The 112,700-nt window shown below is 32.3% G+C and overlaps 9 protein-coding genes, 1 non-coding gene and 1 pseudogene across 14 annotated transcripts; 9 read left to right on the plus strand and 2 right to left on the minus strand.

Moving 5' to 3' along the window:
- Positions 1–14,168: 14,168 nt before the first annotated feature.
- Positions 14,169–15,834, plus strand: LOC129290395 (vestitone reductase-like). Of its 3 annotated transcripts, none has more exons than XM_054927154.1 (4): positions 14,169–14,350; positions 14,629–15,153; positions 15,292–15,484; positions 15,622–15,834. In XM_054927154.1, the coding sequence occupies exons 1-4, from the start codon at positions 14,230–14,232 to the stop codon at positions 15,656–15,658; spliced, it is 876 nt and encodes a 291-aa protein (XP_054783129.1). In that variant the 5' UTR covers positions 14,169–14,229; the 3' UTR covers positions 15,659–15,834. The 3 variants fall into 3 exon arrangements, with proteins under 3 accessions (XP_054783129.1, XP_054783130.1, XP_054783128.1); XM_054927155.1 differs by having other exon boundaries at positions 15,625–15,834; XM_054927153.1 differs by having other exon boundaries at positions 14,170–14,350; positions 15,611–15,834.
- Positions 15,835–25,976: 10,142 nt separating this feature from the next.
- Positions 25,977–27,799, minus strand: LOC129290302 (uncharacterized). The gene is made up of 2 exons (XM_054927037.1): positions 26,906–27,799; positions 25,977–26,108 (listed from the first exon to the last, which is right to left on the minus strand). The coding sequence occupies exons 1-2, from the start codon at positions 27,246–27,248 to the stop codon at positions 26,095–26,097; spliced, it is 357 nt and encodes a 118-aa protein (XP_054783012.1). The 5' UTR covers positions 27,249–27,799; the 3' UTR covers positions 25,977–26,094.
- A 1,382-nt stretch (positions 27,800–29,181) lies between these two features.
- LOC129290301 (vestitone reductase-like) lies at positions 29,182–31,201 on the plus strand. Of its 2 annotated transcripts, none has more exons than XM_054927036.1 (4): positions 29,182–29,485; positions 29,806–30,330; positions 30,468–30,660; positions 30,822–31,201. In XM_054927036.1, the coding sequence occupies exons 1-4, from the start codon at positions 29,365–29,367 to the stop codon at positions 30,832–30,834; spliced, it is 852 nt and encodes a 283-aa protein (XP_054783011.1). In that variant the 5' UTR covers positions 29,182–29,364; the 3' UTR covers positions 30,835–31,201. The 2 variants fall into 2 exon arrangements, with proteins under 2 accessions (XP_054783011.1, XP_054783010.1); XM_054927035.1 differs by having other exon boundaries at positions 29,187–29,485; positions 30,787–31,201.
- A 5,814-nt stretch (positions 31,202–37,015) lies between these two features.
- Positions 37,016–38,854, plus strand: LOC129291427 (vestitone reductase-like). The gene is made up of 4 exons (XM_054928759.1): positions 37,016–37,192; positions 37,446–37,970; positions 38,110–38,302; positions 38,400–38,854. Exons 1-4 carry the CDS (start codon positions 37,072–37,074, stop codon positions 38,539–38,541), a joined length of 981 nt encoding a protein of 326 aa, XP_054784734.1. The 5' UTR covers positions 37,016–37,071; the 3' UTR covers positions 38,542–38,854.
- Positions 38,855–48,084: 9,230 nt separating this feature from the next.
- Positions 48,085–49,817, plus strand: LOC129291531 (vestitone reductase-like). Its single transcript, XM_054928932.1, has 4 exons — positions 48,085–48,230; positions 48,493–49,017; positions 49,157–49,349; positions 49,445–49,817. The coding sequence occupies exons 1-4, from the start codon at positions 48,110–48,112 to the stop codon at positions 49,584–49,586; spliced, it is 981 nt and encodes a 326-aa protein (XP_054784907.1). The 5' UTR covers positions 48,085–48,109; the 3' UTR covers positions 49,587–49,817.
- Positions 49,818–57,223: 7,406 nt separating this feature from the next.
- Positions 57,224–59,009, plus strand: LOC129291293 (vestitone reductase-like). 2 transcript variants are annotated; one of them, XM_054928574.1, is made up of 4 exons: positions 57,224–57,403; positions 57,666–58,190; positions 58,330–58,522; positions 58,618–59,009. In XM_054928574.1, exons 1-4 carry the CDS (start codon positions 57,283–57,285, stop codon positions 58,757–58,759), a joined length of 981 nt encoding a protein of 326 aa, XP_054784549.1. In that variant the 5' UTR covers positions 57,224–57,282; the 3' UTR covers positions 58,760–59,009. The 2 variants fall into 2 exon arrangements, with proteins under 2 accessions (XP_054784549.1, XP_054784550.1); XM_054928575.1 differs by having other exon boundaries at positions 57,666–58,166.
- Positions 59,010–69,374: 10,365 nt separating this feature from the next.
- LOC129290722 (probable protein S-acyltransferase 14) lies at positions 69,375–83,219 on the plus strand. Its single transcript, XM_054927619.1, has 7 exons — positions 69,375–69,989; positions 70,166–70,385; positions 70,474–70,565; positions 76,880–77,003; positions 77,082–77,167; positions 77,615–77,680; positions 82,502–83,219. Exons 1-7 carry the CDS (start codon positions 69,780–69,782, stop codon positions 82,625–82,627), a joined length of 924 nt encoding a protein of 307 aa, XP_054783594.1. The 5' UTR covers positions 69,375–69,779; the 3' UTR covers positions 82,628–83,219.
- Positions 83,220–85,944: 2,725 nt separating this feature from the next.
- LOC129291423 (uncharacterized) lies at positions 85,945–88,890 on the plus strand. The gene is made up of 7 exons (XM_054928753.1): positions 85,945–86,011; positions 86,532–86,884; positions 86,973–87,130; positions 87,363–87,443; positions 87,649–87,724; positions 87,817–87,909; positions 88,523–88,890. The coding sequence occupies exons 2-7, from the start codon at positions 86,548–86,550 to the stop codon at positions 88,675–88,677; spliced, it is 900 nt and encodes a 299-aa protein (XP_054784728.1). The 5' UTR covers positions 85,945–86,011; positions 86,532–86,547; the 3' UTR covers positions 88,678–88,890.
- Positions 88,891–90,062: 1,172 nt separating this feature from the next.
- LOC129289890 (probable pectinesterase/pectinesterase inhibitor 36) lies at positions 90,063–94,718 on the plus strand. The gene is given in 5 exon segments (XM_054926648.1): positions 90,063–90,773; positions 91,497–91,510; positions 93,793–94,248; positions 94,250–94,300; positions 94,303–94,718. Coding segments are annotated over 5 exon segments (1,242 nt in total). The 5' UTR covers positions 90,063–90,277; the 3' UTR covers positions 94,528–94,718.
- Positions 94,719–96,402: 1,684 nt separating this feature from the next.
- TRNAR-CCU (transfer RNA arginine (anticodon CCU)) lies at positions 96,403–96,476 on the minus strand. Its single transcript has one exon. It is a non-coding gene; the product is annotated as a tRNA-Arg (tRNA).
- Positions 96,477–98,483: 2,007 nt separating this feature from the next.
- Positions 98,484–103,740, plus strand: LOC129289891 (methionine aminopeptidase 1A-like; annotated as a pseudogene).
- Positions 103,741–112,700: the final 8,960 nt, after the last annotated feature.

Raw genomic sequence — 112,700 nt, forward strand, 5'->3', positions numbered from 1 at the left:
CGAAGAAAAGCACTGTACAAAAGATGAATATGAAGATCTAAGAAAATCAGATCCAAAAATATGATGAAAAAAATTCAGAGATGATAAGTCAAAAAGTGAGCATGCACAATACGATTTTTGATGATAAAAATGAAAGATCCAATCAGTTAAAGATTAGTTAAATTAAATATATTTTGTTTTAATAATAAATTTATTCTGAGGATAAAAAAGAAAAACACATCTAATTAATTTTATGAATGGGCCATATTTTAAAATATTTAAAAACCTCATCCATAATTTATAGGAGTTATATTTTTTGAGGCCACTGAACTAATTTTTTCTAAGAAAAAAATGATTTTGCATAAGCTTTGAAATTTAATAAAAAATATTGAAATGATTTTTTTTAACAAGGTGCTATTAAAATGAACGTAAAACCTAATCTTAATGAAAATTATATAATTCATAAATTATACCACACTAAGCCTCTATAATAATTTTGCCTTAAGTCTCTAGTATTCTTCACATGGCCCCATCCAACATGTTCATTGATGTTCTCCATCCTTCTTCTGCTGCTAGTTAGCTCGCCGTCAACAAGTGCGTGAACTCCGTCTGCCACTGCCCTGAAGTTCTACCATGAGTTCTTGGTTTCTTGGTCACCATTCGCCCCCTTCCTTCTTCCTCAAGTTGTTAGCATTAATCTCATAACATCTTCCTCAATTTGACCGCAGATTGGTGTTAGATTTCATTGCCCATGAGAAATCAACGAGACAACAATTATCCTGCTAACATTTAATAGAAGGTAAACAAAAATATTATATAAAAAATTAATGATATAATTTATATATAATATTAAAAAAAAGTTCTTTATCTTGTAAACAAGACTAGTAAATATATATTCATGTACATGGGGGGAGGGTGACACATTTAACTTTTAAGGTGAGTTACAATTACAATATGTACTGTGTGTGCAAGTATAATTGCTAAAAAAGAATCAAAGAACAGGCAATGATAATGATAAATTCCTTCCTATGATAGCCATCTCATAATTTCCTAGCCGAAGAAAATAAAGTTGCATCTTTCTATTACTATGCTCATCATCTAAATTTGAACTGTCCAAACTTTTTAAATTTAAAACTTTTTATTGTTACTTTTATTTTTGTTTTATTTATTAATATAAAAAATTGGATGAAATCATAATTTAAATCCTAAACTTTACATTAAGGTATAATTTAAATCATAAACTTTAGGTTTAGGTATAATTTAAACTCTAAACTTATATTTGGTACTCCCCCGGTTTTATTTATAAGACATATTCTAAAAGGTTCATTTAGTTCTATTTATAAGTCATGATATAATTTTTTTAAATAATATTTAAAAAATATTTTTAAAATTATCCTCCATAAAAAAACATAATATTATTTTTTAAATTTATTATATGAGAACATATTTAAAACTTTACACATTTTTATTTTTTATTTTTTATATTGACATCAATAAAATTGATAGAAGGGTTAGACTCTGAACAGTTAAAAGTTTATAGGGGAAATGGCATTAAGGGCCCTAAAAACAAAGTTTTTTTTACTTAAGGCCTAAATGAATCTGAAATCGCTCTGCAGGCCTTGAGACCTCAAGTGCAATATTTTTTTAGAGCAAAAATACTATTTTGCCCTTTGTTTGATTTAAATCAGAAAATGTGCATGAACCTTTTAGAGAAAAGAAACTGACTAAGCTTTGTTCTCTATTTTCCTTCCTTCTTTTTGCTCTAGCAGAGGAAAAAACTAACGACAATGCTTTGTTCTCATTTCTTTGTCTGTTCTCATTTCACCACTGTTCAAGAAGCTTCTCATTTCCTTGTCTATTGTCTATTTATCGTTGCTCGAGCGGTGCTCGTCATGTCACGTGCCACTGTGCTCTCTTCACTATTGCTCACGGTCGGCCTAATCCATTCGTCGGCTGCACCATCCATCATTAACGCTCCTACAACTTCACCCTAAGATTCTATTAGAGTCTCATTCTTGTCGTCTGTAGCTCTCATCATCACACAGTCAAATCCAATCTCTCACTGTTGCTGTAAATCTGAACCCTCTGGTGTCTGCAACTTTGGTAATTTCTTCTATTATTTTCCTGAAACTCATAATTTCTTCGCTCTGCATATGGTAGTTTGCACTTTGCCTTTCCATGGTTTGTTCAATTAGCAGATTGCCTTCCCTCTATCTAAAGTAAATAATATGTCTGGCTAAATGAAATAAATCATCTGTATAACAGATTTAAAGATTGCTTCATTCCCATAATTATCTCCATGAAATGCTATAAGAGAATGGTGTCGACTCAAATCCTTTTTACGTTGAAAAATATGATGCATCACTAGGAAAAGAAAGTAGATAGAATAAGTGGCTAAGGGAGGGATATGGGTTTGAGTTGTCCTCTTTTTGTTTGATAGGGGGCTTTAAATTTGAAAGAAATAAGAGAATGTAGAGTTATGTACAAAGCGTATGTGAAATAGGTACCATGTTATTTTGAAGCCGTGGGGTCATTTGATGGATTGGATGTACAAGAGTTAGGTGTTCAATATTATACATCACGATGTTCTTGGCCGTGAATGGCAGATGAGACACAACCAATATCTCCACTTTCATATCATCTCATAATAACTACTTCTCCATGTGCTTTGGTTTCCACTTCTTTGTAAATGTACCCAGTCTTGGAACCACATGTATCTATGCCCACCTCCTAAAATAAGTTAAGTCATGGAAATAACATTCTCTGGTCAAAAAATTTTGATTATATTATTGTGTGCTACTTTTTACTAATTAATAATGTTTGGAAATGCATTCGTCTAGTTTTGACCAAAACTATGGAAGTACTGTGCAATCTTAAAATGGTTTAACATGGAGTTCTCTATTTCTCCATTCTATGTTGAATTGGGTACTTGGTAGATTACTCAAGCATGACAAAATCTACTTTTTCCATTGGTCAATGAGCAATGAATAAGGATTGAATCTATCTTTATATTTTTCTTGTTTTGTTTTGGTTCTGAAATTAGGTCACTATTAGTAAATTCACTTTTCTTGTTTTGTTTTGCTATCCTTGATAATTTTCTCTTTCGCTAATCATAGTTAATTTGTGCAGGTGCAAAGCATAAAATGGCTTCTAACAAACCACAAAGGAAATATCAACTACGGGATGGCGTGATTTTAGAAGAGAATTTTTAGAGATCAATAAAGGCAAGTACAAAAAGGTAGGCGATTCAAATGAGGCCGTAGCTGAGATATAGAAAGAAATGAGTATAGAGGAGAGGACGCCATATAGAATGAAGGCGACTGAAAATAGAGAGGTGAAAACACAAAAAAAATATGACATTCCTTTCCACACTCGATGTTCTCCAGCAAATTTTAAAGAAATTGTTGAGTTCATAAAAGAGAATGGCCATTTAAAAGAGAAAGTTAAGGCAATTGGGTTTTCTAAGTTTTTGGATATCGAAGGTTTGAAAATCACAAGAGAGTTATGCTGTAAGATCATGCGATCTTATGATCCCCTGACTCAAGAAATGACAATAAAGGGGAAAATGTTATTAGTGAGAGCAGGAGACCTATAGGCTATTATGGGGCTACCTAATGCTATAAGGGTAGTAGAGTTGAATGTTAACAAGGAGTTGGTAGCAGAATTGAAGAGTGATTATACATCAATGTCATTAAATGACTTGAAGAACAAGATCACTTCAAATAATAAGAATAGCAAGTTTGAGTTTCATTTTTTGTTGTTAACACTTGGAACTCTTTTGTGTCCTGGTGGAAGTCCTCGAGGTATTGAAAAGGCATTGAAGGTGTTGGCATGTACGAATGATGCATGGTCTGATTTTGATTGGGCTACTTTTGTGTTGGAGGAGTTGAATCAGGAGATTCAACTCTACAAGGAGTATGTCAAGAAGGAAAAGTCAAAGGGAACCAAATATATTGGAGATGCCTCTACTTCTTATTAGTAAGCTACGTTATTTTTGCTATTCTCATGAACCTTAATTGTTACAAATATCCTTACATTGAATTGATGTTTTAGATTTTCTATCTCTAAAATTTTCTTCTGAACAAAGCTATACCCCCAACTAGTGATGCAATGGGGTATTGGACTAAAGAAAGGATTAATGAAATGGTGAAGGTTAAGTGCCAAAGCTGCCATGGCCTGTTGTATACTAAAGCACTAGCCCACCGTGATGCCAACCTTAATGCCTCGACCTAGTTGCCTTCAATTACTGCCTTTCATGACAAGGTGTGTATACTTTTAACCTAATAGTATTTTTGGATCCCTTAATTATGAGTAAGTGAATCCTAAGTTTAGAATAAGTAACCCTTTTGATGTGCTGGACATGAAGGATGTGTATGTAAGAGTGAAGGCTTACATAGAGAAGGTCTGTTTTGCCAATATTAATTTGTGAACATTTCATTGTGAAATATGAACATATTATTGTGAATAAATGCACATTTCATGTTTTGTGAGAAATGAAGGAAGTACAGGAGAGAGTCATGTCTTACATGGCTAATGAACTGCTAGAGTTGCAATCAAAGAGGGCTATCATAGAAGAAAGAGAAGAAGAGGATGAAGATAAGGTAGGTGAGAATGACAAGGATGATGAGGGGGTGAAGAGGGAGAACATGATAAGGATGAGGATGTTGCAAACATAGAGATAGAAGAACAACTAGAGGTGGAGGATCTTAAAAACATAAAAATTGAAAAACAAGAAGGTGGGGAGGATAAAGAGAAAGATAGAGATCAAGAGGGAGAAGAAGTAGAAAAATAAGACATGGATGCATCTGACCACAAGGTAGCTGCCGAAGAGAAAGGAAAACTTCTAGTCAAGAGATCTAGGAGGAAGAAGAAGGCTGTTGTAAAATCTCCATGGATGCCACTTGTTACCCAGAAGAAGAGAAAAGTTAGTGACAAGCAACGGCTATAGGGATTGTGCACAGATTGGTGTACAATAGAGGATAGTAGAGAGTAAGTGAAAAATTACTGTCATAACAAATTAAAAAAATGTTCATTACTACAAAGCATCGTAGCTATTTATTTTGGTTGGATGTCGCAAGATATTTGTCCAAATGTATGACTACTATCTTACATGACGTAAGCTATGTTCTCTTGGACCAGCATAATGGATAAGCAATCGGGTAAAAAAATTTCAGACCTATATTTAACAATGAAGTCCATATATGTACAATTGCATGTTTGTAAATGAACAACTAAATGTTCATAGATGTCCATGTAGGTAATTACTATGGTTAGCAGGACTCTTGTAGGTGATCAGAAGGAGCAGTCATCTCATGTTACGTGTCATGTTTTTTAAGCCAAATTCATGGCTAGGATGATAAAGAATCCATCATGGTGGAATATAGATGAGAATACAAAGCATATTATCCCTGATCATTTGGGATATAACTTAGGCGACTGTGATTTCATATTTGGGCCTGCAGTTGTTGGAAACCATTAGTTCTACTTTATCTTGGAGCCAAAGACAATGAAATTTTATATTCTTAATTCTATGTTTGATCATGAGCAATTAGAGGCTAAGGAGGAAGAGATGAGAAAAGTAAGAAGAAAAGGGAAGGGGAAGTTGGCAAAAAAAGGCCTAAAGGATCTAATGTACAAGGGCCAAATAATAATGGGTGTAAATATTGTAGCTCTAAATTTGAACACTTTCTTTTGAATTTTTCAACCTTTTAGTATTTGTTGGCTGAACAATTACCTTTATAGAGGGAGCATTTCAGATTAATTTTGCTCAAGGTGAAGCCAGAATTATCTCAAGTAGTGTACAACAATGACATACTTTATCCACAGGTTTTCAAGCAAGAGAACAAGTAAGTTATGCTGGTATAACATTGAAATCTTTTTCAGAAACAAAATATTCATTCATATCTCACTCTATTGCCATTGTTATGCAATGATGATTATGGAATTCATCTCATTACATGGCTCAAATTCTGAAACAATACTGTCAATGTTGACCATCCTTCGTTTACCATGCCTAGATACACAACACAAGAACTATCGGCCATGAGGTGTGATATATTATGCTGGCTGGTAGAGCATGCCAATAATGTCATCTGTGAACGTTCACTTTCACTTGTAGAAACAGGCAAATGAAAAGAAAAATGTAGGATTATAGAATTAGGTTCTCCAATTAGGATTATGTACATATTTGAAGATGTTTTTTTGTAATTTGAAAATAGTTTTTGTTTGTAATTGGAATTATGTATATATTTGCACGAAAAGAAAATAAAATCTACAGTCTCAACCTTTCCATTATGTACAAGACAACACCTCCTATGCACAAGACAATGTCCATCCATGCACAACTAAAAATCCATGAGTTCTGAGTAATTCAGTTACCTTATTGGCTAAAATGGCTATGCAAACCATGCACGACAGAACACCCACTATGCACAAGACCATGTCCATGCATGCGCAACTAAAAATCCATGAGTTTTGAGTAATTCATTACCTTATTAGCTGAAATGGCTACACAGACCATGCACGATAGAACACCCACTATGCAAAAGACCATGTCCATGCATACACAATAAAAAATCCATGAATGTTGAGTAATTCGGTTACCATAGTGGCTGAATGGCTATGTAGACTATGCACAACATAACAGCCACCATACATAAGACCATATCCATACGTGCACAACTAAAAATTCATGAGTTTTGAGTAATTCAATTACCTTATTAGCTAAAATGGTTACATAGACCATGCATGACAGATCACCACAAGAGCATCTCCATGCATGTACAACTAAAAATCCATGAGTTCTGAGTAATTTAATTACCTTATTGGCTGAAATGTAATTTAATTACCTTATTGGCTGAAATGGCTACACAAACCATGCACGACAGAACACCTATTATGCACAGGACAATGTCCATGTATACATAATGAAAAATTCATAAATTTTAAGTAATTGAGTTGCCTTAATGGCTGAAATGGCTACGCAAACCATGCACAATAAACACCCACTATGCACAAGACCATGTTCATGCATGCAAGACAAAAAACCCATTAATGTTGAGTAATTCAGTTACCATATTGGCTGAAATGGCTACACAAACCATGCACGACAAAGCACCCATTATGCACAAGACCATGTCCATGCATGCACAACTAAAAATTCATGAGTTTTCAGTAATTCACTACTAGCTTGGAGAAAATGATAAGTTATGCAGACCATGCATAACAGAACTCCCACTATAAACTATGCGATGGCTATGTATGCACAACAAAAATTCTATGAATTTTGAGTAATTTTATTACCTTATTGGCTGAAATGGCTACACAGACCATACACGACAGAACACCCAGTATACACAAGATGCTATCCACGGATGGACGATAAAAAGTCCATACACTTTTAATATTAATAAGGACAATTACATCATATAAGAATTTCATGTTAGTACTAGCCACATGAAATTTGACATCATATTTCAAGTATAACATACATAAAAAGTTACCCATTATATGCAAAATATCTAAGAATTGCTTCTCTGTATACAAACAAAAAATATATGTCATTTTCAAAAAAAATATTTATTGGGAATGCTTCCATATACATAATTATAGCTGCCTATGCACATCAAAGAAGTATAATGTGACTATTTGTCATGATGGGTTAGGATTCTTACATGTCTTGCGACTATGTCCGGCCTCCCCATATCTTGAACAATGATAAATCTTTTTATCCTGGAATTGAGACTCTATCCTCCTTGTTCTTGGCCTCCTAGGAGGACAACTGATTAAAGGCCGTTACAAGAAAGTTTGTGATAAGTTATCTATCAATATTGCTATATCAAGCTTTGGAATGTCAAAAGTCTTAATCGGGATCATATTACTGTCATAGATTTTTTCTTGACAACTTAAATGATATCATTTCTCAACATATCAATATATATTGCCATATGAAAGCTTTATGGCAGCACATGCATGAGGAAATATTAGTCCAAACATTTGCCATGCCAAGCAAGAGCATTCACGTAATTCAAGATTTACTCGCACATCTCTATTTAATGTTTTTACTCTAACAGTGTTCAGTGCATAAAAATCTGCTTGCAATGTATCACCTCTTAACACATTTTCCTTTAGCTTGGTCTCCACATTTGGTCCAACACCATTTGTCCATTTTTTCAGTGCCACTTTACTGTTGTGTAGCTTCTTCGCTAATTTCTCCCTATGCTCGTACATAAAAACAGCAATATGATATTTACTTTCCTTGACAACCTAAGAATTAAAGGACTCAGCAATGTTAGTCGTTATGTTATCCCACCGCCTATGGAAAAACTTGCTAAGTGCCCATCTATCTACGCTACCATGTGTTTCAAGCCATTGAAATAAATCTAGACAGAAATTCATCATATTTGACATTGCAACATTGAACTCACTAGGGAGTCTTGCATAAGCTATTGCATCCAGGAGCTTGAATGCTGCATCCTTTGTCACTCTATTCTTGTGACTTTCAAAAACTCTGACCCAAAGTTTTCTTTCACATAACGTAACAGAAAGCATGCTTGTCACAACCATATATTGCTTGTACAGCCCTAACGATTGAATTATGTTTGTCAGACACTAGTGTTATCTCTCGCGATTCTGTTATCTCCTTTAATATTTTAAAGAAACTATGACCACTCATCAATTGTCTCACCACCTACTATAGCATATGCCACAGGAAACATCTCATTATCTCCATCATATGCACATGTTGATAGTAAAGTTCCCTTATATGGTCCACTTAAGAAAGACCCATCTATATATAGTATGGGTCGAGCACCTTTCATAAAACCTTTTATGCTACATCTATATGCAACAAACAAATATTGAAATCTATTGCATGGCCCAGCTATCCATTTTGCAACTGTGGTCGGATCACTTTCAATTAGCCTTTGACACATCCAGAGAATTAACATATATGATTCATTCGGTGGACCATGTATTTCAGCCAAAGCTTTCTCCTTGCCTCTATATACTTGATAATAACTAAGTTTCAAACCATACTCCCTATAGATGTCTCATCTAATATTATTAGGAGACTTGCCTATGGAAGCCCTCAGCTCATCAATTATTATTAATGACGTTAGTGCTTATCTGTTTTTATGGGCAATATTAAGATTGTCTTATGCAAAATGAAGATATTGATCCTTGAAAGTTCTTATACTTAAGAAATTATTATCTTTTCCACCTAACTTGTATGCTTCAATATACCATGGACATCCCTCAACTGCATATTTTACAATAACTTGACCTGGTTTGTTCTTTAGAAATTTGTATCCGAACTTGTACGCTAGGCTATATTTGTATAATGCCTTCCTAAACACCACAGCATGAGCAAAAGTTTGTCCTACTCCAACAAGCAAATCCTTCTACTTGCTAGCATTCATCTCTGGAATAAAGGTACAAATGCATTGGATAGCTAAATTATCTTCTCAACTTTCTGTTGGAACGCTTCCTCTAGAGTTGCGTAAGCAAAAGCCTTCCAAATCAATATTCCAATGCTGAGAAGATAGCAAACTTCTATCCGAAAATGGTAAAAACTAGTCTATCCTGCATTTACAAAAGTTACCACATTATTAGTGCTTTATATTAATAACTTTTATTTTACACGACTAACCATTCAATATAAACAAGTAAATATTCATATGTGCATAATATATAATCCAGTATTCTTGATAATGCATTGTTTGACCCAAATGACATGAATGTCAATACTTACTCTTCAAGATCATCTTCAAGTGTAGCCCATCTAGTAACATACACATGAGCAGTTCTTCCATTATATTCAAACAATTGTTCAACTCTAACATCATCAAGGAGATATGTGAATGTGCTTGAATCAATCTCAACAGTGAACTTTATGTCATTTTCATTATCACCATGGCAAACTTCTAAAGATATAAATGATCTTAGCTCTTTATATTTCATTTCTTTTGTTATGGTTCTTGCAATTACATTTCCACCCTCATACTTCATACCACTATAAACACTCCTCACAAATTCACCGCCACAGTGGAAGAAACAAAACAATTTTTCTCTAGAACTACTTTTCATCTCTTATATTAACTTGCAATGAAGAAACTAATCTAGATAAATGTTCACATACAGAAGCCCAACTTTTATTTTACACAATATAAAGTTCAACATAAACAACTCAAAGTTTATTTTCACACAACAGATACTCCAACATCTTTGACAACAAATTTTCTTCACATTAGGAGTCATATTGTATTCAATTCACATATCAAAATTCAATATTAACAAGTCAACCATAGATATTGTACAACAACTAATCCATTCTAAAACTTTCATAACCAACTTAATGATTCAGCAATCTTTAGCTTCTATCATTAGGTTAGGCTTCGTAAACAAATTACACAAGTAGGCAAATAATGTATAACACAATATCCACTATAGACAACATAAGGTTCATATATTCTCTCTTAAAAGTCCATGTTATTCAGGTTTATCATAAGCCTAAGCTTAAATGGAATGCTCAAGTTAGGCAAATATGGCACAACATAATATTCACTCTGCACAATACAAAGTTCATATATTCTTACTGAACTAACTTAATGGTTCAGCAACCTTTAGCTTGTATCAGTAGGTTAGGCTTTCTCAACAAATTGCACAAGTAGGCAAATCATGTATAACACAATATCCACTATGCACAATATAAGGTTCATATATTCTCCTGAAAATCCATATTATTCCAATTTATCATTAGGCTAGGCTTAATAAAAGGAATGCTCAAGGCAAGCAAACATGGCACAACATAATATCCACTATGCACAACACGAAGTTCATATATTCTCACATAAACGTCATGTGATTCCAATTTATCATTAGGCTACACTTAACATAATGCACATTTCAACGTTTAAAAAAAAACTCAAAGTTTATTTTTGCACAACAAATACTCTAACATTTTTTACGAAAGATTTTCTTCATATTGATTCATATTTTATTCAGTTCACGTGTAAAATCTAATATAAACAAGTCAACCATCATTATTATGCAACAACTAACCCATTCTTAAACTTTCATAGTCAAAATAGTTCAACAACCTTTACCTCATATCAACAGTAGGATCACAAAAAAAATTTCAATTTCAACAATATCACATTTAACTTTGTACAACAAAAAATTCATCTCATATGCACCCTACTATCTCATGTAAAACCCCCATTCAATGCTTCCATTAAATGAATGAAGATCATCTCTGTCACTACTTCACCAACAACTCACATGCAGCAATGAAAAACCTTAAATTATTTCTACCCTTAAATGATTTATGCAGCAACAATGAATGCCTCTCATTCTACAACAAGAATAGTAAAAATCTCAGCTCATTTTTGCTAAACACTGTCAGAAACCAGGAAACCTCCACCTCAGATCATGAAATCATCAAAGCACTACTTAAAATGGAGAGATTTTGAAATCTACGTACCTTAAAAGTTACTCATCTCCATTAGAGATTAGAAACCTTCCCATTCTCCAACTGAATACCCATTCTCGCGTCTGTCATTCTTTCTCTGCATTGAATTTCATTTCTGTCCACTAAGGGTAAAATAGTATTTTTGTTCTGAAAAAAATATTGCACTTGAGGCCTCAAGGCCTACAGAGCAATTTCAGACTCATTTAGGCCCTAAGTAAAATAAACTCTATTTTTAGGGCCCTTAATGCCATTTCCCCAAGTTTATATAATCCTAACTGCTCTTGCCTTTAAACATGGTAGGACCCACCTTTCTTCTCACCCCTTTCGTTTTCTCTGCATCGCACAGTAAACTTGATCTCAAGCACAAACCCTTCATCTCCCTTACGCTGATAATCGCTCCCTTCTTCTCTACCTTAAAGGCTTCTGCATCTAAAAATGGGATCAGGCCTTCAATTTCAATTGCAATTACAGTAGAAGTAGAACAAGTCAGTCCCGGAGCCTTCCCTACCGTTGTCGGAGAAGCATGAGAGCCCCACCGAATAATGGGTCTCTTGTTGTAATGGACGTAGAAATGAAGGTGGTCAATAATTTTGAAAACCCAAGATGTGTTGGAGGCACTTGGGACTTAAAGCAATTTCAGAAAAATGGCCAGACCAACTGGGATGCCATTATTGATACTAGTGAGTTGATGAATTTGTTGTAGTTGCTAAACACATTGTAACGTCATTGAGTTCTCAATCAACTTAGCCATCAGGAAGAAGAACAACAACAATAGTAGTTCAACAAATTACCATGATCCTGTTACTGAAATGCGAGGTGCTTATGACTCTGCTTGCGGTGAAGATGGTGGGAATTCAATATAACGCTTTCTGGGTTATTGAATTTCACTAAAATGATCGAAAGATTGAATTTCCAAACCCTAATGAGGAGGTATGCATCAATGCTTTCTTGATATAATTTTCATGTACTTGTTTTAATGAAAGGGTGAATAACAGCAATTCATAAATATTCGTCTTCCTCAACATGATTTCTTTTGAATTCCCTGCTGTCTCAGTTTGATATTTTGATAATCCACTTTGGGAGAATGAATTTGATGCGTGAAATTGATCTGATGAAAATTGTTGAGAAAATGAATGGTGCTTTTGGTGCAGAGCTCAAGATGATTTTTCACTATATTTGTGTTTCATCTTTTAACTTTGATGCTTTTCAGTCTGTGATCATAGTAATGGTCTTTGTTTGAGCAATGAATGGTGGTTATTGAAAACTGTGGATGTTTTCAGTGATTACTCTATCATTATAGTTGTTTAAAGTTTAAATGGTCCCTACACTTAATCAAGGACTTAAATTGTCATTTAATCTTAAAAAAATTAATACATTTACTTGATCACCATTTATTATCTATTTAAATAAGTTTAGATTTTATTTAAATACTTTAAATTTAATATTAAATTTTTTTATAGTTTTTATGCATTGATTTTTTTATCTAATCTACACAATTCAAATTTAAAATTTTTAACTTATAATTTTTTTAAAAAATATTTTTTAAGAAATAATAGTTGTGAAATTACCTTTATTTTTAATATTATATTTATCAAAATAAAAATTTTAAAAATTTATTATTGAATTTAAATTATCAAAATATATTTGAACAGTCAATTTATAAAAATTATAAAAAAATTAATATTAAATTTAATTGTTTCACTTTTCTTCAAAAAAATATATTGTTATTTATATTTAAATATGAATGAGAAACTGAGAATAACAAATTTTAAAAAAAAACATAAGCTATATGGCTTTATTTGGAATGAGGGGGAAAAAATCTTTCTCCTTTATTTTTTTCCTAATTTTCTTCTTGTACTTAAGATAAACCAAAAAAATGGAATAAAATTATTTTAAATTATATAAATGATAATTTAATTATTTAAAAGGTTATAATTTTATCAAAATTTTTAAGGACTTTTGTGTTAATAAATTTTAAATCAAAAATATTAATTTATCTTTGTTGACAAATTATAATTTCTTATTTAATTCTTGAGATTCTTTAAATAAAATTTATTATTTATTAAACAAAAGTTATAATTGGAATGTTTTATTTTAAAAACTTATTTTTTAATAACATAAATTACACTTAATAAGTTATAATTTTTTATTCAATTCTTACAATTTATGGAATAAAAATTGTTATTCCTTAAGTAAAAGTTGTAATTGAAGTTTGTCATTTTAAGACAGAAATTATACTTGATAATTTATGATTTCTCATTCAACTCTTATAATTCACAAAATAAAAATAGTTATTTCTTAAGTAAAAGTTATGATGGGAGCTTATTATTTTAATTAAAATAAAATAATTTTTTTACTTTAAAATTTACTAATATAGAAATTCTTAGAGATTTTAATAAAATTATAATATTTTAAGGTAACATTTATATAATTAAGAAAATTTTATTATCATTTTTGGAAAACTTAATCAAGGAACGAGGTAATGTCACCTTCTTCCACTTTTTTTTTCTCTCTTTGACCAAAAAAACTTTTCTTCTCCATATTTTCTTCTGTTTCCAATCAGAGGGCATCCTATGTGATAACGAAAATGAAATAATTTTCCATCTTCCTTCACACCCTACGGTCCACCAGAGGATAACTTTGTCATAACATTGCCAATTACAAAACGCCATGTGTCCCAAAAAGGATCACTGGACAAATACACGTGTTTCCTGTGTGTCTTAGATTTTTGTTTCTCCACGATAACACCCTCGAACCTGTCTTCTTCTCCGAATGACCTAATGGAAGAGGCCACAGGAAGAGTTTGTGTTACAGGTGGTACTGGCTTTATTGGTTCCTGGATCGTCAAGAGGCTTCTTGAGGTTGGTTACTCTGTTAACACTACCATTAGATCTCACCCAGGTTTCATTGTCTGTCCATGTATTTCAAGCAAATGTATCAGCTGTCAATTTATTTTCTGTAATAACTATTTCCCAAGAGATTTCCGGGTGAAAGCGCCACCATTTTCTGTCCAAAACTGTTTTTTGGCCTGTTGGTTTTCTCTAGTTAATACAAAACCTGTGGGTCTTTCTCTATTAAGTGGTGTTATTTTCAACTTTCTTTTTATGGAAAGTGCAAATCAGATGGAAGAAAGGTTTTTGTAGTGACGGAGTCTTGTGATTTTCTTGTCTCCATTGCAGAACACAAGAAAGATGTGAGCTTCCTCACAAATTTGCCAGGAGCATCTCAGAGGCTACAAATTCTGAAGGCAGACCTAAGCGACCCAGAAAGTTTCAAGGAGGCCATTGAAGGGTGCGTTGGAGTTTTCCACGTGGCTACTCCAGTAGATTTTGAGGAAAAGGAACCTGAGGAGATTGTGACCAAGAGATCCATTGATGGGGCATTGGGAATTCTTAAAGCATGCCTCAGTACAAAAACTGTAAAGAGAGTTGTTTACACTTCCAGTGCCTCGGCTGTTTCCTATGCTGGCAAAGAAGATGAAGTAAAGGATGAGAGCTTATGGAGTGACATGGATTTACTTAGAACTTCAAAGACATCCGTATGGTCCTATGCAGTTTCTAAGACATTGACAGAGAAAGCTGTGCTTGAATTTGGAGAACAAAATGGATTAGATGTTGTCACTGTGATTCCCACCTTTGTTGTTGGACCATTCATTTGTCCTAAGCTTCCTGGCTCTGTTGGTTCAGCACTCTATTTTTTATTTGGTGTGTGCTTCACTCTACTCCGTGTCACTTCCAATGCAGTTCTAAGATTTAATTTTAAACTTACTGAATGTGGTAATGCAATTAATTTAGTTCTGTTTTATGTCATTATATGTTGGTATTTTTAAAAATTTGATGCAGTTAAGAACGACCCATTTCGTTATCTGCATGCACCTATGGTTCATGTTGATGACGTGGCAAGAGCTCACATATTTCTTCTTGAACATCGCAATCCCAAAGGGAGATATAATTGTTCTGCATGTTTGACAACCATTGAAGAAGTGTCTGAAATTGTGTCTGCTAAATGCCCAGAATTTCAAATGCCAACCATAGAGTGAGTTTATCTTGTCTTTTTCGTTGTTGTCTGTGCAGATATGAAAATTGATTCAAGTTTATGACTTTGTCTTCTGTATGTTTTAACATTTGTACTTCATTTCCTCTCTGCTTATTCGTTGTATAGTTCCATAAAAGAAGGCACTGGCTCAAAATTTCCAGATCTGTCATCTAAGAAGCTCATAGATGCTGGATTCGAGTACAAGTATGGACTTGAGCAAATGTTGGTGGATGCAATTGAATGTTGTAAGGAAAAGGGTTATCTGTAGTTATATTATATTGTGTTATCAGATTATCCTATCAAAATATGGTATGTAAGGTGCTTAATAATAATATGACAAGTATATCTAATATGTGTGTGATTGTAAGTTAAATTGTATGTCAAATCATAGTTTAGCATATCTCTTATGAACTTCATAGCTATATATATGAAATGTTGTTTCAGCAGAAAGTGGGCATGATATGTGTTACTGATAGGCTGGCCTTGAAGGTGTTTGTAAACAAAGTTAGATTACTCAATGAAAAAGTATTTCATATCAATCTCATATTAACTGGGTCATCAGAAGCTTATTTTGGCGATCCTCCTTTGAAGTTTGAACAATGCACTCAAAACCTCTTCAAGTTTTGCTCTTTAATTTACCTTGATTGACCTTCATGAAAATGCAATAAATCTTTGGGATCTTTGGGTTTAGGTGCAACAATACCCACCAAGTAGTCAGCTAGGAGTATCCAGTAATCTAAAGTGAGAAAAAGAGTAAAAATATCCAAATGTGATCAGAGTTAGTATAAAAATGACTAGACCATTGACTTTGCCCTGACGCTGTTACTTTCTAGTGTCAAATGCTGACTGTGTTTGCCACGTATCAGTCTTTACTAATGTGGACTATAAAAAGAGAAAAAATACTCATGAAATCATCAACCATGAGTATCCAATAGTTTAAAGTAAGAAAAGGGATAAAAATACTTGTAACGTTATTAACGTTGGTATAAAAATGACTAATCCATTAAATGTTGACCGTTTAGCTAACACCTAAGTAAAAGTTGATCATTTTTTTATTGACATAGATAAAAAATGTTCCCGGGTGAACTTTTATAGAGGTTGATTAGTTATCGTATGAGTATCATGTAAAAAATGTATTTTTGACCAAACATCAATAAATTGCCCGTTTCTTTTGTAGCAGTGGAGAAAATTATTTAAGAATTTTAAACCTATTATGAATGAATTTGCTTAAAATTGTGATAATGTTCTTAAGATAAGTGGCCTGGGAGATATACTTAGTTTCGATCTTCAATTGTGTACAACTTATCTCAGTGTGTTGAATTTCAGGTTTTACAGATAAGAAAAATGAGTGTAAAGGGAGGGAGGGAGGGGATTAGATACGTCAACGAAAAATGATATTTGGTAGGATCATGTCATTGATCAACATTTGTAGAAATTAACTTGAGAATATTTTTTGTCTATGTTACCCAAAAAATAGTCAACTTCTACTTAAATATTAACTAAATGATCAATATTTAAAAAATTTGATGGATTAATCATTTTTGCACCAACTTCAATAATGTTATAGGTATATTTGCCCCTTTTTTTACTTTAAACTACTGGATGCTTCTGGTTTACAACTTTATGGGTATTTTTTTTAATCCATGTCAGCAAAAACTAATACTTGACAAGCACAGTTAGTGGTTAACACCAGAAACTAATGGCACTAGAGCAAAGCTAATGATTTGATTATTTTTTCACCAACTTTGATAGCATTATAAGTATTTTTATCTTTTTTCTCATTTTAAACTATTGGATGCTCTTGGCTGACTACTTGATGGGTATTTTTACATATTAACCCTAAATTCTTAGGTGTCTACAAGCTTTCCCCTAAATTCTTATTTGGTCATACTTTTTTTTGTTTTCGAAGAGAATTCCAATCAACTTACACAATTTTAAGAAAATTATTTAATCATGAGGGACGGAATGGGCTTGAGGTTGGGGGCCAATTTTTTTAAAAAAATACACTCCTTTTATTAAAAAAATATAAATTATTTTTAACTGAATTATTTCTTTCAATAAATTAATTAATTATCTTTAAAGTGATATTATCTTTTCATATTTGTTTTCATTTAATAAACATATGGGAAATCACCATTAAATTTTGTATAAGTCATCTCCAACATATTTTATTAAAATTAAAAAGATCTTAAAATTTATTAATTTTATCTAAAAAAATTAATAAGTTTCTAATTTCATCTCTATTAAATATGCTTTTTTTTTGTAACATTAAGTATGTATACTTTAATAGTATATTTCTCTTACTAATATTTAATGAAAGATAAAAGAAAAAAATTATGATGAACATGATTTTTTTTTTGATAAAATGACATAATAACAAAAATATAATAATAAAAATGTTATATAATGTGAACTTCACTTGTCTTATCTGTAAGGGGAGGGGGTTAACATTTTGAATGAGACAAAACATTTGGAGACCCATACAATACGTGAGAAGAGGTAGAGAGTGTGGTGGGTCCCCTCACCATACAAGTGGTTGCATAATAATTATGTCTAAAATTAATTTGAACTAAAATTTTCTTGTAATTAATGTTTATTTTTTCTATCTAATTTAATAATACCATCACTTATAAGAGACAATTTAGGAAAAATGTAATTAATGCTTCTTGAATTTGTAATTTTATTTATAACGTTGGATTTGAGTGATTGTTGTGAAATTATAGTGTATTAGGTTGATTACATGCCCCACTACCATCTGAAAATTGTACCAAATAAATACCTAAATGAGAGAATTAAGAGGGAAAAAAATAGAGAGAAGAGGAAAAAAATGCTTGTGATGAAAGGCTTAATGTTTGCAACTTGGAGCTTCAACCAATTTGGCATTCTCTCACCCTCTTTGTTCCATTATAACTTTTTTTTTTTAAATATCATTCATTTGTTTGACAAAATCTGTAAAATCAACTCTTTCGAGTGATAAATAAAGAAAACATATCATTGAACATGAAAAATACAGTTGAGAAAATGAAGAAATTGTTGGAATATTATTTATGAATTAACATTAATTAATAAGCCCAATAAATTGGTCCTTATGATCTTGTGTGGACCGTGATAGGTGGACCACACAAGTGAGCCCAATGGGCAGAGGCCCAACCCACAACCCAGTAGCCGTCAGTTATTTTCTATCTCTTAACTGACTGAGTCAGAGATAATAGATAATATAATTATTTAATTGTTTAATAAGGCGGTTACCGATCTGATCTATATAAGACGATTAGTCGGTAACCGCAAATACACGACTCATTTTCTTCTACTTCCATTATATCTGAACTCTCTGAAGGCTCTGGGGACTTGAGGGTTGTGTACCTGCCTGCACTCAAGGTAATCGAGATTTCTCTAGCACTCATGGATTCTTCAGGTACGCATGAATTACTTTATTCTATCATATTATTATTATACATATGAATTGAGATATTGAGATTCAACACGTGGCATCAGAGCCTGGTAACGAATTTTAAATTTGTATATCTCAATTCTTCTAATGCATATATTGATACATTGATAGAGATTTCTCTCATATGTTGATATATATATATATATATATATAAATATTTTCTTTCTTTATATATGTATCCATATTATTGAAAATGAGAATGAATATGAGATTCTATATACTCATATATGCATCATCCTATTATATTCAAGAGAGAGTTGCAAATATAAAATTTGATTATATTATCTGTTCTTTGATCTATCCTTCCCCTGCGTCTTTTTTTGTTGTTACTGGCGTCTCTGCGGTCGCTGGCCGAGATGGTGTCTCAACTTCACTTTGTTGTCTTCAAAAAAAAAAATGCCAAACGCTTCTATTTCGTTCAACTTCGTTCAGGGGAAGACGCAGCTTCAGTTGCTGCAAATATTTCTGGTTCAGGTCGTCGAAAAAAAAAGGAGCTGTAGAATTCCGTCAGGTTCACGGCATCTTCCTCCTTCGTCAGAATAGGATCGCAGCGTCGTTCCGCCTCTGCTTCTGTCACCGCGTCATCTCCGCAGCAGGCTTCTATCGCCGGCTTCGTCTCCGCCGTAGGATTCGTCGCCGGCGTCGTCTCTCCGTCAACGTCTCAACGCCGATCTCCCCCCTTCCTCATTCCCAGCTCGCGGCTGGGAAAACCTAGAAACGGGTCAGGAACCGGATCCTAGGGATCCGGTTCCATGGTTCTGGGCCCATCTTCGTATGGGCCCAGATCTTTGATCAAAAAAAAATTTTGATAATTGCGTTTCAGCCTCAGTTTAAATTACCTCCTTTGGCCCATAATTTATTGAATTTACGAATTAACCCCATGATATTTCTGGAAATTTACAGTTTAGTCCCTTAACTTCCAGAATTGTAATTTTGACCCAAATCTCTCCCAGACTTACTTATTTGCCCCTGATTACCTTTTAAAATTTCACTTAAGTCCTAAATTTGTTCCCTAATTCCCAAAATACCCTAAGGACTTTTAAAATTATTTTGTTTTGTCCTAAAGTCATAAAGTTTGTGAGTTTGTAAATTATTGATGATGTTTTGGATCTTGTAGCATTGATAATGGACATACCCTATAGGTATGACATTATTAATGTGATTTTGATGGTTGGCTTTGAGAATAGGCTAATAGCACTCCTTTAATGTATTAGATATTTATTGTACCCTATAGGTATGGAAATGTTTAATGCATTATTTTGTATGGATTTTTGTATGAGCTAAATCTTTATGGTATATGAGCCTTCTTGGTGCATGGTTATAGTTGCATAATTGATAATCGCTTGTTGGGAATTCTGTTTTATAATTATGTTGTGCACGCATAATTAATATTTCTCATTTTCTATTTTGCGATTTCAGTTTCCGCTTTTACGCAACTATCCTTTGTGAAGGCTCTCAATGGGACTAATTATGATGACTGGAAAGAGTCCCTAACTATGTATCTGACCATTTCTGAGAAAGATTTAGCTCTGAGAGAACCCAAGCCTGTGGATCTCTCTTCCGAGTCCAGTGCTTCTGAAATGGCCTTCCATAAGCAATGGAGTGAGTCCAACCGGATCTGTCTAGCGATCATCAAGTACACAATTGAAAAGGAAATTAGGAACAGCATTCCTGAAAAGGATACTGCAGTAGAGTACTTGAAAGCTATTGGTAACAAATACAAGAAGCTTGACAAGACTCAAAAGAACTACTATTTGTCACTTCTTGACAACACTCGATATGACGGAGTTTCTGGTGTCAGGGAGCACATTCTGAAGCTTGTTCATTACTATAACAAGCTTAAGTCATATGGAATTAATTTGGGTGAAAGTACCTTAGTTTACCGTGTTCTTCAATCATTGCCATCAGAGTATGCATGCTTGAGGACTTCATACAACTCACAAGAAGCTGAATGGTCTGTTGACCAGATGATATCGATAGTCACTCAAGAAGAGAAAGCTATAAAGAAGAATTCCTCTCACTCAATAAACTATGTTTCCCATGGCTCTAGCAGCAAATCTGGAGGGTCACATAAGAAAAAGGGGAGAAGCATGATGCCCTAAAGCCTAATAATCCAATCTTTAAGAAGGATGGTGATAAGAGTGAGAAGTCGAGGAAGAAACCCTTTAAAGGGTTATGCAATTATTGCAAGAAACCCGGTCACATTAAAGCTAATTGCTTCAAATTAAAGAACAAACAAGAAAGTGAAGGTACAACTCTTCAAACTGCCCCTCTAGCTCTAGTTTGTTTTGAATCTAACACCATTGAAACTTCCTTTGACTCATGATGGCTGGATTCTAGTGCCACTGTACATGTTGTGAATTCTTCACAGGGGCTAAGAAACCAGAAGGTTCCAAGTGAGGCACAGAGGTCAGTCTTTGGCATAGCAGGGAGCAAGGCATCGGTTGAATGCATTGGAACTATTTCTTTATATTTAAATTCTGGTCATGTTTTACATTTGAACAATGTTGTTTATGTACCTTCTGCGAAGAGGAATTTAATTTCAACTTCTGCATTGGATATTTGTGGCTATTCATTCTTCTAAGAAAATGGGAAAATTGACATTTGTTTTGATTCCATTAATGTTGGTGTCGCTTCCTTGATATATGGTTTATATCGATTGAATGATTGGTCACCTGAACTTCCTAATCTTCATGTCAATGCTGCTATTGGGCATAAACGTCAAAGGCCCAATGATAATTCCTTTATGTTATGGCATCGTCGTTTGGGTCATATCTCTAGAGAGAGATTGGAACGCATGATCAAGCAAGGTGTCTTACGAGACCTTGATTTCTCAGATTTTGAGACTTGTGTTGACTGTATAAAGGAAAAATTCCCTACTAGAGCTAGAACCAAAGGGGCAAAGAGGTCTGAAAATACTTTAGACCTAATCCATACTGATATCTGTGGACCTATCACGCCTCCGGCTATGGGTGGTTTCAGATATTTCATCACCTTCATGGATGATTACTCTCGTCATGGATGGATTGAACTCTTGCGTGAAAAGGGCGAGTCCCTTAATGCATTCAAGACCTTTAAAGCAGCAGTCGAATTGAAATCTGGCAAGTTGATCAAGTGTGTGAGATCTGATAGAGGAGGAGAATTTTATGGGAGATATACTGAGACTGGCAGGAACCCTGGGCCATTTGCTTTGTACCTTCAAGAGCATGGCATTGAAGCTCAGTATACTATGCCTGGCACCCCGCAGCAAAATGGGGTTGCAGAAAGGCGAAATCGTACCCTCATGGATATGGTTAGGAGCATGATCAGTCACTCCTCACTGCCAGAATTCTTGTGGGGTGATGCACTCAAAACTGCTGTTTATATTTTGAATCAAGTTCCTAGTAAGTCAGTTCCAAAGACTCCATATGAGTTGTATTTTGGAAGGACTCCTGCGCTGAAGCATATGCGAGTTTGGGGTTGTAAAGCACAGGTAAAACCTTACAATCCACAACAGATGAAGCTTGATGCTAAAACTGTTGATGGTTTCTTTATTGGCTATTGCATCGGATCTCGTGGGTACAGATTCTATTGTCCAAATCACACTACTAGGGTAATTGAATCTGATCGAGCTTACTTCTTTGAAGATGCCTTAGACAGTGGGAGCTCTGTGCCTAGGCATATTACCTTGCATGACGAAAGTAGCATTTTGCCTATGCCTATCTTGACGACTCCTCATGTTGACAGAAATAATGACGTGGATCAGAATGAAGCTCAAGATGAACCACCTTTAGAAGGTGATAGGGACATGGTTGTTGAACCGAGACGGTCCCAAAGGGTTCACAAGTCTGCTATTCCAGATGATTACATGGTATATTTGCAGGAATTTGATTCAGATGTTATTGATAGCTTAGACCCAATGTGTTACCAAGAGGCTATTTCTAGCTCGCATTCTTCTGAATGGTTGGAGGCTATGAGTGAAGAAATTGCCTCTATGTACCGCAATCATGTATGGGAGCTTGTAGAGCTACCAAAGGGGTTTAAACCAGTGGGTTGCAAGTGAGTCTTTAAAACAAAACGAGGAGCTAAGGGTGAAATTGATAGATATAAAGCCAGACTTATAGCTAAAGGCTACAACCAGAAAGAAGGTATTGATTATACAGAAACCTTCTCCCCGGTATCCACCAAAGATGCTTTTAGAGTGGTAATGGCTTTAGTTGCATAGCTTGATCTTAATCTTCACCAAATGGATGTCAAGACTGCATTCTTGAATGGCGATTTGTATGAAGAAGTCTACATGACACAACCTGATGGTTTTGTTGAATCCGGTAAAGAATATCTAGTGTGCAGATTAAAGAGATCCATCTATAGGTTAAAACAAGCCTCTAGGCAGTGGTATCTGAAATTTGATGAAGTTATCATCTCTTTCGGTTTTGTTGAGAATGTCTCAGATCAATGCATCTATCAAAAGTTTGATGGGAACAATTTTGCCATTCTTGTTCTCTATGTTGATGATATCTTATTAGCCAGCAATTCAATAAATTTCCTCAATGAGATAAAGCACCTATTGTCTTGCCATTTTGACATTAAGGACATGGGTGAAGCCTCCTTCGTTCTTAGGATACAAATTCATCGTGATAGATCTCGTGGTATTCTTGGTTTATCACAGGCCACTTATATTGAGCGGGTTCTTAAGAGATTTAAAATGGATTCATGTTCTCCTTCACCTGCTCCTGTACAGAAAGGTGAGCTGTTGTCAAAGTTACAGTGTCCCAAGGATGATAAGAAGAGGACTGAAATGAGAAAGATACCATACGCTTCCGCTGTCGGCAGCCTTATGTATGTTCAAGTGTGTACTCGACCAGATATAGCCTTTGCCATTGGAGTGCTAGGTCGATACTTAAATGATCCAGGTCCGGATCATTGGAAGGTTGCTAAGAAAGTTATGAGGTATCTTCAAGGTACAAAGGATCATATGTTGACTTACAGAAGGTCAAATTCTCTTGAGGTTGTTGGGTATTCTGATTATGACTTTAAGGATCAGAAGATCTTGAGATTGTTGGCTTTTCAGATTCAGATTTTGCCTCTTGTCTGGATGATCGTAAATCCACGACTGGCTATATTTTCATGTTGTCTGGAGGAGCTGTCTCTTGGAAAAGTGTGAAACAGACACTTACAGCAGTTTCATCTATGGAAGCTGAGTATATTGCTTGCTTTGAGACTACACGTCACACTATATGGCTGAGGAAGTTGATATCTGGCATGCACCTAGTTGAGTCAATATCACGTCCTCTAACCATTTATTGTGATAACAAATCTGCAGTATACTATGCTAACAATCACAGAAATTCCAGTCGTACAAAGCATTTTGATATCAAACTTATGTTTGTGAAAGAGAAAATTGCTGAGTCTCAAACCCGCGTGGTACACATTCCTGACACGCAGATGCTTGCAGATCCACTGACTAAGGGCTTACCTGTAGAAGTTTTTCAAAATCATGTAACTTGTATGGGTATTGTGAATTCCTTTGATGCCCTAGTTTAGTGGGAGTTTGAGAACCTTTTATGTTGCAATTTCTCTTTAGGCTTTGTTTTCTTCTGTGAGTTATGTTCAGTTCAGTTAGATGCGTCTATATCACTTGTATCCCTATAGGATTCAATGATTCTGTTGTGGTACGCTATGCATATCACTTGTTTTCCCATAGGAATCAGTGATTTATGTTGTTATCTTACTGAGCTGTGTTTGAAATAAAATTTCATGTTTTATTCAGATTATGAGATATCATATCACTTGTTTCCCCATAGGATTCAGTGATTTTGTGGAGTTTCATTTTCTGAATTTTTGTTTGTGGCTTGTTTATACAACTTGCTTAATTAATGCAATCCAAGTGGGAGATTGTTGGAATATTATTTATGAATTAGCATTAATTAATAAGCCCAATAAATTGGTCCTTATGATCTTGTGTGGACCGTGATAGGTAGACCATACAAGTGAGCCCAATGGGCAGAGGCCCAACCCACAACCCAATAGCCGTCAGTTATTTCTTATCTCTTAACTGACTGAGTCAGAGATAATAGATAATATAATTATTTAATTGTTTAATAAGGCGGTTACCGATCTGATCTATATAAGACGATTAGTCGGTAACCGCAAATACACGACTCATTTTCTTCTACTTCCATTATCTCTGAACTCTCTGAAGACTCTGGGGACTTGAGGGTTGTATACCTGCCTGCACTCGAGGTAATCGAGATTTCTCTAGCACTCATGATTCTTCAGGTACGCATGAATTACTTTATTCTATCATATTATTATTATACATATGAATTGAGATATTGAAATTCAACAGAAATTAGTCTCTGAATTTTAAGTTAAATAGTATTATAAATCTTGAACTACTTTTACAATAACCCAGGAGTTTAGATTAAAATTAAAATTTATGATTAAGTATTTTAAATATATTTTTATTAATTTTTTAAAACAAATATATTAAAAGGAATCCCGGTCTGGTGGAAATCATACTACTAACTCATCAACAGGCCCTAAGCCTGAACCATGGTGGAGCAATGGAGTTTTATTTTATTTCTTTATCCTTTTTAAATTAACATTTTGCCCATCATAATCAGATTCTTTTTTCCGCATCTTGTTTCATATTCGCGAGTCATACGAAAACACAGAGGAAGATAAATCCAAAACCCTCCGCCTGTACTCTTCTTCGATTCCAGCGTCATGACCGGGTAAACCTTTAAGCCAATTAAAGCAATTGCTTTAGGCCTCATAAAAATATTATTTACATAAAAAATTTATTGATCTGTTTTCTTATAAATTAATTATATCATACTCTTAATTATAGTATGATATATTGAAAATATATCTAATAATATTATTTATTTTTTTATTAGTAAAATTGTATTACTTATTTATGAAAAAGTTATAAGAAAAAATAATTTCGCATATGTTTTGAAATTCAATAAAAATATTGAAATGATTTTTTTCACAAGCTGCTATTAAAATGAAGGTAAAATTTAATCTTAATAAGAATTATATAATTCATAAATTACACCCCACTAAGCCTCTATAATAATTTTGCCTTACGTCACTGTTCGCCCCGCTTCCTTCCTCCTCAAGTTATTGGGATTAATCTCATAAAATCTTCCTCAATTCGGCCAGAGATTGGTGTTTAGATTCCATTACCTATGAGAAATCAACGAGACAACAATTATCCAACTAACATTTAATAGAATGTAAAAAAAACTATTATATAAAAAATTAATAATATAACTTATAAATAATACTAAAAAAAATCATCTTGTAAATAAGACTAGTAAACATATATTCATGTATATTGCCCCCCGGGGGGTACAGACACATTTAACTCTTAAGGTGAGTTACAATTACAATATGTACTGTGTGTGCAAGTATAATTGCTAAAAAAGAATAAAAGAACAGGCAATGATGATTATAAATTCCTTCCTATGATAGCCATCTCATAGTTTCCTAGACGAAGAGAATAAAGTTGCATCTTTTTATTATGATGCTCATCATCTAAATTTTAACTGTCCAAATTTTTTAAATTTAAAATTTTTTACTGTTATTGTTATTTTATTTATTAAGATAAAATTGGATTAAATTATAATTTAAATCCTCAAATTAATGTTAAGGTATGATTTAAATCATAAACTTTAGGTTCTACTGTAATTTAGACTCTAAACTCATATCTAATATTCCTTTCAAATTTATTTATAAATATATTTTAAAAGATCTATTAAATTTTATTTATAAATCATCGTATGATTTTTTAAGTAATATTTAAAAAATATTTTTAAAATTATTATTTATAAAAAAATAATATAACATTTAATTTTTAAAATTATTATATGAGAATATATTTAAAATTTAAAATTTTTTATTTTTTATATTAATATTAATAAAGTTGATAGAAAGAATAAACTCTCAACAATTAAAGTTGATATAATCATAACCGCTCTTACTTTTAAACATTGCAGGGCTCACGTGTCTTCTCACCCACTCCTGTTTCTCTGTATCGCACGGTGAACCTGATCTCAGGCACAAACCCTTCACTTCCCTCATGCCGACAGTCGCTCCTTTCTTTTCTACCTTAAAGGCTTCTGCATCTGAAAATGGGATCGGGCCTTCAGTTTCAGCTGCAACTGCAGTGGAATTGGAACAAGTCGGTCCCGGAGCCTTCCCCACCGTTGTCGTAGAAGCATGAGAGCCCCGCCGGAATAATGGGTCTCTTGCTGCAATGGCCGCGGAAGTGAAGGTGGTCAGTAATTTTGAGGACCCAAGATGTGTTGGAGGTACTTGGGACATCAGGCAATTTCAGAAAAATGGCCAGACCAACTGGGATGCCGTTATTGATGCCGGTGAGTTGATGAATTTGTTGTAGTTGCTAAACACGCCGTCCCGTCATTGATTTCTCAATCAACTTGGCCAACAGAAAGAAGAACAACAACAATAGTAGTTCGACAGATTACCATGATCTTGGTGCTGAAATGCGAGGTGCTTGTGGCTCTGCTTGCGGTGAAGATGGTGGGAATTCAATATAACGCTTTCTGGGTTATGAATTTCACTGAAATGACAGGAAGATTGAATTTCAAAACCGTATGAAGTGGTATGCATCGATGCTTTCTTGATATAATTTTCATGTACTTGTTTTGATGAAGGGGTGAACAACAGCAATTCATAAATATTCGTCTTCCTCAACATGATTTCTTTTGAATTCCCTGCAATCTCGGTTTGATATTTTGATAATCCACTCTGGGAGAATGAATTTGATGCGTGGAATTGATCTGATGAAAATTGCTGAGAAAATGAATGGTGCTTCTGGGGCAGAGCTCAAGATGATTTTTCTCTCTATTTGTGTTTCATCTTTGAACTTTGATGCTTTTCAGTCTGCGATCATGGTAATGGTCCTTGTTTGAGCACTGGATGGTGGATATTGAAAACTCTGGGTGTTTTCAGTGGTTACTCCATCGTTGTGGCTATTAAAAGTTTAAATGGTCCCTGCATTTAGTCAAGCACTTAATTTGTCATTTAATCTTAAAAAATTTAATACATTTACTTGGTCACCATTTATTATATATTTAACTAGTTTAGATTTAATTTAAATAGTATAAATTTAATATTAAAGTTTTTTTATAGTTGTTATGAATTGATTTTTTTGATCTAATCTACACAATTCAGATTTAAAATTTTTAAATTATAATTTTTTTAAAAATATTTTGAGGAAATGATAGTTGTAAAATTATCTTTATTTTTTAATATTATATTTACCAAAATAAAAATTTTAAAAATTTATTATTGAATTTAAATTATTTAAAATATATTTGAACAATTAATTTATAAAAGTTATAAAAAAAATTTGAATATTAAATGCAACTGTTGAATTTAAAAAAAAATAGATTGTTATTTTATATTTAAAAATGAATGAGAAACTGAGAATAACTACTTTTAAAACAACATAAGTTATATGACTTTATGTGGAATGAGGGTGACCTAATGTTCTTCTTGTGCTTAAGAAAAACCAAAAAATAAAATAAATTTTTTTAAATTATATAAATAATAATTTAATCTTTTAAGATATCATAATAAATTTTAAGAATTTTTATGTCAATAAATTTTAAATTAAAAATATTATTTTACTTTTAATAATAAATTATAATTTTTTATTTAATTATTATAATTTTTTAAATAAAACTTATTATTTATTAAACAAAAGTTGTAATTGAAATTTTTTATTTTAAAAAATAATTTTTAATAATATAAATTATATTTAATAAGTTGTACTTTTTTATTCAACTTTTATAAATTACAGAATAAAAGTTATTATTTCTTAAATAAAATTTGTGATTGAAGTTTATTATTTTAAAATAAAAATTATATTTAATAAGTTATAATTTTTTATTTAATTCTTACGATTTATAAAATAAAAATTATTATTCTATAAATAAAAGTTGTGATTAAAATTTATTATTTTTAATAAAAGTAAGATAATTTTTTACTTTAAAATTTATTAATATAAAAAATTTTAAAAACTTTAATAAAATTATAATATTTTAAAAGATGGTATTATCATTTATATAATTAAAAAATTTATTATTATTTTTTGAAAAACTTAATCATGGAACAAGACAATGTCACCTTCTTCCAACTTTTTTTTCCTCTTTGAGCAGAAAAACTTTCTTCATATTTTCTTCTGTTTCCAATCAGAGGGCATCCTGTGTGATAACGAAAATCAAGTAATTTTCCATCTTCCTCCACGCCCTGCGGTCCACCACAGGATAACTCTGTCATAACATCGCCAATTACAAAACACCATGTGTCCCAAAAAGATTCACTGGACAAATACACGTGTTTCCTGTGTGTCTTGGATTTTTGTTTCTCCGCGAGAACACCCTCGAACCTGTCTTCTTCTCCGAATGACCTAATGGAAGAGACCAAAGGAAGAGTTTGTGTTACAGGTGGTACTGGCTTTATTGGCTCCTGGATCATCAAGAGGCTTCTTGAGGATGGTTACTCTGTTAACACTACCATTAGATCTCACCCAGGTTTCAATGTCTATCCATATATTTCAAGCAAATATATCAGCTGTCAATTTATCTTCTGTAATAACTCCAAGTATTTCCCAAGAGATTTCCGGGTGAAAGCTCCACAATTTTCTGTCCAAAACAGTTTTTTGGTCTGTTGGTTTTCTCTAGTTAATACGAAACCTGTGGGTCTTTCTCTATATTTTTTTTTTTTTGGTCGATGGGTCTTTCTCTATTAAGTGGCGTTGTTTTAAACTTTCTTTTTATGGGAAAGTGCAAATCAGATGAAAGAAAGGTTTTTGTGGTGATGGAGTCTTGCGATTTTCTTGTCCACATTGCAGAACACAAGAAAGATGTGAGCTTCCTCACAAATTTGCCAGGAGCTTCTCAGAGGCTACAAATTCTGAAGGCAGACCTAAGCGACCCAGAAAGTTTCAAGGAGGCCATTGAAGGGTGCGTTGGAGTATTCCACGTGGCTACTCCAGTAGATTTTGAGGAAAAGGAACCTGAGGAGATTGTGACCAAGAGATCCATTGATGGGGCATTGGGAATTGTTCAAGCATGCCTCAGTATAAAAACTGTAAAGAGAGTTGTTTACACTTCCAGTGCCTCGGCTGTTTCTTATGCTGGCAAAGAAGATGAAGTAAAGGATGAGAGCTTATGGAGTGACGTGGATTTACTTAGAACTTCAAAGACATTCGGATGGTCCTATGCAGTTTCTAAGACATTGACAGAGAAAGCTGTGCTTGAATTTGGAGAACAAAATGGATTAGATGTTGTCACTGTGATTCCCACCTTTGTTGTTGGACCATTCATTTGTCCTAAGCTTCCTGGCTCTGTTGGTTCAACGCTCTATTTTTTATTCGGTTTGTGCTTCACTCTACTCCGTGTCACTTCCAATGCAGTTCTAACATTTAATTTTAAACTTACTGTATGTGGTTATGCAAATAATTTAGTTCTGTATAATGTCATAACATGTTGGTATTTTTAATATCTGATGCAGGTAAGAAGGACCCATTTTGTTATCTGCAAACACCCATGGTTCATGTTGATGACGTAGCAAGAGCTCACATATTTCTGCTTGAACATCCCAATCCCAAAGGGAGATATAATTGTTCTGCATGTTTGGCAACCATTGAAAAAGTGTCTGAAATTGTGTCTGCTAAATACCCAGAATTTCAAATGCCAACCAAAGAGTGAGTTTATCTTGTCTTTTTCATTGTTGTTTTGCAGATATGAAAATTTGATTCAAGTATATGACTTTGTCTTCTATGTGTTTTAAAATTTATACTTCATTTCCTCTCTGCTTATTCATTGTATAGTTCCATAAAAGTAGGCACTGGCTCAAAATTTCCAGATCTGTCATCTAAGAAGCTCATAGATGCTGGATTCGAGTACAAGTATGGACTTGAGCAAATGTTGGTGGATGCAATTGAATGTTGTAAGGAAAAGGGTTATCTGTAGTTATGGTATATTGCGTTATCAGATTATCCTCTCAAAATATGGTATGTAAGGTGCTTAATAGTAATATGACATGTATGTGCGTGCGCGGTTATAAGTTAAATTGTATGACAAATCATAGTTTAGTATATCTCTTATGAACTTGACAGCTATGTATATGAAATGTTGTTTCTACAGAATGAGGGCATGATTTGTGTGTGTTACTGATAGGCTGGCCCTGAAGGTGTTTGTACAGAAAAAAGTTAGATTACTCAATGAAAAAGCCTTTCAGATCAATCTCATATTAACTGGGTCCTTGGAAGCTTGTTTTGGCCATGCTCCTTTGAAGTTTGAACACTCAAAACCTCTTCAAGTATTGCTCTTTAATTTACTTTGATTGACCTTCATGACAATGCAATGAATCCTTTGGTGTCTGCAAGCTTCACTCTAAATTCTTATTTGGTCATATTCACTCCATTTTTGAATAGAGGAAAATTTTAATCATCTCACACAATTTAAGAAAATTAGTGAATCACAGTAATTATATCTGAAATTAAAATATTTGGACTAAAATGCCCTTATAATTATTATTTACTTTTTTTTTCAATTTAATGATACTATCCATTAATGAGGGACAGTTTGGAAAAAATGTAATTATTGCTTCTTGAAATTTATAGTTTTGTTTACAATAAAAAAACAAAAAATATTAGTTTCTCTTATTTTTGAAAACGGAGTGGTATTTTACAAAGTGCAAATCAGTCATTTAAGAGAGATTTTTCTCCAAATTAAAAAAAAAAATGAAAAACACAACTATTGATTCTATAATTTTATTGAATTTTGCTTTTAATTCTTCTTCTTTTTTTTTTTTACAATGTTTTTAGTTTCTATAGTTTTATCAAGATTTGATTATGTTTGTTTCTTATATTCCTAACAATATTAAATTACAAGAACTGTAAGGATTAAAAATAAAAGGTTTGAAAAATAAAATTTGATAAAATTGTAAGAAATTGTGTTTTTCCTTTGGAAAACATAGTTTGGCCCATAAAATGTATCAAATGCCATTTGTTATCTTCTGATTAAGCTCCTGTTTTGCATCTACCTTTAACAACAATCCAGGGTTGTTGCAACTTTAATGAACCCAAAAGAAATTATGTATCACTACTGTAACTAATTTTTATTTGAACTTGTAAATAATGTTGGATTTGAGTGATTGTTGTGAAGTTATAGTGCATTAGGTTGATTTCAAGCCCCACTGCGATCTGAATATTGTACCCAATAAAAACCTAATTGAGAGAATTAAGGGGAAAACATAAACAGAAGAGGAAGAAAATGCTTCTGATGAAAGCCTTACAGTCTGCAACCTGGAGCTTCGGCCAATTTGGCATTCCCTCACCCTCATTCTGTGTTTGTTTGGTCATTATAACTTTTTTTTTTTAATATCATTCATTTGTTGACAAAATGTCTCTCTAAATTCAATTATTTCTGCTGATAAATAAAGAAAATTTATCATCAAACTTGAGAATTATATTTTCCGCACAGTTTTTTTTTAATTACATATAAATGTCCTTTTATTGAAGACAATTTTATTCAAGCTTTCAAAGCACAATTAAGTATTAGATATGAGTACCTCTCATAATGAGAATTTAAACCTTGATTCACTATATTGTGAAGGATTAATTTCTTTTACTATACCCAATTGACAATTATATAAAATTGATATTATTTTACATTTTGCACCATTTAAGATGAAAATATAATTAAAACTAAAATTAAATTAAAAATAAGAAAATATGAACTGTTCATATTATATTTGAAATTTTTCTAAAAAAATTATATACAAATTTCACTCAAAATAATTAATTTATCTCTAAGGCCATTGTATTTTCATTCTCCTAAATTTAATTGTCAATAAATTTGGGATAATTATTTGTCTTGAATGAGACAAAATAATTCACCCTTCCTCTTTTTGACCTTGAAAGTTTGGATTATTGGATGGTTTAATGTATATCTGCTCATGATGTCCATTTGCATTGATGTTGAAGAAAAGTTTTTTATTGCCACAATCACGCGTCCTTATTTGAGAGGACTCAAAATATGACTTTTAAAATTGTAGCCAAAATTCCACATTGAAACCTTCACCATATGCCCAGAGTCAAATTTAAATTTGAAAACAAATCAACTTCAATCATCAATCAACATATTATGTAGGAGGAAAACTTAATCTGTACAAACCTTGTTGATTTTAGATTTTGAAAATGCTCTCGTCTCGTTGCCTCAATTAATTGTTTTCCTTTCCAACAAGTTTCTATGCTTTTTGAAATTTCATACTTTTTTTATTGGGTAAATAAACAAATTGATCTTAAAATTATAAGTTCAAAAACATCTTATACTCTATACTCATATTTTGTATAATAGTTTCTTTTAACTTTTAAAAATAATATAATTTGACCCTTGTCTTTAACAAAAGATAACTTTGACATTTAGTTTATCCAAAAAAATAAAAAAAATTACAAAAAATTTAAAAATTACAGTAAAGAACTCAAAAAATATAGACAAGTACTAAAAAATTACAGAAAATAATCAAAAAAATTGAATACAATGGTGTATCATACTTCTCATCCTATCTTTAAGTTACTTTTGGCATGTTTTACTTAAAAAAAATTTAAAACCCATTAACTCTATATAAAATTTTAATAAGTTTCAAAATACAAGCGTATTTAGGTAATTAATGTTTGTCATTTGAAATTTACTTTTTAACTTTTAAGATGTTAAATATTGTTTGGGTAATTTTTAATTGAGTAAAGTGACTTTTTAAATGTGGGTTGAGATGGAGTTGAAATTTACCAACTCTATTTTTTGGTGGACTTGTAATGTAGATTTACCAACTCTATTTCATATTTGTATAATTTAAAATAATTTGTTTCAATATTTAATTAATTTCTATTCTTTGTTGGTAAGTGAATATTATTTGGTGGATGCTAGCTATCTAACGCCATGTGAAAATTTAGGTTTTTATAAATCTCATAAGTATCACCTCCTAATTTTCGGGCGTTCATTTGAATTTAAGGATCACGATTGAAAGGACTTTTAGGGTTTGAAAAAACATATTTACAATCATATCACTCTTGCCTAGTTATCCATTTGTGATGCATGTTTGTATAATTAATGCAACAATGACTATACATAATTTTATTAAAAGAAATTCTATAACTTATTTTGACTTTAGGCATTTTGAGGGAAAAAAAAGTGATTAAGACTCATGATAATAATAACAAGAACGCATTTCCATCATCAATTAAAAGTGCAATTTCAAGCGTGACTATAGATAGATAAATAGAGTTTGCGATTCTATTAGATATCATATTATACATTATAGATTGAACCATTAATCAAGTAACTATTCAATTTTAATGAATATTGAACTATTTATTACATAATTTTTCCAATATTAAACTATATATTTTTTTTGTTATTATTTAACATCTTAAATTTTATATTATTTTACATTTTTTATATTTTTTAAACATTTTTAATATATTATATTTGTATGACAAAAATTATCAATTATTATAAATCAAAATCCTTTTTAATCATTGCATATTTAAAAGTATATTTTAAAAGCACAAAATATCATTAATTCAAATAACTTTCAATTTATCAAATTGACTTTTAAAAAAATATATCCAACTATAAATTTCATTACAAGAATTAATTTTTATTTAATTTTTATTAAATGAACTTTCAATCAATATATTTTTAATAAATTAAAAACTAAACACACACTACATTCTTTAATAGTATACTTCCTCCTACTAACATTTTTATTTTGACCAACTGAACTGCATTTCATCAAGAAGCAAACAAGGGTTCAAACAGAGAAAGCAAAAACATGTGTACGAAGATAACAAAAGAAGATGCAACAAACAAAATGTAACAATCAGGCCACCAATTAAACAATACCTTCCCTGTCTGCACTCATCCCAAAATGATCCTCTGATACGAAGGCAAAACCAACATCTTGATGAATAATCTAAGCTAGAGGATGTGGTGGTGGATCACAGATCTCGAATCAGGCAGTGCTATTGCCAATCACACGAAAGTAAACTTCTGCAGTTGCGTGGCTTATAGAGGTCTGCATAGGGGAAAATTTCATTTTAGACCCTTGACCAAATGTAATTTAAAAAAAAAAAAGCTAAATTTTGAAATTTCATTACAAATCAAGGATAGTGAAGTAAAATTAAAATATTAAAAAAAATAACAAAATTAATCCTTTAATTTTGTGAAACTATGAAAACAAATAATTTCAATAAAAAAATGAACCATTTCAGTATGACAAATGAATAATTTTAACATAAAAAATTTACAATTTTATTTAATATAATAACAGCAATTTGAATAAAAACAAATCAACTATGCGCACCAACAACTCCAATAAAAAATTAACCACTTTAATATAAAAAATGAACAACTTTAGTATCAAGAACTTGCAACTATTTAATAAATTTAAGTAAAGTTATGCACACAAATAACTTCTATAAAAAAAATAACAATGAACTATAATATGAAAAATTTACAACTCATTTTACCATAATAATAATAATAAGAATAAATTCAAATAAAATTATACACATAACCAACTCCAATAAAAAAAATTAATCATTCTAACATGGAAAATTAACAATTTCAATATAAAGAATTTGTAAATATATTTTAACGGGTTTAAGCCATTAGAGATGATAAGGTAATTTTAATTTGCTTTTTCATTTTATTTCATTACCCTTGGCCTGCCCTGAAATGTTAGAGTTTAAAAGGTTCTTTGTCTTTATTATCTTTGGCCTGCGGTTTTGACTGAAAATTTTCCTCTGCACAATCCATTTCAAAGATAAGAGGCGAACCATTTCACCACTGAGCAATATCAAGAACTTCCTGCGTACAAGAATCTGAGCCATGAACACAGACTTCGCTGAGACACGCACAGACCAGCCAGCGATGAGTGATCCCTTGCAGTCACGTATTACGGTTCCAAAACCTGCCTTTCCATCTGAGCTCCTGTATGAACCATCACAACTCACCTTGAGAGAACCAGAAAGGGGTTAATTTGGACCATTGTCTAACCACCGCAAACTGGTTAGAGCCATTTTCAGAAAACAAACCCCTCGATTTCCAGTATTCATGCACATTAGCAGTCAAGAGAGTGATGAGTTTTCAAGGGGTCAGGTGGGTCGCCATCAAACACCAGTTTGCATTCGAATTTCCATGCATTCCAGCAGAAAAATGCCACAAACGATCTCCTGTAATTATCCAACAATGAATTACTTCCGACAACACTACAGAGCCTATGCTTTCTAGCTGAGAAGCAGGATATGTTGTTCAATTGAATTGAGTCGGAGATAAGAGAGAGGACAGTTGCAGCAAGGAAGGTGAGAGAAAACGTGGCCCTACTATACATCATTTAACAAATGTTAATTCCAAATGAAGGCTCCAGTTAAATTGCCAATATTTAATTATTTAGTGTTTGAAATATATCAAATTTAAGTTTATGAGTTTAAATTTCTCCTAAACTTATAATTTAAGATCTAGGTTGCCATTTAAGTATTGATCATCATTTATCATCTATTTTGACAGTTTAAATTTAATTTAAATGGTCTATGTTTAATCTACACAATTTAAAAAAAATTAAAATTGAACTGTTTAAATTTTAAAATAAAATAGATCGTTAATTATATTTAAATATGAATGAGAATAACAAATTCTAAAACAACATAAGCTATATGGATTTGTTTGGCATGACAGAGAAAAACATCATTGCCCTTTGTTTTCCCCCAATTTTCCTCTTGTACTAAAAGAAAAACCGAAAAACTTAATCTTCGAACAAGAGAATGTCATCTTCTATTTTTTTTTTTTTAACTTTTCTCTATTTTTTTCTCCTCCATATTTTTTCCTGATTCCAATTAGATGGTATCTTATTTGATAACAAAATAATTTTCCATCTTCCTTCACCAACTACGGTCCACCGGCGGATAACTTTGTCATAACAATGCCAATTACAAAACGCCATGTGTCCCGTAGAGGATCACTAGACAAAATGCACGTGTTTCCTATATGTCTTAGATTTTTTTCTCTCAACTGGAACACGCTCGAACCTGTCTTCTGCTCCGAATGACCTAATGGAAGACAGCAAAGGAAGAGTTTGTGTTACAGGTGGTACTGGCTTTATTGGTTCCTGGATCATCAAGAGGCTTCTTGAGGATGGTTACTCTGTTAACACTACCATTAGATCTCACCCAGGTTTCAATTATATTTCAAGCAAATATATCAACTGTCAAATTATCTTCTGTAATAACTCCAATTATTTCCCGAAAGATTTCCCGGTGAAAGCTCCATCATTTTCTGCCCTTAAAATGTTTTTTGCCTGTTGGGTTTCTTTAGTTAATACAAAACCTGTGGGTCTTTCTCTATTAAGGGCCTTGTTTTCCTTCTTTCTTTTTATGGGAAAGTGCAAATCAGATTAATCTTGTGACTTTTCTTTTCCACATTGCAGAACACAAGAAAGATGTGAGCTTCCTCACAAATTTGCCAGGAGCATCTCATAGGCTGCAAATTCTGAAGGCAGACCTAAGAGAGCCAGAAAGTTTCAAGGAAGCCATTGAAGGGTGCGTTGGAGTATTCCACGTGGCTACTCCAGTAGATTTTGAGGAAAAGGAACCTGAGGAGATTGTGACCAAGATATCCATTGATGGGGCATTGGGAATTCTGAAGGCTTGCCTCGCTTCAAAAACTGTGAAGAGAGTTGTTTACACTTCTAGTTCTGCTGCTGTATCTTATGTCGGCAAAGAAGATGAAGTGAAGTATGAGACCTTGTGGAGTGACGTGCATTTACTTAGAACTTTAAAGCCATTCGGATGGTCCTATGCAGTTTCTAAGACATTGACAGAGAAAGCTGTGCTTGAATTTGGACAACAAAATGGATTAGATGTTGTGACTGTTATTCCCCCGGATGTTGCTGGACGCTTCCTTTGTCCTAAGCTTCCTAGTTCTGTCCGTTCAACACTCTATTTTTTTTTGGGTATGTGCTTCACTACTTCATGTCACATTCAATGCAGTTCTAACATTTACTTATAAACTTACTGTATTTGGTTGTGCAAATAATAATTGGGTTCCGTATGATGTCATTACATGTTGGTATTTTTAAAAATCTGATGCAGATAAGAAGCACCCATTTCGTTATCTGCAAAGACCTATGGTTCATGTTGATGACGTGGCAAGAGCACACATATTTCTGCTTGAACATCCCAATCCCAAAGGGAGATATAATTGTTCTACATGCTTGGCAACCATTCAACATGTGTCTGAAATTGTGTCTGCTAAATACCCAGAATTTCAAATGCCAACCATAGAGTGAGTTTATTATCTTACCCTTTTCATTGTTGTTCGTACAGCTATGAGCATTGAATAATTAAGTAAATGACTGTGTCCTCTCTTATTCATTGTGTAGTTCCTTAAAAGAAGGAACTGGCTCAAAATTTCCGGATCTGTCATCTAAGAAGCTCATAGATGCTGGATTTGAGTACAAGTATGGACTTGAGCAAATGTTGGTGGATGCAATTGAATGTTGTAAGGAAAAGGGTTATTTGTAGCTATAGTACAGTGTGTTATCAGATTACCCTGTCAAAATATGGTATATGAAAGGTGTTTGATAATAATATGAGTAGTGTGTGTGTGTGATTGTAAATTAAATTGCATGACGAATTATAGTTGAGTATATTTCTTATGAGCTGTATGATCATATATATGAAATGTTGTCTCAACAGAATGTGCCCTGAAGGTGTTTGTAAGAATTGCTAGGTTTGATTACTCAAGAAACTGGAGGCTGAGTTTAGATTTGCAAGTTCATAAACAAAAGTATTTCAATGATATATATTTTATTTACAACGATTTAATTGATTCTAATTCAAGTTTTGCTCTCCAGTCTACCTTGTTTGGCTTTCATAATCATGACAATGCAATGGATCCTCTGGTGTCTTTAATTTATAAGGAAATTATGTATCTTATAATTTAACCGTTTATCCTTATATTTTAAAAAAGAAAACATAACAATTGGTTCTTATAATTTAATCGAATTTTGCTTCTAATCTTTAATTTTTTTGATATTTTCAATCACTATAGTTTTAGTAAGATTGGGTGAAATTTATTCTTCATGTCTTGTAACGATGTTAAATTTCAAGGACTATAGAGATTAAAAATATTGAAAACAAATTACAAGAGTTAAAAATAAATTTAATAAAATTATAAAAACTAATAATTGTGTTTTTCCCTTAAAAAAACATAGTTTGAACTTTTGAAATGTTTCAGACCCCTACTTTGCATCTACTTTTAACAAAAAATGAATGCTATAATGATAATATGATGACGATGATAATGATAACCTGGGGTTGGTACTACTTTATTGAACCCAACAGAAATTATATATCACTATTGTAATTAATTTTTATTTGAACTTTTACATAATTTTGGATTTGAGTGATTGTTGTGAAGTTTTTGTGTATTAGGTTGATTTCACGCCCACTGCCATCTGAATTTTTTCCCCGATAAAGACCTAACTGAGAATTGAGAGAATTAAGAGAAAAACATATGGAGAGAAGAGGAAGAAAATGCTTCTAATAAAAAATAAGGGTATGTTTAGTTTAAGGGAAGGAGAGAGATTTTACTATTATTTTATTTGGTTCACGAGAGGAGAGAAGGTGAGATTATTATATATAGACAACTTTACATTTATATTATTAAAATTATATTTTCTAATAAAATATAGTTATGAATGTTTTTAACATGTAATTATAAATATACAGAGTAATTATCATTATTAAATATATTATTAAAGATTTGTCATTCTTAAATCTGTTTTAAAAAAAAGAAAAATATCAATTGAAAGAAAGGACATATGAAACAGAATAACGTTGATGAGGAAAACGCCAGCCATAGCATTACAGTGTTTCACCATTAATGTCTATTCATTTTAATCCGTTTCACAAGGCATTAATCTTTTGTATTCATTTCAATTTCGGTTGTTATTCCAATTGTAACCCCCTCCCTATCCTAGCAGTATAAATAGAAAGCTTTCCTCTGTGTATGGAGAACAATTTGATTAGAGAATAAACATGAGAGTTTTCCTTTAGTTCTATGCCATTTTGGTATCAAAGCGGATCCAAAGAGCGAGAGAGTGAGTTACAGTTAAGGAAGTACATCGGAGAAGAGAGAGATTCAAAGGAGGAGTCCCTAACATCTTCGTGTTTTGCAATCTAGGCATTTTCTGGGAAAACTAACATCACCATCGTGCTCAGGAGGTTCGAAAATGTGGAACAAAAGGTTCCCTATCGTTGCAAAAGTATCCACGCGCCACCGCCTGAAGCCCACGCGCCATCACTATCTCTCCACACGCCGCACGCACCAGTTGAAGGTTGAAGATGATGACGTTAGCTGCCACATCATCGGCCACATCATTGATATGACCAGTCAATAACAGGTTAGCCCTATCATTTTACGCCACGTGTCATGACTGCCACATCAACCTACCCAATCAGCCATATTTTTTAAAATTACATTTTCACCCCAAATCTTTCCATATTGACCCCTTAACTTTCTAAAATTTCATAATTGACCCCAAAAGTTTATGAAATTCCATTTTAACCCTAAATCTTTCTTGAAATTACACTTTTACCCCTTAGTTTTAACTAAATTTCATTTTAACCCCTATATTTTTCATAAATTACACTTTGACCCTTTATACTTCCAGAATCTCCATTTTTACCCCTTAGACTGTCCAAAATTTTCATTTTTCCCCTATACTTTCCAAAATTATCATTCTGCCCCTATAATCCTTTCAACACTTCCATTTTACACCTCAATCTTTCTAATATCCCTAGCCTTGACACCTATCAAAATGCCTTCAAGACACAGGCATGTGCACAAGATTGAGATAGAAAAGATGAGACATAGGATACGAGAGTTGGAGGCCACTGTGGAAATGCAGCGAACTCTGTTAAACAATAACAGAGAAAACCTAGAAGGAGATTCGGGAAGCAGCAGTTCGTCATCCATTGGTAACCTTCATCGTCCACAACAACAACAATTCCACCCCAATGATATCAAGGTAGACATTCCTGAATTTGAGGGAAGACTCCAACCAGACAAGTTTGTAGACTGGCTTTAAATTGTTAGAAAAGTATTTGAATACAAGGAGATTTCAAATGCGCAGAAAGTCAAGATTGTTGCCCTCAAACTCAAGAAACATGCTTCCATTTGGTGGGAAAACCTCAGACGAAAGACCTCAAAAGAAAGTGAAAACATGAGGGAAAGCATAAGATTGAGACCTGGGAGAAAATGAAACACTAGCTCACCAGAAAATTTTTGCCAAACTATTACCACTAGGATAATTTTTTCCAACTGCAAAATCTTCAACAGAGGTTTTTATCTGTAAAAGAATATACTAGAGAATTTGAGTAACTCATGTTGAAGTGTGGCATTTAGGAGAAGGAGCAAATAATAGCCCAACACCTTGTAGGCTTAAACACTGATATTACCCGGCCAATCCAGCTTCAGCAGTATTAGACTTTGGAAGATATAATCCATCTAGCCATGCGTGTTGAGAAGTAGATGCCTAAGAGATCCTCTTTCCAGTCTTCTTCCTCTAAGGGTTATCTAGAAGCCCGAAAGGCAAAATTTCAGCAAACCAACTCCTCAAGCAAGCTGCAATCTAACGCTATGCATAAACCATCACCCAATGCTGCCAAGGAATCTAGCTCTAAAGCAATCAAATGCTTTAAATGCCAAGGATTTGGCCACATTGCTGCTGATTGTCCTACTCAAAGGGTTGTTACCATTAAAGAAGGACAAGAGTATGAAGCACCTGAAGAAGATGAGGAGGATGATGAATTCTATGGCACTGATCCCATATATGATGAGGAGGTTATGCCTGCTAATCAAGGAGAAGCATTAGTGCTTAGATGAAGTCTGCATACAACTGTAGTCAAAGAAGAACCTTGGCTACAACGCAACATTTTCACCCTCGTTACACAGCCCAAGGAAAAGTTTGTAATGTCATTATTGATAATGGAAGTTGTGAAAATGTAGTATCTGACTACATGGTGGAGAAATTGAAGTTGCCAACACAAGATCATCCGTAACCTTACAAGCTTCACTGGTTCAATAAGGGGAATGAGGTAAAAGTTTCTAAACAATGCCTTGTGACCTTTTCTATTGGGAATCGATATTGTGATGAAGTTTTATGTGATGTTGTTCCCATGAATGCATGCCACCTTCTCTTGGGGAGCTCATGGAAATATAACCGACATGCTATGCACAACGGGCGAGCAAACACCTATTCTTTTACGAAAAATAGTGTCAAGTTCACACTTGTACCTCTATTGCCTACCGAGATTAGCCAATTTTCGAGGGAATCTAGCACCTCTAAGCCATTGGTGTCTTTGATGACTAAGGAGGAAGTCAAGGTGATGAAGTCTGAAGCCTAAATGATGAGCTTTATTTTAGTGCTTGAGGTGAACAACGAGTCTGCCAATCCACCAGGAGTCATTCCGTTATTGTCAGAATTTTTAAATGTAATATCTGATGAGATACCACCAGGGTTGCCTCCCATGTGAGACATACAGCACGCCATTGACTTCGTTCCAAGAGTAGTCATTCCTAACAAGCCTGCTTACAGGATGAGTCCCCAAGAACATGCTGAAGTCTAATAACAAATTGAAGAGTTGTTGAAGAAAGGGTTGGTTTGAGAAAGTGTCAGCCTTTGTGCTGTACCTATTCTTCTAGCACTTAAGAAGGACGGGAGTTGGAGAATATGCATTGACTGCTGAGCTATCAACAAGATCACTATTAAGTATTAATTTTCGATACCTTAGCTCAATGATATGCTAGACCAGTTGCATGGTACCATTACCTTCTCTAAAATTGACCTTCGTAGTGGGTACTACCAAATTAGAATTCGGCTAGGAGATGAGTGGAAGACTGCTTTCAAGACCAAAGATGACTTGTATGAGTGGAATGTGATGCTTTTTGGGTTAACAAATGCCCTTAGCACATTTATTCGTGACACTACTATCGAATAGCACCAAAATTAATTAAAAAAAACTAAATTTTACAGTAAAGCGCAACCTAGGTCGTTTCCCTAAGAGTCAATAGAGTAACTATTTGAATTATGATTATGAAAAGCGAAAAAGTGGGGTTTTTTAATGATGAAATTAAAAAATAAATTAGAAATAAATAAATAGAGGAAATTCAACTCAAAAATTACCAAGAATAAGCAACGCAATCAATCACAACCCAATCACCTAAATTTAATCTTCCTTATCCAAAAATAAATTAATTTTATTTAACTTTATTATTCTAATTTTATTAGATATTTCTCAAATTATCATTCAAGAATTAAATAAGAGATTAAGTTATAGATTAATTGAAATCTCCTTTAACCCACAACTTAACAACTGTTCTATGTTAGCCATACTAGAAACAAAGCATGGATAATCACCCAAGCTAAGCCAAATTACTCTTACAATGCTATATCAATTGATTATAGCAAGTAAAACCTCAGATAAAATTTATAACTCAAAAATTATGCAATAAAACTACTCCAATCAGCAATAGCAATTAAAGCATAAAATTCAGAGGTAGAGAGAAGAAGAGTAAATTGAAATAAAGCTAAAATAAATTCTTCCTTAAATATCAAAGACTCTGATTAAAATTTAATATTATGGTTTGTGATTGATCACACTAAGAAAATTAGCTCTTCATAAAACTAAAAACTGGACAATAACAAGTGAAAATTAAGAACAAAAGAAGCATCGCCTGAAGAAATTAAAGACAAGACAAAGATGAAGAGTGATCGCTCGCGTGCATGCCTGTGCTTTCTCCTCCCCGTCAAAGAATCATGTTTTTATTTTCTTCAGATGTGCCTCCTTTTTCCTCCTCTGTTCCTTGCTTTATATATATATATATGTATGTATATGTATATAATACATGATGCGTATGGCAAAAGCAAAAGCTAATAATAAAATGATAAAACTACTTTAAATAACCCTAATTGAAAACTACACTAAATAACCCAAAATAAATTCAACCAAAATTTTAAAGATTTAATTCTTGATTTGATCTCCAAGCATGCCCATATTCTTCTTATCCAAAATAATTTTTATTGATATCTTCCAAATTGAATCTAGAAAATCTGCACAAATAAAATTAAATAGTAACTGTGTAAAAATATTAAAGACATTATTTATATTTTAAAATCAAAGATTTAGTTAGTTAAAATCCTAAAACTGAATATTGGCTAATAAAATCAAATAATATCTAATTAAACTCAATTAGCCTCAAATAAATATTTAAAAGTCTAAATTAAAAGGATAAAAATATATAAAATTATGATTCATCAATGCGCCTGATGAATCAGGTATTGAGACCCTTTATTGAAAAATTTGTTGTTGTGTACTTTGATGATATTCTTATTTATAGCAAGAGTCAAGAAGAACATTTAGATCACTTCCGACAAGTTTTGCAAGCATTACGTGAACAAAAGCTTTATGCAAATCTCAAGAAGTGCACCTTCCTCACTAGTGAAGTTGTGTTCTTAGGTTACATCATTATCGCAAAGGGTGTTCAAGTTGATCCAAGCAAAGTTGCAGCCATTGACAGCTGGCTAATTCTAAAACTTATCTAAGAGATTCAAAGCTTCCACAGATTAGCTTCTTTCTATAAGAGGTTCATTCATAATTTTAGCTTTATTGCTTCACCACTTACAAATTGTACTAAAGGAGAGAAAATTCAATGGTTATAGCAAGCTTAAAAAAGCGTTGAGGAGTTTAAGAAGAAGTTGATCGAAGCTCCAGTCCTATCTCTTCCTAATTTTGACCAAGTGTTTAAGTTAGCTGTGATGCTTCTAACACCAGTATTGGTGCTGTCTTTAAGGCAGGAGGGTTATCCCATTGCCTTTTTCAGTGAAAAGCTCAACGATGCTAAGCTTAGGTATTCTACCCATGACAAAGAATTTTATGCCATTGTTCGAGCTCTCCAATATTAGAGTTATTATCTTCTAAATAAAGAATTCATACTCTTTTCTGATCATGAGGCTCTCAAGTATTTGAATTCTTAGCAGAAGATTAGCCATAGACATGCACGTTGGAGTGAACTCCTACAGTCTTATCTATTCCTTATCAAGCATAAGGCTAGAACTTTGAACTCCATAGATGATGCTCTTAAATGTCGACATGTGCTACTCACAACACTGCAAACTAAAGTTGTTGGGTTTGACCTTGTCAGAGAGTTGTATTAGGATGATCTTGATTTTTGAGAAGTATGGGAAGTAACTATAAATCAACCTTTCCACCAGTTCTACAGACATAACGGGTTTCTATTTTGAGGCAAAGCCCCATGCATTCCACAGGGTTCCATAAGAGAAGCCATAATTTAGAAAGCACATGACAGTGGATTAGCTGGACATTTCAAATGAGATAAAACAGTTAACCTAGTGAAGGAGAACTTTTACTAGCCTCGACTTAAACGGGATGTCAACATGCAAATACAGAGATGCAGAATTTACCACTTGGCTAAATCCAAAGGTTAGAATATTGGATTATACATGCCTTTGCCAATTCCAGAAGTACCTTGGGAAGATGTAACTATGGATTTTGTTCTGAGTTTACCACGGACTCAGAGGCAAAAAGATTCTGCCATGATAGTTGTGGATCATTTCTCAAAATGGCCCATTTCATTCTATGCCAGAAGACCAATGATGCTGTTCAAGTAGCAAACTTGTACTTTAAAGAGATTGTGCGTCTTCATGGCATTCCCAAGACTATCACTTTTAGTCGTGATGTGAAGTTTCTTAGCCACTTTTGGCAAACTCTATGGAAGAAGATGGGAACTAAGCTCCAATTTAGCATTGCTAGTCATTCTCAGACAGACGATCAAACTGAAGCTGTAAACAAGATCCTTGGTAATCTTCTTCGTAGTTTTATGGAGAAGAATTTGAAGTAGTGGGATCTCATTCTTGCTCAAGTTGAATTTGCTTACAATAACTCTGTCAATCAAGCAACTGGGAAGTGTCTGTTTGAAGTTGATTACGGCACTCATCCCCTTAGTTCGATAGACTTGACCCCTTCACTTGATAACCAGCAATATAGCTCTGATGCTGACCAAAGAGCTAAGGAAATTAAGAAGTTGCATGAGCAAGTTTGCTAGCAAATCTAAAAGCAGAATTTGAGGTACAAGGCTCAACATGACAAGTATCGGAGACAGCATACTTTTAAGGTAGGAGATTTGGTATGAATACATCTATGAAAGGAACGATTTCCTAAACAATCGAATACTAAGCGGTCCTCATGAGCTAATGGTCTCTTCAAGATTGTGCAAAAGATCAACAATAATGCTTATAAGGTGGAATTCCTTAGATCTTATGGAGTGTCTACCACCTTTAATATTGTCGATCTATCCCGTTACATTAACAATGATGCTGAATTTGACTCAAGGGCTAGTTTCATTCAACTAAAGGAGGATGAAACAAAATAACGTTGATAAGGAAAACACCAGCCATAGAATTATAGTGTTTCACCATTAATGTCTATCCATTTTAATCTGTTTTACAAAGCATTAATCTTTTGTATTCATTTCAGTTTCAGTTGTCATTCTAGTTATAACCCCCTCCCTATCCTAGTAGTATAAATAGAAAGCTTTTCTCTGTGCATGGAGAACAATTTGATTAGAGAATAAACAAGAGTTTTCTTTTGGTTCTGTGCCAACATATTAATTATTGTACAACAAAATCATACCCTTCCCTCTCAATTCCCCAAATTTGGAGAGAATGGTTTGGAAGGGAGGGCTATACTTTTCCAAACCAAATAAGGGAAAGGGAGTAAAATCCTTCACCTCACCTCCAACCAAATATTGCGTTAATGTTTGTAACCTCGAGCTTCAACCAATTAGGCATCCTCTCTCACCCTTTATTCTATGTTTGTTTAGTCATTATGCCTTTTTTTTTTAATATCATTCATTTGTTTGACAAAATGTTTATCTAAAATCAACTCTTTCTACTTATAAATAAGGAAATTTATCATCAAACTTAGTACATACAGTATTTTTTTTCATGTACAAGTGTTTTGCTATTGAAGATAATTATATTTAAATATTCAAAGTACGATCAAGTACTAAATGTAAGTACATCTTTTAATGAGAATTTAAACTTTAATTTACCACATTGTGAGGGATTAATCCTTTCCATTAAATCTAATTGATAATTATATAAAATTGATATTATTTTACATTTTGCATCATTTAAGATAAAAATATAGTTGAAACTAAAATTCAATGAAAAATAAGAAAATATGAACTAATCATTTTACATTTGGATAGTTTTTCTTTTTGACCTTGAACACTTGGATTATTAGATGGTTTAGATAGATACCTGCTCATGAGATCCATTTGCATTGATGTTGAAGAAAAGCTTTTTGTTGCCCCAATCATGCATCCTTATGAGAGGACTCAAGAATATGACTTTAAAAATTGTAGCTAAAATTCCACATTGAAACTTTCACCATATGCCCAGAGTCAAATTTAAATTTGAAAACAAATCAACTTCAATCAGGAATCAATATATTATGTAGGAGGAAAATTTAGTCCGTTGATGGTGTACAAACCTTGTTGAGTTGAGTTTAGATTTTGAAAATGCTCCTCTCTTTCCCTCAATTAATTGTTTTCCTTTCCAACAAGTTTCTATGCTATTGGACATTTCTCACTTTTTTTTAATTGGATAAATAAACAAATTGACATCTAAATTATAAATTTTACTTAAAATCCTAAATGCATATCTTGTATAATATTTTCTTTTAACTTTTAAAAATTATACAATTTAATTTTTATTATTAATAAAAGTTAACTTTGACTTTTAATTTATCAGAAAATGACAGAATTAAATATAAAAAATTACAGTAAATGATTCAAAAATTATAAATTATAACCTAAAAAATTATATAAAAAAATTAAAAAAAATTGTATTCAAGTGTGTATTATACTCTACTTATACCATCCATAAATTATTTTCCACATGTTTTATTCAAAAAATATCTTGAAAACCGTTTCCTACATGTCTTAGATTTTTATCTCCCCGCTAGAACACGCTCGAACCTGTCTTCTTCCCTGAATGACCGAATGGAAGAGAGCAAAGGAAGAGTCTGTGTTACAGGTGGTACAGGCTTTATCGGTTCCTGGATCATCAAGAGGCTTCTTGAGGATGGTTACTCTGTTAACACTACCATTAGATCTCACCCAGGTTTCAATATCTATCCATTTATTTCAAGCAAATATATCAACTGTCAACTTATCCTCTGTAATAACTCCAAGTATTTCCCGAGAGATTTCCGGGTGAAAGCTCCATCATTTTCTGCCCAAAGCTGTTTTTTTGCCTGTTGGGTTTCTTTAGTTAATACAAAACCTGTGGGTCTTTCTCTATTAAGTGGCCTTGTTTTCCTCTTTCTTTTTATGGCAAAGTGCAAATCAGATGAATCTTGTGATTTTTCTTTTCCACATTGCAGAACACAAGAAAGATGTGAGCTTCCTCACAAATTTGCCAGGAGCATCTCAGAGGCTACAAATTCTGAACGCAGACCTAAATGAGCCAGAAAGTTTCAAGGAAGCCATTGAAGGGTGCCTTGGAGTTTTCCATGTGGCTACTCCAATGGATTTTGAGGAAAGCGAGCCTGAAGAGATTGTGACCAAAAGATCCATTGATGGAGCATTAGGTATTCTGAAAGCTTGCCTCAATTCAAAAACCGTGAAGAGGGTTGTTTACACTTCCAGTTCTTCTGCTGTCTCTCATATCGGCAAAGAAGATGAAGTGAAGGATGAGACCTTGTGGAGTGACGTGGATTTACTTAGAACTTCAAAGAGATACGGATGGTCCTATGCAGTTTCTAAGACATTGACGGAGAAAGCTGTGCTTGAATTTGGAGAACAAAATGCATTAGATGTTGTGACTGTTATTCCCACTTCTGTTGTTGGACCCTTCATTTGTCCTAAGCTTCCTGGTTCTGTTGGTTCGACACTGTATTTTTTATTTGGTATGTGCTTCGCTACTCCGTGTCACATTTAATGCAGTTCTAACATTTATTTATTAACTTACTGAATTTGGTTATGCAAATGATAAGTGGGTTCTGTATGATGTCATTACATGCTAGTATTTTGGAAAATCTGATGCAGGTAAGAAGCACCCATTATGTTATCTGCAAAGACCTATGGTTCATGTTGATGACGTGGCAAGAGCACACATATTTCTACTTGAACATCCCAATCCCGAGGGGAGATATAATTGTTCGACATGCTTGGCAACCCTTGAACATGTGTCTGAAATTGTGTCTGCTAAATACCCAGAATTTCAAACGCCAACCATAGAGTGAGTTCATCTTATCCTTTTCATTGTTGTTCGTACAGCTACGAACATTTGATAAATTAAGTAAATGACTGTGTCCTCTCTTATTCATTGTATAGTTCCTTAAAAGAAGGAACTGGCTCAAAATTTCCATATCTGTCATCTAAGAAGCTCACAGATGCTGGATTTGAGTGCAAGTATGGACTTGAGCAAATGTTGGTGGGTGCAATTGAATGTTGTAAGGAAAAGGGTTATTTGTAGCTAGAGTACAGTGTGTTATCAGATTACCCTGTCAAAATATGGTATATGAAAGGTGTTTAATAATAATATGACAAGTGTGTGTGTGTGTGTGATTGTAAATTAAATTGTATGATAAATTATAGTTTAGTATATTTCTTATGAGCTTTATGATCATATATATGTAATGTTGTTTCAACAGAATGTGCCCTGAAGGTGTTTGTAAGAATTGCTAAGTTTGATAACTCAAGAAACTGGAGGCTGAGTTTAGATTTGCAAGTTCAAAACAAAAGTATTTCAATGATATATATTATTTTATTTACAACGATTTAATTGATTCTAATTCAAGTTTTGCTCTTTAGTCTACCTTGTTTGGCTTTCATAATCATGACAATGCAATGGATACATTGGTGTCTTTAATTTAAAAAGAATTATGTATCTTATAATTAAATCATTGCTTCTTATAATTTAAAGAGAAAAACATAACCACTCATCCTTATAATTCAATCGAGCTTTTCTTTTACTTATCTTTAATTTTTTCAATGTTTTCAATCACTATAATTTTAGTAAGATTGGATAAAATTTGTTTCTCAGGTCCTGTAACGATGTTAAATTATAAGGATTGTAAGATTAAAAATACTGAAAATAAATTACAAGAATAAAAGTAAATTTGATAAATTATAAGAATCAATAATTGTATTTTTCGCTTAAAAAAAACCTAGTTTGAACCCTTGAAATGTATCAAATGTCATTTTTTATCTTTGGTTAGGCCCCTACTTTGCAATTTGCATCTACTTTTAACAACAAATGAATGCTATAATGATAAAATGATAATGATAATCTGGGGTTGGTACTCCTTTATTGAATGCAAAAGAAATTATATATCACTGCTATAATTAATTTTTATTTGAACTTGTAAATAAGGTTGGATTTGAGTGATTGTTGTGAAGTTTTTGTGTATTAGGTTGATTTCACGCTCCACTGCCATCTGAATTTTTTACCCATTAAAGACCTAATTGAGAGAATTAAGAGAAAAACATATAGAGAGAAGGGGAAGAAAATGCTTTTGATTAAAGCAAGGGTTTGTTTGGTTCGAAAGAAAGGAAAAAATCTCAAAATTATCTTATTTGTTCATGAGGAGAGAGAAGGGGAGGTTATTATAGATAGACAATTTTACTTTTATATTATTAAAATTTTTTTTAGTAAAATATAGTTATGAATGTTTATAACATGTAATTATAAATATATAGAATAATTATAATTGTTAAATATACTATTAAAAATCTATCATCACTAAATTTTTTTTTTTTTTGAAAAAAAGTATCAATTAAAAGAAAGAACATATTAGTCTTTGTACAATAAAATTATATCCTTCCCCTTCAATTCTCCCAATTTGGAGGAGAGGGCTCTACTTTTTCAAACTAAATAAGGTAAGGGAAACAAAATTCCTCGACCTCTAATCAAATATTGCCTTAATGCCTGCAATCTAGAGATTCAACCAATTTGGCATTCTCTCTCACCCTTTAGTCTACGTTTGTTTGGTCATTTTAACTTTTTTTTTTTTACATCATTTGTTTGATAAAAAGTGTCTCCAAAATCAACTCTTTCTATTGATAAATGAGGAAAATTTATCATCAAACCTAAGAATTATATCATGCATACAATTTTTTTTTTAAGCACAACTGTTTTTTTTTATTAAAGATGATCATATTTAAATATTTAAGATATGATTAAGTTTTAAATGTGAGTACCTCTTTTAATGAGAATTTAAACTTTAATTTATCACATTTTGAGAGATTAATCCTTTCTGCTAAATGTAATTGATAATTATATAAAATTGATATTATTTTAGATTTTGCACCATTTAAGATGAAAATATAATTGAAACTAAAATTCAATGAAAAATAAGAAAATATGAACTAATGATATTACATTCGGATAGTTTTTCTTTTTGACCTTGAACACTTGGATTATTAGATGGTTTAGATAGATACCTGCTCATGAGATCCATTTGCATTGATGTTGAAGAAAAGCTTTTTATTGCCACGATCACGCATCCTTATGAGAGGACTCAAGAATATGGCTTTTAAAATTGTAGCTAAAATTCCACATTGAAACTTTCACCATATGCCCAGAGTCAAATTTAAATTTGAAAACAAATAAACTTCAATCATGAATCAATATATTATATAGGAGGAAAATTTGGTCTGTTGATGGTGTACAAACCTTGTTGATCTTAGATTTTGAAAATGCTCGTCTCTTTCCCTCAATTAATTGTTTTCCTTTCCAACAAGTTTCTATGCTATTGGACAGTTCTCACTTTTTTCTTAATTGGATAAATGAACAAATTGACCTCTAAATTATAAATTCAAAAGTGCTTAAAACCCTAGAAGCATATTTTATATAATATTTTTTTAACTTTTAAAAAGTATACAATCCTGATTTATCATTAATAAAAGTTAACTTTGACCTTTACTTGAATATAAAAAATTACAATAAATGATTCAAAAATTTCATATTATAACTCAAAAAATTATAGAAAATGACTAAGATATTCAAGTGTGTATTATACTACTTATCATATCTATAAATTACTTTTCACATGTTTTATCCAAAAAGTATCTTAAAATCTATTAATTTTATTTAAAAATTTAATAAGTTTCAAATTACATCCTTGAATAGTACACTTTCTCCCACTAACATTTTTATTTTGGCCAACTGAATTGCATTTCATCAAGAAACAAAAAAGAGTTCAAACAGAGAAAGCAAAACATGTGTATGAAGATAACAAAAGAAGATGCAACAAACAAAATTTAACAATCAGGCCACCAATCAACCAATACTCTCCCTGTCTGCACTCAACCCGGACTGATCCTCTGATACAAGGAAAAGCCAACATCCTAATGGATAATCTAAGTTAGAGGAGGTGGTGTTCCCGAAGGTTCCAACTCCTTTGAAGCCATACTTGCCAACAAGTGCGTCTGCGTTCGGTACTTATCATTGTAATGAGCACTAGTGTTGATCAGGGTTAAGAGCAATTCTGACCCTATTTCAACCCAAATTGATCTCTATCATTCATTTAAGTTAATTTTTAATATTTTTAACATTATATTTATTAAAATAAAAAATATAAAAAAATTTAATATTAAATCTGAATTGTTTAAGTACATTTAAATGATTAATTTATAAAATTTATAAGTTTTTTAATATTAAATTAGGTTATCTAAATTATATCTGAATTGCTCAGAGTCTATCTGGATAGTCAAATTATAAAATTATAAAAAAATTAATATTAAATTAGAATTCTAGATTAAAACCATATTGGTTAGATTGGTAATAAACATATTTATTAAAAAAATTTATATTAAATATACTATTAAAAATATTTAAAAACTAATTTAAATGGCCGGTAAGATCAATTTAAACTGAAATAAAGGGTCAAGATTGCTCCTCGCCGCGTGCTCATCACTGTATGCAAATCGCCAACAAGTGCGCAGCACAATTCTCATCTCGGGTAATGAAGAGAAGGACAACAAATCATAGGGTGCCAGCCCATCCGACTGATCTTGAATCAATCTTCAAGCAGCGATATTGCCAATCACATGAAAGTAAACTTCTACAGTTGCATAGCTTCTAGAAGTCAGCACAATCCATTTCGAAGATAAAAGGTAAACTATTCTACCACTGGGCAATATTAATTCACCTTCAGAAAACCAGAAGGGGGTTAACTTGGACCATTGTCTAAGACCACAGCAGACCAGTTAAAGCCATTTCCAGAAACAAACCCCTCAATTTCCATTGTTCATACACATTAGCAGTCAAGAGAGTGATGAATTTTCTAGGGGGTCAGGTGGGTCACCATCAGAGACCAGTTTGCATCTGAATTTCCATGCATTCCAACAACAACAAAAAAGGCCACAAACAATTTCCTAAAATCATCCAGTAACGTGTTACTTCCGAGAACACTACAGAACCAATGCTTAATGTTGCTAATTTGGTCAGGCTTCAGTTGCAAATTAAGGTAAGACCCATACCAGGCACGATTGACCCAAGCACAGAACAAAAATAAGTGTTCTAACGTTTTAGGATCTTCCCCCATACTGAGCAAGAGATTCAGACCTACGGTGCCGATTAAATAGTGCATCATTGGCTTTGAGATTATGCAAATCATAACGAGTGGATCTCTAAAACTCCCATCTCCACGCACTTAGAGCCAGCCCAGATCAGTCTATTAGGACATCTGGCATCTATAATGGGGATTTTTAGGATTAATCTCATAAAAGCCTTCTCAATTTGGCCACAGATTGGTGCTAGATTCCATTGCCCACATGAGAAGTCAATGAGTCCACAATTATCCCGGCAACATTTAACAAAAAGTTAAAAGAAAAAGTTATATAAAAAAATTAATGATATGATATATAAATAGCACTGCAAAACTTTTTCTCCTTTTCATGTAAATAGGACAAGTAAATATATGTATATGTATATGGATGTTTGTATGTATAGACATATTTAACTTTTAAGGTACATTATGTACTGTGTGTGTTTATAATTGCCGGAAAAAAAAAAAAACCAAGAACAAGCAATTGATGATGATAAATTCTTTGGGAGATGGGTCTTTTTACTTTTTTTTTCCTTTCACTTCTTCAATCCTCCACCATTCATTAATTTTATTATTTAAAAAATTTATTTAATAAAAAAATTTAAATAATGAAAATTGAAAAAGTGGGAGGAAATAGAGGAGAAAAAGTGGAGAGACCCCTCTCTCAATAACTTTATAAGGACGGGTGTGTCTCCACTTCTCTCCTCTCCATTTCTTTAAGATAATACAATTCAAATTATTAAAAAATATAAATAATAATAAAAAACTTAAAAAAAAAGCACCTTCAATCTCTCCTTGTACACGGTTTAGATTAAATATTTTTATTTTTATTTTATTAAAATAAAAATATAAATTTTTTTATTAAAACTAAGCAGTAATATGAATAGTCCTAATTTAATATGGATAGCTCAAATTTAATATCAATTTTTTTATAATTTTAATATTCAACTTTCAGTGTACATATTATATATAGATAATCAATTTATAAAAATTTATAAAAATAAAAAATTTAATTACCAATTTGAACAATCCAGATTTAATATTCATAATCCAAATTCAATATTAAAATTTTTACAATGTTAATATTAAACTTCCACTCTCCAGATATAATCTTTAAAATTAGTTTATAAAAATTATTAAATCTAATAACAGTTTGGACAATCTAAATTTAATATCAATAGTCCAAATTTGATTTAAAATTTTTATAATTTTAAAATTAAAATTACACTGTTTAGAGTATATCTTAATGGTCAATTCATATAAAAAATTTAGTATTAAATTTGAAACCACTCATATTAACCCTGGACTACCCAAATTAATAATAAAATATATTACTAATATTTTTATAATTTTTTAATAAACATAAAAAACCTTTTAAATCATGTGCAGGATGATGGTAGTTTTTTTTTTATATTTTTTATTATTTTTTTATTTTTTAATAATTTAAATTGTTTTATTTTAAAAAAATGGAGGGTAAATAGAGAGAGGGGAAGTGGAGACACCCCCGCCCCTCCCAGTTGGACAATAGTTGGTGAAAGAAGATGGAAAATTGATTTTTGTTATCAAATAAGATACCTTCTGATTCAGAGAAAAATATGGACAAGAAAAAATTAGAGAAAGATGGTGAAATACTTAAATAGATTAGATATATCATGTTATTTGTGATTTATTCAATTAAAGTATTTTAAGTAATTTAAATAAAATTTTATATGATATTTTCTTAAATTAATTTTATTTTTATAAGATAATATATATTTGATTTATTGCCTTCTCTCTCTATTATTATCATTAATATTAAAATTAATTTATATTTAATATTATCTAAGTATCAGATTTATATTAAATAGATCATAAATGATATAGTGCATTTGATCTACCTAAGTATTTTTGAAGAAGATGACACTATCTTGTTTTATGATTAAATTTTTGGGTTTTTCTTTTCGTACAAGAAGAAAATTAGGGAAAAACAAAGGAACTCATTCCAAACAAAGCTATACAGTCTATGTTGTTTAAAATTTGTTATTGATATTCACATTTAAATATAAATAATAATTTATTTTATTTTAAAATTTAAATAGTTCAATTTAATATTAATTTTGTAATTTTTATAAATTATTCTGAACATTTCAAATTCAATAATAAAATTTTTAAATTTTTATTTTAATAAATATAATATTTAAACTAATATTTTAGGTCGGGATGAGACTCGTTCCATATGATCAAAATGAAACCGGATGAATCGAAATAAATACAAGTTAAACACATATAAGAAAGATGAGCACAAGGTATCTCCTTTTATCTTTTCTTCTTTTTCCCTCTATTTCCTTCATCATAACCGTTTATTTTGTGTGTTTTGTGTGGCTTTTATCTGACCATCCAAAATGCCAGCGGTAATCTGCTACCATTATTACTTAAACAATTTACTTTAAAAAACAGTGTTGAAAATTTTTAATTAAAATAAACACAGAATTATTTTGAAAAAAAACAAATGTTATATTACATTTTTTCAAACTACTTAATTTAAAATTTTATTATTGTGTTTCAAATTAAAATTATTATGAATTTAATCTTGTAATGTTTATTTTTATCTTTCCTGTATTATTTATGAATAAAAAATTTAAATTGGGGAAATATGAATGCATATATATAAATATATTATTTAAAAAATAATATATATATATATATATTATTTATAAATATAAAAAATTTTTCCTACCAAAAAAAATTAAAAACTGTTTCAGTGGGTAAGGCTAATTTTTACATTTTTCTGATGTAACATTCTTCTAGTAATATATGATCCTGTGTTTTTCATTTATCCTAATTACAAACTTTATTTTGATACTATGTGACAAATTGATTGAAATTTATAAATAATATTCATACACACATATTAATATTTTTTCTACTGAAACAGTTTTTGAAATTTAAAAGTAATATATATTTTTTAACAAACATTCAAATATGAAATTCATAATAATTTTAATTTTACACACAAGAATAAATATAGATTATTTATAAATTTCAAAAACTGTTCCTACCTTAAAAAAAAAACTTAAAAACTGTTTCAGGGAGTAAACCAATTTTTACAATTTTCAATCAATTTATAAATTTAATCACTGAAACAGTTTTAACTTTTTTGGTAGGAAAAGCTTCGAATTTATAAATAATATGTATTTTAAATTTTTTAAATAATATATTTATATATATACACATTAATATTTTCCCCATGTGTAATTTTGTATTTATACATAATACAATAAAAATAAAAAAATAAATATTAAATTTGTAATAATTTTAATTTAAAACACAAAATAAAATTTTAAATTAAAACGTAAAAAATGAAATAGCATTTTTTTAATAATATTGTGTTTATTTTAATTAAAAATTCCAAAATCCTTTTTTAGAGCAGATTGTAAAGGACAAAACGTAAGGGGAGAGGCCCTGCGGCTGTGCCGCACCAGAGGATGACTTTGTCATAACAAGGCCAATTAAAAAACACCATGTGTCCCGTAGAGGATCATTAGACAAAATACACGTGTTCCAACTTTCCTAAATGTCTTTGATTTTTGTTTCACAAATAGCACACGCTCGAACCTGTCTTCTTCTCCGAATGACCTAATGGAAGAGACCAAAGGAAGAGTATGTGTTACCGGTGGTGATGGCTTTATTGGTTCCTGGATCATCAAGAGGCTTCTTGAGGATGGTTACTCTGTTAACACTACCATTAGATCTCACCCAGGTTTCAATATCTATCCATTTATTTCAAGCAAATATATCAACTGTCAACTTATCCTCTGTAATAACTCCAAGTATTTCCCGAGAGATTTCCGGGTGAAAGCTCCATCATTTTCTGCCCAAAGCTGTTTTTTTGCCTGTTGGGTTTCTTTAGTTAATACAAAACCTGTGGGTCTTTCTCTATTAAGTGGCCTTGTTTTCCTCTTTCTTTTTATGGCAAAGTGCAAATCAGATGAATCTTGTGATTTTTCTTTTCCACATTGCAGAACACAAGAAAGATGTGAGCTTCCTCACAAATTTGCCAGGAGCATCTCAGAGGCTACAAATTCTGAACGCAGACCTAAATGAGCCAGAAAGTTTCAAGGAAGCCATTGAAGGGTGCCTTGGAGTTTTCCATGTGGCTACTCCAATGGATTTTGAGGAAAGCGAGCCTGAAGAGATTGTGACCAAAAGATCCATTGATGGAGCATTAGGTATTCTGAAAGCTTGCCTCAATTCAAAAACCGTGAAGAGGGTTGTTTACACTTCCAGTTCTTCTGCTGTCTCTCATATCGGCAAAGAAGATGAAGTGAAGGATGAGACCTTGTGGAGTGACGTGGATTTACTTAGAACTTCAAAGAGATACGGATGGTCCTATGCAGTTTCTAAGACATTGACGGAGAAAGCTGTGCTTGAATTTGGAGAACAAAATGGATTAGATGTTGTGACTGTTATTCCCACTTCTGTTGTTGGACCCTTCATTTGTCCTAAGCTTCCTGGTTCTGTTGGTTCGACACTGTATTTTTTATTTGGCATGTGCTTCGCTACTCCGTGTCACATTCAATGCAGTTCTAACATTTATTTATCAACTTACTGAATTTGGTTATGCAAATGATAAGTGGGTTCTGTATGATGTCATTACATGCTAGTATTTTGGAAAATCTGATGCAGGTAAGAAGCACCCATTATGTTATCTGCAAAGACCTATGGTTCATGTTGATGACGTGGCAAGAGCACACATATTTCTACTTGAACATCCCAATCCCGAGGGGAGATATAATTGTTCGACATGCTTGGCAACCCTTGAACATGTGTCTGAAATTGTGTCTGCTAAATACCCAGAATTTCAAACGCCAACCATAGAGTGAGTTCATCTTATCCTTTTCATTGTTGTTCGCACAGCTACGAACATTTGATAAATTAAGTAAATGACTGTGTCCTCTCTTATTCATTGTATAGTTCCTTAAAAGAAGGAACTGGCTCAAAATTTCCAGATCTGTCATCTAAGAAGCTCACAGATGCTGGATTTGAGTGCAAGTATGGACTTGAGCAAATGTTGGTGGATGCAATTGAATGTTGTAAGGAAAAGGGTTATTTGTAGCTATAGTGCAATGTGTTATCTGATTACCCTGTCAAAATGTGGTATATGAAAGGTGTTTAATAATAATATGACAAGTATGTGTATGTGTGATTGTAAATTAAATTATATGACGAATTATAGTTGAGTATATTTCTTATGAGCTTTATGATCATACATATGAAATGTTGTTTCAAAAGAATGTGCCTGAAGGTGTTTGTAAGAAGCAAAGTTTGATTACTCAATAAACTGGAGGCTGAATTTAGATTTGCAAGTTCATAAACAAGTATTTCAATGATTTTTTTTTTTTACAGCGATTTAATTGATTCTAATTCAAGTTTTGCTTTTAGTCTACCTTGATTGGCTTTCATAATCATGACAATGCAATGGATCCTTTGGTGTCTGCAAGCTTAACCTCTAAATTCTTACTCGGTTAGATTTTACAAAGTTTGGACCCTTGAAATGTATCAAACGTAATTTTTTATCTTCTGCTTATGCCCCTGCTTTGTATCTAGTTTTAACAACAAATGAATGCATGACTGGTTTAATTGGAGCAATTATGTTGTTATGAGACTGTGTTAAGATATTCATTAGGAAATAAATATTTGAGGACTTGATTTGGGTTATGACATGCTTGTACCTTTTATATAAGTTCGGCCTAAGTTATGTGAATTGAAATATGATTAAAATATATTTTTGATCATCTAATTTTATATAAGTTTTTAATTTGGTCTTTTAATTTTATCAAATATATTTTTAGTTCTTTAACCCTAATATTGTTAGATTCAAATGATTAGTCTTTGTGCCAATTATTATTATTTTACAAAAAACTTTGTACTTAATAAGTCAATATTTGATAATATTTTATCAAACTTAAAAGTTCAATGTAAAAACATTTTGTGATGAAATTAACAGTATTAAGGTTTAATAACTAAAAATATATTTTATAAAATTATAGAATCAAATTAAATTTTTTTATAAAGTGAAAGAATTAAAATATTATTTAGTTTTGAAATATTTATATTTCGTGTTCATTTCTATCTATCATGTAGGAATAGAGTTGTTAATCTTAAAGTTTTATGTTTGAACTTTTATGATATTGATAGCCTTTTTCACTAATTTAATCTTTTTTTTAACTAATGTTATATTTCAGTTATAATTATTTTATTTGGTGAATGTTTTTTAATCATGGTAGCGCTTTGAAATTTATCTTAATTTTTTTCTGCCATGATTGTTACTTAAATTACAAAATTGGTTGTAATTTTTTATATAATAGTCCAATAGTATTATCAAAATAAAAAACATTTCTTTGTAAACGTCGCAGCTCCCACTGCGAGACGACCAATTGGTCAGAGTTTGTATTTACAGTTCTATCTTCACTGATGCGAAAGCCATGGCCATGTTCAGCCCGGCTGGGATCAGATAGTGTTTTTTTTTTTTTTTTTTGGTTCAAGTCTCGTGCTTTGTTTGTTGTCTCGTTTTTGTTTTTTTCCTTAAATTAACCAAAAAAAATCAAAAACATTTCTGGGAATTCTTGCTATGATCAGATAAAGTGAAATTTCCTCCCAAAATCTTTCTTTGTACAGAGAGAAAATTTGGGACGCATGTTTTCTCACTACCAAAACAGAACATCAAAAGCCAATTATATTGTGATGCATCATCCTTACTTTTTTAAAATATAGTATGTAATACGTTAATTTCAAACACATATAACTTTATATTTTATCAAACAATGAAATAATTGGAATCCCAAAAAGAATTTCCACAAAAAATCTGCTTCGGTGAGTTAAAGCCTAAACCAAATATCTAAATTAAGAGCTTCTTTGATAACACTTAAAAGCACATTCAAATTATATTTAATATGTACTTTTATCAAATTTAACAAATAATTAAATCTTTTAAATATGTTTTTGTTATATATAAATTAAAAATCAAACACATCCCAGGTAAAGTGGCAGCAATTGCCACAACAACACAAGGAGCCCTATGGCTCACTCGTGCCATGCCTCTCCTTGAATCCAAAGTTGTTTCTCGCGTGAGATTCGTAACATAATATAATGGATAAGACTTGACATTCAATCATAAATCGGCAGCCCCTGTGACTTTCAGAACCGAGTATATAAAACTATTCGAATTCCACAATTTCATATTTAAACCTTTCATAAATCCTCTTTAACAATCATAGTTTAGATGCCCACTTTACGACCATGGAATTACATCCAGTACTTATGATTAGCACCGTGTACTTATCAAGGCCAGAGTAATATTAACCTTTCATTTTAGTTTTATTTGATTCTTGTCGTTCATTTAAATTAATTTTTAAATATTTTTAATATTATATTTATTAATATAAAAATAATTTTGAAATTTTGAAATTTTAATACATTTATTTATTACTAATTTAGTCAATACAGATTTAATCTAATAGTCTAATTTAATATTAAAAATTTTATAATTTTATAATTTAACTATACAGATAGACTCTATATAATTCAGGTATAATTTAGATGACCTAATTTAATATTAAAAAAATTTATAAATTAATCATTTAAATATACTTTAAATAGTTCAGATTTAATATTAAATTTTTTTATATTTTTTTAATAAATATAATATTTAAAAATTAATTTAAATAAACAATAGGGATCAAATAAAGTCGAAATGGAGGCTCAGGATTGCTCCTAGCCTTGAGTGCTCATCATGAATGCAGATGCCACAACCATTCACAAACATTTAGGATCATTTAAAAAACTTGGTTTGCAATCAATTTCATACTATCTTAAATAAATCCAACAAACCAAAACATACAAGGGGTACATAATCTTGAGTCTCACTTATACATTCCTTGTCTTGGTTTGACTTTTGAGGATATACTCAATCAAAAGTGTTTAACTTACAGAAATAGACTTTTCTTTAAAAAAAAAAAAAAAAAGGTGTCAAGTGTCCCAAATTCTCAAATAAGGGATAAGAGTCTTATAAAAGCCATCAAATGTGCATCGAATGATGGTGTACTGTGACTCTGTGAGGCAACAAATAATTAACACAACATAGTCACCAATCTCTTCCAACATATATATATATATATATATATATATATCTAATTACCACAACCAGACAAAGCATCATATGACTTATATTCGCACAGACAAGCATACTTGAAAACACTAAAGTTTAATGACAATATTTCCAATACTATTTCATATATAAGTATGCTTAAAAAATGTTCAAGGTGCATATATAACCGTTTCAATATCATTTTCATACAAATTGCATACTAATAGCCTTGAAAAGATTGAGTTTTTTTCCGAACAAGCCAAAAATAAATTAACATGCTAGAAAAAAAAATCAAACATATTTATCAAAACACATAAAACAATACAATTTATATACTTAAACAAGCCCTCTATGGGGATCAATGACCTTAGCACAGTTTCATTGACAAAAAATATTCATTAAGTATTGATTTACAAATATATGAAAAAAAAAAAAACCAATGTTACATTAAATCCAAGCTTACACAATTGCAAATAATCTCGAGGAACGGTCAATCGACGATAATTAATAATCATCCAAATTAATTTTCCACACAAATTAAACAATTAATGAGAGCTAAGACAAGTTAGCTCAAAATCCCAATTATTTTCCAACACTTGCCCCTTTCTACAATCTACAGTATAATTAGCACTTCCAAATCAAAACTCCCACAATTTTTAGTCTAATTAACTCCATAAAACCGTAAATTACCATCCAATCCCTCCCATTATTCAAAACCCCTAAATTCCCTATTTGGGATCCCAACCAAAGTGTCATATGAAAATATTCAAGCCTGATCAATAATCTTAACTAATTAGTCAACGATTCTGCCTCTCAGATAAACCACATATCAATCAATATAAGTACCATTTTCCATCATAATTAATCTCAAGAATCATCCAATTCCTAACTCCAGTCTTTTCAAAACACAAAATAGAGGAAATATAAACTGATTAAATCCTCAGTCTAATCACATTCACTCATTTAAACCCAAAATAACCGATAAAGTCTCCCCAAATTTGAGACTTATAAAAAATGTGACCCATTTAAATTTTTATATTTATATTATATACACTGTGTGCTGTGGTATATATTTTTTTCAAATATCCTAGTGAGATTTGTGCTGCTCAAATACTATTTTATTTTTATATTTTTGAATTTAAAATACATTTTTATAATTTGATAATTATAAAATTAGTACTGTTTCACTTTTTTACATCATTCAAAATGAAAATATCTTTAAAGATAAAAGTCAATTAAAAATAAGAAAATATGAACTATCCATATTACATTTGGATTAGTTTTTTAAAAAAAAAAACTTGAACATTTGGATAATTGGATGGTTTAGATAGATATACCTGCTGATGACTTTTAAAACTGTAGCCAATAGCCTAATATTCCACATTGACACTTTCACCATATGGCCAGAGTCAAATTTAAATTTGAAAACAATCAACTTCAATCATTAATCAATCAATATGTTTTATAGGAGGAAAATTTAAACCCTTGATGGTGTACAAACCTTATTGATTTTAGACTTTGAAAATATTTTTGTCTGTTTCCCTCAATTAATTGTTATTCTTTCCAACAAGTTTCCACGCTTTTAGTTCTTTGACATTCAAAATCAAACCCCCCAGGGGCGAACCCAGCCTGAGTGTGAAGCGGGGCCAATTTTCATTTAATATTAATACATACATATAATTATTTATAATATTTATTCATTTTTTAATATATAAAGTTATCATTATTTTATATAATTTATGATTTGGAAAAACCATTAGAAAATAAATTACTTGTAAATAAAAATTATATGAAAATAATTTTAAAAGTGACAAAGTGAAACTATATGTCTATTATATTAATAATAAAAATATAAATAATATATAAAAGTTTATATTTTCAATACAATTTCATATGTCACTGTATATAATAATTAGAAAATGGATCTTCAATTTTTATGAAAAACAAACCAAAATATATAATGTAAATTTTAAAAAATTATATGTTTATTATACACACACACAGAGCAATAAATAATAATAATTGTACTTACCACATACGGATACACACGCGTCAAGCCCTCCTTCCTTGTACAATATATATATATATATATATATATATATATTGGCCAAACTCCTCATACAATATCATCTCATGTTCCAACGTGCAAATGCATCCTTAAAATGAACTTGAGATCTCGAAAGGCAAGGAAAGTTCAAAGTCTAACAAAAATAACAAGCTTCCTATTAGATATTCCTTTGATCTTATTTATAACATATAGGGAGAATAAAAAATTTAATCCTATTTATAAGACACTTGTTAATTTTTAATGTTCTTCTTTATTTTTTTTCCTTATTAAATGCTTAAAATAAAAATAGAGAGAATTACAATCAGGACCCACACAGGAAATTAATTACTGCAAGGTCCATTGATAATTGAACTAAATGTAATTTAGTTCAATTATCAATGGACCTTGCAGTAATTAATTTCTCTATGTGGAACTTCAATGTAATTCTATCATAAAAATACTAGTAATGAGATTGAATAATATTTATTAGCAATAAAGGTGAAAATTTGTTAAATTTTAAGACAAAGTTATTAAGGTTTTAGGTTTTTCTTAATTCTAATGAAATATATTGAAAAGGATTTATAAATAAGGTAAAGGGCAAAAATATTCACAAAGTAGTCAGTCAAGAAAATTCAGTATCCTAAAGTGAGAAAAAAGGCCAAAATATCCATAACATTACATGAATGGGTGCAACAGTAACCAAATTGTTAACTTTGTTATTAACTTTGACCGTTAAATGCTGACTGTGCATGTCATGTGTCGGTTTTTGTTGATGTGGATTAATAAAGGGGCAAAAATACCCATGAAATCATCAGTCAGGAGCAAAAATACCCATAACATTATTAGAATTGGTGCAAAAGTGACAAATCCATAAAATTTCTTAAATATTGATCGTTTAGCTGACATCTAAACAGAAGTTGACTATTTTTTCACTGATATAAATAAAAAAATTCCTAGATGAATTTTTACGAATGTTGATTGATTATCATATGAATACCCATGATGTTATTTTAATACGTGCAATAGTGATCAATTCGTCAAAATCCATGCCATATGGTTTCTTTCTATCACTACATATCTCACCTCCTTCCTTCCTTCCTCTTTACTCATTTTTTCTTGTCAACAAAACCTGAGATTCAATATAGTTAGATATGTTATACACAATCGAATATCGAGATTGAACACACCTCCTACACAGCCCTACCTTGAGAACATTGTCAAAACTTTAAGTAATTTCATTTATGATAGATTCAAAAGTTGAATGAATTTTACCATTACTGCAAATAAAAAAGTGATTTAATTTGATATTCAATCAAAATGATATTTTCTCACATGATATTCATGCAATGATTGATTAACCTTTTCATTATTATTGCAAAGAAACAAGCAATTTAATTTGATATTCAATTAAAATGATATTTTATCATATGATATTCATGCAATGATTGATTAACCTCTAAAGAATTTCATCTAAAAATATTTTTTGTCCATGTTAGCAAAAAGATAGTCAACTTTTATTTAGATGTCAACTAAACAGTCAACATTTAAGAAATTTTATAAATTGGTCACTTTTGCACTAACTCTGGTAACGTTATAGGTATTTTTGCTCTTAGTTGACGACTTTGTGGATATTTTTACTCCTTTATTGATTCACATCAGTAAAGACTAACACGTGACATGTACAGTTAACATTTAACAGTCAAAGTTAATGGCGTTAGGTCAAAATTAATGATTTAATCACTTTTGTACCCATTCATATAACATTATGGGTATTTTTATGTTTTTCTTCACTTTAGAATACTAAGTGTCTCTGGTTGACCGCTTTGTGAGTATTTTTGACCATTTATCCTTGTAAATAAGAGAGAGTAGCTTTTAGAAATAGATACATAGTACAACTCATGGGGGCCAAAATGAAAAAACTTCATGGAAATTGAGGGACCAAATTTTTTTTTTTCAAATTGTATGAAGAAAATTAATAAAAAATTTTGTAACATCAACTTTCATTGGCCAAAAATAGTGTGGTTCAATAGAGAAGAAGCTATATCAATATATGTATGTGAAGTGGGTGGAACCTTGTGGGGGCCGTAACATGGTTCCAGCTTCTGAAATCGCCTGTATTTGAAGGATTATTCTAGCTTTTTAGTAAAAAAAATTAAATTCATATTTTTTACTTATATATCAAACATATAATTATCATTATAAAATTTATATTAAAATATACTTTTAATTCTCTAATTTTATGAAAAGTTTTAATTTAATTCCTTAATATTATAAAATGTTTTTTAATCCTTTAACCTAGTACATTTAGTTTCAAACTCAGAAGCATGGATGCGCCAAAATGGCATCGTGTCTAATATGTATTCGACATAGACACGCATCCTGTACGTGGATGCGGTGTGTCTTTTTGTTTTTCTTTTTGCGAAACGAACAAATACAAGTGGCTGTCGGAGGACACGAGCGAACATGGGCCTTTGAGTGGTTTTTTTTCCTTAGAACAGATGCCCTACTTCACAAGACGTCGATCGATCCCTTTCATTCCCAAGTCCCTCGCCTGACTCGCATTGCTCTGCCTTTGACCAAATGACCCTCCATTATTGCCGATCGCCGTCCTTCCCTCCTCTACTGTCGTCAAGCAAGGTAATATTCTTCTTCGTCGCTCTGTCTGTTTGAGCCATTGTCGCTTTGTCACTCTCTGTGTCTACCTCCTTAGTCACTGTTTTCTTCCTTAGTCATTGTGTCACTATCTTCTCTCCTCCTCAGTCATGACTCACAAGGGTAATATTCTTGAGCTAGGTTGCTGTTCTTTATTAGCCCTCCTTCATATTAAAATATGCAAAAATTGTTTATAATTTTTCAATATTTATGAATTTAAGTTGACCATTATTTTTGGCCACTTGATGGTACTTAATTATTTAATTACTTATATATATATGTATTTAAATGTTTAATATTTAATCATTTATATAGTTGTATTTATCCTAAAATGTTTGAAAATTGTTGTATCCGCGTAGCATGCCGTATTGTATTCGATACTCGTACGCGTATCGGTGCTTCATAGGTTTCAAATAATTATTTTTTGTATCAATTACTATTATTTAAAAAATTAAACTTAATATGTCCACATTTAAATTTTTTTTGTTAATATTTAAAAAATTTATTGTGATAAAATTAATGATATTAGGATTAAAGAACTAAAATGACACTTTATAAAATTAAAATTAAAATAAAATTTTGCATAAAATTAAAAGATTAAAAATATACATTAGCTTAAATTTTATAACATTTCATACTATACTAGTCGTAAATAAAAATGCATGTACTTTAATAACAAAATAAAAATGCATGTATATTTTTATAGACATGGAAGATTCCTTGGGATGGGAAACAAACATGCTCAACGGTGACATCATCTGCATGTTTATATTCAGCTCCCTCGTAAACAATTCACTATCCAAATTTAATTTAATGAATAAAGTCACTTTCTTTGTGGCCAGAAAAAAGTCACCGTCTTTGATATAATTTGAATCTGTCAGTTTTTATGGGATGGCACGCGGTATACCTTCTAGATTCTTGACCTGGTTGAAGGAGCATTTACATTATCATTTAATTAGTTATGAGTTATTTTCGTCTAAGGCTATTATCACATTTGGTAGTAACAGTATGTCTGTAAAGTGCAAGTTATCTTTATCTGTGTGGTAATAATTTCAATATATTATCTTTTAAATAAATTTAGTTGGATTAGAATTCATCTTATTTTATACATAAAAAAAAGAATTCATAGTATTTTTCTATTAAAATTTAATACATTTTTATCAATCTAATGGAAATATAAAATTAAATTTTATACAGAATTTACAAATCTATAATTTATTGAAATTTAAATCTTGATATATCTTTTAATTTAACTTGAAGATTAAATTAAGAAAACCAATTATTATTCAACATTTTTAAATTTAAATTATTTTTTATTTTAAAATATTAGAAAGTAATTTTATCACTCTAAATCTTTTTATCGCTAACATCTCACCTTGAAGAGTCATGTAATGTGATTTTCCTTAATTATTATGTCAAATTATAATTAGAATTAGAATGGGATTTTTTTCCTTAAAGAAGTTATTCAATTTAAACAGTTATTCCATACTTAATATATTTTTGTTAAATTAAATCAAAACATATAGTTGTTAGATTCAAAATTAACTTATATTAGATCCAGATAAAATAATGGAAAAACATCATTTTAGGGATTGAGGGTATTTGATGTCAATCAAAGATCAAAAGATTTTAAAATATCACTACAAGATCAAAGAATAGATTTGAAAATAATTTAGATAAAAAAGATTATAATACCCTTACCTTTTTTTTAATTGACAAGTACCCATTCATAAATTAACAAGTACTTATTCATATTTAACAAAAAGTCATTTACTAATTGATGAATTCAAGAATATGAAAACTTATTTGTGAAAAGGAATAATTGTATATCATGTTTCAATAGGTAACCCTTTATTAATTAACAAGTACCAATTAGTATTTAACAAGAAGTTATTCGCTAATTGATATGTTCAATAATTTAAAAGAACTTAGTTGTGGAAAGAAATAAGTGTAGATCATATTTTAACAAATAATCATTTGTTAATTAATAAATATATATTTATATTTAATAAAAAGCCATTCACCAATTGACAAGTTTAATAATTTAAAAGAATTTGATTGTGAGAAGGCTATTCACCGTTAATAAGAAAAATATTCGTTAGTTGACAAGTTTTTTTTTTAAAATAGGGGTATTATAGTCTTTTTATCATCTAAAATTATTTTTAAATAAATCTCCTAATACATGATATTTCAAAATCTTTTGATTCTTGTTTGATATTAAATTATTTTCATGGTCCTTGAATGATATATTTTCTAAAATAATTGAAGTACCTAAATTTAAGTACCAAAACTACTGGTCCTAATCATGTTAGATAGAAATAAAATAGTTTAAGCACCTAATTTTTTTTCTGTTACACTGTGGTTGGCCTGTAGAATCCAAAGAAAAAGGCAGACTATATCTAATGTTGGAGGCCATTCGCTATGCTCTTTTCTTCATTAAGCGCCAATGTTAAATTGCAAATCCCACGTCTATTTCATTGCTCATTACCATACCACAAACTTCTAATCATGCCTTTATTTTTGGTTTACAACAACCACATTACATGTTAAAGTTGTTGCAAAGTGACGTTCTTATTTTACTTGTATTCTAGCCGTGTCTATAACTGATTGTTAGTTTTCCTTATAAAATTGCTTTTTACCAAAAAAGGTGAGTTACAATTATAATTTATAATCTTCACTGGACAAAAATTTTATAAATTTCCAGTGCTCAATTTTTACAAATTTTATATTATATACATGTGTTTATTATAAACATGAGTATGTATCGATGTACATGTGTATGTATGTATACTATATATAGACAAATTTAACTTTTTAAGGTGAGTTACAACTACAAATTTGCCAAATGTACTGTGTGCGCATATATAATTGCTAAAAGCAGAATGCAAGAGCAAGCAATTGATGATGATAAATTCCCTCATATGATAGCCATCTCATAATTTCCTAGCTCAATAGAATAAAGTTGATTCTTTCTACTGCCTACCTACCCTATTGTGATTTTCTTTAGGCTCGGATTCGTTTGTGTTTAAATATGTTTTAACCCTTGATTTACGAAAGCTATTGTCGGTAATCCCAGAAACCCACGACGCAAGAAATAGCTTTTGTTACTGTAAATTGTTCCCTTTGCTTCGTTCTTCATCTGAGCAGTGCCTACTTTAATCTGTTGCTTTCGAGCAAATCATCAATGATTTACTTAAAACTGTGCTTGTGTCCTTCTTCGGAGTGAACAACAAAAGACTGGGATTTTTTTTTCTAAGTTTAAATAGTATTAGGTTTTTCGTAATCGTGTTTATGCATAGATCTGGAACTACGATGGCTTGGAACGTTTTCAAGTTCTGCACTGCCTTGCGAGGGCTTGGCTCGATCATGATACTCTTGGTCCTCGGGGTTGTAGGTGTCAGTTATTATGCTGTTGTTTTCACTAATTATGGCCCTGCTTTGTCTGCTGGGTGGCCTGATTCTGTCATTGCCATGGTGGTGTTGATCTTGTTTCATTGTTTGGTAAGTTTTTCGCTGCTGACTACTTTCGTGCTGGGGATTATAAGGTTATTTCGAGGTTTTGTTTGTTAGATGTTAAATTTGACTTTTGGTTAGGGAAATGATGAAATGCATTCAGATTCTCTCCTTTGTGTGGGTATAACGGAATGATATTATTAGTTGAAATTCAATTACTGCAGTTGGTTATGCTATTGTGGAGTTATTTTGCTGCGGTTCTTACGGATCCTGGAAGCGTACCTCCTAATTGGAGGCCTGCAATTGACGAGGAGAGAGGAGAAGCTGACCCATTAAATGGATTAGAATTCAGCAATGTGCAGTCGGATCCTTTAAATCAACGAGTCCGGTTCTGCAGGAAGTGCAATCAACTTAAACCACCTCGATGTCATCATTGTTCCGTTTGTGAGTCTTGCTGTAAAATTTTATCATTTTGTCTTTCCATGCTGAAAACACGTGAAGATAACTTTGGTTTCTATGGGTTTGGTGCTAGGTGGACGGTGTGTGCTAAAGATGGACCACCATTGTGTTTGGGTAGTTAACTGTGTTGGTGCTCTAAATTACAAGTATTTTCTTCTTTTCCTGGTATGGGCACGCTAAATTTCATATTTTATGACAATTCAAATGTGTAGCTATGATTTCTTACCTGCATTGATCGTATTGTCTTCACCGCTCTCTATGACTGAGCCATTAATTGTGTGATGTCCGTTTTTAGGTAAAATGCTCTTTGCAGTTTTGCACATGGCGCCTTTATTATGATACCTCTGGTTCTTACATAGGAAGTGAAATTTATTTATGACGAAATAGAATGGGTAACCTGGAATGGACTATTACTGATTTGCTTGTATTGAGACTTACTTAGTTATGCAATAAGATTCTGTGGGAAGCCGTAAGTAGCAGTTTTATATTTTCCATTTCCTTGTCTGTAGATTAAGGCCCTGTTTGGTACATTGGAATGATTTTTAATTGATTGGGAATGGGAATAGGATAATGTGTGGGAATGGCTTTTAAAAACATGTTTAGTATGTTGATGGAATGGTTGAATATTTTTTATTTAATATATGTAATTACTAATTACAGTGGTTAAATGCCAAAATACCCTCATCCTTCTCATTTCAAACAACCCAGCTGTGTTACCCATTTCATCTTCATCTCCTCTTATCCTTCCACAAATCAAAATCAGATCTATGATATATGCTGGATTAAGAAAAAGGACAAAACAAAACAGCAACGTCAAAAAATTTCTCATATGTTATCTTCATACGGTAGAAGACTGGAGGAAGAGTGCAGGGCAAAACAATGAGGATGTTAGGATAGAAAGAGATGAAGAGAGAAGAGAGATAGGTAAACGAGAAGGAGAGAACAGAGGGAAGTTTAGATGAGATGTTTCTGAATAGTGCGTTTTATTAAACGAGTTCAAACACGACACTGCATATCTGGACTTGGGTATTTATAGGGCTGGACTATTAGACTAAATAACAGTAACAGTACCGCCCCATTGAAATAACATTTATACCCCTGCCCCAACTAATTCCGGTAACCCCTAATATTTTCACATCGATACTCCCCTCCCCAACATCCTTGCCCTCAAGGATCAAAAAGAGGAAAATCTGGAAGCTGTTTTTGAAATTTGAACTGAGACAGCCATGTAGCTTCCTTATCTGGCAAGCCTTTCCACTGAACTAACACTTCAGTAATAATTCTTCCTTTCTTTCTTCCCACACGTTTGTTCAGTGTTTTCTCAGGAAATAACAATTCTGGAATTTCTGGCCATTCATCAGGCGGATGTCTCTGCTTCATTGATGGGTCAGGGCATAACTTGAGGAGACAAACATGAAAATTGGAATGAATTCTGGAACTAGGAGGTAATTCCAGTCTGTACGCAACCTTCCCAATCCTCTTGAGCACTTTCTAAGGCCTAAAGTACCTTGGTGCTAGCTTTTGAGTGCTTCTAGAGGCAATAGAGTTTGTCTATAAGGCTGTAATTTCAAAAACACCCATTGGCCTTCTTCAAACTCTCGATCAGATCTTTTCAAATCAGCCCTTTGCTTCATTAAATTCGCTGCCCTATGCAAATGATGCCCTAACACTCCAATCATGTGTTCCCTTGCCTCAAAACTCCTGTCCACAGCTTCAACAATTGCTGATCTAGGCAAATAAGGAACATATAGAGGAGGTTTCTGCCCATAAAGTAATTCATAGGGAGTAGCCTTGATGGAAGTATGAAAACTAGTATTATACCACCATTCAGCAAGCGGTAACCATTTACTCCATTCTTTAGGATTCGCCTAGCACATGCAACGTGGAGAAGTTTCCAAACATCGATTGAGCACCTCAAATTGATCATCGGTTTGAGGATGGTAGGAAAAAGTAAGCTTTTGCTCCACTCTAAACACCTTGACGTACTCCTTCCAAAAATTACTAATAAACATTGGATCTCTATCACTTGTCACTTCAACTGGGGCTCCATGCAATCTATGTATATTATCCAAGAATGCTTGAGCTAACGTAGAAGCTGAAAATGGGTGAGATATGGCCATAAAATGGGCATACTTGCTTATTCTATACACTACAACCCAAATGACTTCTTTCCCACATGATTTAGGGAGCCTTTGATAAAATCCATAGTAACGCTCTCCCACACCTTACTCGGAATTGGTAGTGACTGTAACAACCCTGGACTTGCTACTGTCTCATACTTACAGCAGGCACAAGTGTCACAATTTTTGTCAAAGCTGGACTTTCCCCCACCACCAGCTTCCCATTTCTTCTAAGGAATTTGTCATCCCAAGAATAGGCTTTAATACTGCCATGTTGTCTCTGTAACTCAGAAATAAGGCCCTTGAGATCTGGATCCAACTCCCAACTCTCCTCAAGCTTGTGTAATAACTCTGGAGATGATGTATCTAAAATCATCTGAAGTAACTGAGGTCGTGAGAGTCGAGAAAAAGCATCTGCAGCCGTGTTAGCATTCCCCTTTTTATAATGAATTTCATAGTCATACCCCATTAACTTTGTAACCCAATACATCTGAAAAGGGGTCTTCAACTTCTGTCCCAACAAAGATTTAAGGCTTTGCTGATCTGTTTTGATAATAAACCTCCTTCTTTCAAGGTATTGATGCCAATGCTCAACAGCTAGGACAACTGCCAATAATTCCTTCTCATAAACTGCAAACTGGAGCTGTTTGGGACCCAAAGGCTTGCTGAAAAATGCAATGGGTTGATTTCCTTGGAGCAGGACAGCCCCAATTCCCTTTCCACAAGCATCCGTTTCCACTACAAACTCTTTATTGAAATCTGGGAGAGATAAAACCGATGCTGAAAAAAGTATTTGTTTCATCTTCTTGAATGTGATAGCAGCTTCTTCATGCCACTTGAATGCATTTTTCTTTAAAAGGTCTGTCAAGGGTTTGATTATTTGTCCATACCCTTTGATAAACCTTTTATAGTACTTGGCAAGCCCTAAAAAAGACCACAATTGTTTAATAGTAGTTGGTGCAGGCCAATCTACCATTGCTTGAATTTTCTGAGGGTCAGTAGCCACCATTCCATTACTAATAATGTGCCCTAAGTATTCCACCTTATTGTTGGCAAATGTATACTTGCTTCTCTTGATGAAATAATGATTTTTCTGCAAAATTTCAAACACTAGTCTTAGATGCTGAACATGCAGATTCAAATTTGAGCTATAAACTAAAATGTCATCAAAGAAGACAAGAACAAAGTGGCACAAATAAGGTCTAAAAATAGAGTTCATTGCTCCCTGAAATGTTGCTGGAGCATTGGTTAACCAGCCACTCATAATGACCTGATTGAGACTGGAAGGCTGTTTTAAACGTGTCTTGAGGCTCTATTCGGATTTGATGGTATTCCGCTCTCAAATCCAGCTTTGTAAACCATCTAGCTTCCCTCAATTCATCCAATAATTCTTCCACAAGTGGAATAGGATATCTATTTTTTATTGTCTTCTTATTAAGCTCACGGTAGTCGATACACATGCGCCATGAGCCATCCTTCTTTTCTACCAACACAATAGGTGCAGCAAAAGTGGAGCTACTTTCTTGTATCACTCCTGTAGCTAGCAACTCTCCCACCATTTTCTCAATAAGGTCCTTTTGGGCAGAAGAATAACAATAGGCTTGAGATTAATAGGATCTATCTCTTCTGTAAAAGAATAGGGTGGTTATGACCCTTTCTAAAAGGGGCCAGACCTTTAGGTTCATCAAAAAAACTGTTAAGTTCTTCCAAAAGGTCACCAACAGCCTCTGGAATGGTTTCTGTTGGTTGCACAGCATGGTTTTGACTCTGAAACTGACTATTTTCTGCTAATTGGAGTAGAAATAATTGGCACCCGTCTCCATTCTTAATTTCCAACTTGCTGGAATCAACCATTTGCCATTTTGATGGAGGTTGTGCCTGCAAAACACACATTTTCCCATCATTCTAGAAATACATAGTAGCAGAAATATAATCCCGAAAAGCATAATGAAGGCTTTTAAGCCATTCCCAGCCCAACACAACATCATAAGTGCGTATGTTTATTATCCTGAGGTCTCGGCCAAAGTCTTCTCCTTGCATTTTCCATTTAAATGCCTTCCAAACTCCAGATATTTTCAATTTTCCAGCCCCTGCAACCACTGCATCAGTCCATCCATCTTCTTCTTCATTCCAGCCCAGCTTCTTTGCCAAATTATAATCAAGAAAATCATGGCTGCTTCCATTATCTATGAGAATTTGGATAGGTCTCCTTCCCACATATCCTTGAAGTCTCATAGAATTCATACTAACTTCACCCTCAATGGCATGCATTGAAATTTGATGGCATTCAAGAGGAATTTCTTATTCATCAGGGTCTGTCTCGTTAGGTTCCATCCCTCTTCCTCCAGATTTTCATCCAGCTCTATTAATTGCAATTGCATCTTGCGTCTTTGAGGGCGATTATGGTTTCTAGAAAATTTATGACAGTAAAAGCAGAGGTTTTGTGCTCTGTGTTCTGCCTCCTCCTCTGGTGTTAATTTTGTAGGAATTTTAATCCCAAAAATAAACTGGTGAGAAGAAGAAGATGAATCTTTTGCCGTGTTAGACGCTGAGCTTTGCATGACTGAGGATTCTGAGGTTGGCCGTGCTGTTCTAGTTGTGTTTTGGCGAGACCCATCATGTGAGAAGCTCTGTTTCAGTGCTGCCTAGGCATTCACAGAACGCAAAGAGGCTGCAGATGTCGTGATGTTGCTTTGCGATGTGTAGGATACCTTTCTTGAGCACATGTTTGCTTCTAGTGATTTCTGAAGGTGTATTTCTTGAAGTCGGGCTAGACTTCTTGCATCTTGAACAGTTGTGGGCTTAAGTAACCTTACTGGCCCAGCATATTCTTCTTGTAAACCTTCTAAATAGGTCTGCACCAGATACTCCTCAGTTAGGTCCAGCTTACATACGATTTCATCAAAAGAATCATTGTAATCTCCTAAGCTCCCTGTCTGTTGCAGCTGCATGAGTTCTGCCATGGGTGCTTCATAAGTAGGTCCAAATCGGTTCTTTATGGCTTTTGAGTATTCTTCCCACCTAGTCGCACGTCTCCTTCTAGTACGCATGAAGCTTTGATGCCATTGAAAGGCCTTCTCATTGAGATGAATACTAGCCGTCATGACCTTCCACGCGTTTGGGGTGTTATCAAGCTGGAAGTACTGATCGCACTTTACAAGCCATCCAAGAACATCTCCTCTCTAAAATCTTGGAAGCTTTATCTTGATAAATCGGGTAGGAGGTTGGTATTCTCGTTCTTGTCTTGGTCACTGGCGTCCTCCAATTCTTCGATGGTGTCCTTCTGCCTTATTGGAGTCTGTCTCATGATGGGTTCGAGACTCTTCTACCATGCAGACAAGTTCTACAACCTAGGTAGTGAGCCCTTCAATCTAATTTTCAACCATCGTGAGTCTTGCATCTGTTTCTTCAGCCATTCTTGTTTCCAAAGGAGTGATGGGCATATGAGGGAGGAAGGATTGGCTTTAGATACCACTATTAGGATGGAAAGAGTTGAAGAGAGAATAGAGATAGGTAGACGAGAAGGAGAGAACAGAGGGAAGTTTAGATGAGACGTTTTTGAATAGTGCATTTTATTAAATGAGTTCAAACACAACACTGCGTATCTGGACTTGGGTATTTATAGGGCTGGACTATTAGACTAAATAACAGTAGCAGTACTGCCCTATGGAAATAACATTTAATACCTCTGCCCCAACTAATTCCTATAGCCCCTGATATTTTCATATCAGGGGAGCAATTTTGTCTGAAAAATTGTTAAGCAAGGATAGTTTGGTTAAAAAAAACTCATTCCCAAGGAATGAGGACCATTCCCATGGTTAGTGGTGGGTTTGCTGGCTTCCATGAATGAGGGAATGGTGCTCTCCTTAGGAATGGCTGATGACATGCATCAAACATGCAAGATGGCCCAATCCCTCACCCATTCTCATTTCTCACCAAACATGCAAGGGGGTAAATACTAACCAAACGCAGTCTCATACCAAACATGGCCTAAAGTCTTTTATGGTTTCCTTCTTATCCTATGTGGGATGTTGATATTGTTTTCTCCATGTTGTCACTTCTTTTTTATGTGCAAAAAGAGATGATATGCTTCCTATAACCTCAAAGGTATGAATGAAGAACTGTTCTTTTTTCCTTTTCTTTCTAGCTAGTTGAAACACTTTAATTATATGTTGCTATGCAGAATATTAGCGGGTGCCAATTTCCAAAGACAAAAAAAATATGAATGATATTTAATGAGCCTGCATATTCTACACTATTGCTATATTTGGAATGGTTGTGTATTTGTTTCCTTTATTTGTGGCTGCCTACAGAAAAATCCTTGCAGTTGTGATGTCATTCTATTTTATCTTTGTGCAGTTCTACACATTTCTTGAGACAACTCTTGTGACGATATCATTGTTGCCAAACTTCATTTCATTCTTTAGTGACGCAGAAATTCCTGGAACACCTAGCACACTTGCGACAACTTTTCTTGCTTTCGGTAGGGTCTTGAAGCACTGTTTTACTCAATTGTTAGTTTGTACTTAGAATTTGTATAACATTGTTGAATTATGAACAGTTTTGAACCTGGCATTTGCGTTGAGCGTTTTTGGATTTCTTATTATGCACATATCTTTGGTGGCTGCTAATACAACTACTATTGAGGTAAATTTTTGCACGCCTTTATTTCTTTAGTCCTTTATCTACCTGAAACAATCTTCTGGATTTGATCCTTTTTTTTTCCTTTCTTTCTTTGTTTTCTGTGGTTGGAGATGCTTCTAGGTTCCATTGTCTTTCTCTAAAACTAATTGTTGTGGCAGATTGAAATATGGTTATCAAGAGAAGCTAAACATGTAGCGGTGCTTACAAATTGGATTTAGTTTAGCACTCCTTTTAGGTTCATTTAAAATGACAAATGTTTCATGATGCATCAAATGGAAGTCAAAAACTTCAAGTGATTGTGCATTTTTCTTTCTTTCTTTCTTTTTGTGTTTTGAAAATCTTTCAACATAAAAAATATGATTTACTTCTTTATGCTCCTCCTTAAAGTGGGAGTGGATTGGATAGTGTTTGTGACTTTTCTGTGGGATTTCCTTCCCTTTCTTTTACCAGGCATATGAGAAGAAAACTACTCCAAAATGGCGTTATGACCTTGGTCGCAGAAAAAATTTTGAACAGGTGTGTTCATGTCAGTGTATTAACGTTGTCAATATATATTTCTTTTTAGATGTTAACGTAAGTATTTCATTCACTCTTCTCAAAAAATGTTCTCAACACAATTAAGAACATATTAGTACTGACAATCTATGCGCTGACATCAAGCTTCTGGGCACAAGATACAGGGTTTACATTTGCAGCTTTATTTGTTAGAGTCTAGAGAATATAGATCTTCTGGTTGAGGTTTTCTTTTGTTTAAGCATTAAAGTTATTGAAAAGAATTTACTTAAATCTGGTCGTCTTAAGGCTCTTGACACATAAATTTGACTTGCTTTGAGTTTATAAATTCAGAGTAGGCTTGGCCTCTAATCATGCTGTTTATAGGGTCATTAACCTTTATCTCTATTTTCTTAAATAAAGAAACTGTAAACTGCATTAAGTTGGGAAGTTTGCCCAATAGCTATTATTTATGAATTGCTTGAGTCTACAAATGGTTCATTGGACAAACTGCAGATTGTTACTATCATATATCATGCTCATACCCCGCCTGAAATTTGGCTAACTAGATGAATTGACATAGTTTTAAGAATCTTTCCTTCGTTTGACTAGCTTTGATGTTTAACTTGGTATATACTTAGATATTTAGTTCATTGTCAAGTATTTGATAAGCTCCCCCCATGAACAGAAGACATCTGTGTTGGTAATCCTTATGCAGGCAAACGGCAGTTTTCTTACTTTGGTACGTTAGCATGATGTCAAAAACGTAATTTTCTTCCATTAGCTGTATTGAAATCTTATCTGCCTTTAATCTGGCATCAACTAATGTCACCATCTAACGCCAAGTCGGTTAATGTCAAATCCTAATTTTTAAGACTTTCCCTATGCAATTGGGAGCAATATGGTTCAGGCGAAACAGAAATTGAAGCCCATAAATTAAAATTTACAAATTATTTGTTGGGTTACTGCTTATTTGGTAAGTGCAGAATTTTTGCTGAACTTTGAAAGTTCATAACTAAATCTAGAAAATTTGTATGAGGATGCTCTAAAATGCTCTAAAATTCTCTTGAAAGCTGTTAAAGTCATTTAAGTGATAAAAATACATTTTATACCCTTTTTGGTTCCAAATAGTATAGTTTATTCGTTTTTTCAAAGCTTCTTTGTTTCTCATATAGAATTTGTGCCACTTGAAAAATTCATAACTCAAGATTTACATATCCAAATGATCTGGTTTGGGACTTTTTAGAAAGATTTATGTCTCTATTTTTACCATAAAAATTCTCATGAGCATTGGATATGGGTTATTATATGTTAAACAATGAAACAGTAACCCCCCTCTATAAAGAGCCTAAGCTGGACAATCCCAATCATGCATATTAAAATCATGATTTCAAGGCTAGTTTAGGACTCCAAATTGGCCATCATACATCAACACGTATTACTTATACATACCAAAGCCTCATCATAAATTTACATAGCTTATAAACTTATTTATACATTTTTCCTCTCTATAAAAGTAATGCCATAGGAAAAATTATCTCCTAGTCAACTTATTTTTACTTCTTGCTCTAGCTCTTCTTTTGAAAGCTTATAACCTAGCATGGTTAGTCATTGGGGGTGAGATTTGAGAGAAACTCAGTAGTAAACAATACCATTCAAGCACACAAGGCATAAGTTTTATACATAACATATACTTGCATCACGTGACTTCATAACTAACATATTGACATGTTACATGCTCATACATCATACATGGATCATGGAACATTTAAAAACAAAGCTTCAAACATTCATTCATGATTCATAGAAGTAAGGAAACAAATCATACATATCATCATGCAAGCATAAATACCAAGCATGTAATGAAGGGCAAGTTTACTACCTTTTTGGCTTTACTATTCCTTCTTTCTTTTTCTTGCTTCCATTTGATCCCTCATGACGAAACCTCCAATTCCTTTTCCATGATACTCATTGGCCCTAAATATTTGCTATAGAATATTTATGACAACTGTTAGGTCCAATAATCACATTGTCAATACATGACTACTTCACTCTTTATTTAATTTAATTCTTGCTTTCTTTATGTCAAGATTTCACATAAACTTTCCTTAGCATAAAAATTTTTGTACAATCATTCCCTCCCTCCCCAATTTTTCATAAGAAACTCATTTTTAAACTCAAATTTAACAAATTCTAACTTCTTCCTTTTGAACCAGCCTTGATAGTAATTGGTATTTCATAACCTAGATTGTGGTTTCTTTCAAGTTATTTACATGCTTCATATGTACATATCTCAAGGCTAGGTTTTAAATCATATTTCATAAACTTAAATGCTTAACTAATCATTGCTTAATTCTTTCAAAAATTGGGCAGCATTTCCTCTTGAAAATTGACCATCTAAAAATTACATCAAGCTTGAAATCAAGGTACCATTTGTTAATAATCAATAAGTAACATCTATATGGCCATTTCTATGCCCTTTCCTAGCATTTAATCATCAAAACAACAAATCTTATTATTTAAACAAAATAGGGCAGCATCTCATCATCACAAAAGCTCAAGCAAAATTTTGATAAATAGCTCAAAGAGAAGCTCTTTCATATCTCTTCTCTATGCACTAACTTATTCTTGCTTTCTTCACTACTTCTTCCATCTATGTCACTTCAAAGTCATCCTCTTGCGAAATTAAAACCATAGAAATGTTCATCTTGATGAGAGGAACAACTTTTGTGAAGGCACTTTTGATGTAGAAATGGAGTTTAGATGGGGATTTTGTTTCATTTTTCGTCTCTCTCTAATCCACCATGGACAAAACCCAAGGTCACTCTCCCTCTCTCTTTTTTGCATGTTAACCGAAATGAGGAAGGATAAATGCGTGTGGTGGTGTTTTCGTGGAAGATTGAACCAATTTTAAAAATTAGTCTTATCTTTTGAGCAATTTCGAACCAATAAAATTGGTATAATTCATCCAAATATTTCTTCTTTTTGTAAATTGATTTCCTTTAATTTTTCATGAATTTTGGGTAATTTTCTGTAATTACACTTTAAGACCCAAAGCTGTCAGAAATTGCACTTTAACCCTGATTGAACTTGATATTTCCAGGTTAACGTTTACTCTTTTTTTTCTTTTAACTCTAAGTACCTTTTCATACTCTCATTATATTTAATTAATATAATTACCTTTGAACATTAATGATTACTATGTGGCTCCAGATAAGCTATTACTCTTATTTGTTTTTCTTTTCTTTTCTTTCTTGACCTTAATAGTAGTTGAGATATCTAAAAAAAAGTCAAGGGTACTCTTTCTGTAATAATTGGCCAAATTTAAGAGGTTTTGGTATTTTAAATTCATCCTAGACTATCGTCTTCCTAGAGAATTATCATATACACTGGCTCAATAACTTTCTACTTGGTCCAGTGTGACCATTACATCTAACTCTGATCTTGAGATCTAATTGCAATCTCACTGTGCCCTTTTTGGATCTACTATTATCCTTAGGGTCTACTTGTGATCCTTCTCTAGAAGATTTAGAACATAAGGATAAAGTCAAATAATTTTACCTTTATTTAGTCCGGCAATTTTATTAATTATTCTCCAAAATGATCTCTTAGATATTTTGTTACCTTCTTAGACCTTACTTATTCCCCTTTTAGCCTATCCTGGACACTTTTGAACTTTAACTTGCTCATTTCTTAGTTTTGGACGCTTTCTCGAAGTTTCTGAAAATATTACGCTTTTGCTCAAGAAAAACTTTAAAATTATAATTTGGTCCCTAAGAATCATTTCATCTTTTTAGGGCACTTTAAGGACTTTTGACTACTTGAGCTTAGTAGGTTACTGAATTCTTGCATATTTTTGAGCTACTAGGCCCAAAATTCAAGATGTTACAGTCAACTTATTTGAAAAGTGGAATAGAGAGGGAGAAAAAAAAAAAACAACAGACATGGAGGATGAGGAAGAAAAGGTCCAGGCTCACAATATTAAGCAGAACTACATTATTCTCTGGACCTATTTGTCTTAGTCTCTTTTAATTTCTGTGTAATGGGAAAAAAAAGATATGCAAGTATTAAGCCATGGGCTCAATATAAGAAGCATGGATAAGGACATGACGTGATACAGAAACAGCAACAGGACAAAATATCAGTTGAAGTATTGGGCTTAATATACTTGACATGAATCATTAGTTCCTCATTGCCTGTTACATTTGGATGTAGGTGGGTTTAGATTTGGATTTGAATTTGACCAAATCTGCCATTTGGATCTAGAAAAATTTATGGATTTGGATTTAATCCAAATTTTTATTTTATTATAATTCTTTTGTAATTTCAAATTTCTATACACCTTGGTCATTTGAAATATTAGCTATTCTAACCCTTTTGTCCTCTTCTTGTTTTCATTTCCAATCTCCCTCATTTCATTGTCTTTCAATTTGACTTTTTTATATCACGCAAACAAAATGTTTTAAATACATGTGTTTAAAATTTGAGATTTTAAATTTAAAATCTAAATTCAAATTAAACACTACCTTAGTGAAGTGCCGAGGAGTTTCTAAATATAGTGTTATGGAAGTATGCTTTTTGTTTTTTTTTTCTTTTTTGGAAGCATCATTAGATTTGAAAATTAAAAAAAAAAAAATTCTCGTACCCCACATCCTCAGTCACGATGCATCTGCTCTTGTAGATTTGCAGAAACATGGAGACATTGTCCGTGCAATTGATATGACCTGGGTTTTATATTATCCTATCCTATCCGCACACTTTATGGTTCTTTTGGTTCTCTGGAGCACCATGTATAAAATTGTTGGGACTCACTCATTCTATTGCTTCTTGTTCAATTTGTAACAGGTCTTTGGGATGGACAGGCAATACTGGCTTATCCCTGCTTACGCCGAAGAAGATGTAAGAAGGATGCCAGCACTTCAAGGTTTTGAGTATCCATCAAAACCCGACTACGATTCGCAAGAGTTCTGACGGGCTACTGGTGACTGGCACAGCGTGAAAACTTCTGTTTTCCTTGTAAAATAACACAAAATGCAAAAGGTCTCTGGAATCCGTCCGACTTTCAGTGTCTAACTGAACAGTAAGCATTCGACTAACCTGAGCTTCCGGGCGAATCATTCCCCCAGAGGTACTTGGTATGGCTAGTTTTCAGAGGGATCCTCGTGGTGTTTGAGAGAATGGGAGTTTAAGGTTAGAAGAGAACTTATTTGCAGCTTGGTTAAGTGTTTGATATTATGCTTTTCAATAAATTTATAACATGCGAAAAATAGATTTTGAAATTGTTGGAAAAAAGTCCATGTTATATTTTTATTGAAATAGCCTAATGCAATTACTCACTGAATTGTGTCTGAACCATGGAATTGTTGATGCTTTGATGAGGTTAGGGCAGGATCAGGGAGTGTATGATAAGAAATGCAATTAAAACAAAAAACAAAAAACAAAAGTTTCCCTTCATCTGGTCACACATGTTATTTGAATTATTGATTGCTCACTTGATATTACCTTGTGCCTTGCACATATGTGGTTTGGCTTCGTTCATGTATAATATCCATTTCACATGTCACTGATCATTGTGTTACTTGTTTCTGGCACGATGCCCCGTGCTCTCATTTTTTCAAAGTACTAGACACTGGATTGATTAAAATATTAGTTTAATAGTTAATAGTTAAAATTATAGTTGTAATGTGTTTAAATGGGTTATATATAAAGCATTTCATTAAATTAATTAAAATATTGATTTAATGGTTTATTAGTTTAACCAAGCGGTCCATACACACCAATAATGAGATGACTTCAAAGGATCATCCAATGTCAATGATAAATTATTACTCCTTTAGCTCATAACATGGTACATTTTCTAAAATGCCTTGTTTGGTCTAAAATCGAGAGAGTATTTGGTGATTTTTATAATTTTTTAATTATATTCACATTTCATTTATTATATTTTTTGCAAAAAACTTATTGAAATTTTAATTGCCATAACTAAGATATTTTTGTAAAGCATTTAGTGGGAGTATAATTAGAGATATATAATTTTTTTAAAATTGTGAAGTAGTTATTATTAATGTTATATATCAATTATTATGAACTTAGGGATTAATTCCTTGTAAATTGGGGTGGACTCCTTTGTGAGAAAATTAAATAGATATTTATAAATAAATTTATGTTGATCAAAATATTTTTAATGATAGTAATTTCTTATTAAAAATAGTTTATTAGAAACATGCGTAACCTCTTAGTTTTATCTATTTATTTATTTTTTTTGGGTACTGAAACTACCCCATGTTCATTTTTCAGGTAATCAAAGCTACCCCATGTATTATTATTATTATTTTTTTAATGTGAAGGGTATTGTGGTGGGTTTGTGGGAAGGAGTGTAAATATAAAAGGGAAAATGACAATAAAGTCTCAAAAGATCAATTTTATACGAGTTAAGTCTCAACTAATTTTAAAAGGTCAATAAAGTCCCAGAGTCCTTAAATGGTATTTTGATGTCACAGGAAAAGACCGAAACACCCTTCTTCAAGTAAAAGCTCATTTTCTTCTCTGCCTGAACGAGTCTTAGTGTGTGACGCGAAGCTCTGTTCTCTGGGTTTGCGTTCTTTAATCCATACGGTGAACGAGGGCTTGGTTGGGCCAAGGGAGAGTGATGTTTCTGGGGGCAGCACGCGTAGCCGGCAACTGAGAGTTGAACACTTGAAGGAGAAGATGGAAATGTTGGCGACGGTGACAGAAGTGAGAATCCAAATTTTGCAATTTCCTTAGAAACAATTTGCAACTAATACTTAAAATTTTGGATCGAAAAACTATTAAATTCGTTGAAGAGTTAAATCCTTTAGGACAAAGCTCCAATAATTTATAAGTGAGAAACCAAATTTTGCAATGCTCTTAGAAACAATTTGCAACTGGTACTCTAAATTTTGGATCGAAAAACTATTAAATTCGTTGAAGAGTTAAATCCTTTAGGACAAAGCTCCAGTAATTTACAAGTGAAAAACCAAATTTTGCGATGCCCTTAGAAACAATTTACAACTGGTACTTCAAATTTTGGATCAAAGAACTATTAAATTCGTGGAAGAGTTAAATCTTTTGGGACAAAGCTCCAGTAATTTGCAAGTGAGAAACCAAGTTTTGCAATTCCCTTAGAAACAATTTGCAACTCATATTCGAAATTTGGGATCGAAGAACTCTGATTTGTGAAAAACAGCATGAGACTTTATTGGCTTTTAGAATTACCTGGGACTTAACTGGTATAAAATTAGTTTTTTGGGACTTGATTGTCATTGTCCCAATATAAAAAGAAGTGTAAATATATGGGTGAATAAGTGGATATTATTGGTAATTGCTCGTTACCCAAAAAAAAAAAGGAAAGGGTATCGTTAGGCTTACTTTTTTCATTTTATTTATAAATTATTTCTAACATTTTTATTAAAATAAAAAAATTAAGTCTTATTAATTTTATTTAAAAATTTAACAAGTTTTTAATTTAATTTCTGTTAAATATATATTAAAACTAAAATAAACTAACATTTAATAATCTTTTCAATATTTAATAAAGACAAAAGATAAAAAAAAAAAAGGACATAATAATCGTAAAGATATCATATAAATAAGATTAAAACAAAAATTCTCTCTATGTGTCAAGGAGTATCAAAGTTTTTGTAATTATAAGTTATTCCAAAGGCAACAAACGCTACCTTCTTTTAGACATGAGGTTTAGGATTCAAATTTTATATTGACATGTGTATCTCATTAATTTGATATGATGAGGTTTAGGATTCAAATCTTATATTGACATGTGTATCTCATTAATCTAATATGATAAATTCATTTATTAATAAGATAATAGGCTTATTAATGATAGGGTGCTTTTGACAAAAATAAAAGATCAATGAGGTTAATTTTAAACCTTTAAAAACAAAGAAAATAATATATAAGGATGTTGAACTTAAAAAGTTTTATATATTTTAGTCATTAATTTATAGTTATGAACTATTCATATATTTATTTATTTATTATTTTAATAATTTTATAAAATACTAAATCTTAACCTTTATTTATTTATTCATTCATTTAATGATTTTTTAACACAACGATGAGAAGAGGAACAAGATCCAGTCCCCCCTGGGCTAAGTAAATGTAACAAACCTGGTCAATCCCGAAGTTTCCAGCTTTTCCAGATGAATTCAAATTCATGTACCTTCTTCAACCAAAAGTCCACGTGTCAACATCCCATCCGTTCTCTCCATATATATATATATATATATATTCCTCCCTTTATTTTAAACGGAAGGTTGTAGTCATTTCTGGTTCTTTCTCTTCTCTATCTCCCTCCATTCTGTAACAGTCTTGGAGGTAAGATTTCTCTCCCCGCCATTTATCTGAAGTCATTTTCTCTTCATGTTCTATTTCACGCTCATTTTCTTCCAAACCGAATGGCGGTTATTAGCACGATCATGTAACCGCAACCTCACGAGTTAGGACTATGGCAATTTGAATTTGAATTTATAGCATTAGGCTTCGTTCCATCATCCGAACTTCATGAGCGTCTCTATGGCAGATTTATGGTGTTGTCTTCGTCATTTCCAGTGCCCGATCTTCAATGAACCACGCGAATTTCTTTGGTTTTGTTTTGTTTTTTTTGTTTTTTGCTTTTTTTGTGTCCTGGCTTAAAGTCTGCTATATCTTTAATGTTGTTGAATCATGGGTCCTAAATTGATGTAACCGGATTGGATATGATAAACTTGATGTTGCGTGTTAATGGTGTTTCGTAGTTGTCTGAGTGTCTGGAGTCTGCGAAGGCACAGAGATAACCCCCTTTTTTTATGTAAAACATAACATGCTTTTCTTACTAGTTTTTTTTTCCTTGGTGAAGACTCTAGGCCGAAGATATGCAGAGTAGAAGAGAAAGTAGTGATAGAATGTTTGAATCAATGAATTCCTTTAGCGGCTTTGGATCACATAGATCAATGCTGTCGAACCTTTTTGGAGGAAGGGATCCGTTTGATGATCCTTTTTTCACTCGCCCCTTTGATAGCATATTTGGTCCTAATTCTGCACCGAGAAATATGCAGAACATGAACAAAGAAAAGGGAGTGATTATAAAAGAATTAGATTCTGATGATGATGAGGGAGATACCAATTACTCTGAAACTGGAGATGATGACAAAAAGCATTCTAGATCAACCATGGAACCATCTGTTGAGCATCCAGATGATGATGCTGACGGTGAATTACTTTCTCTGTTTCTTGAGGATTATGTCATAGCTTAATTCTTTTGCTGTACTAAGTGTGTACTGTACTGTTTGATGTCTAGGAGAGAAGCTCAAGCAGGTGGCTCACAGGAATGATTATAGCAAGGTAGAAACCCAAAAGCCTGGCAATTTTTCTTTCCAGACTAGCAGAGTTACATATGGAGGTGTTGATGGACAGTACTATGCGTCTACGAGAACCAGAAAAGTAGGAGGTGAAGGGGTATGTAACCTGTGTCAACTTTTGTTAACTTGTGTTGCTTGTGTCTAGGTTTGTCCGTTTTAGCATATAGTTTAAGCTCTTTGGTTTGGATTGCCACAATATTATATTATTGTTATTTTTTTTTCTTTTTCATAATCTTAGATCCGAGACTTGTATCAAGGCTAATTAATTTTACCTATGTAACTTCCTCTCTTGTGACTAATAATGAGGGTTCTCTGTCGTTGACATATAGGTAGTTATTGAGGAAAGCAAAGAAGCTGATAAGACAACAGGTCAGGCAACACACAGGATTTCCAGAGGAATCCATGATAAGGTGCTTATCAGTATATTGATCTTAGGTTTTACGCTTCTAGTAACCATAACTTTTGTCATAAATGTTTGATTCCTTTTGTGAAGAGCTCGATCAAAAATATTGTGCATGACATGAACTTGAATGAAAGCCTGAGAATTTGTTCCCATATTCTCCCTCCTCTCCAAATTTTATTCTCATTTGTTGAACTTGTGGATTATTGTTGTAGGGTCATTCATTTACTAGGAGGCTTAATTCAGATGGTAAGATTGACACTATGCAGACTTTGCACAATCTTAATGAAGGTACGATGGTGTTCCGTGATTTTCTTCTTCTTAATGAAGGGGCGAGACTGTGTTCCATGTTTAATCTATTTAATTTGTTTTTAATATTTCAGATGAGCTTTCAGGCTTTGAGGAAAAATGGAAAGGTAATAATATTGGGCACTTGCCTGGGTGGAAAGGAGGATCTGGTATGCATTGGAATGAAAGTAAGCTTCCTTTCTTCCCTTGGTGTGAATGTGTGTTTTCTGCTAAACATGCTGAAATGAAATTCACTGATATTTAATGATAATGTTCAGATTGGAAATTCTATTTCCTCACTTTGCCGTCAATAACTGCTTGTGAATTTCAAGATGCATTAGTTATATCTATCTATGCTAACATTTTAGGCGCAGGAAGAAAATAGATACCCTTGACTCACTAGATCTCGTCTAATAAACAAGTAACAAGTACAATGATTTCCTCATTATTTTAAAATTCCAAGTTCTAACACTGTTATAGTTGAGATAGTAAAACTTTTGATCTTTCAAATTTGTTTTGATTATCAATTTGATTCCTAGAGTTCAATCTTTGCCAAGTCCCTAAAATTTCATAACCATATTGTTTATCCTTCAAACCAAAAGGAGTAATTGTGTGTGATTTTGAAACTTTTAAAAATTTCATTGGTAAAGATTTTTCAAGAACCAAATCACTAACTGAAGCAAGAGTGATTAAGAATTTCATTTATCTAATCTGTAGCTCTTTGAGAATCATACATATATAGTCGTAGTTCCCTAAAAAATAATAATAATAATAATAATTGCATACTTGATCATGATATAGGTTCTGGCCATGGCGAACCTACGGAAAACCGCATGTGGAGAAATTGGTCATGCCCATCGTTGGAGCATGGAGGAAGCTCCAGAGGATCAGTGTCCCGCAATGAAACGAGCAGTAGTGGTAGAGCAAAGAAAGTTGTGAGGATCAACATAGAGTGATACAGCCATATATCTTTGGTAGAAAATCCCGGTCCTGTATTTTTGCCTCCAGAATGTGCTGAACCATGTCAAGAGCTAGCTTGAATATTCGTCTGCTTCTGATTCTATCATCACGTTAGTGACATTGTTAGGTTATGCTCAATTGCCACGTGCATATGGTACGAACATTTTGTGTCATTTGAATACCCAAAGAGTAGTTTGATTTGGCCTTAATCCTATAGATTATGGAATATTTGATTCTTAATCTATAATCCGTCCCTTAAAAATTACTCCTTTCGATACTTACTATGAAACAGCTCGAGATTTTTTTTTTTTTTAAGGTCTTAGAATACAATGTTTTATATATGATTATTAATGACGACTAAGAGAAAAATTGGAATTTTATATATTTTTAATAATTTTAAATATATAATTATCATTTCTTGATGAGCATGAATTTAATTAATTTTGTAGTGTTATGAAGGACCGAAATAGTATGAAACTTTTTTAATGGAATTATATCTCCAATTAGTGTGATAAGAATTGAACGATTAGTCTTTTAAGTCCTATGCAAAAAAAGAGCGAAAAGCTTAAAAACAGTCAAAAAGTTATTGAAGAATTTATTTAAAAAATATTACTGCTAAATGCAAAGTGAGGGGAGCACATGTGATATGTCCCCTCATTTTGTGAAAATTACATATTTTGGTTATAAGTTTTTATATTTTATACCTTTTCTTTTTATATTTTGTTCCTCATCTGGATATTTTAAATTTATTTTAGTTTTAAATGATAATGAGTTAACAACTTTATAACATAAAACCACATAAAAAAATCATAACACGAAATAATTGTTAATTAATTCTTTTAACTTTTTTAATTATTTTTTAATTATTAATTTTTAAAAAAATTTACCTCCTTAAAAACCAAAATCTTGACTCCACCACTAGTGTGTGTATTAAAAGTTGGTTCTTAATAAAGCTAATAGTATTACAGATTTATGTAGTCAATTTCAATTTGGTGGGCTAAGACATACCTATTGACCTTATGAGATATATGTCTTTAATAACATATTGTTAGGGATTAATTATTATTATTATTATTATGCAAGTGGAAGACTTATTAGAACATTGATATTTCCGGCCAGATGAAAGTTGCACTTCCCTAACATTTTCCTTTAATTTATTTATCATAAGTCCATGATTGCAACCGTGTTATTCAATTATGAAAATGGTGATGGACTAACTTTTTTTCCCTATGAGATGTCGCCATGCAAAATATATATCAAAGAGGCACGAGCATCGTCATTTCATATCTAGGAACCAAAAAGTTAAGTCCCACTTATAGATTATGTTCCTCTCTCTCGAAGAAAGAAAACAAGGTGACTTTTAACCAAAAAAACCAGAAAATAAACGATGACATTTGCTTCTCCACCGTTTTACCTGATCTAAACACGTAGGACACACATTACACAGTCCCATTGAATGACACATAAACCTCTCTCTCTCTCATCCATGCATGTGCCCCTCCCTCTCTCTCTCTTCACCTGTCTATAAGTCAGCCATCCAGACCACCACTTTCAGTGTACATTGATCATCGATCATCACTCTCTCCATCTCAAAAAATGGCCGTCTCCAACGTCGCCTCCGTCCTTCTCCTGCTGTTGCTCTCGGCCACCACTATGTCCACCGTCTTCTGTCGCCGTGAAATGGAGCTGCTTCAGATGGCCCAGACTCAAGTCCTTGAAGCTAAGACTTGGGTTGAGATCAGTCGTCGTCAGAGTGGTGCCGCTAGCAATTCGATGCTTTCATCAACGTCGGCGGTGGCTCCAGCGGAGCTGGGTGTGGCGCTCAGAGACTGTGCTAAGCTGTATGAAGAGAGTGAGCACAGGCTGAATCAGTTAGTGCTGTGGAAGGAGGATCAGTATCAGAAGCCTGGTTTCGACCGAGAAGATGTTGTGACGTGGGTAAGTAGTGTAATGAGTAATCATAGGACATGTTTGGAAGGGTTGGAGGAGAAAGGGTACGTGGAAGCTGGTCATCAGGGTTTGCATAAAAACTTGACGACGTTGCTTGGAGAAGCTCTTCACTTGTTTGTGAAGAACAAGCCAAAAGCAAAAAGTAAGTATGCCTTGAAAGCATATATAAAGTATCTTAGCTAGCTAGTTTTAAAAATGTCACTATTTTAATTAATTGCTTTGTTCTGTTTTGATCTTCCTAGATAACACAATTTGAAGTTTGTTGCATGCATAATGTATTTGAACTTTTCGTTTTGTCGAACATTAAATAAGTTATGTTTATTCTTAAATTATATATACACGAGTTAGACTTTTGTAAATAATAATAATAATAAAAACAATTGGTGCGGAGGGCTTTATCCAGTTGAAGCTTAGCCAACTCGAATTGATCAAATTGACATTTGTCAATATATATTTATATATCTATCTATATAACATTTTTTTAAAAAATATTAAAAATAGATTATGTATAGATCTCATATATATGGTCTTAGGAGAAATTACTAAAATATTTTTCATTTTAGAAAATGTATGTCTAAAAAAATTAAAATAGAAATTTATGTAATATCAACAAAATTCGAGTATATAATATTTAATTTTTTCACTGACACAATAGAAAAGAGAATTGTGATATTAATTTATAAACTTTTAAAAAATATTTCATTTTGTAAAAAAGGTAATTTTAATAAAATTATAAATATAATATGCATACTTTTTGGTCATAAAATAATATTCGCTTAATCATAAGCCAAAGTTAAAGTTCATGTAATTTTACTATAGTCAAATTGTTACATATTGGCCTGATTTTGACTTTTTTTTTCTGAAGTTTCAAGTTTGAAAGTTGGAAAGAAAAGAACAGTCTAATTCAGCCACCTCACACGGCAAGGATCTGGTAATTTAATGATTTAGAAATGAATGAGTAGTACAGTCTTTAAAAATTGAATGATTTAAACCTTTTCTTTTAAATTTTTTTTAAAGATTAAATTATGACAATAAATTTTTTAAAATCGAATTTTTTTTTGGAAGCAAATCAAAGAGCAAATTAAAATACAGATTATTTTTAAAAACCGAAATGTTATCATTAAATTTTTATAGAAAACTATATATATATCAGAATCTTGCTAAGAAAATTGAATATCCTTGAACATATTTATTTAATTTTTTATTGAAAAAATAATATTATAATTTTTTATTTATTATCTTTTGGCCCAAATAAACTCATGTTTGTTTAATTAATTTGTGTAATTAATTACGGTCATGAATTATTTTTTTCGAAATTATAAAAATGAAATTATAAAAGCCTTTATAAATAAGATTTTTTTTCCTGTGTTTTATAATTTATTAACAGTATAAATAATGAAAAATAAATGACTGTGATTGATTTGACCAAAGAACAAACAAGTATAAAGGGCTGAATGATGTTACAATTTTCATTCTTGAGAGAGCTATCTCTAATTAAACTCACCCTAATGTTATAAGATGGCAGCTCAGTTAGACAGTACATTTGTTTGGATTTTAATTTATTGGTTACTTAAGTACATTTGAATTTGAAATACATTAAATAACATGTTAGATTCATTGAATAGACTATTTTCAAAGGAATTTAACATCCCTCTATTCCAGAGTCATAAAGGCACTCATTTATGATGAGGAAAAATATTTCACTATTTATTATTATTTATTCTTATACAACATTATGAATTTGCACTTATGGTGGCTTTCCTTTCCTTTCCTTTTTTCCTTTTTTTTTTCTTTTTCTGTTTTTTGACCTTACATGTTTGGTAATGTTATGTGCTCCAATTTGAGGTTTGGTTCACTTCTATTTCTCAAGGATACTATATAACAATCTTATAGGTTTTTGTCTAGAATCTGTAATCTTATCATATTGCTACACTTGGAATTGAAATATTGTTTTGTTCTGCATGGATCAATATGATTGTGGGGCATCTATTCTAACTACAAAATGCAAAATTTAAGATCCTCCCAATAAAGTAGCCAAAACGTTTGAGGGCACCCTAAATAATTTTCAAAGTTCAGCTCAATTATTGAATTTCTTATATATAATATGTACACTAAGTTTTAAGAATTTCATTGAAACCTACTCTTCTAGTTTTATTTATAAGGAGGAAAAGTATTGTTTTGATATTATTTATAGGATAACTCAATTATTATTGTGTTTATGTTTACCTTTTTATCCATCTTAAATGCTAGATAAAGTTATTAAATATTGAAATATTTTATTTGTAAAGTGTGTGTATATTAAATAGGGATAAAGTCAAAAACTTGTTAAATTTTTAAACAAAATTAATAAAATGTAAAGTTTTTCTTAATTGCTAAAATTAATAAAATTTAAGGTTTTTTTTAATTTTGATGCTAAAAATAATTTATAAATTGGACCGGAGAGAATATTTTATGAAGTGAAGATAAAAAAGAGAAAATAAATAAAAAAGGCTGTCTCCCCTATTCTTGTGAATTTCACGCAAATGTAAATCACAATTTCTTGTCTTTAATTTCCCTTTGTTTTTATTTCATATTATAATTTTGTTTTAAACTAAAATAGCCCCCCATGTAATATTTAATTTGCAAGAAAAAAATGAAAATTAACGATATACATTTTTTATTACCTGATGCTATTTTTAAGTAGTAATAATTAAGAGGATGGATTAAAGTTTAATTAGACGACCAAGTAAACTAGGTTTGTATATTATGTTAATTATAATATTATTTGTGGGTTGTGCGGTGAGACAAAATAATTTCTATAAATATATACAACTATTTAAAGTTTGTAAATATTAATTTTAAGAAAAACATAACTCTAGATCTTTACACTTTTCTTTTCAATATTTTAAATTCTTATAATTTTATTTTTTTGTGTGTAATATTTTATTTATAAAGAGATCTAAAACACTAAAAGATAAACATATCTACATAAAAAAAAGTGTAAGAATTAATAGTAAACTGTCAGTAAGGTGTAAGAATTTAAATTATGTTTTCCTTAATCTTATAAATTCTTATAATTAACCAAACAAACAACAAAACAAATTAAACTCTGAATATACATATTCCTCCTCTATCTTAAAGCTTCAAGTTCACATTTCAGATTGAAGTGTTTGAATTGCTAGATTTTTTTCGAACTTGCAGATGTATCAGGGGATGGATTCTGGGGAAGAGACATGACGATTGAGAACAGAGCAGGTCCACAAGATCACCAAGCGGTGGCGATGAAAGTGAGCTCAGACCTTTCCGTCTTCTACAGATGCAGCTTCAGAGGCTACCAAGACACACTCTACGTCCACTCCAATCGTCAGTTCTACAGAGACTCCATAATTTCCGGCACCGTCGACTTCATTTTCGGCGACGCCTCCGTTGTCTTTCAGAGCTGCGACATCGTCCTCCGGCAACCAATGTCTCACCAGCCCAACTTCATCACAGCACAGGGACGGGACGACCCGAACGAACCCACCGGAATTGTGATCCAGAACTGTAGGGTTAGGGCGGCAGCGTCTGGCTCCGGCGGAGCAGCAGCAGCGACGAAAAACTACCTGGGAAGGCCATGGAAGAAGTACTCGAGGACGGTTGTTCATGAAGAACGATCTAGATGGTTGCATTGATCCTAAAGGTTGGAGTGGAGTGAGTGGAGTGGTGGTTTTGCATTATCAACTTTATATTATGCAGAGTACATGAATAATGGTGCTGGTGCTTCTACTCAGAATAGGGTGAAATGGCCTGGCTTTCATGTGATCCGTGCTCCTTCGGAGGTTAGGCCGTTCTCCGTCGACGAGTTTCTGCTCGGAAGCCGGTGGATTCCGGCCACCGGAGTGCCCTTCTCAGCCGGTGTGTTTAAAATTTATATGTAGAAGTCCTGTAGAACTTGAAGATGACGCCCGGTTAATTACTTAAATTAGGTATTATTGTATTCTATTAACTAGTTCCTGTTTTTGCCTATTTGGATATATCCTAAAGTGTGTGATTCTAGGACAATATTATAGCGTCCTATTTGGGTACTTTTGTATAATTAAGTACTTCGGTCACGCTAGTATTTTGGATAAATGATTTGTAGTGAGGGCATTAATATTATAGCTGATATGAATCTAATTTTATTAGTATCATTTATTTTTTATTATATATTTGATAGGTTGGCTTATAAGATTAGTTTGTCTAATTGATTACAGATAACTTGTTATAAAAAATGATTATAGATAAACTAGCCGGTCTAAGGCTTGGTTTGGATAGGAGACAAATTAGAGGAAAATAAGGGAGAGAATACTAGGATTTGTTTTTAATTGGTAGTTTTTCCTTCTATATTTAGTTCCAACTTATTCATAAATAATGACTCTCAAACCTAGAAATCTATTGGGGCCAATATAAATTACCTAAAAATCGATTGGGGACAATATAAATTTTAGTTTATCAAGTCCGTTTCAGTTATTAATTCTTTTTAAAATTTAATTTTTATTAATTTAGTTTTTTAATTTTATCTCAATTATCAATTTAATCTAAGGAGGTAAACTATCAAAATTTATTACCATGGACAAGGGAGTATTGATGGTACCTATGTAAATTAATGAAAAAAGTATAATTACTTAGATGAAAAAAAATAGACTCAAAATTTTTTTAAAACAAGAGAACAAAATGTAATATTAGTGATTACTCCTTCCATTAAAAAATGTAAGAAACTTTTAAGGGTTAAATATTAAAAAAATACAAGATATTTTTTAGTATTTAAAATGTAATTATTACATTTTTTTTTTCAAAGTGCCCATGTGAATAAATAAATTTCTATTTATTTTAAAATAAAATACTCTATTAAATGAAGATAAATATAGAAAAAATAGTGTTAGCTTGATGACAAGTAATGACTACTTTATTGAAATTGAGATTCACTTAAGAATACCTTATATTTTTTTAATGGAAGGAGTAATAATAAAATTTAAATGGATTTGATGTCTACTTTATTTTCATTTAGTTACATATATATGCTAAGTTATTAATATGCTTTATTAACACATTGTATTAATTTAAGAGTTAATTCATATTTTAAAATTTACAGGACTATCATGATAATTTAGGAAACTATAAGAGTTCAATTAATAAAAATTAAATTTAAAAAAGTAAATTGATAATTGAGGTAAATTTGAGTGATAAATAGATTCATTATCCCAATTGATTTTATAAAAAGTAGTGTTATTTTTTGAACGTGTATTACAATGCACCACAACACTTATCTAACCCACATGCCCACCTAACTTAATTATTTTGGGGGGAGAATCACATTCAATATTTAAGAATAAAGTTATTTTTGGTAAGGATTACAATAAAATAGATTATTGTTACAATTAAAATATGAACTTATTTTTTTAATAAAACTTGTTATTAATTTTTATTTATGAATAATTTTCTTTTCAAGCCCTTGGATGTGACTTCCTCTGGTTTATAATCCCCTGCTTCTTTGGGCCAACTGGGATTAAACCCATAACTCCTGGGTCAATGAAAAGGTTTATTTCACTCAATTAAATGATTCTTGACTTATGAAGAATACTTATAATTAAGCAATTTTTTTTTTTAAAATTGGTTGTTATCTTTATTTAATATATATCTTATATATATTACCTCATAATATTAAAAAGGAATTTGTAAGTCCAATATTTAAATAATTTTTTTAAAAGAATAATTACTTAAAAAGGATTTTCCCACATTTAGTGTCAATTTGACCAAAACAATTGATAAAAATACGCGCCAGGTAGGGGTCGAAACCTACGACCTTCTGCTTAGGAAACAGACGCTCTATCCACTGAGCTACAGGCGCTCTCAACATATGCTGCCCCAGAAGTTCATAATAAATACTGCTGTCCTTTTCTTTGGGTTGATTCCCACGTCTCATGTCTCTGACTCAACCGAATTCTAATGCATTTTTAAAGAGGAATCAATTCGTCCAAGTTTTGCTTCTCTCTGGGTTTTCGGCTACCTCTGTACCCCTCTGCAGCCCTAGCCTTCCCTGGTTGAATTCGCTGTGAATAAATCCCGGGACATCATGGCTGATGTTGCTGAGACCACCTCTCATGTGCTAACTGTGGCAAGCCTGCTCATCTTCAGTACGTGATCTTTTTGGGCAGCTGCTCAGCTTTTTAGTTCTCTGGCCATCCATTTTCTTCCTTTTGCATCTTCTTCTTGTTTTATATGGGATTGTGAGAAGAGTTCTGCTTATTAGATAATGGATTATATCTTAAAACAAGTTTTTGGATGCGATAAACAAGTTTTGGGGACGCGATTCCCAGCAGAATGATTTTAGTGTTGTATTTGACGGCATGGGTTTTGGGACCTAGGATTGGATTGTTCATGGACTTCTTGCCCCCAATTCGTAATTCTGAGTAGAAAGCAAGTGCAGCCATCTTCAAGTCAATTCCTAGCAGCCTTGGATAGTGAAAGATGAACTTGTTAGATTGCTTTTTTAAATTTTCATGCAATCTCTATAGTAAATTATATATATATATTATAGTCGACCTATTTTGGAAATGGATCAATTTCATTTGAAGGTCTATGAGCTAGTAGCTTATTTCTGGGCGTACTTATTTCATTTTCCGATTTTCTTGGTTTCTACCTGGAAAAAGCCTGAAATAAATTTTTCTTGAACTGCAGATGTTTAAATAATCATGTTTAATCAATCTTCTCTTTCACTCTATTCAGGTTGTCCAAAATGCATGGAATTAAAGCTGCCTCGCGAAGGTGCTGCTTTCTGGTTTGTAATTGTTCACTGCTTTATCAGCTTTTGCAAGTCCTTTTTTGCCATGGAGTTGAGTGGATGATATAGAGTGAAGCAACCTCTAAAAATAGCTTTTATACTGACAGTTCTCTTGCAGAATTTTTTATAAAAGTTGCGCGGAAAGTTCTTTGTCTTTCCGATTAGCCGATACATTCCATAAGTCCTGAGTATAAAAAAAATTAAAAAAAAAAGTTGATGTGTCCAGTGGTTGTTACGGAATATTGTTAGTCTCTTTAATCTATAATGTAGACTTTAGAGGTTTTCACGTATTGTGGTTTCCTCAATTTGAACAGATGAACTTGGATATTTTTGCGCTTCAGTGTTGATGCTGGCTAATAATATTTCTTAAGTCATTTTAATTACAGAAGATTGTGTTAGTAATTAGAGGCTTGGGTTTGCTGGGAAACTTTAAAAGTTGAGGATGGCCAACAATAGCTACTTTCTACATGCTTGTGAGAGTTATATGCAAACAAGTTTTGTAATTTTACTTTTACTTCTCAAATGTAATATCCTTTATTTTGGGGCCAATTTTAAAATCTCTTGACAGCACGCAGGATTGTTTCAAAGCTTCATGGAGTTCACACAAATCAGTACACATGAAGGCAAAGCTAACTTCTTCTGGGACAGGCAATCTGCAAGCAACAAAATCAGACTCACTTGGTGAAGGGTGGTTATATTGCTTGAAGACAAGGGCAGGCTCGAACTCCCAAGATGCCTCACTTTGATTGGACTGGGTAATTCACTCGGACTTGGTTTTGCATTTTATAAATCTCACATCTGTTAACCATCACAGAATATTATGTTCAAAATTGGAAACAATATATACTGTTTCGAACTTCAGGTTCTCCTGTTTTTGCCTTTCTCATGTTTCCTTTAGATCTGTGCATTTGATAGGTTTGAGCATCCCATATGTTCGCAACAAGAAATTATCAATTCTTTGTATTTGCTCCTTATACATATAATTTTTGTTAAAAAAATTTCATTTGTTGATACTTGGGAAGTGGAAACTAAGTCTCATTGTTGCTTTTATAAGGACGCTGAGGCCCATATCCCATGTCTCCTAAACAAATTGTACCGGCTCATATTGATAAACCTGATGGGGCTGATGATGTAAGTTATTGGTCGTCTTTCCTCATATCTACATATAACCTAATAATTGGAGGTCATCCTTCTGATTGACTTAGCTTAGGTTCAGTAGTTTGTAAACATGTTGTTTATTACCTGCTTGCAGGGAATACCCAAGTTGAGCCTAATAGTGGATCTGCAGCATATTGTTGAGGTGAGTGTTTTTAAGATGCATTTGCTGGCAATACTAGGTTAGAGTACGCTGTTGGTATTTTTTTAGTTTGCCATTATAAATTTGTTATTGATTGTTTATTTGCAGATTAAAACTCCAAATCAAATCAGAGAATGAGAGAATCATGCGAGTATGTGACTATATCCCCCTGTTTCCCTGTATAGATTCTTATCTTATGGCGCAGTTCTTTCTCTTTCTATGTTTTCTTTTAAATCTAACTTTTTTATCCAACGCTAAAATTCATTTTCAGCTTTGATTACAGTACAGAATCATGTACTCTTTGGATGTGTGCTAACTGCTAAATTTTCTCCTTGATTGGTGTCTTTGTTATTTAATAACTTCAAGGCGCATGGCCTGGTCATCTGAATCAATTTCACTTGTTGATGAATGATTCTTGACCTGTTATCCTGTGATACGCTTGAACAATCTATATGATCCTAGTTCATGCCGATAACTGCTAAATTTGCTGCTGATAAGAACCTTCTGGTTTATATATTCAATGTATGGTTTTACTTTATTGAGCTTAAGACAGTGGACTGGCTGATTACCGAAGCTAGATCAAGAAACAAAAAATGCTTAAAAAATGGTGCCCAAGGTAAGTTTTTCAACAAAAAATGTTAATGGTTTTTCCTGTATCACCTGGTGATAAAAGTCTTTCTCTGTTTACTTTTTTAGACCGTTTAAAGTGGCTATATTAACTAATAGAGCAGAACTTTTGTTGGCCGGTTCCTAAATATGATGGGAAATTTTAAATATAATTACGCTGTGTGTTCTTAATTATATGTTTTTGACTTAAGGAACCATGCTGATTTCCAGATTGCAAGGGCGGTTTTAGATGCAGCTGCTCGGGCAATCCATCCAGGTGTGACACTGATGAAATTGATAGGGTCGTCCATGAGGCAACTATAGCTGCAGGTGGTTTTACTTTATTGAGCTTAAGAAAGTGGACTGGCTGATTACAGAAGCTAGATCAAGAAACAAAAAATGCTTAAAAAATGGTGCCCAAGGTAAGTTTTTCAACAAAAAATGCTTAACTGGTTTTTCCTGTATCACCTGGTGATAAAAGTCTTTCTCTGTTTACTTTTTTAGACCGTTAAAGTGGCTATATTAACTAATAGAGCAGAACTTTTGTTGGCAGGTTCCTAAAATATGATGGGAAATTTTAAATATAATTACGCTGTGTTCTTAATTATATGTTTTTGACTTAAGGAACCATGCTGATTTCCAGATTGCAAGGGAGGTTTTAGATGCAGCTGCTCGGGCAATCCATCCAGGTGTGACCACTGATGAAATTGATAGGGTCGTCCATGAGGCAACTATAGCTGCAGGTATTGATTTTAGTGAGCGCATTATATTTCGGTTGGAATATCTTTGGAATCCTGTAACTCTACTGGGAGCATATAACTACAGATTTTATCAATATCATAGTGAAACATGCATTCCTTTGTTTTACTTTATATATCTTCATCTCATATAATGCCATTTTTTAACTCTACTGGGGCTTTTTTCTGATCAATAACTGGTCGTGTTAGTAATTGTATGTATTTTTTATCATTGTAGGAGGTTATCCATCTCCTCTGAATTACCATTTCTTCCCAAAGTCTTGCTGCACGTAGGTACTTGCCTTCTGTATTTGTTTCATTTTCTTCATCTTCTTCATGTTTGTTAACGTTATGTACCACTCTTTTTAACAGGTCAGTCAATGAAGTAATCTGCCATGGAATTCCTGATGCTAGGTAGGGTGTCCTATGCTTTTGCTGAAGAAATTCCGTTTTGGGGGTCACTTTTTCTATTATTTCCTCCGCCCAATTAACAGTCTTCTCCTCAACTGTGAAACATTACTTTGCCCTCTCCTTAAAAGATACCTTACAACTAAACCCATGATTAGAACATATTCCAATGAATTTTTTCGAGAAACTTCACCAATTAATTGGCAATAGTTAACAACTCATGTATAAATATGCATTCATTAAGTATAGAATTAATTCCATAAACATGGTTCTAAATGTGACAAAAATTTTAAGAAATATATTTTTTAATGTTATACTTTTCACCCCAAAAAGTCCATATGATCCTTGGTGGTTTTGCATTCAAATGGCTTCAATACCAAGGTATTGTTTCTTTTAGATGAGTTGATGCGTGTGGGTGCACACGCATGTATTTTCTTGACATAGAAGGTTCTGCAAAACTAATTGCCCGAGTTTACTATGTCTTTTGGCTTGGTCCTTTTCTAGATCATTACCGGTAAATAAATATATTAACTTGAGAACTTTCACCAATATATGCTTACTCTACAGGAAGCTTGAGGATGGTGATATTGTAAAATGGTGATGTCACTGTGTACTATAAGGGAGTTCATGGTGAGTTGACTAATGTCCATTTGTTTTGTGACACACTTTCAACTTTTAAACAAAAGATTCCATGATTGGTTAATCTTAGAGTTGTTATGCAGCTGATCTTAATGAAACATACTTCGTTGGAAATGTTGATGAAGAATCTCGCCGGCTGTCCAGTGCACATATGAGTGCCTGGATAAAGCAATATCAATTGGTATTTGTCCATTGAATTTCAACTCTCAACTCTCTGATTTGACTCTAGATATTATAAGTTCTAGATTTTAGTAGGCTTGGGATTTTCCCCATCCTCTACTTTTTCTATGATGTCTTATGAGCAATACTGTTGAAAGTAAAGACTTGGTTCTCGTTGATAGAGACATTAATATCTAACTGATTTGGGAACATATTACTTTTGTTAACGAACCTTACCTCTTCTCTTCTAAATTGACGTGCAATTATAATTTAGGTGTGATTAGTGTTTTCTTTAGTCTTTGAATGTTTTAAAATATTCTAATATATTGCTAACTTAGTTGTGTTTTGCATTTAATTTTTAAACTGTCTGATTGCTCTTATGCGTACTGCTTTTGAGTAAAGCTATAAGCCTTACATTTGCAGCTGCCAGTAAAGTCATGATTTAATTTGTATTTTATATAGAAAATTTTTAGGATGCTCCATCCACTTACCAATGTTTAAAACTTGTCTGATAACTTTACTGTGCAAGCATCGTTTGGAAAAAGTAGTGATAACCATAATTATGTAAATTGTCATTTGAAGTTATGTCAAAGTTCACCATGTTTTTAATTGGTTAGGAGTTGGGAGAAATTTCTGCATGCTTAGTCTTGTAAGCATTGGTTGATGTGTAAAAAATTCAATTACCTGTTTCTAATTCTTCTTTTCTCAAAAACTTCAGTGAAACCTGGAGTGAGATTTCGTGAGATTGGTGAAGTTATTAATCGTCACGCCTCAATGTCTGGTTTCTCTGTGGTAATGCCATAGTTTTTGTTAAAACCTAATGTGTTTGATTATCTTTGCTTGATTGGCTGGAAGCTATTAATGTTTTGTCACTCTTCCCTTTCCCTCTTTAAAGGTAAAATCATATTGTGGCCATGGAATTGGAGAGCTCTTCCATTGTGCACCAAATATTCCCCATTATGGAAGTATCCTTATCGCATGCAGGAATGTGGAAAACATGTATTGAAAAATGCATTCTGAATCTTCTGATATTTTACTTAGCTGTGCAGGAATTATTTGAATCAAAAGAGACTAGTTGATAGGCAGAGAAAAATATTTTCAAAGGGACAGCTTTTTTTTGTCTCAATTATTTATGCCAGCTAAGCCAAAAACTCGGAAATCTTGCTTGTCACTTATCAGCCTCTTTAAACTTATCTGTTCGCTATTTTCTTTGTTTATCAGACATCCTTTTTTGGTCTCTGTTGAACACAATACTTCGGATTTTAGGCCTCATAACATTCTTTTCGTGGCTTTCTTTGATATTTGTTTCAGAGTCTCTTGCTTAATTTGGATAATGCTGCCACTTGACAATGGCATTATGGAATGCTTTTAATCTATTTTCTTAAACTTCCCCCGCAATATTCTGTCAAAGGTCAACCTTAACAGTTTTTTTCAGGAAATAAAGCAGTTGGTGTGATGAAGGCTGGACAGACCTTCACAATCGAACCAATGATTAATGCAGGTACCTTTTGCTCGCTAATTTAATGATTAATTTACGCCTCTGGCAAAAAAAAAAAAAAAGAAGGATTAATTTTCCCCAAAAGTGTACCCTTTTCTTCAAACTCTTGACAGAATTTTCTGAACAGGTGTTTGGCGCGATAGAATGTGGCCTGATGGATGGACTGCTGTTACTGCAGATGGCAAACGCAGTGCTCAATTTTGAACACACACTTCTGGTAAGCGCAGATTCATAAACTTACGAATTTCATGCATGTGTTTTCTGAGTTCTAACATGATCAGTGAGGATCATAATGTTTTATTTTATATATTCTTTTCATGTTTTATTATAAGACATTTCTAACTACTACATGAAAACTAAGGAGAGGTGATTAAGTTATTAATTTTGTTTCAAAATAGAGTAAACTTCCAATCTTACCGCTATTTAAATGAAAATTTTTAAATTTGCTTTACATTTTTAAATTTGATGCGTTAAATAGGGGTAATTTCAGAAAAACACAATTAATTCCCAATCAAGTGCTTTATATTAAGAAAAAAATCTTTTTAAAAGGAACCCTGTAATGGGAACTAGTGTGATATTTATTTTAACTGAGTTGTAAATAGGAGGAACATATTTGGAAAAAAAAAATTCTAGAAGGATTCTTTTGAAAAATAAAAGAAGGTCGGGGCGTAAAGGTTGATTTACTCTTTTTTTTTTCCCTGGTTTAGGTAACGCAGACAGGTGTTGAGGTTCTGACAGCAAGACTGCCAACTTCACCCAATGTTTTCGATTGGCTAAATTCGTGAATGGGTGTGACATGTCATGTTCCTACACTGCTTTTTTTGGTTGGATATTGAAGTTGAGTTCAAGGTCACATGAACTTAAAATAGATACATTGCATTGGAGGCTCTGCAATTTTATGTTATGAACTTTGATGATTTTCATGATTGATTGTTTATTGTCATATTTTTTTAATGAAAATTAGATGATAAAAAGTCTTTCTTAAAATCATGGCCAAAGTACACGAAACTCACCTCAATTTTAGGTTAGACGCATATAACCTCTTTGAAAGTTTAGGAATCACCCTCAATAACTTTCAGATTTTGACCATTAATCTCTTGCCGTTACAATGATCATTAACTGTAATCAAATGCATGTCACATCACTCAATTGTCCGTGAGTAAATTAAGTTGGAATAAATTAATAAAATATAACAAATTACTTGTCATCTTCCGGATAATTTTAATTTTAAATAGTCCAATGAGGCATGCAATTAGTTAAATTTAATGATGATTTTAATAGCAGAGATTAATGGTCAAGATCTAAAAATTAAGGGTGCAATTTTTAAATTTTTGAAGATGAGGGCTGTTTCACATATTTGACTTGACTTGAGGGAAAGTTTAATGTAGTTTAGCCTCAAGTCAATTTTATCATGTTCCGATTGTATATACACATATTGGATTCCGTAATTAATGCATAAATATCTATCTTATTTACCCCCTCTTATAGGTAAAAAGAGAGAATTTTTTTGAATTACATTTAATAATTCACGTTAGTAAAATTTTATCAATATTTTTTTTACCTTCCATTAAATATTAGAAAGAAAAATATGTTTTATAAAAATGTATATTTAATAGGATAAAATTTAAAAAAATAAATTTTTAGAGTTAATAAGTTTTAATATTTTTTTAATTTAAACTAAATATGTAGGAAGTAATTTATAAATAGGATTAGGGACTAGTTGTATGAACTCCATGTTTATTTTTTTGGCCTGAAGGCTCCATGTTGATGACAGTTTGAAAACTAATTTTACTTATTTCGTTGGAAATTTTCTAAAGGGAAGGCTAATTATAACTCATACTAAGTATTTTGAGGTTGATATTAACTCCCTCAAATAAAAAATTTGGTGAAAAGTAACCGGTCATATTTTCTTAGGATTGTTCAATCTAAATTTAAGTCTATTAAAAACTGATAGACATGAGTTTAAAAAAAAACCTATAGAAATGAGAGTAAATTAATAATAAATTTATACAGACAGGTATCTAAATTACTTTCTAAATTTACTCATATTTTGGATTCTTTTATTTTGCTAGGGAGAGTGACAACTAAGAATTTCATAAAAAAAAGAGAGTTAAATTTCATAACTTAAATTTTTAATTCAATATTCATCCTTCTTCATTTTAGCACTAAAAATTTTAATTTTCTTAAAAATTTATGATTTTTTTAATATAAGTCAAATTTTATATTAAAATAAAACAATTAGTACATAAGAAAAAATACACCTTGGGTCACAATAGAAGAAGAAAGACAAGAAAAAACAACAAAGCAAAAGCTACAAAAGTGAGAACACGAACAAATATCAAGCTTCGATCAACACCTTTCTGAAGAAGTTGCAAGTGAAACCAAAACAAACTTTCATCACAAGGAATTTTTGTAGGCACTTATGATCTTGAACAGCAAGAAGTGCATCACCAAGAACATTAATTTCACCATGGGCTTAGAAATGAGAATGACACTGAAATGCATTTGCATCGGACTATGAGGTTGCTTGGAAGAGCATTATCTTGCAAAAATCATGATTTAGTATTAATCTTCTTATGAAATGCTTAGTTGTCATTCTCTTATGCTATGCTATTTATTGAAACTAGTTCATTCTTTTTAAATAAGTCAAACCATTTGGTTCTAATTATATTTTTTTCAACCTCTAAAACCACCAAAACATTTTCTGCTTTGATTTTCTAGGAAATTCAAATGCATGAAAGCATTGATGTTGAACTTTTTTTTTTTTTTTAAGTTTGAATGGAAAAAAGAAACTATAATAGCTATTTCTTTGATTGATCAATCATTATGCAGTTATGCACCTTACACAATTTAGGTGGATAATGATATTCAACTTTTATTATGATGGACAACCCATTTAAATTACCCTTCTTGGGGGCTTTTGTAGTTTTTTTTATCCATTATATTTAAATGGAATGTGGAGTTAAATAATAGTTAAGATTTAAAAATTTTATCATCTTTGTATAAAAAAAAAAATCATCATCTAAGTGATGTTTGTAAATGTTACAAGTGATATTTTTAATTTGTAATAAGTAATAATATAATATATAATAACGGGTTTTGTCATGGCTTTTTTTTATCTTAAAATATAATTTAATTTTATTTGATTTTATATAAGTTAATTTTAAATTTGAATTCAATATAAGATTGATTAAGTACAAATTAATAATATTAATGTAAAATATACAATTTCTATTTATTTTTATTTTTCTATAATTATTCAGTTTGATATTTATAAAATAAAATATCAATTTTTAAGCAAAATTTATACTTTATTGTTAATAAATGTTTAAGATATTTTCATATGGTATAAAAATTTCAAAATAATGGTTATTTTATTATTTCATATTATTATATATTTTGAATTCTTCACTCATCATATATACCTTTTTATTAATATCAAAATATATATTAAAAATATGTTTATACCTGTTTTACTTTTTTAGTCAATTTTATTTGAGAAAATTTTTGAAGAAACAAATAAAAATAAAAATAAAATAGAAAAAACTATCCGATCTTAACAAAATATGATATTTCTACACCTAAAAGGTGGCTCATCAAAATTGTTAAGTCAAGATCATCATTGGATGCTTGGTAAGCAAGTAGATCGATACAATTGTTTGCTTCTCAAACACATAATAGAAAGTAATTTTCCAATCTTTTGTAGTAAAATCTCTAATATTCTTGATATAATTGGAATAAGGATGTTGGGAGAAGTTGTGCTGAATCAAGGACAAAGCTTCAAGGGAGTTTGAATAAATGTTAACTTTGGTTAGCTTAATATATTAACAAAGCTTAATTCCTTACAAAATGTCAAGCAGTTTAGCAGCCATGCTAGGGTAATAATCGAGATATTGGGTAATAATCGAGATATTTGAAAAATTCTTTAATCCAATTTCCATAAGCAACACAAATAAAGCCTTCACAAGTCATAGCCTTATTGATGTTACTAATTCATCAATGTTGAGTCTAGCTCGACCTATTTTAGGATGGTTCCATTTTACTTCATATCTTGCAACCTCCTTTTGATAAGCTGTTGATCTTAGACTATAGGTTGGTATCATTGATTAGTTATTGTTTGTTGATGAATGCAATATCTTTATCAGGTGTATCCTTTTCTAAAAAAAATGTTCTTGCATCTTGCCTTCTAGATGTTCCAACATAACAAGGTGAAAAGTTTTGCCAAGGAGTCCCTCTTGAGTTTGAACATTTGACATCATTTTTTGTATTCCAAGTTTTATACTCCTACACAAAAAGAGAAATGAAGATATTAAATTTGGAAGGCTTAATTAGTTTCATCCAAACTTCTCGAGCGAAATTCCTTATAGTCACACAAGATGTGAATTGAGGAAAATGGAGAGTTGCAACTGTAAGGCAAATCATTGGACAAGAGTTATTCCCATTTTTAATTGTATAATTGATTTGAAGGCAATTTTAAGCAGCTTTCCAAATAAAACATCTAATTTTCTCATACATTGGCCATTTCCAAATTCTTAACCAAATTTATGAATTAGTCTGGTTACATTAATTGTATAGCTTTGTAGGCAGATTTAATGAAGTTGCTATTGTTGGAAGGCCTCCAATAAATAATATCTTTATCACTTATGAGATTAGGAGCACACATAAGGAAAATAAGGAAAATTGCATTGTAGGCCCTAAAAAAGAAAATTACACTTTAGACTTAATAAATTATGATAATGCACTGTAGGCCCAAAGGCCTTATTGCAGTTTTTTAGGAACGAAAGTACAATTTTTTCTTCATGTGATTTGAAAATTCAGAACCTGTGCAAAACCCTCATTCACAAAGCACAACACAATGTTCACAAATTCTCAACACGATATTCATAAATTCTTAACACATTGTCCATGCATATTTAGTTGATTTGTAGGTTAATTAAAATATACAATCACACAAAGAATGTACAACACAATATTCGTGGATGCACAACAGAATATTCATATATTCTCAACACAATATGATAAATTTTTAAAATAATATCCATGCTTGTCTAATTGATCAATAGGTTTAATAAAATGTATAAGTTATGTTGACAATGTACAACACAATATCCATGAATGTATAGTATGATGTTCATGCATTCTCAACTAAATGTCCGTACGTGTCAAGTTAATAAGTAGGTTTAATAAAATGTACAAGTTGTGCAAATAATGTACAACACAATATCCATGGATACACAATATAATGTTTATGAATTTTCAGCACAATATCTATGCATGTCCAGTTGATCTGTAGGTTAATTAAAATAAAGTTACATAGAGCATGTACAATATAATGTCCATGGGTGCACAACACGATGTGCATAAAATTTCAACATAATGTTCATGTGTGTCCAGTTGATCAGTAAGTTTAATAAAATATACAAGTTATGTAGATAATGTACAATAAAATGTCCATGGATGTACAAACACAATATTCATGGATTCTCAACTGAATGTCTATGCATGTCAAGTTGATCATTCCACCACTTTCAATTCATTTCTTTCATTTTGATTAAGGGCAAAATTGTATTTTTACTCCTAAAGAATTACAAGAGCCCTTAGCCCTGCAGTGCAATTCTCCCAAGACTTAATTGGCGAACGAAGACTTGGACAAACAAGTAGAAAGGCTTGGCTTGGTGCCTTAGTGGGTATTTATTCATTTCACAAGCAAAGACTTTTGAGAGAATCACATTATAAGCCTAAAAAATTCTAATAATGCATTACTTTGTTGCAATTTTTCTTGAAAGCAAAAGTAGAATTTTGCCCTTAATTAACTTGACACACATGGACATTCAGTTGAGAATTCATCAACATCGTATTGTGTATCCATGGATATGTGTTGAGAATTTAGGAACATCGTATTGAGAATCCATGAACATCATGTTGTGTACCTATGAACATTATGTTGTATATGCTTTGTGTGACTATTTTAATTAACATACAGATCAACTAGACACTTATGGACATTGTGTTAAGAATTCATGAATATCGTGTTGTGCACTCACGGACAATGTGTTGTACATGCTCTGCGTGACTATTTTAAATGGGTTGAAAATTCATGAACATCATAATATGTGTCCATGTATATTATGTTAAACATGCTCTATGTGACTTATATTTTAATTAACCTACAGATTAACTGAATACATATGAATTATGTTGAGAATTTATGAACATCGTGTTAAGAATTCATGAATATCGTGTTGTACTTTGTGAATGAGGGTTTAGTGCAGGTTTTGAGTTTTCAAATCACACAAGAACAAAATTGTACTTTTGTGTCCAAGAAAATTACAGCAAGGTCCTTAGGCCTGCAGTGTATTTTCAAAACTTTTTAGGCTCAAATTGCAATTTTCTATTTTTTTTAGGATTTATAGTACGATTCTACCATGGAAATAACATCAAGCACATCCCTATGAAGATGATAAAAATATTATTTGATATATTACCTCAATTCAAAAATGTAAGGTAATTTTTGAGAAGTTTGAATGTTAAAAAATGTACGGCATTTTTAATCTTTCGAGGTGTAATTATTACCTTTTTTCAAATATGCCCCTATTAATGAATGACTTTATATTTATTGTAGAGTATTTAATAGGGATAAATATAAAAAAATAGGGTAGTTTGAAAGTAGGTAACTATTTTATTGAAAGGTAAAATATAATTAAAATATCTTATATTTTTTAACGGAGGGAATATAATTTTTTTTTGATAAACAAGGAGAAATCCATAGCCACATTAGCATATCCCATTTGAAACCGTGTAGCCTTCCGAACTAAGCATCCTCATAAGATCAGGAGGTGCCCAAGAGATGCTGTAGAAACCCAGCAACACACAAAGACCATATTTGGCTAACAGATCTGTAGCTCCATTAGCCATTTTGCACACATGGTGTGTTCAAACCTCCTAGTCTCTTTGAAGCAACATCTAAGCTTCTCTGATAACAATGACATTGGCATGTTGAGAGTTACAGTCCTTTTGAATGCATTCCAGTGCTTCTAACAAATCTGACTCCAGTTTCACCTTCCTGTAACCCATGTCCCAAGCAAGTTTTAGACCGTGAATGATAGCCTAAATTTTTGCAGATAGTTTATCCCCATTATCAATCTTGCAATAGAAACCACGAACAAATTTCCTATCATGTGTGCGAATGAGGCCCCCACAGGCATTGGCATTTAAAGCATGAGATTAGGCTCCATCTACATTCACCTTGACCCAGTCATGATCCAGAGACACCCAACGAGAATTAGCACTATTAAGTGAGCCAGATAACTTCCCATATGATTCATGAATACTATGGAAAAGGGCTTTCAAACTAGCAATAACAGAAGTGTTGCTCATGCACCACTGTTTAAATATTTGTTGATTTTGTTTATGCCAAAGTTTCCAGTAAACAATCATAAAAATAGAACTCCAATCTTTACTTTTCATCCATGATTTCCTAGATAAATTCCATCTGATCCACTCTAGCAAGGGGAGATGAGCAAACTTTGACCATGCACGTGAAGGGACAACCACATACCAAAGATTATTCGGAGCTGGATAATCATGAAGAACATGCAATATATCCTCTGAATTTCTTTTACATATAGAGCATAACCCCGAATCAGCAATCTTATAGTTGAGCCTTGTTCATTTGTAAGCAACCTCCCTCTCACCGCAAGCCATATAAACGCCCTACACTAATTTGGAACTTTTAACTTCCAAATGTGAGACCACAAATTGTCCGTCGTGGCAAAACTCTGAATGATGTTTTCGTAAGTAGATTTCACCAAAAACAGATCACTTTTATCCCATTTCCATCTAACACCATCATCATTACCAATGACCTCTGTACCTTCCTCAACCTTCTTCTAGATTTCTTTAATACCAACCCAAACATTCGAACCCTTTTTCTCAGGGTCAATCTTGGGAATAATATCATTACCACATCGATACTTATCTTTGATAATCCGTACCCAAAAGGCATCTCGCTTTATCATCATAATCCAACCCAACTTCATAAGAAAAGACTGGTTTTGATGTTTAGCATGTCTGAGCTCGAGCCTTCCATTCTTCTTTGGCAAGCCAACCTCATTCCAGCCAACCAGAGGAATGCGGTGGTGGTTTTCGGAGCTACTCCACAAAAAGGATCTATTGCACTGGTCCAAGCAGTTACAAGTGTTAATTAGGAGTAAAGTTGTCTACATAATATGATTAGGCATGGCTGAAGATACGATTGAGATCAAAGTTGTTCATCCTGCTAAAGAAAGAGAGTTTATCTTCCACCCCCTCAACCGCCTCTTAACCTTCTTTACAACTTCCTCGAAAGTATCATTCTTTACCCAGGAGTGATGTAGAGGTGCACCTAAGTATTTGCCAAGACTCTCAGTAGGAGTAAATCCCAGAATCTCATTAATCTCGTTATGTCGATTGTTTTCCACATTTCCAGAATAGAATATTTTGGTTTTAGATGTATTTACTGTAACCTCCTAGAGGTTAAACCACATATTACTCCAAATCATGGTAATCCAGAATTTTACCCTCAAAGAATTACCAAATTGTAAAGTTTTATGAAAGAAATTTTTCAAAATTCTTTCAAAGAAATCTCAATCTCAACAAATCAAATCTCAAACATGATCTAAAAAACTCCAAATTATAGTTTTAAAAATAAAGCAGAAGCTTAGAAATCAACTGGGACTCAAATAATGAGTTTTAAAACTTAAAAACAAATTTTTTTTTGCAGAAAGTGACTTGTACACCATGGCATACGGCATGTGTGCCACGGCATGTCTTCTCTATGCCATGCATTGTAGCGCATTGCACGATATTTGACAACATCAATGCGCAAACTTCCGACGCTTCCCAAATCTTCGTCCGACGTCCAATTGAGGCGGCTTCAGTGTCTACACGGAGCTTTCTCCCAGCTCTAGCTAATGGCACCGGTTTTGCATTCAAACTCATTTTCTATAAAAGGTTGGACACTAAAACCCATTTTGACTACTTTTGCACAAAATTTCCCAAATGGAGTGTCCCAACTCAACCACACATGCCAATAGCTTACACCAACCATTCGACTACACTCAATGGACTTTTGCAGACTTGTGCAATGTATCATACACAATCAAAAATACTTGTATCATAAAATCACTACTCAACCCCGATTTTTACAAAACATAAAGGGGGAGAAAATGTTGCACAAAATCAACAATTTCATTCCAATTTTCTCAAAATACATATGTTTATACTTGCACAAGTATTTTGGCCCTATTCATGGGTTCACAACCAAAACTCACTAACCCAGGACATAAAATACACTAGTTATACACAAAATCATACAAGTAGTGCATAAAGCATACCAAATAATCCTAGTTGGCAATTACATTAACAAATACACATGACAGTACCAAAAGATAGGCATATAGAGGATTACTCCACAAATCCTAAGCCTCTGTATGTTTTCCCCGACTCAGATCTAATGAGCTAGGTCCTAAAAATATTAAGAATTGAGGGGTGAGTACAACCACTCAGTAATCAAGTTTTACTTAACTCATACAGTTGTATATTAATTGTAAATAGATACAATTAGGCAAATAAGCACAATTAGCACATAACATTCGGCTGCGGTTCACAAAACTAACAACCATGTGACCGAGCTTGCCATAAAATATTTTATCATGTTATTTAGCAAAAACATAACACAAGGTCACAAAAATAACAACCATGCACCCTCAACACATGCCTGACCACAAAACTAACAATCATGTGACTGGACTTATATGCATGATCATATGCCAACCTTATATCCTCTTGTTACCTCCAACACAAAACCTGTGGCTATCATGTGGCTACGTCCTTCACGGACTAACCCAACCTTTCACTTATGAGGAGCTATCAGGCTAAGGTAAACTCACTCACTTATGTAATCTGAT

This window comes from Prosopis cineraria, unplaced genomic scaffold (assembly GCF_029017545.1).
Source record: "Prosopis cineraria cultivar Desert tree isolate PC_DT_omini unplaced genomic scaffold, ASM2901754v1 PC13, whole genome shotgun sequence".
NCBI lineage: Eukaryota > Viridiplantae > Streptophyta > Magnoliopsida > Fabales > Fabaceae > Prosopis > Prosopis cineraria.

Coding starts and splice junctions, on each gene's coding strand:
- LOC129290301 (XM_054927035.1), top strand. CDS start 29,365: ATGGAAGAGACCAAAGGAAGAGTTTGTGTTACAGGTGGTACTGGCTTT. Junction 29,486..29,805: donor TACCATTAGATCTCACCCAG/GTTTCAATGTCT, acceptor TCCACATTGCAG/AACACAAGAAAGATGTGAGC. Junction 30,661..30,786: donor TTTCAAATGCCAACCAAAGA/GTGAGTTTATCT, acceptor TTCATTGTATAG/TTCCATAAAAGTAGGCACTG.
- LOC129290722 (XM_054927619.1), top strand. CDS start 69,780: ATGCATAGATCTGGAACTACGATGGCTTGGAACGTTTTCAAGTTCTGC. Junction 70,386..70,473: donor ATGTCATCATTGTTCCGTTT/GTGAGTCTTGCT, acceptor GTTTGGTGCTAG/GTGGACGGTGTGTGCTAAAG. Junction 77,681..82,501: donor GCAGAAAAAATTTTGAACAG/GTGTGTTCATGT, acceptor AATTTGTAACAG/GTCTTTGGGATGGACAGGCA.
- LOC129291531 (XM_054928932.1), top strand. CDS start 48,110: ATGGAAGAGAGCAAAGGAAGAGTCTGTGTTACAGGTGGTACAGGCTTT. Junction 48,231..48,492: donor TACCATTAGATCTCACCCAG/GTTTCAATATCT, acceptor TCCACATTGCAG/AACACAAGAAAGATGTGAGC. Junction 49,018..49,156: donor GACACTGTATTTTTTATTTG/GTATGTGCTTCG, acceptor AATCTGATGCAG/GTAAGAAGCACCCATTATGT.
- LOC129291293 (XM_054928574.1), top strand. CDS start 57,283: ATGGAAGAGACCAAAGGAAGAGTATGTGTTACCGGTGGTGATGGCTTT. Junction 57,404..57,665: donor TACCATTAGATCTCACCCAG/GTTTCAATATCT, acceptor TCCACATTGCAG/AACACAAGAAAGATGTGAGC. Junction 58,191..58,329: donor GACACTGTATTTTTTATTTG/GCATGTGCTTCG, acceptor AATCTGATGCAG/GTAAGAAGCACCCATTATGT.
- LOC129291427 (XM_054928759.1), top strand. CDS start 37,072: ATGGAAGACAGCAAAGGAAGAGTTTGTGTTACAGGTGGTACTGGCTTT. Junction 37,971..38,109: donor AACACTCTATTTTTTTTTGG/GTATGTGCTTCA, acceptor AATCTGATGCAG/ATAAGAAGCACCCATTTCGT. Junction 38,303..38,399: donor TTTCAAATGCCAACCATAGA/GTGAGTTTATTA, acceptor TTCATTGTGTAG/TTCCTTAAAAGAAGGAACTG.
- LOC129290395 (XM_054927153.1), top strand. CDS start 14,230: ATGGAAGAGGCCACAGGAAGAGTTTGTGTTACAGGTGGTACTGGCTTT. Junction 14,351..14,628: donor TACCATTAGATCTCACCCAG/GTTTCATTGTCT, acceptor TCTCCATTGCAG/AACACAAGAAAGATGTGAGC. Junction 15,485..15,610: donor TTTCAAATGCCAACCATAGA/GTGAGTTTATCT, acceptor TTCGTTGTATAG/TTCCATAAAAGAAGGCACTG.
- LOC129290302 (XM_054927037.1), bottom strand. CDS start 27,248: ATGTCCCAAGTACCTCCAACACATCTTGGGTCCTCAAAATTACTGACC.
- LOC129291423 (XM_054928753.1), top strand. CDS start 86,548: ATGCAGAGTAGAAGAGAAAGTAGTGATAGAATGTTTGAATCAATGAAT. Junction 87,131..87,362: donor GAAAAGTAGGAGGTGAAGGG/GTATGTAACCTG, acceptor GTTGACATATAG/GTAGTTATTGAGGAAAGCAA. Junction 87,910..88,522: donor TGGTATGCATTGGAATGAAA/GTAAGCTTCCTT, acceptor ATCATGATATAG/GTTCTGGCCATGGCGAACCT.